Raw genomic sequence first — 144179 nt, 5'->3', positions numbered from 1 at the left:
AAGGAGCCTGATCTGTCCCTCAACCTTTCATCCCTCGGCAAACACGCCTCCCAGCCTCTTACCGCTTTGCTAAGCCGCCCCTAAATTCCCCGCTCACTCCTCTTGGCAGCATTCATCGTGTTGGCGATCATAATGTTGACTTGAGAATGTAGATGCGGTTCTAATATCGATGCACAGCATGGCGAATTTCATGTCGACACTGGAGAAATGTCAACATGATTAGAACATGTTCCTTGGTAAGTTGTGTCTTTCCGCTCCAGCGGCATCTCCTGGCAATGATGATCAGCTGATGAGTATATTGCTTAACCCCTAACTTCCATCCTGTAGCTAAACTGTAATGTTCCCCCTAGTGCCTATATCTCCTCCAGTGCCTAACCCTGCCCCTAACCCTAGTACCTGACCACTCATATTGCTTAGCCATAATCTCCCCCTAGTGCCTAACCCTAAACCTCCCCCTAGTACCTGACCCTAACCCTCCCCCTAGTGCCTAACCCTAACCCTCCCCCTAGTACCTGACCCTAACCCTACCCTTAGTGCTTGACCCTAACCCTTCCCCTAGTGCCTAACCCTAGTGCCTAACCCTGACCTTCCCCCCAGTGCCTGACCCTAACCCTCCCCCTAGTGCCTAACCCTCCCCATTGTGCCTGACCCTAACCCTCCCCCTAGTGCCTAACCCTAGTGCTTAACCCTCCCCCTAATGCCTTAGCCCAACCTCATCCTAGTGCCTAAAACTGACCCTCTTCCTAGTGCCTAATCCTAACCCTCCCCCTAGTGCCTAACCTTGACCCTCTTCCTAGTGCCTAACCCTAACCCTACTCCTAGTGCCTGACCCTGACCCTCCTGTTAGTCCTTAACGCTCCCCCTAGTGCCTAACCCTCCCTCTAGTGCCTAACCCTCCCCCTAGTGCCTGACCCTAACCCTCCCCCTAGTGCCTAATTCTAACCCTCCTCCTAGTGCCTAACCCTGACCCTCCTGTTAGTCCTTAACCCTCCCCCTAGTGCCTAACCCTCCCTCTAGTGCCTAACCCTAACTCTCCCCCTAGTGCCTAACCCTGACCTTCCCCCTAGTGCCTAACCCTCCCCCTTGTGCCTGACCCTAACCCTCCCCCTAGTGCCTAACCCTCCCCCTTGTGCCTGACCCTAACCCTCCCCCTTGTGCCTGACCCTAACCCTCCCCCTAGTGCCTGACCCTAAACCTCCCCCTAATGCCTGACCCTAACCCTCCCCCTAGTGCCTAACCCTAGTGCCTAACCCTGACCTTCCCCCCAGTGCCTGACCCCGTTATGTACCTGTTAGTCATTAACCCTCCCCCCTTGTGCCTAACCCTCCCCCTAGTGCCTAACCCTAACCCTCCCCCTAGTGCCTAACCCTGACCTTCCCCCTAGTGCCTGACCCTAACCCTCCCCCTAGTGCCTGACCCTATCCCTCTACCTAGTTCCTAACCCTGACCCTCCCCCTCGTGCCAAACCCTGACCCTCCCCGTCGTGCCGAACCCTGACCCTCCCGTTAATCCTTAACCCTCCCCTAGTGCCTAACCCTCCCTCTAGTGCCTGACCCTAACCCTGCCCCTAGTGCCTGACCCTCCCCCTATTGCCTGACCCTAACCCTCCCCATAGTGCCTGACCCTAATCCTTCCACTACACCTGAATTTCCCCTCCCGTAGGCTACCCATTCCCTTCTGCAGCTAACCCTAACCTTCATGTAGACTAGCGTCAGCTGTCACAGCCTAAAGCTGGCCATACACCTACAGATTTATTGCTAGATTGTGCTGGTTTGAACAAAAACCTGTAATGGATCAGAGCAAATGACAGTTGACCATATGCTTGGAAATGCTGAAAAGCTGCCAAAATGTCATTCTGATATTACCAGGTATTTGTTCCAACGAGCCAGGTCTGACAATCGATCTGTAGGTGTATGACCAGCTTAAGTCCTAGCTATCAGTCACAGACACACTAGTCAGTTTCAGACAGGCTTTGAGAAGCAGGAAACTGACTTCCTGTAGGAGGCCACTCCCTGAGTTATCGTGCGTTCCAATCCGACTTCCATGGGCTGCAGTTGGTGCAGTCCACAGAATCTGGGAGTTTGCACATGTACAGCCATCCTGGCACTTGTCAGATCCATTGTGCAGGTGCCTCGGACTGTTGGCTGTCTCCTCTCCTGCATGGGAGTAGCAACAGCCCATCTCTCAAACATAAGTAGGAGCCTCCGTTGTATCCTAACCACCTGCACACCTCTATTTCTCTAGAACTTTGTGCCCATTGTCCATAATTGAATTGCCTCCCTTCTTTTTTTGCTGAAGTTGAATTGCAACCTCCAAAAATTTTGAGGAACCCATCTGACTGAAGATGGTTAGCACAACGTTGTAAGCTCTCGGTGTGCGCTCAAGCAAATTTAAATAATTAAACAGACACCACCTTCCACACTGTCCTCCAATAATGGCAATGATAATTAGTTCTACCATTGATGGGAGCCCTCCATTGTGTGCATCGGTAGAATATTCCTGATGGCTAATGCAACTGCGGTCTGCACATACAGGAAGTAATAACTATCGATGGTTCAATCATTGATGATTTAAAACCATTAGCCTGTAATTGCAAAAGATTCAATGGTCAACCCAAACATCCTCCATCTCAGCCTGTCCCCATAAGGTAAAATGTGCTAGGTCGTTTGTTTGGGTGGGCCATTGCATACGGGGGATAGATAAGGGAGGGTGAATTGGAAGCCCTGGATGAATGTTTTCAAAGTACTTATATAAATAGTATTAAAAATGTTTTGTCACCAACAGAAGAAAATCAACCTGATCCTTGTTAAACAGGTCCCATAGGGTTTGCATACACAGTAGTTCCCCATCGGGATGCATGCACTGACATAAATCTACAGATGTGACCAGACCCCTGAGTTTTGTTTTCTGGTTCGGGCAAAAGCACCCTCATGCGGTTTGGTTTACCCTCAGGACATTAACGTTGTCCATTTTGACCACCTCACGATATTGTTCACCAATATTGTCCAGAGGCTGGCCGGGTACACTAATGACAATGTTTTTCTTTTTATCATGGGCAAGAACTGCTACCACTGGTGGATGATGATACAAATATCATTCTCATCATCAACATTCTCACTGTCACATACACCAATATCGATCTCATCCTGTTGCACTTCCACAGTAGCATCCTTCATTTCTGTGTAACAGGAAACTGTACTACTCTTTCCCACGTGTTTGTAGGGTGCAAATGGATGAAAGGAGGCTTCTCTATGAGGACAGTCGCCTTGGCCTGAGCCTTTCCTTGTCATTGCATGAGGTATACAGTATGCTGGCAATTTTAAGTTTCTTTTATTAATAGGTGATCCTTTATTGATAGAGGTGATGTTTAACATTATGAAATATTGTTTTCCTTATCTTTAGCTGGGCGCACATTACCTGATGTGTGTGCCAAGCAATATCATTACCGACTGGGACCTGGTATACATATTTGCCAATGCCAGCCACAGTGATATAGTGCATGCAAACTAGACAAAAAATATTGTCTAGTGTATACACACTATAAAACTTTTTGCTCCCTGGATTACCTTTAGTAGATGTTATAATACTATAAAGACTGACAGCAGTACTAGTACTGCCTTGCTTCTCCTGCTCTTCTATCTTTTCATCAATATTGATTCAAAATGTTCTAGTAAATGTGGATCCTACAACACAGTGAATTAACCTGAACACACAAGTTTTATTTTTTGTTTATACACTGTGACAATTCTTGTCTAGTAATGGTGGTGCCTAATAAACATTGTTTTACAACACAATTCCTAAACCAGAACAACACACAAAAGGCTAAAAAAAATGTACACACCGCGGCACCTAATGAATGTTCATTTTAATACTAAAAGATCGTAGACAGGATCTGATTGGTTGCCATAGCAACATCCCATGTATATGAGTAACTGACAGTTGTACTGTGTTTATTAATAATATTTAAATGTTTGCTATATAGTTACTTGGGTGATAATATTGTTGACTCAGCTATCGGAGGTTCTGTTGAAAGATTAAAAAGGATTATACAAAGGAAACAGAAAATTCTCCAGAAGAGCTTTCTTTCACAAGAAGTTCTGTATCTTGTGTATACCTTAAGTGGTGCCATTTATACTCAATCAGGCTTCTAGTTCTGAAGAAAGACTTTAGTAAGGATGAAAAAAGAGACATGGATTCCGAGGCAAACGTTTGCCAATGCAAACTACACGTTCACTTTTACCTGCTGTCGTGGATGCCAGGCTGGTGCCAGTTTCAATGGTGCGACTATAAGTGGCATCTAAAGTGGTATTCCAGTAGTGGGCATCTCAGTCCTTGCATAGCAAAATGTCATGGGGTCCTTTGTGTCCTTAGAAGTGAATTCATGCAAGTATGAACCAAATCCCAGAATGGGACAATAATTGGGCAATCCCACCTTATATGTACCATATGTAGAATAGTCCCCCTGCATTCGCAGCACAGCCAGCAGCCTGGTTAATGAAGAGGAAAATTTTGTTGAGTCTTTATGGGGTTTAGTGCCAACTCTTATGAATTTTCTATTAAGTTTATTTTCTATTGGTTTAAATATAACTTTTAGCTATCCCCAGTCTCATTTCTTCCCATGCTTCCTTGTATGGGAGGAAGAGGTCTGAGATCCTTCTCCCACTTCTGAGATGTCTTAGAGGGAAGAGGAGTGTCCAGAAGGAAGGCATAAACATGGAAAAACAAGCCCTTAGTCAAGGGGTGGTGCTTGCAAAAGTTTTCGAAAGAGGTAAGGGATTGGAGAATAAGGATTGGAGTAAAATGTTTTTTTTGAATGTTGACTGAAAAAAATCGAAATGGTTATGTATCTAGGATGGGGACATCTGTTGGAACTCAGCTAGTGACAAGCATTGACCTTGGCTGGTAAAATATGCATAGAATTTAAGGCCTGCCTGGATCCAACTGTAGCATCTCACAGTAGAAGCCCTTGGGGAAAACAGAGGGTTGTGCCAAATAGAGTGATTGTTGTGGAACGATTCATCGTAAAGGAATATGCCCCAATCAATAGAGTAAAATATAATGGAGGGGCAATATTTTACAAAAGAGTGCCATTATGTAGAGGGCAATCCACTCACAGGGTAAAGCCAAGAGAGGAAGCCTGGTAGAAGATAAGTCCCAACAATTTAAGGAAACTTGGAGTCCAGCTAGTACCATGTGATGTGAGGAAGACCTAAACTGGTTTCTTCAGGACATTGGATGAGAGCCATGGAGGTCCATGATTCCATATAAAGCAAATAAGGGGCAATATTTTACAAAAGAGTGCCATTATGTAAAGGGAAATCCACTCACAGGGTAAAGCCAAGAGAGGAAGCTTGGTAGAAGATAAGTCCCAACAATTTAAGGGAACTTGGAGTCCAGCTAGTACCATGTGATGTCAGGAAGACCTAAACTGGTTTCTTTAGGACATTGGATGAGAGCCATGGAGGTCCCTGATTCCATATAAAGCAAAAAAGGCATTTTTAGATATTTATAATGAATGAGGCAGGAACAGCTACAGGAAGTGTTTAAAAAAGGTAAAGCCATTTTGGTATATTATTCATTTTAATGGCTTTAGTTCTGCCCAGCCATGAGATACTGTAAGGAGATGGTTCCAGGCGGTCAAGTCTTGAGAGTTGGGAAGTTATCATGAAATTAATGTTGTAGCAGGATGTGGGGAAAATCCCGAGATATATTTGATCGTTCCGGTCTGCCATCTGAAACTAGAATTAGTTTGAAGGTCCTTAGCTTCTTGGGAAGAGGGTGATACATGAAGCAGCATAGATTCTGACTTCCAATAACTCATAAGCTTTCTGACTGAGATAATGTTGTTGAGGGAAAGCGGATAATGTATTGCCTGGATATCGAGGTTGGATCTGATCGGGGAGGCCAGTGACTCAATCACAAGAGCAAATTTCAAGGTTGATAAGGGGCCTCGCTATCTATTATCGTTACTCATAGTGAGCAAATCAGAAGGTGTGCCACTGATTAATATCTTAGCCGTTAGAAATCAAGTGCAACCAGGAGATCCTGAGAAACACTTTTTCAGTATCCAAAGAGAGCTCAATAGTAGGGGATCTCCTGGAGTTCATTTGAATCTGTTTATAAATCCTGAGGGATCATTGCCTGTAATGTGGGAAGCCAGGACTCCTTCTAGTCAATTGTTTCAGTCATGCAGGAAATGAGAGAACCCCACCAGATCAAGAGGTGGTCAGTTAGGTTCAGTTCAGCGCGTCTTGAAATACGCAAATTCTAAAAGAGATTTGGTACTTGTTTAGTTTCACGGCGGCAGCTCTACACTACGCTTAGGCTACGTTGTCAGTGTAGCAGGCGCCACCGTGAAACTACACTGGGACCAGGGTGGTGGGTGGCAGAGGGAGCAGGGTGGGTTTTATACTCACCAATCCCCGTGGGCGATGGTCACGGGCAACGGGCGGCAGCTTTCAGTCCCCCTCCTCCGGCAGTCACTGCCCGGCGCCAGCAATGTATGTAATTCAGCGCATTGCCGCTGGGGGAGCATCACATGTTTTCCCTGCACTACGTAACTGCCGCCGTGAAACTAAACAAGTACCAGAGATTTCCCCTAAGCCTTTTGTGGGGTGTTCAGTGCCCACCCCCAGGTCGACGGGGCCCCGTTAAATTGGAGGGGGCGTGGCTGTGGGCTGGGGCCTCCAGGTGGGGGAGTGGTCAATAAATAAATGAGAGAGAGGACAGGCTGGCGCTGCTTCTGTCTCTCTCCCCAGCTCAGCACACTGCACTGAGCTGGGGAGAGAGGATGCGGTGCGGCGGCATCCTGTCACCTCTCTCTCCCCACTGCCTGGCTCCCTGCATAGAGTGTGGAAATCGGCGGAGCTGGGGTTAACTTGCTCACTAGGCCTTGAATATATATATAGCCCAGACGTGTCTAGTATGGCGGATTATGGCGGTGATCTCTGTATATAATAATAACTGCAATAGCAAAATGGCTTTGTCATCACATTAACGAGATTAATTTCCTGCTTTTGGGTACGAGAAATGTGCAGAATAAACTTTTCTAATGTTACATAACGTTTCTCCTGTCCTCAGCCGGAAATACAGTAGCGCACGTTACACGGGCGGACGTGCCAGAAGCATCTGTCAGTGTCCGCTCAGTGAATAAATCTACTAAAGACATTGGACAGCTGTGGGATGGTGCTCACGCCTGACGGAGCACCAACTGTGGGCAGTCATTAACTGTTGTCTTCTTGGTGATGTAATAACTGTCATTACGCAACGCTCTGCATTCCCTACCCATCGGCCCTGACCTGATCATGTAATGGAACCTTAGGGCATAGCACCTGAATACCGCACAACGTCCTGTTCCAGGCATCGGGAGATGTTGTGGCGAGTTCTAGAAAAGTGTCATACGATGCCCGTCGCTCTTGGCGTGGCTTAGTAGGATGAGCATCACTGCTGCTGAGACTGGACGGGTTACCATCGCCCCATCCAACTGCACAGCCGACCATGCATTTCCCTGGGGGCGCCCATAAAACATTGGGGCGTTCCCTGATGCCGACCCCTGCCCTCCCCTACCGGTTGCATCTGCAGTGTGATACGCATGGGGGGGTCTGCCCACGCGCATATACAGATGGGAGCACCTCTCGGTCGGAGCTGGGAATCACCAGATTCCCTTAGCTGGCGGCTGCTGGCAGAGAGGCGCTCCCATCTGACGGGGATGGGCGAGCGTCTCACAAGCTGCAGCAGGCGGCCGGGGGCGGTGGAGGGCTCCGTCGGAACAGGGCACGCGATCATCTCGTGCATGTGCGCCCCCTTCTGGCAGAGAGCTGCTCCACCTGTATATACCTTCCACCATGGAAAAATACCCCTTGATACCATTGTTAGGGTGGATGTCAGGGTCATTGGGGAATAGATTGCCACTTGGAAATGTGTTGCCATGGGTACAGTATGATTTCTCCATGGGCGTTCTTCCGATGGTCATTATACCCAAAATACCAACATGGTCAATATGCCAACAGTCATTACGCCGACAAGTTCAATTGGCGGCCGATGTGTATTTCTGTGGTATTTTTATGTCTGTGTCGACAAAGGTCGACATGGACACCATCTAAACGTACCACATGCCCTTGCATAGCTCGGTGCCGGCATAATGACCGTAGTTAAAATGTCCACCGGAAAAATGTACTGCTACCACATAGTCGACATGGACACCGTCAAAGTGTACCGCGTCCCCCCCCCCCCCCCCCCCCCGCATTGGCTCGCTGCGCTCGGCACACTATTATATTCTCCCGCCACGCCGTAGTGGATGGTAGGGCATGACATACCGTCTATTGGAACACGTCGGCTCAAATAATATGTGAAAGACTTATGTCGACCAATTGACTGTCGACGTGTGCTGGGCGACCCCCAGAATTTTGCAGATGACAGTTGTAGTTTTGCAGGGTTTAGAACTGAACCTGAGTCAGGCCTAATATTTGGAGAGAGGGACTGATTCAGTCCTGATCGCTCTTCTGAAAAGTTGCAGGTGACTACGAGTAGAAAGCAGCCGTCCAGACAGAAAGAAAACCCGCCCCGCGCAAATGTACAAGATATCCGCTATCCTGTCGCACATCTGGGCACAATTCATGAACAGAGAATGATTTTTCCAGTCTGTGCAAAGCACACTGAATAGTGATATCCGCAGCCTGGCTATTGCCAAGTCTGTGAGGCTATCATATCCTGTGGCAGCGCTGGCCCATTTTCTCTTATCCCATATGTGTTATTCCTGTGCCAGTGTGTTTGGTAAGGAGAGCTCCTGTTATCTGCTGTCTCATTTCCCAATCCCTGTGATGCATTCCTGCCTGACGGCTTGTCCGCATCTATCTCCTTTCACATCCCCATTTCTCATTCCCCCAGCACATGTGTTTACTGTCCACCCGTCAGGGCTGCAGCAGATATCCAGAATGAATGTCCCGTCTGACGTGCGGCCTCTTCCACAAATGGAGTCTGAATTCCCGACCAAAGAAATTCCTTTTCTGATTCTCCATAAATGTTTGATCTTGTCTACTGATAATTCCCGCTGCTGATCAGGACACCCTGAATCTCCGGCCTCAACCGATCTGATGCCTCAGGCAAGATATTGGCTGGTGTCCCCTAGCCCCCCCCCCCCCCCCCCCCTCCTCTTGGCAATTGCCTTAAAGTATGACAATAGCACTGGTATATAGGGGGGGAATTTACTAAGTATACGAATATAAAAAATTCAGCCGTATGCAAAGTCGTGTTCCAGAGGGGAATTTACAAAGCAGTCAAATACGACTGCTTTGTAACCCTCCGATGTCGTATTAATTCGTATTAGCGGCACATATATACGGCCGCTAATATGAATTCGTACAGGCAGTCTGCACGGATCAGTCAGATCCGTGCAGGCTGCAGTGTAAAAAAAATAGAGAAATACATTTGAAGAAAACAGCGTGAGGTCTCACCCACAGCTGTAACCAGCACCAGGCTGAAAGAGCCGGGGCCCGTAATAAAAAATCAGGAAACTCGACAAATAGGGGTTCCCTGATTTTTTTAAAATACGGGGTATAAAATGACTAGGGGACCCCCGTATTTTAAGAACCAGCCTCAGGCCAAACCAGCCAGCAGGGTAATGTCACAGCCGGGGGACACTTATTATATAAGGTCCCGCGGCCAAAACATTAACTCTACCGACCAGTCAGCCTGGCTAGGGGCCCTGGGGGAGTGGGGACCCCCCAATAAAGGGGGCCCCCCTCCAGGACTTACCTGACCAGGCTGAAGCCTGGTGCTGTCCCCGGTGACCCTGGGCGGTGGGCATCGAGCTGATTCAGTGTCAAAAAATAGAATAAACTATTGTTTAATACTGTGGAACTATGAGTCCCAGCAAGCCTCCCCCGCAAGCTGTAACTTGGAGAACCACAAGTCCCAGCATGCGAGGCATTAAAGGGCCCGCTGGCACTTGTAGTTCCACAGTAATAAAAATAGTCAAATAAACACACTGACACACAATAAAAATAAAACTTTAATACATCCAAAGCCCATACATACTGATACTTACCTATCTTGAGCCCGTAGGTAGGTCCCTGGGTCTTGGTCCCGTGTCGGACCCGGACGCCGCCAACATGGACCCAGACGCCGACATGGGCCATTCTTTTGAATGGTGATTTCTGTCGTATTGTTTCGATGGTGTATTCATTCGTATTTGTAAATACAAATATGAATGTCCCATCAATAAGTATATGAAAATTCGTATTTTTGGCATAGTAAATGCCAAAAATATGTATACGCAAAAAAATAAATCGTATTTTCGTATGAAAATACGATTTTTTTCACGAATGTTTGTTAGTAAATTTCCCCCATAATATGATCAATAGAGCTACCACCACATCATGCAGTGTAAGGGACAGAGCGGAGCTACTGCACATGCTCAGTGTACCAGCTTCTTCTACCACATTTACTGTATGTGTGGATCTGAGCCCTCAAACATTAATGGACCAGAGAGCAGCTGCCAGGAGGAAGAGACAGGAGCCTTACCATGAAATGGGAGATTGTGAGCTTAGAAAGTGCAGTACTGGTTCTATTATCTATTATTCTCTTATGTCTGTGTGTTTATTTATTATGTTTAAACTTTTTCTGACCACTTGTGCTATTAAAAACAGCGTACGCTGTAGACCATCTGAACTGTGAAATATTAATACAGTATCCAGTGTATAAAAAGACTAATTTTCAGGGTGTTGCCGCTGCCCCATGATTCCCGTAATGCGCCGAAGAGTGGGAGATTTTGGATTACAGTTGGAAACCCCCCTCTAAAAATCCTGCATTTGCCACTGCAATATAGATTTCAGTTTGAACACACCCCACCCAAATGTACATGTAACTCTCTCTGCGCATGTTACAGATAGAGCCAGCTTCCCCCTTGTCATCAGCGTGCCAGAGGTGTGGATTGGGATTACTCAAAAATTACATGTTATTGGCTATCCGGTGTCATGTGTTTTGGATAGCCAATAAGAAAAGTCCAGATAAATTTGACCTTGCACCTCTATGCTAAATTGTGCTTTTGGCAATTCCTGCATAACATTAACCCCCTCCATAATTTGGTTTGTAAAGGTGTCCTTAGGTGAAAGGTACTGCGGAACATAGTTCACTGCTGGTATTAAATGCCTTAAGTAAATTGTTGCATTCAGGCAAAAATGTTACCAATGTATCTCCTAGGGCATTATGAATCATCTCCCTTACTGCTCCCTCCCCCTACCACCAACCAGGCCCCTCCCTTACTGCTCCCTCCCAATACCACCAACCAGGCCCCTCCCTTACTGCTCCCTCACACTACCACCCACCAGGCCCCTCTCTTACTGCTCCCACCTTCTACCACCAACCAGGCCCCTCCCTTACTGCTCCCACCCACTACCACTATCCAGGCCCCTCCCTTACTGCTCCCTTCCAATACCACCAACCAGGCCCCTCCCTTACTGCTCCCTCCCGCTACCACCCACCAGGCCCCTCCCTTACTGCTCCCACCTGCTACGACCAACCAGGCCCCTCCCTTACTGCTCCCTCCTGCTACCACCAACCAGGCCCCTCCCTTACTGCTCCCTCACACTACCACCCACCAGGCCCCTCTCTTACTGCTCCCACCTTCTACCACCAACCAGGCCCCTCGCTTACTGCTCCCACCCACTACCACTATCCAGGCCCCTCCCTTACTGCTCCCTCCCAATACCACTAACCAGGCCCCTCCCTTACTGCTCCCTCCCGCTACCACCCACCAGGCCCCTCAATTACTGCTCCCACCTGCTACGACCAACCAGGCCCCTCCCTTACTGCTCCCTCCTGCTACCACCAACCAGGCCCCTCCCTTACTACTCCCTCACACTACCACCCACCAGGCCCCTCTCTTACTGCTCCCACCTTCTACCACCAACCAGGCCCCTCCCTTACTGCTCCCACCCACTACCACTATCCAGGCCCCTCCCTTACTGCTCCCTCCCAATACCACCAACCAGGCCCCTCCCTTACTGCTCCCTCCCGCTACCACCCACCAGGCCCCTCCCTTACTGCTCCCACCTGCTACGACCAACCAGGCCCCTCCCTTACTGCTCCCTCCTGCTACCACCAACCAGGCCCCTCCCTTACTGCTCCCTCACACTACCACCCACCAGGCCCCTCTCTTACTGCTCCCACCTTCTACCACCAACCAGGCCCCTCCCTTACTGCTCCCACCCACTACCACTATCCAGGCCCCTCCCTTACTGCTCCCTCCCAATACCACCAACCAGGCCCCTCCCTTACTGCTCCCACCTTCTACCACCAACCAGGCCCCTCCCTTACTGCTCCCACCCACTACCACTCTCCAGGCCCCTCCCTTACTGCTCCCTCCCAATACCACCAACCAGGCCCCTCCCTTACTGCTCCCTCCCGCTACCACCCACCAGGCCCCTCCCTTACTGCTCCCACCTGCTATGACCAACCAGGCCCCTCCCTTACTGCTCTCTCCCCCTACCACCAACCAGCCCCCTCCCTAACTGCTCTCTCCCCCTACCACCAACCAGGCCCCTCCCATACTGCTCCCTCCCAATACCACCAACCGGGCCCCTCCCTTACTGCTCCCTCCCACTACCACCCACCAGGCCCATCGCTTACTGCTCCAACCGGCTACCACCAACCAGGCCCCTCCCTTACTGCTCCCTCCCCCTACCACCAACCAGGCCCCTCCCTTACTGCTCCCTCCCCCTACCACCAACCAGGCCCCTCCCTAGTACAGTATGTCATGTAAGTATCACGGTACAACTTCAGAAGTTGTCTACTGCACAAAGTACGCAAATGTTTTCATACATGCATTGTGAGTGATTTATCATGAATTGCTGTCCGACAGAAAACCAGCAGTCAGAGGACTAACAGACATTCTTCTCTGGATGCGATGAATCGCGTTTCTACTGTACATCTGGTAGTCTGAAGGACACATATAGAGCAGTAGAAATGCATTCTCTGGAGCATTGAATGCATTTCTCCATCTTCTAGTATAAAGGACACATATAGAGAAGTGGCAATGCAATCTCTGGAGCAGTAAATCACCTTTCTCCATCTGGTAGTCTGAAGGACACATATAGAGCAGTAGAAATGCATTATCTGGAGCAGTATATGGGTTTCTCCACCTAGTAGTCTGAATAACACATATAGAGAAGTAGAAATGCATTATCTGGAGCATTGAATGCATTTCTCCATCTGGTAGTCTGAAGGACACATAGGGCTTTATTCTAGTTCACTCTTTCTGACAAAATCCTTCTTAGATGGACAAAACCATGTGCACTGCAGGGGGGCAGATGTTAATTGTGCAGAGAGAATTAGATTTGAGTGGGGTTTTACTTCAAAGTGAGATCTATATTGCAGTGTAAAAATAAAGCAGCCAGTATTTACCCTGCACAGAAACAAAATAACTCAACCATATCTAACTCTCTCTGCACATTTTACATCTGCCCCCCTGCAGTGCACATGGTTTTGTCCACCTAAGAAGGATTTTGTCAGAAAGAGTGAACTAGAATAAGGCCCATACAGTGCAGTAAAAATGCATTATCTGGAGCATTGAATGCATTGCTCCATCTTCTAGTATAAAGGACACATATAGAGCAGTGGAAATGCGTTCTCTGAAGCAGTAAATCACGTTTCTCCATCTGGTAGTCTAAAAGACCCATTTAGAGTTGCGTTCTATGAAGGTAGTAAATGAATTGAGAACTTAAAACTTTTGCCTATAATTTAGGCAAGGTCATTTTGCTTCTGCAGGCTTACAATACCCATGTTCATTTTTTCGAGCTCCATCAGAAATGGTAAGCTGAATTTATTGTGGGAGAACTTGAATGGTCTGCACGGGGCCCAGAATTGGATTGTCTTATGTCAAGCCAGCCTTATCAACCCTTTATCAGCACCCGACCTCACTATGGATGAAAGTATGGAAATCCTTGAGCGATACACCAGAATCTAGGTTGTAGCCTTACCGATGAGTAGAGGTGTCATGAAATGCCATACTCACCAGAAAATACTTGCGCATATTGGTTCCAAGCATGGCTGCATTTTCTGAGGCTTCATGCCCACTGTAAAGTCTGGATCCACTAAATACTGATCTGGCAGTGGATGGTAGCCAGAATATTGTGATCACTACCAACCACCAGCTTATTGAGCTTCCCTCTGTATAACCCTTTGACCAATAATAGAGCTTATTTAATAATACGGTGGAAATCGCAAAAATACCATGAACAACCTTGACTTCACATTTTGATTACTACAAGTAATGGTGGTGCAGCAATTAAAGAGTAATAACACAGTACATTGTTTAATAAACGAATGTCTTGGCCAATTGATCCCGTGAGACCGTGACCCAGGTCACTCAGCTGGCTGGTATGGGTTTTTTTTACTTTCACACGAGTATTTTAGAATATAAATAAGTTATTTGTAGGCAGAGGAGGAGACGGGGACAGCGCACGTATACAGTGGAACTGAGAACCAATCAATGTGTTTTCTTTACAGGTATCAAAAAGTTCAATATGGCCTTTATTACTGATGGATGTGGCACCATGCATTTATGGGGGTCGGTTGTACTAATATGTGTCTCATGGAGTTGGGTGGGGGGTGACATATTACAGGCAGTTTGTCTTAACCAACAGTTGAAGAGATGCCCAGTGTTAGCCGGAGATAGGGGTGGCCATAGAAAGCGAACCATAAATGGTACCATTGATGACAAGAAGCCATTGAAGCAAAATCCTTAATCCTTTGAACTCTTTATGGACAGTTTGAAAAATTGATGAGCATTTCTGTTCTTTGTCAAGGAAAGATGGATGACCAATCATTGAAGGGGGCCAAGCTAATTGGTAAAATATGTGAGTTAAGCACCTTGAAGGAGCATTGTGGTATTTGTGTCAATGGTGCATGAGACCCAGGCTCTGGCCACTTTGCCCCATGGAATTCCAGCACCGGCTCTAAGAGGTCTATAGACAATGGGTTCCAGTAATATATCTCAACTAAGGAGTCGAACCACTATTGATGGCATTAGAAATTTAAAGGCAAATAAGTTTACTGGCACCTTTCCAGGTCTTTATTAACTCCAAAAAAATAGGGTAATAGTTGGCCCCCCATTTACCTGAATGCTCCTTACCATGCTTTTGCTTGACTACAGGAGCATACAAGGGTATAAACTGTCAAGGCCAAAGTCTATTTAATAGTGGGTTCTAGTTTCACCACATCCCACCGCTGCCACCAATTTATTGTCTCTCTTTGTATACTTCAAAGAAACTGGCGGTGTATTGTATACTCAGTACAAGGCAGTCTAGCATTAAATTGATTTCACTTGATTTATGGGCCATAACCACAACTGGTCCGAAGAATCAAAGTATGTGCAGTAAGTGCCATATATCACTATTAGTCTTAGTTAAAAGGGAATAATGTTGAATAGCGGCCAGACACAATGTTTCCTCAGCTGCTCCAGATTCTAGTTACAAATCTCATTACACCGTGGAAGAGGCAAAGATTTCGCAAACAGCTAATCACGCCTTGAATCACCAGCTGTTCATGTAAGAATAGTCAAAAAGATTAACGGTGACAGCTACATTACTGGAGTTCCTATTGTCGAACTCATGATTTGGCTGCTGCGTATCTGCCCATAGGACGGGGCAGGTGAAATACCTGGACGTCCTCACTCTCTCTCTTTACTTTCCCACAGCTCACTGTACTGACTTCTTCCACTTAATTGTTTCCTTAAACTGTAAGTCATTTAAAGGCCCCGCCAGTTATGCAATGCTGTGTAGATATCAGTCACATCAGTCCTTGCCCCATTGGAGGTTACAGTCTGATTACATGCGTGTAATGGGTCAGCAGTGTCTATGTCAACAGTCAAAAGTTTGACCCAAAAAGGTCAACGGGAACAAGGTCGAAGCGGACAAAAGGGTGACATGGGAAATGGTCGACCGGAAAAAGGTAGACATGGGAAAAAAGTCAACAAGAGTTTTCACTTTTTTTGGTGTCAATGTGGGCATCTGTTGACATGGACCCCTAAATTAGTGTAGCTTCGCTCGTCAAATTCCGTCCAGGAGCCACGCTCTGCTTAGCCTATTTGTTTATGTAATTGGGCGCTGTGGATCCCTTGTGGCGCCATATATATATATATATATATATAAAGGACAATAATAATAATTAACTTGACTACTGCAGTTTTTCTTTATAGATTGATTTGGCCAGAAAGCTCTTTAATGTTCCGCATGCTGGTAATTAAGGTTTTCCAAGTGCCATCATGTATGAGGTTGGAGGGGGGCTTGCTGGTACTTTCAGTTCCACAGCCAAACCCAATGTATAATCTTATTTTTACACTAATGCTATCAACCTGGCTCCCACCGCCCAGCGGAGATAGCCCGGGCGTCAGCTCTGACCTTTGGGTACCCGCATAATTTTTTTTTTTAACATGATCTAAAAAGCAAACGCTTTCTTTTCTAAAAAAATCTCACCTTTCCTTTACTAAAAAATTGCTTTCTTTACCCTTTAAAATCATACCCTATTAGATTTGGCTCAAGGAGAACAAAAGAAAACTGTAAAATGTGACATTTTAGCCCCACCCTTATGTAAAAGTAGCCTGGTTATCTGCGAGAGGGAGTGGCTTAATGACACAGTTAGCACATCTGCAAACCCACCGATGGCCACCTGATTCTCCTCTCCTCAGAAGGTCCCTAGGTATAATACTCAGTAGGTGTCTAGATATAGAGGTATAGCTTTAATCGTCAGTAGATGTCTAGGTATAATCTTTAGTCGGTATCTAGGTGTAATCCTAGGGAGTTCAGTATGATTTACCTACAATCAAAATAACGACAGCAATTGACCAACGGTCAATTAGACACATGTTTTTCATATTTTTTGGGGTCTGTATGTTGACAGAGGTCGACATGAGCACCGTGCTTCGGGCACAGTGCCTCGCTGAGCTCGGCACACTATTATATTCCCCCTCCATGTCCACTGGGATGGTAAAGTATGTACAAGTCGGTATTTTGACCTTGTCGGTATTTTGACCGTCGGTCAATGGTTGTCGGTATTTTGACCATCGGGATTTTGATTGTAGGTAAATTGACTGCATCCTATCCTAGGTATAGACCTCAGTAGATGTCTACAATAATCTATCCCCATAAGATCTGCCCCACTCCCTAATCACAAGGGTGGCTGTAAAAGGGACAGACCAGAGTCAGATCTTGCCAATCTCACCACCTAGGTACAGTGTTCGGAAGCTACAGTATACAGGCTCATACATTCAGCTCAAGAAAAAATAACTATCTAGGTGGGTAAATTATGTTTTTTTTTTTCCTCAACCTAGTCTCAATCCTGGTCTCACTCTTGAAGAACCAGAGAAGAGAGGGACAAAGTTATTGCACTGAGTGGGTTTCTTTGCTAGGTGTCTATCTATAACCCTCAGTAGATGTCTAGGTATAATCTTCAGTAAGTATCTAGGTATAATCCTAGGTAGATGTCTAGGTATAATCTTTAGTAGGTGTCTAGATAAAATCTTCAGTAGGTATCTAGTTGTTATCCTAAGTATATTCCTCAGTAGGTATATAGGTGTTATCCTAGGTATATTCCTCAGTAGGTATATAGGTGTTACCCTAGGTATATTCCTCAGTAGGTATCTAGGTGTTACCCTAGGTATATTCCTCAGTAGGTATCTAGGTGTTACCCTGGGTATAATCCTCAGTAGGTATCTAGGTGTTACCCTAGGTATATTCCTCAGTAGGTATCTAGGTGTTACCCTAGGTATATTCCCCAGTAGGTACCTAGGTGTTATCCTACGTATATTCCTCAGTAGGTATCTAGGTGTTACCCTAGGTATATTCCTCAGTAGGTATCTAGGTGTTACCCTAGGTATATTCCCCAGTAGGTATCTAGGTGTTATCCTAGGTATATTCCTCAGTAGGTATCTAGGTGTTATCCTAGGTATATTCCTCAGTAGGTATCTAGGTGTTACCCTAGGTATATTCCTCAGTAGGTATCTAGGTGTTACCCTAGGTATATTCCCCAGTAGATATCTAGGTGTTACCCTAGGTATATTCCTCAGTAGGTATCTAGGTGTTACCCTAGGTATATTCCCCAGTAGGTATCTAGGTGTTATCCTAGGTATATTCCTCAGTAGGTATCTAGGTGTTACCCTAGGAATATTCCTCAGTAGGTATCTAGGTGTTACCCTAGGTATATTCCTCAGTCGGTAACTAGGTGTTACCCTAGGTATATTCCCCAGTAGGTATCCAGGTGTTATCCTAGGTATATTCCTCAGTAGGTATCTAGGTGTTACCCTAGGTATATTCCTCAGTAGGTAACTAGGTGTTACCCTAGGTATATTTCCCAGTAGGTATCCAGGTGTTATCCTACGTATATTCCTCAGTAGGTATCTAGGTGTTACCCTAGGTATATTCCTCAGTAGGTATCTAGCTGTCACCCTAGGTATATTCCTCAGTAGGTATCTAGCTGTTACCCTAGGTATATTCCTCAGTAGGTATCTAGGTGTTACCCTAGGTATATTCCTCAGTAGGTATCTAGGTGTTACCCTAGGTATATTCCTCAGTAGGTATCTAGGTGTCATCCTAGGTATATTCCTCAGTAGGTATCTAGGTGTTACCCTAGGTATATTCCTCAGTAGGTATCTAGGTGTTACCCTAGGTATATTCCTCAGTAGGTATCTCTGTGTTACCCTAGGTATATTCCCCAGTAGGTATCTAGGTGTTACCCTAGGTATATTCCTCAGTAGGTATCTCTGTGTTACCCTAGGTATATTCCTCAGTAGGTATCTAGCTGTTACCCTAGGTATATTCCTCAGTAGGTATCTAGGTGTTACCCTAGGTATATTCCTCAGTAGGTATCTAGGTGTTACCCTAGGTATATTCCTCAGTAGGTATCTAGCTGTTACCCTAGGTATATTCCTTAGTAGGTATCTAGGTGTTATCCTAGGTATATTCCTCAGTAGGTATCTAGGTGTTATCCTAGGTATATTCCTCAGTAGGTATCTAGGTGTTACCCTAGGTATATTTCCCAGTAGGTATCTAGGTGTTACCCTAGGTATATTCCTCAGTAGGTATCTCGGTGTTACCCTAGGTATATTCCTCAGTAGGTATCTAGCTGTTACCCTAGGTATATTCCTCAGTAGGTATCTAGGTGTTACCCTAGGTATATTCCTCAGTAGGTATCTAGCTGTTACCCTAGGTATATTCCTCAGTAGGTATCTAGCTGTTACCCTAGGTATATTCCTCAGTAGGTATCTAGGTGTTACCCTAGGTATATTCCTCAGTAGGTATCTAGGTGTTACCCTAGGTATATTCCTCAGTAGGTATCTAGGTGTTATCCTAGGTATATTCCTCAGTAGGTATCTAGGTGTTACCCTAGGTATATTCCTCAGTAGGTATCTAGGTGTCATCCTAGGTATATTCCTCAGTAGGTATCTAGGTGTTACCCTAGGTATATTCCTCAGTAGGTATCTAGGTGTTATCCTAGGTATATTCCTCAGTAGGTATCTAGGTGTTACCCTAGGTATATTCCTCAGTAGGTATCTCGGTGTTACCCTAGGTATATTCCTCAGTAGGTATCTAGCTGTTACCCTAGGTACATTCCTCAGTAGGTATCTAGGTGTTACCCTAGTTATATTCCTCAGTAGGTATCTATGTGTTACCCTAGGTATATTCCTCAGTAGGTATCTAGGTGTTACCCTAGGTATATTCCCCAGTAGGTATGCAGGTGTTATCCTAGGTATATTCCTCAGTAGGTATCTAGGTGTTACCCTAGGTATATTCCTCAGTAGGTATCTCGGTGTTACCCTAGGTATATTCCCCAGTAGGTATCTCGGTGTTACCCTAGGAATATTCCTCAGTAGGTATCTAGGTGTTACCCTAGGTATATTCCTCAGTAGGTAACTAGGTGTTACCCTAGGTATATTCCTCAGTAGGTATCTAGGTGTTACCCTAGGTATATTCCTCAGTAGGTATCTAGGTGTTATCCTAGGTATATTCCTCAGTAGGTATCTAGGTGTTACCCTAGGTATATTTCCCAGTAGGTATCTAGGTGTTACCCTAGGTATATTCCTCAGTAGGTATCTCGGTGTTACCCTAGGTATATTCCTCAGTAGGTATCTAGCTGTTACCCTAGGTATATTCCTCAGTAGGTATGCAGGTGTTATCCTAGGTATATTCCTCAGTAGGTATCTAGGTGTTACCCTAGGTATATTCCTCAGTAGGTATCTCGGTGTTACCCTAGGTATATTCCCCAGTAGGTATCTCGGTGTTATCCTAGGAATATTCCTCAGTAGGTATCTAGGTGTTACCCTAGGTATATTCCTCAGTAGGTAACTAGGTGTTACCCTAGGTATATTCCCCAGTAGGTATCCAGGTGTTATCCTAGGTATATTCCTCAGTAGGTATCTAGGTGTTACCCTAGGTATATTCCTCAGTAGGTAACTAGGTGTTACCCTAGGTATATTTCCCAGTAGGTATCCAGGTGTTATCCTAGGTATATTCCTCAGTAGGTATCTAGGTGTTACCCTAGGTATATTCCTCAGTAGGTATCTAGGTGTTACCCTAGGTATATTCCTCAGTAGCTATCTAGGTGTTATCCTAGGTACATTCCTCAATAGGTATCTAGTTATAATCCTCAGTATCAATCTAGGTGCAATCCTCAGTAGAGGTCTTTGTACAATCTTCAATAGGTGCGTAGGTATAAATGATTCAGAAGTGGAGGCATCACTGATGTTTGTGGAGATGAGTGATGTTTAATTGATATTACTAATGATAACGCTTGATTACCGTTGGGGAGCAGAGTGAGATTTTGGATGCAGAGAGTACGACAGTCTTTCTGCATTTTCGGAAGTTAATGGCGGATCTCTAGTCGAATGCAGGTGTGACACAACAGCTTTTTGGTCGTGCCTCCATCAGAGACTGCATCTGTGTAGGCTATTTAACTGGCCCCAGCTGCTTAGCCCAGAGGAACATCTTGAGAAACCAGAAGGTTTTCAAAAGTTCAATGGTGTGACCTATGTTGCTGGTGGTGCATCAGGTGTCTGGTCTTCGGTAAGTGTTGACTCCCCGAGTTTTGAACTAGCATCAATAGAGATTGTTCATTCGGAACCTTCTGGTTCTGTCACCTGGCTACTTCTTCTGGACTTCTCTTTGCCTTTCCAGCTGCACCAGTCCCTGGCTGATTTCGCTATTCTCTTCTTTGTCACCAACCTATGTATGTGTCAGTAAAGATCAGACCTCCTGAGGACCATGGTGAAAACCACAAATGTGTGAGCCTCCGCACTTCTCTCTCAGTCAGTGCCAGTCCTGGTTAACAGTGCAGAAGACAAATATAGTAAAAGCAACTGCATGGCAGCTATAAACTCTGGTGGCAGAGGAATCATCGGGTTTTCCGTGGCCATAGTATCTGCCCCACTCTCTAATCACTATGGTGGTTCAAAAAGGGACAGAGCAGCATCAGGTCTTGCCAACCTTACCACCTAGGTCCAGTCTCCATGAGCTATACAGACTCAAGCAGCAGAAAGTCTACATTTAGCTCAGGAAAAAGAACAATCTAGGTGGGTAAGCGCCGATGGGGTTTTTTTTTGGGGTTTTTTTTTTCGACCTACAGTAATGTTGTTGGGTAAATTCTATAGATGAGGAGCAAATTTATTGCACTGAGTGTGTTTGTTTGCAATGACCCACAAGTCCAAGGTTCCTTTCATCTTCCCATGACTCATTGTACAGTAGGAATGTAAGTTTTGCAATGTAAAGGATTTTACATTAACTAGCATCGACCTTCAACAACCATTTCTTAGGCAGTTATTAATGGAGTCAAACTTCCCAATGCTGCAGTTCATTGCTAAACGACATAACTGGTTAGACACATTGAAGCACTCCATAGAGATATAGAGTGAAATTTAATAGGATGAGAGATTCAGAAAGTGAGAGATCTGGTAAAAAATCTCCTTTTTTTTTTAAAGTGGCAATCATTTACATTGCAAAACCAGTTTGATTTTGCAGTGTAAATGATTGCCGCTTTAAAAAAAACTTGGAGATTTATTACCAAATCTCTCACTTTCTGAATCTCTCATCCTATTAAATTTCACCCACTATGGTATTCCTGGCACCAATATCCTGATAACCTGAGGTCTGCCACTGTTGTGGTTACACAAGCCCACCCTTGACACTCAGATTCTGTATTGGGGCTCACAGTGTCAACAGAAGTGCAGAGTTGACTTTATGTCATTACTTTGCAACCCCCAAAATATATCTCTTTTATTGATGTTTTCAGAAAGCGTTCAGTTGATGAACTTCCCCCACACTGGGAATGGTATTGTCCCAGTTTCCCCCACACCAGAAATGGGATTGTCCCAGTTTCCCCCACACTGAGAATGGTATTGTGGTATTGTCCCATCTTCCCCCTCACCGGAAATGGGATTGTCCAAATAGCTCTCATACCAGGAATGAGATTATACCATCTTCCTCGCATCAGGAATGGTATTGTCCCATCTTTCCCCTCACCGGAAATGGGATTGTCCCAATATCTCTCATACCAGGAATGGGATTATACCATCTTCCTCGCATCAGGAATGGGATTGTCCCAGTTTCCTCCACACAGGGAATGGGATTGTCCCATCTTCCACCTCACGCCTTGAATGGGATTGTCCCAGCTTCCCACACACACCGGGAACGGGATTGTCCCATCTTCTCTCACACCAGGAATGGGATTGACCCACTTCCCCCACACTGGGAATGGGATTATCCCAATTTATCTCAAAATAGTAATGGGATTGTACCAGCTTTACCCAAATAAGGAATGGGATGATCCCAGCTTCTCAAACATTGGGAATGGTACTCCCCCACACCAGAAAACGGATTTCCCAACTTTCCTCACATCGCGAACAGTATTATTCGAACATTCCTCAGGATTGTCCCAACTTTCCTTGCACCGATATTGTTCCACTAACTGAATTCTTGAAAAAGGTTTATCCTTGTTCCTCATTTTTCTATAGTTCTGGTTCTAGAAGGAACTCTCACTGTCTATTGTCATTCCTAAGGCTTTATTATTGAAAGTGTTTTTTTGCTACTGCATAGACTCCATGTTGCTGCTCGTCCGGGGAAACTTCCTTCTCTGTACCAAGATGGCCACCAACACCACTACTGAGCATGTACGGAGCCATCCTGGGGCTGCGTGAGAGTACGGCTGTATCTTCAAGAAAACCAATTCACTGGGGAACTAACTGGGCTGTTCATAGCCTTAATTACAAACTAACAGAGCTCCTCAGACTGAATGCGAAATAATGTCCCCTATGTGCAGGCGGATTTATAACGTGTTTCTTTGCTGTCACCTGAACATTACTTTTGATGTTATGGACTGAAATAGCTCATATGTAATAATATTGAATATAAACGAATAGCTTTATCTCTGTACTGTATACATGGAGATAAAGGTCTGAGTAATCCCATCATTACCTCGCGCACAACTGGGACTTTGTACTATGATTATATATAGTAAATTCTGGTTCTTCACAACGTGGTGTCATCTCCTAGTCACCATGGGCATAGGACAAGTGGGGGCAAAATGACAAGGACATCCATGGGGGCCATTTTTCTTGTGTTCGATATATTTACGACAGTTGTTACAGGGACTATGCAAAGACCTCCAATACTATGTTAGCTGTCGTCCAACTGTACAGCAACCCACCCAAACTACTGTATACCCCAGCCCATCCAATCAGGTCCCCATTTTCACAAACGATACCTTAACTCACCAAACGTGTCCCCCAAATACTACATCCCAACCCATCCAAACATACTTCAAGTTTCCCAAACGACTAAATTACACTTTTCCCGAACCGAAAACCAAACATGCCACATTTCCCCAACCTACTAAGTGCCCCAACCAGCCAAACATGCCACATTTCCCCAACCTACTAATTGCCCCAACCAGCCAAACATGCCACATTTCCCCAACCTACTAAGTGCCCCAACCAGTCAAACATGCTACATTTCCACCAACCTACTAAGTGCCCCAACCAGCCAAACATGCCACATTTTCCCAACCTACTAAGTGCCCCAACCAGCCAAACATGCCACATTTTCCTAACCTACTAAGTGCCCCAACCAGCCAAACATGCCACATTTCCCCAACCTACTAAGTGCCCCAACCAGCCAAACATGCCACATTTCTCCAACCTACTAAGTGCCCCAACCAGCCAAACCTGCCACATTCTCCCAACCTACTAAGTGCCCCAACCAGACAAGCAAGCCAAATTTTCCCAAACCGCCAATCACATTCAAATCTTTTGCTGTACTTAATCTCCTCAACCCAGTTACTTTGCATAAAACAGTCATCATCTGTCCTGCTGGGCCACACCAACAATTCATTGATCATCATTTCTTATCCTATGATATCGGCGTCATCATATTGACTGATTTCTACACCCTGTTGTAACCTGTGTGTGCCTATACATCGCCCTCTCCAACCTCCTCTAGCCGGGTTTTTTTGGGGGGCGAATCGGGCTGGTTTCACTCCTTACGGTGAATCTTTTCACTGAAAATCTGATTCCCCCTATTTAATGTTCATCGAAAGCGAACAGTGAATGGCGGCCAGTTCTCCATTTCATGCTCGCTGCAATTCGCTGGTGTATTTCAATGGGGTTTTTACTGTGATTCGCCGAGAGTGTATTCAGTGCTAGGATGGAGAACTGCTCTCACCACTGTCTGGGCTGCCCTCAGATTTTCCTCTGCACTGACAGATCTGCTCTTTGGGACTGTAGCTTAATCTTATTTGTTCCAGACTTTGTCCAGTTTCTCAGTACTGTACCACTCCTTTCATTATCTCAGCGCTTCTCCGAACCGCCTGCATTGCTTTAACCCTTCTGCAGCCAATCACTTCCAGGCCTCTTTCTACTTATGGAATTTTCAATCAAATAACACAACTTTCGGGGGGTTATTCTAGTTGGAGCGATTTTGAGCTACTGCGAATGCAATATATATAAGTTGTATGCGCATTGGCATATGTTGGGAGCGAGTGGGCATGGAAAACTGCTTGTTCGCTGTCCTGCTCGCACCTAACAGTGTGGGTGAGGGGCGTGGGGTGATGGCAACGGGCTGCACCCATCGGAACACCCAGCGTTCATGGGTGTTCCCATGAAAATGCTGGGCAATCCCAAATAAATGAGCCGATCAGTCGGCGACCATCGAATTATTGACCTCTACGCCCCCTGTCCGGGTGGTGGGGTTTTGCGTATGTGCAAGCTGCAGGAGGGAACGCCTATGGCTAGTTTCACACTTGGGGGCGGCCGATGGGCGGATGCAGCGGTTTATGGGCGTAGCCACATTGAAACGACGGGCGTACCACTGACATCACGTGACATCAGTGCCCGCCCCCAATTCGGTGGATATCAGGCATCTGGAAAGTAAGTATGGATTTACTTTCCAGAGCGAAGGCTGCAGAAATCGTTCGATTGTCTGCAACCGTCAAAATGATTTGTCCTCCGAGCATCCCTACGCGAGCGAATGTTTAAGTGTACACATCTGCTCCGACCGGGGGCGCTTGGGCGGGGCGAAGTTAGGCAGCGAATATACGCAGCCAGCTGATCTGAATCCTGCCCTCTGTGCCCAAATCCATCCTGCGCGTGCCGGCAGTAACAATTGGGATGCAGACGGAGAGTGACTCCACTGACATCAGTGCTGCAGCTTTCTGTGAATCAGGCCCATTATGTGTGTAGGGGAACATATGCCGACGGGGGCATCACCAGCTGGAGATAGACATCTCCTGTCCGCTGTATATAAATCCTGTCAGGAGATAACCCCCATTAGCGCCTATGGGGGAGGGCGCGTGTTTAGGGAACGGTGAAAGGTCGGTGACATCTCCGCACTTCTCACTGCACTTACATACGGAGGAAACATAAATATCACATTTTCCAGCTTCTACGCCGGAGAAATGAGGCAATTCTGTATAATAAATGAGCGGAGGCGGCACGCAGACATTTACACACCTGGGTATTACGCCACACTTACACCATCAGATTATAGTACCCTGAGCGTGGTGCTAGGTCTGCACCGGGTCACCCCGCAGATCAGGGGGCTGATGTTTCCTGAGGCGTCAGTGAGGGGATGCTGAAGACAGGGGCAGCCTGAATGGCGATACAGTGGCCGGAGAGGCAGTGATGTCCTAATGCCACCATAGTGGCGGGGAGAGCAGGTGCCGCAGGGGTGCAGGGTCGCTGCAGATTCCCTGCATCATGTCTATTCGCATGGAATCTGCAGAAAATGGGGTACATGTGTAGTTTCACCGCGGCACTGGGATCGCATCGCATGCAATTTGCGTGCGATGGCACTTGTGCAGTTTCACGGCACCCCTGCCCGCAGAATGCATTGTATGCAAATCGCATGCAATGCAAATGCTCGCCACGCTTCGGGGTGACGTGGATAGTGGGGGTGTGCTAAATCGCATTGCATCGCATGCGATCAAATCGTATGCGATTTGCGTGCGATGCGATCCGCAGACAGGGGTGCCGTGAAACTGCACAAGTACCGGAAATGGCCCTCCAAATATGGCCAACAGAGGAGAGAGAAACTAGGGGTCCAAGTGACCTCTAGTGTGTGCCAGAGGGGAGCAGCATGTATAGCAATGTCTGCATGCATATAATACTGCCTGTTACCCATAGCAACGAGCCTGTTACCCCCGGCAATGAGCATGTTACCCTGCTAATGAGCATGTAACCCTTGGCAATGCGCACGTAACTATGGCAAAAAGCAAGAAACCCCTGGCAACAAGTATGAAACCCGTGGCAATAAGTATAGAACCTCTGGCAATGAGCATGAAACACCTGGTAACGAGCATATAACCCCTGGCAATGAATAAGAAACCCCTTGCATTGAGCACGTAGGTAAAAAAATGTATAGTCAATATATTGGGGGGTTGGATTATTAGACAGTGTCTAGTCGACAGGTCGACCCTAAAAGGTGAACAGTTGACAGGGTAAAAAGGTTGACACGGCATTGGTCGAGATGAGTTTTTCAAATTCGGCACAAACATGGGAGTAAATGTACCCCTTAGAGTTCCAGTGACATCCAGGGTGGGTGCCTACAGACGTATATTCCAGACTATGGGGATCTAGGCGGGGCCGGAGCTTCCATTAGGCAGGTTTAGGCTGCTGCCTATGGGCACTGGACCTGAGGGGGTGGATCGCTGTCATTGGCTGGTGCCCCGGGGCTGGCCGGCCCATGAGAGGAAATACAGAGATGTGCATGATGCCGTCACGGCATAAGGGTGTCATTACAATCTGCCCCTCCAGCTGCCGCCCGCCCAATAGCCCCCTGCTGCCACCGGCCTGCTCACCTCCTGCTGCCGCCCAGATGTTAGCCCCCTGCTGCCGCCGGCCTGCTATCCTCCTGCTGCCGCCCACCTGCTATCCTCCTGCTGCCGCCCACCTGCTATCCTCCTGCTGCCGCCCACCTGCTATCCTCCTGAATCTGCCTGCCCAATAGCCCCCTGCTGCCGCCTTCCTGCTATCCTCCTGCTGCCGCTCAGACGTTATCCTCCTGCTGTCCCCTGCACGCTATCCTCCTGCTGCCGCCCAGACGTTATCCTCCTGCTGCTGCCCACCTGCTATCCTCCTGCTGCCGCCCAGACGTTATCCTCCTGCTGCCACCTTCCCGCTATCCTCCTGCTGCCGCCCAGACGTTATCCTCCTGCTGTCCCCTGCACGCTTTCCCCATACTTCCCACCGGCTCCCTTATCAGTGCCTCACGAATCTATACAGCAAGGGGCCAGCGGTGCCTATGGCAGATCCAGATGTCTACCTCCTAGGTCAACAGACAAAAGCATCCCCCAGAACCAACCACTTAACCTTCATACAGTACCCAGGGCCGCCGAGAGGTATGCCGGGCCCCGTTAAAGTTTTAGGGGTGTGGTCTAATCGCAGGAGGCGTGGTCACCTCCCGCGATTAGGCCATGTGCTGTACTTACTGACAGCAGGCTCAGCATGTGCTCTCACGCTGTCAGTGAGACAGAGGGGGGGGGGGGGGGAGTTGGACTAGGGCCCCCGCCAGGCCCCTACAGCAAGCCTGGGTAATTAGTGCTCTCCCTCCCTCGTGGCAGCCCTGAGTATACCGTTCCTATCTAATCACATCCACACTGTACAGGCCACACATATCCTCTCTCTTTCTTGATCACATTTTCCATCCTCCTGACCCCTGGCCAAACTGCAGGATCACCGTATCATACAGCACACCGGGAACCTTTGCATTCTGGTGGAATCGATGCAATAAGAATACAATATCTATACTATATGTATCTAATGTACAGTATCAATGCATATTTCCCTATAGATTGTAAGCTTGCGAGCAGGGCCCTCATACCTCTGACTGTCTGTAAATACCCAGTTTGTGCTATCACTGTCTCCTATTGTAAAGCGCAACGGAATCTGCTGCTATATAAGACACTGTAACGGAATCTGCTGCGCTATATAAGACACTGTAACGGAATCTGCTGCGCTATATAAGACGCTGTAACGGAATCTGCTGCGCTATATAAGACACTGTAACGGAATCTGCTGCGCTATATAAGACGCTGTAACGGAATCTGCTGCTATATAAGACACTGTAACGGAATCTGCCGCGCTATATAAGACACTGTAACGGAATCTGCTGCGCTATATAAGACACTGTAACGGAATCTGCTGCGCTATATAAGAAACTGTAACGGAATCTGCTGCACTATATAAGACGCTGTAACGGAATCTGCTGCGCTATATAAGACGCTGTAACGGAATCTTCTGCCCTATATAAGACACTGTAACGGAATCTGCTGCGCTATATAAGACACTGTACGGAATATACTGCGCTATATAAGATGCTGTAATGGAATCTCCTGCGCTATATAAGACACTGTAACGGAATCTGCTGCTATATAAGACACTGTAACGGAATCTGCTGCGCTATATAAGACACTGTAACGGAATCTCCTGCGCTATATAAGACACTGTAACGGAATCTGCTGCGCTATATAAGACACTGTAACGGAATCTGCTGCTATATAAGACACTGTAACGGAAACTGCTGCGCTATATTAGACACTGTACGGAATATACTGCGCTATATAAGACACTGTAATGGAATCTGCTGCCCTATATAAGACACTGTAACGGAATCTGCTGCGCTATATAAGACACTGTAACGGAATCTGCTGCTATATAAGACACTGTAACGAAATCTGCTGCGCTATATAAGACACTGTAACGGAATCTGCTGCGCTATATAAGACACTGTAACGGAATCTGCTGCGCTATATAAGACACTGTAACGGAATCTGCTGCGCTATATAAGACACTGTAACGGAATCTGCTGCGCTATATAAGACACTGTAACGGAATCTGCTGCGCTATATAAGACACTGTAACGGAATATGCTGCGCTATATAAGACACTGTAACGGAATCTGCTGCACTATATAAGAAACTGTAACGGAATCTGCTGCGCTATATAAGACACTGTAACGGAATCTGCTGCGCTATATAAGACGCTGTAACGGAATCTGCTGCGCTATATAAGACACTGTAACAGAATCTGCTGCGCTATATATGAAACAGTAACGGAATCTGCTGCGCTATATATGAAACAGTAACGGAATCTGCTGCGCTATATAAGACACTGTAACGGAATCTGCTGCGCTATATAAGACGCTGTAACGGAATCTGCTGCGCTATATAATACACTGTAACGGAATCTGCTGCACTATATATAAGACACTGTAACGGAATCTGCTGCGCTATATAAGACGCTGTAACGGAATCTGCTGCGCTATATAAGACACTGTAACGGAATCTGCTGCACTATATAAGACACTGTAACGGAATCTGCTGCGCTATATAATACACTGTAACGGAATCTGCTGCGCTATATAAGACGCTGTAACGGAATCTGCTGCGCTATAAAAGACAGTAACGGAATCTGCTGCGCTATATAAGACGCTGTAACGGAATCTGCTGCGCTATATAAGACACTGTAACGGAATCTGCTGCGCTATATATGAAACAGTAACGGAATCTGCTGCGCTATATATGAAACAGTAACGGAATCTGCTGCGCTATATAAGACACTGTAACGGAATCTGCTGCGCTATATAAGACGCTGTAACGGAATCTGCTGCGCTATATAATACACTGTAACGGAATCTGCTGCTCTATATAAGACACTGTAACGGAATCTGCTGCGCTATATAAGACACTGTAACGGAATCTGCTGCGCTATATAAGACAATGTAACGGAATCTGCTGCGCTATATAAGACACTGTAACGGAATCTGCTGCGCTATATAAGACACTGTAACGGAATCTGCTGCGCTATATAAGACACTGTAACGGAATCTGCTGCGCTATATAAGACACTGTAACGGAATCTGCTGCGCTATATAAGACACTGTAACGGAATCTGCTGCGCTATATAAGACGCTGTAATGGAATCTGCTGCACTATATAAGACGCTGTAAATAAATAAAATCCCCCACACGCACTGGTCCCTCTGACCTTTGTATACATAATTACTCTTTTTATTGCTCTGATGGATCTTAAAAGTAAAGTTCTGCTGTGTATCCAGTTCTAGAGTGAATCTGCTAAGTATTCACAGCGCGCTAAGTATTCACAGCGCATCACTTTTTCGACATTTTGTTATGTCACAGCCTCATTTCACAATGGAATAATTTTTTAATGACAACGCGAAAAAAGTTTTTGGGAGATATAAAAACTAAGAATTCACATGTACATTAGGATTCACGGGTGTAGATCGTATTGTCGACAGTACTTAGGTCGACAGTCATTAGGTCGACACCGTCGGGTCGACAGGTGGCAAGGTCGACATGGTTTTATGTTGACACAGCGTTGTCGACATGGGTTAGGTCAGAAGGTCAACATGGTTTTTTTTACTGTTTTTTTTACCCAAATGTTGACACAGTGAACATGGACACAGTTGGAATGAAATACCGGCTGTCGGCACATGTCGGCTCAAAAAACTGTGAAAAAAACCATGTCGACCTTCCGACATGCCGACCTAACCCAGGTCGAGATAGCGCTGTGTCGACCTAAACCCATGTCGACCTTGACACCTGTCGACCTTCACCCTTGTCGACCTTGCCATTGTCAACCCAACGATGTCAACCTAATGACGACCTAAGTGCTGTTGACAATACGACCGTATCCTGTTATATTCACAGCCTTTGCTCAATACTTTGTTGCAGCAATTACGGCCTCAAGTCTGTGTGAATATGATGCCACAAGCTTAGCAGACCTATCTCTGGGCCGTTCCGCCCATTCCTCTCATGCTCCATCAGGTTGGAGGGGAAGCGTCAGTGCACGGCCATTGTCAGATCTCTTCAGAGACGTTCCATCAGATTCAAGTCTCTGCTCTGGCTGAGCCACTCAGGGACATTCAGAGAGTTGTCCTGAAGTCATTACAGGCAGGGACAGGCTGCAGAAGGAGCGTTGCGCTGCGGTGTTGTACTTGTGATGTGTTAGACTTTGGACAATTGCCAGGCCGAAGCTCCAGTATTTGCAGATTGATGTTTATCAGCAGTTGCTGTCCACAGTACGACGGGTTCCTGTCTATAACTGAGCAATCGCTGGGTAGCTGCACTTTGTAAGTATGAGAAGTATAATTAAGGCTGATAATATAATAATTCAAACAAACACTGAACATATAAAATACTGTACTGTATATTAGAATGTTACCTGAGAATAATACACACAGTACTGTGTACCATCGAACAGCATACTTCCCTACCCTCCCGGAATGGCCGGGTGGGTCCTGCAAATCGGGTCACCCTGCCGGCCCCCCGGGAAGGGGGGTAAGTCTTCTGCATTTTCCCCACAGCCCCTGCTCCCCCCTTCGTCGCGGTATAAAACTACGAATTTTGCGGGTCCGCGGAGAGGGGCTAAAATGCTGCATCATTTTAGCCCCTCCCCCCATCCAAGGACCCGAAAATTGATGCGGCTGTCTGTTATGGTAGGCGTGGCTTGGTGAAACTAAGCCTCTTCCCGCCCCCCTTTCACTCCTCTACGGGCTTCTCCGGAGAGGAGTTTGCAAAAGTCAGCAGGTATATCTTACAGTATATTTGGCCTGACTCAGTGGTGCATGCTACCATCTTACAGTGCACTGGGCCTGACTCAGTGGTGCATGCTACAATCTTACAGTACACCAGGCCTGACTCAGTGGTGCATGCTACCATCTTACAGTATATTTGGCCTGACTCAGTGGTGCATGCTACCTTCTTACAGTACACCGGACCTGACTCAGTGGTGCATGCTACCATCTTACAGTGCACTGGGCCTGACTCAGTGGTGCATGCTACCATCTTACAGTGCACTATGCCTGACTCAGTGGTGCATGCTACCATCTTACAGTACACTGTACCTGACTCAGTGGTGCATGCTACCATCTTACAGTGCACTGAGCCTGACTCAGTGGTGCATGCTACCTTCTTACAGTAAACTGGGCATGACTCAGTGGTGCATGCTACCATCTTACAGGGCACTGGGCCTGACTCAGTGGTGCATGCTACCATCTTACAGTACACTATGCCTGACTCAGTGGTGCATGCTACCATCTTACAGTACACCGGGCCTGACTCAGTGGTGCATGCTATCATCTTACAGTGCACTGGGCCTGACTCAGTGGTGCATGGTACCATCTTACAGTACACTGGGCCTGACTCAGTGGTGCATGCTACCATCTTACAGTGCACTGGGCCTGACTCAGTGGTGCATGCTACCATCTTAAAGTGCACTGGGCCTGACTCAGTGGTGCATACTACCATCTTACAGTGCACTGGGCCTGACTCAGTGGTGCATGTTACCATCTTACAGTACACTAGGCCTGACTCAGTGGTGCATGCTACCATCTTACAGTACATCGGGCCTGACTCAGTGGTGCATGCTACCATCTTACAGTACATCGGGCCTGACTAAGTGGTGCACGCTACCATCTTACAGTACATCGGGCCTGACTCAGTGGTGCATGTTACCATCTTACAGTGCACTGGGCCTGACTCAGTGGGGCATGCTACCATCTCACAGTACACCGGGCCTGACTCAGTGGGGCATGCTACCATCTCACAGTACACCGGGCCTGACTCAGTGGGGCATGCTACCATCTTACAGTACACCGGGCCTGACTCAGTGGTGTATGCTTCCATCTTACAGTACACCGGGCCTGACTCATTAGTGCACGCTACCTTCTTACAGTACACTGGGCCTGACTCAGTGGTTAATGCTACCATCTTACAGTACACCGGGCCTGACTCAGTGGTGCATGCTACCATCTTACAGTACACCGGGCCTGACTCAGTGGTGCATGCTACCATCTTACAGTTCACTGGGCCTGACTCAGTGGTGCATGCTACCATCTTACAGTGCACTATGCCTGACTCAGTGGTGCATGCTACCATCTTACAGTGCACTGGTCCTGACTCAGTGGTGCATGCTACCATCTTACAGTACATCGGGCCTGACTCAGTGGTGCATGCTACCATCTTACAGTACATCGGGCCTGACTCAGTGGTGCATGCTACCATCTTCCAGTACACTGGGCCTGACTCAGTGGTGCATACTACCATCTTACAGTACACTGGGCCTGACTCAGTGGTGCATGCTACCATCTTACAGTACACTATGCCTGACTCAGTGGTGCATGCTACCATCTTACAGTACATTGGGCCTGACTCAGTGGTGCATGCTACCATCTTACAGTACATCGGGCCTGACTCAGTGGTGCATGCTACCATCTTACAGTACACTGGGCCTGACTCAGTGGTGCATGCTACCATCTTACAGTACATCGGGCCTGACTCAGTGGTGCATGCTACCATCTTCCAGTACACTGGGCCTGACTCAGTGGTGCATACTACCATCTTACAGTACATCGGGCCTGACTCAGTGGTGCATGCTACCATCTTACAGTACACTGGGCCTGACTCAGTGGTGCATGCTACCATCTTACAGTACACTATGCCTGACTCAGTGGTGCATGCTACCATCTTACAGTACACTGGGCCTGACTCAGTGGTTCATGCTACCATCTTACAGTACACTATGCCTGACTCAGTGGTGCATGCTACCATCTTACAATACACTGGGCCTGACTCAGTGGTGCATGCTACCATCTTACAGTACACAGGGCCTGACTCAGGGGTGCATGCTACCATCTTACAGTACACCGGGCCTGACTCGGACTGACTGAAGACCCACTTCTTCATCAAACCGAGCCAATGCTCACCTTACCCTCTGATCCATGCTCACTGTCTACCACTTTAGTATGTAAGCTCCCACGAGCAGGGCCCTCTCCCCTTATGTGCTTTCCCTCTATTAAACCATTTTCTTTCTGCTGTCACGCTCTACATGTGCAGTAATGTGGCACACTATCACACTCCACCTGTACAGTAATGTGATGCGCTATCACGCTCTGCCTGCACAGTAATATGGCACACTATCACACCCCACCTGTGCAGTAATGTGGCACACTATCACACCCCACCTGCGCAGTAATGTGGCACGCTATCACACTCCACCTGTGCAGTAATGTGGCACGCTATCACACTCCACCTGTGCAGTAATGTGGCACACTATCACACCCTGCCTGCGCAGTAATGTGGCACACTATCACACCCCGCCTGCGCAGTAATGTGGCACACTATCACACCCCACCTGCGCAGTAATGTGGCACGTTATCACACTCCACCTGTGCAGTAATGTAAAACACTATCTCCCCCTGCCTGTGTAGTTATGATTTAGTGTGGCAGTTAGTCTCCCAACACGCGATCTGTCACCTGCGTCCACATGAATCAGGCCCATTGTTCACATGAGAAAGTGAAGTTGTTACAATAGATATCCTGGACGTCTCCATCAATGTATCCCGTTAGAGTCACTGAGTCGCCCACGTCAGGGCACAATGTGTAACAGGAGCGCATTGTTCTGTCCCATCGGAAAACCCCCATGTGTCAATCACTTAGGCTTATGTCAAAATGCATTCATAGAAACACAACAGTCAATTGGTCGACGCAGAAAGGTCGCTGTGCACAAGGTCAATGTCGACATATGGTCAACACAAGCAAAATGTCGACATGGAAAAGATCAGCACGTGAATAGTTCGACATTAGTTTTTACGCCAAATAAAGAATATTGCGAAGAACGCATGTGGACCTTGTTATGTGTTGACCATTTCCATGTTTACATTTTCCTTGTGTCAACTTCTTTTGCATGTCAACCTTTAGGGGTCGACCTAGGCGAAAAAGTGAAACATGGATGCCAATTTTCTTCTTGCGTCAACAACCTATATGCCTACCTTTTGCTTGTGTCGACCTTTGACCCATGTTCCCAATCGACAGGATCCAAAGGTCCACAGTGGAAAGTTCGACAGGTTCAACAGTCAAAAGGTTGACAGGGTCCAAAGGTCAACAGTCAAAAGATCGACATGGTCAAAAGGTCGACGTGGAAAAAAGTCGACATGCTGTTTTCTATTTTTGGTGGTGTCATAGGTCGACATGGACACTGTCTAAGTGTATGCCGTCCCCTCACTACGCTCACCATGCTTCCGGCACTATTGTATTCTAGGGGATGGCAGGGTAAGAAATACCGCCTGTCGGCACATGTCGGCTCAACATTTTGTTTAAAAATGCATGTCAACCTTTTTTCATGTCGACCATTTCCATTTCAACTTTTTGACGGTCGACCTTTGGACCCCGTCCACCTTTTGACTCTCAACCTTTGGACCCTGTCGACGTTATGACTGTCGACCTAGAGTCAGTCTATGATGAGTCCGGACACCGCACCAGTATCTTATCAGAACTTTTTTTGGTACTTATGTAGTATCTGGGCGTCCGATTTAGAAATCGTATCGGATCGCATCGCATTGCATCGCATCGCATGCGACCAAATCGTATGCGATGCGATGGTCAAGATTTTTCCATAGGATTCAATGTTAAAATGGTCTGAGTCCATTTTAACATAGAATTCAATGGGAAAAAGGGGTCCTTTTCCTTTCCCCACTATCCAAGTGGGCATGGAGTTGGATATAAACCTGTGGCGAGCGTAGCGAGCAACCGAGCCCGAAGCGTGGCGAGCGTAGCGAGCCCCGCGAGGGGACACAGAATACTTTTTAAGAAATATGCGTCCCCTCGCGGGGCTCGCTTTGCTCGCCACGCTTCGGGCTCGGTGGCTCGCTGCGCTCGCCACGCTATATAAAATCAACTCTATGCCCACTTGGATAGTGGGGAAATGAACAGGACCTTCTTAACATTGAATCCTATGCAAAATCGCATCGAATCGCATCGCATCGCATCTGATTGTATGCCTTAAGGTAAGGCATACAATCACAAAATCGGCAGCCCAGATACTACATAAGTACCCTTTTTTTAAATAAGGAATTTAAAAAAAAACTCATGTCGACCTTTTCACACTCAGGCCCTTGTGCTGTCATCCTTTTCCGTTTGTTTACCATTTGTCTATGTCAGTCTTGCCAAGTTTAACCACACAGTGTCGACCAAGTGACTGTCGACCTAGACACAGCCGACCTGTGGACCGGATACCGTAAGCTTTACCCCCCAGTTCTCCTAAAATACTGTTTTCATAAAACACGGTCACTAGGTCGACTCCACTTAGGCCGACATGCGTTGCGTCGATCACTGAAGGTGGACAGGGATTAGGGCGACACCTGAAATAAGTCGAAATGACTAAAGCTGACATGGTTGGAAGGTCGACAATGGCGACGTTTCTTTGAGCCGACATGTGCCGATGGGCAGTATCTCATGCCCTACCATCAACTAAGACATGGCGGTAGAATAAAATAAAAGCATGACAAGCGCAGCGGTACACTTTGACGGTGTCCATGTCGACTATGTCGACATTCGGTCAAAAAAATTGAAAAACTCATGTCAACCTTGCCATTGTACATCTAATGCTTGTGTCGACCTTCCATCCCTGTCGATCTTAGCCATTTCGATCTATTTCAGGTGTCGAACTAAGCCCTGTTGACATTCAGTGGTCGACGCAATCACATGTAAACCAACAACCTTCATTATCTGGACTCATTCCAAGCGGTTGGACTATTGTCCCGTATATATAATGTATGTGGTTTATTGCCACCACTAGTGACGGTAAAGCCCCGCCCCTTTTCCCTGGAAAGCTGTTGCGCACCCCCTCAGAAATCAGGGAACACCTCCCCAAGTGCCCTCCTCCACCACAACTCCAAATCTCATTGCTAAACAAATCTCATCTGTGCATGCGGAGGCATAAAATGGGCACAGTCATGCCCGCAGCCCCTGATCCGCCCATCATCAGAAGACGCAATATGCTGCCCCTTGGGCGCTTCCAACCGGGCCTCTAATTCCACGCTCACTCCCGTCAGCACAATCCGTCGGCACTTGATCCGTAGCTGAAGGGAACTGTTGACAGAGCAGGAAGAAATGCTTCACAGCTGACACATTCACCTTCCTAACCCTGTTGTGTCCGTGCATCCATTGGAAGTCAGGGCAACCTGTTCCCAACTGTGTTTGCATTAATGCCACAGGTGCTGCAGTCATTGGCGTGTGTGTGCATTAAGCGCACCGATTCTGGGCTCTCCTCGGCACTGACATTCGTGCACCTGGGATCTAGGTGAGCTGATGTGTCTGACGATGATATGTGCAGATAGATTGTATTGCTGCACTGCATCACCACTATCCAAGCTGTCTGCCACAGGTGTGGTGACAGAGCTAGCTGAAGCCAGGAGGAGGAGGAGGAGGAGAAGGAGGACGTGTCCACACCTTCACACTGCTCCCTGTGTACCAGACAGTACGGCAAGGCAAACATTTCATTCCTCTTGCCTGCCAGCAACATACAGTAGTCAGAGTTCTCCAACCTGCGACAGCCACCCAAGAGATGAGCCAGAGGACAGCCGGAGACTAGACCAGAAGAGTCAGCTGGAAACAGGCTAAGCAGACCAGAGACAGCGACCCACCTGGGTACAAGAGTCAGAAGGTTTATCATAGTTGCCAGAGGGTGCCACGGAAGGGACCATGTTATAGTAGATAAGGTTTTTTTGCAGAAAGATAAAAGTTCCCAGCTGCAGATAACAGACCAGTAGAGGTCAGTGGGACGGGGTTGGTCTAAGCATCGACGAGAGGAAGCAGTGACAGGAACGTCAGACATTGGGGGGGACAGTGATAGAAGAGAAGCTACTGGTGGTGAATGGTAGCAGTAAAGCGCCCACACAAGACATAAGGAGACTTTCAGGCCTGTGATCTACCCCAACCTTCTGAGGAGATGTCTGCCATCGTGGAGACAGTGGGATTTTTCTTCGGGGTGACAGGCTCTGTCATGTTGGGTATCACCCTCTTCAACGCCAACTGGCGCGTTTCATCCGTCGACGGAAATGTCATCACGACTTCCACGCTATTCGAAAACCTCTGGATGAGCTGTGCTACCGACTCCACCGGGGTATACAACTGTCGGGATTTCCAGTCCCTGCTGGCATTGTCAGGTGAGAAGGTCTGATGGGTTGGTTTGGATAGCTCGGTAGATTGGGCTAGTTGGGTTGCCTGGGTTGATTGGGATGACCGGGTTGGTTGGGTGGGCTGGGTCAGTTGGGTTGGTTGAGTTGGCTGGGTTGTTTGCGTGGGCTTGGTCGGTTGGGTTGGCTGGGATAGATGGGTTGATTGGGATGACCGGGTTGGTTGGGTGGGCTGGGTCAGTTGGGTTGGTTGAGTTGGCTGGGTTGTTTGGGTTGGTTGCGTGGGTTGGCTCGATTGGGTTGGCTGGGATAGATGGGTTGCCTGGGATGACCGGGTTGGTTGGGTGGGCTGGGTCAGTTGGGTTGGTTGAGTTGGCTGGGTTGTTTGGGTTGGTTGCGTGGGCTGGGTCTATTGGGTTGGCTGGGATAGATGGGTTGCCTGGGATGACCGGGTTGGTTGGGTGGGCTGGTTAAGTTGGCTGGTTTGTTTGGGTTGGTTGCGTGGGCTGTGTCGGTTGGGTTGGGTTGGCTGGGTTAGATGGGTTGCCACGGTTGATTGGCTGGGTTAGTTGGGTTGGTTGGGTAGGCTGGGTTGGAGACGTTCATAGCTGTGGAACTTGAGCTTCTGGGGAAACATGGGCAAAGGGAATGTGTTGTTATAATTTACAAATGTCTGGAACTGGGATTTATTAAACTGAGGAATTGTTCTTTAAAGAAGATGAGAAGATGTGTTTTGGTTCTATGGAATTTGCACAAAGATCTGCTATAAACTAGAATTCCATAAAATTGCTTATATAGAAGATTGGTATATCAATAGCAAAACTGCTGTAGATAATTATACTGATTTTATATGTGTGTGTGTGCGCGTGTGCTGACACAATATGTTGTTTTCCGACCAAATCAATTGGCCGGATCGCCTAGTGTGTATGGACAATTTGCGGTTACTAACAATGGCAAGCGACGTCATCAGGTATGGCGCCAACATATCGCCTAGGTACACATCGTGCCGCTGTGTACCCTGCTGAACAATAAGGATAAACTACCAAGCAACCAGCTCCTGTATTTTTTTCAAACACAGCCTGTAACATGGCAGTTAGGCGCTGATAATTGGATGGTACTTTATCTCTCCCCAAGGCTTAGTACATAGGATTGGGCATGGAGTAGGTATTAGAGCACAGTAGGACAGAGGAGAACCTGACCTCACCTATGCACCTGCAATAGAAAGTTACATGGTGCACAACATATGGAAACCATATGTGACCGTTACAGTGTTTGAGCAGCCTGTACAGTATGCACGGTGCGGAGAGCTCTGTAAATAGCTTATCTGTCATTATTTTGGGATATTTCTATATATTACACACAAAGGATTTTGTGCTATTTCTCTGCAGATACTGTATATACCAGATTGCAATCAGGTGGTGGGTTACTGCTTCTTACATTACATACAGTGTAGTAAGGCACTCAGGGGGAGGGTTACTGCTTCATGTACTACATACATTGTAATAAGGCACTCAGGGGGAGGGTTACTGCTTCATGTACTACATACAGTGTAATAAGGCACTCAGGGGGAGGGTTACTGCTTCATGTACTACATACAGTGTAATAAGGCACTCAGGAGGTGGGTTACTGCTTCATGTACAAAATACAGTGTAATAAGGCACTCAGGGGGAGGGTTACTGCTTCATACACTACATACAGTGTATTAAGGCATTCAGGTAGTGGGTTACTGCTTCATGTACTACATAAAGTGTAATAAGGCACTCAGGAGGTGGGTAACTGCTTCATACACTACACAGAGTGTAATAAGGCACTCAGGAGGTGGGTTACTGATTCATACACTACATACAGCGTAATGAGGCACTCAGGTGGTGGGTTACTGCTTCATGTACTACATACAGTCTAATAAGGCACTCAGGAGGTGGGTTACTGCTTCATGTACTACATACAGTGTAATAAGGCACTCAGGAGGTGGGTTACTGCTTCATGTACTACATACAGTGTAATAAGGCACTCAGGGGTAGGGTTACTGCTTTATGTACTACATACAGTGTAAGAAAGCACTCAGGATATGGGTTACTGCTTCATGTACTACATACAGTGTAATAAGGCACTCAGGTGGTGGGTTACTGCTTCATGTACTACATACAGTGTAATAAGGAACTCAGGGGGAGGGTTACTGCTTCATGTACTACATACAGTGTAATAAGGCACTCAGGGGGAGGGTTCCTGCTTCATGTACTACATACAGTGTAATAAGGCACTCAGGTGGAGGGTTACTGCTTCATGTACTACATACAGTGTAATAAGGCACTCAGGGGGAGGGTTACTGCTTCCTGTACTACATACAGTGTAATAAGGCACTCAGGGGGAGGTTTACTGCTTCATGTACTACATACAGTGTAATAAGGCACTCAGGGGGAGGGTTACTGCTTCATGTACTACATACAGTGTAATAAGGCACTCAGGGGGAGGGTTACTGCTTCATGTACTACATACAGTGTAATAAGGCACTCAGGGGGAGGGTTACTGCTTCATGTACTACATACAGTGTAATAAGGCACTCAGGGGGAGGGTTACTGCTTCCTGTACTACATACAGTGTAATAAGGCACTCAGGGGGAGGTTTACTGCTTCATGTACAATATACAGTGTAATAAGGCACTCAGGGGGAGGGTTACTGCTTTATGTACTACATACAATGTAATAAGGCACTCAGGGGGAGGGTTACTGCTTCATGTACTACATACAGTGTAATAAGGCACTCAGGAGGTGGGTTACTGCTTCATGTACAAAATACAGTGTAATAAGGCACTCAGGGGGAGAGTTACTGCTTCATACACTACATACAGTGTATTAAGGCATTCAGGTAGTGGGTTACTGCTTCATGTACTACATAAAGTGTAATAAGGCACTCAGGAGGTGGGTTACTGCTTCATACACTACACAGAGTGTAATAAGGCACTCAGGAGGTGGGTTACTGCTTCATACACTACATACAGCGTAATGAGGCACTCAGGTGGTGGGTTACTGCTTCATGTACTACATACAGTCTAATAAGGCACTCAGGAGGTGGGTTACTACTTCATGTACTACATACAGTGTAATAAGGCACTCAGGAGGTGGGTTACTGCTTCATGTACTACATACAGCGTAATAAGGCACTCAGGGGGAGGGTTACTGCTTTATGTACTACATACAGTGTAAGAAAGCACTCAGGATATGGGTTACTGCTTCATGTACTACATACAGTGTAATAAGGCACTCAGGATATGGGTTACTGCTTCATGTACTACATACAGTGTAATAAGGCACTCAGGTGGTGGGTTACTGCTTCATGTACTACATACAGTGTAATAAGGAACTCAGGGGGAGGGTTACTGCTTCATGTACTACATACAGTGTAATAAGGCACTCAGGGGGAGGGTTCCTGCTTCATGTACTACATACAGTGTAATAAGGCACTCAGGGGGAGGGTTACTGCTTCATGTACTACATACAGTGTAATAAGGCACTCAGGGGGAGGGTTACTGCTTCATGTACTACATACAGTGTAATAAGGCACTCAGGGGGAGGGTTACTGCTTCATGTACTACATACAGTGTAATAAGGCACTCAGGGGGAGGGTTACTGCTTCATGTACTACATACAGTGTAATAAGGCACTCAGGGGGAGGGTTACTGCTTCATGTACTACATACAGTGTAATAAGGCACTCAGGGGGAGGGTTACTGCTTCCTGTACTACATACAGTGTAATAAGGCACTCAGGGGGAGGTTTACTGCTTCATGTACAATATACAGTGTAATAAGGCACTCAGGGGGAGGGTTACTGCTTTATGTACTACATACAATGTAATAAGGCACTCAGGGGGAGGGTTACTGCTTCATGTACTACATACAGTGTAATAAGGCACTCAGGAGGTGGGTTACTGCTTCATGTACAAAATACAGTGTAATAAGGCACTCAGGGGGAGAGTTACTGCTTCATACACTACATACAGTGTATTAAGGCATTCAGGTAGTGGGTTACTGCTTCATGTACTACATAAAGTGTAATAAGGCACTCAGGAGGTGGGTTACTGCTTCATACACTACACAGAGTGTAATAAGGCACTCAGGAGGTGGGTTACTGCTTCATACACTACATACAGCGTAATGAGGCACTCAGGTGGTGGGTTACTGCTTCATGTACTACATACAGTCTAATAAGGCACTCAGGAGGTGGGTTACTACTTCATGTACTACATACAGTGTAATAAGGCACTCAGGAGGTGGGTTACTGCTTCATGTACTACATACAGCGTAATAAGGCACTCAGGGGGAGGGTTACTGCTTTATGTACTACATACAGTGTAAGAAAGCACTCAGGATATGGGTTACTGCTTCATGTACTACATACAGTGTAATAAGGCACTCAGGATATGGGTTACTGCTTCATGTACTACATACAGTGTAATAAGGCACTCAGGTGGTGGGTTACTGCTTCATGTACTACATACAGTGTAATAAGGAACTCAGGGGGAGGGTTACTGCTTCATGTACTACATACAGTGTAATAAGGCACTCAGGGGTAGGGTTCCTGCTTCATGTACTACATACAGTGTAATAAGGCACTCAGGGGGAGGGTTACTGCTTCATGTACTACATACAGTGTAATAAGGCACTCAGGGGGAGGGTTACTGCTTCATGTACTACATACAGTGTAATAAGGCACTCAGGGGGAGGGTTACTGCTTCATGTACTACATACAGTGTAATAAGGCACTCAGGGGGAGGGTTACTGCTTCATGTACTACATACAGTGTAATAAGGCACTCAGGTGGTGGGTTACTGCTTCATGTACAATATACAGTGTAATAAGGCACTCAGGGGGAGGGTTACGGCTTTATGTACTACATACAGTGTAATAAGGCACTCAGGAGGTGGGTTACTGCTTCATGTACAATATACAGTGTAATAAGGCACTCAGGGGGAGGGTTACTGCTTCATACACTACATACAGTGTAATAAGGCACTCAGGTAGTGGGTTACTGCTTCATGTACTACATACAGTGTAATAAGGCAATCAGGGGGAGGGTTACTGCTTCATACACTACATACAGCGTAATGAGGCACTCAGGTGGTGGGTTACTGCTTCATACACTACATACAGTGTAATAAGGTGCTCAGGGGGAGCAGTGTCGGAACTTACGAGTGGTTGGCCCAGGTGCAAAACTACATTTTTGGGCCCTCCTCTTCCACTCCAAACCAAGTTCACAATATGCCACATAGCAGTGGGTGGCAGAAGTGGGCCCCTTAGTCTTCAGGGGCCCGGTGCAATGCACCTGCTGCACCAATGGTAGTTCCGCCTCTGAGGGGGAGGGTTACTGCTTCATGTACTACATACAGTGTAATAAGGCACTCAGGGGGAGGGTTACTGCTTCATGTACTACATACAGTGTAATAAGGCACTCAGTGGGAGGGTTACTGCTTCGTGTACTACATACAGTGTAATAAGGCACTCAGGTGGTGGGTTACTGCTTCATACACTACATACAGTGTAATAAGGCACTCAGGGGGTGGGTTACTGCTTCATGTACTACATACAGTGTAGTAAGGCACTCAGGGGGTGGGTTACTGCTTCATGTACTACATACAGTGTAATAAGGCACTCAGGGGGAGGGTTACTGCTTCATGTACTACATACAGTGTAATAAGGCACTCAGGGGGTGGATTACTGCTTCATGTACTACATACAGTGTAATAAGGCACTCAGGGGGTGGGTTACTGCTTCATATATTACATACAGTGTAATAAGGCACTCAGGGGGTGGGTTACTGCTTCATGTACTACATACAGTGTAATAAGGCACTCAGGTGGTGGGTTACTGCTTCATACACTACAAACAGTGTAATAAGGCACTCAGGGGGAGGGTTACTGCTTCATGTACTACATACAGTGTAATAAGGCTCTCAGGGGTAGGGTTACAGCTTCATACAGTATATTACATACAGTGTAATAAGGCACTCAGGTGGTGGGTTACTGCTTCATACACTACATACAGTGTAATAAGGCACTCAGGTGGTGGGTTACTGCTTCATACACTACAAACAGTGTAATAAGGCACTCAGGTGGTGGGTTACTGCTTCATATATTACATACAGTGTAATAAGGCACTCAGGTGGTGGGTTACTGCTTCATATATTACATACAGTGTAATAAGGCACTCAGGTGGTGGGTTACTGCTTCATACACTACATACAGTGTAATAAGGCACTCAGGTGGTGGGTTACTGCTTCATACACTACAAACAGTGTAATAAGGCACTCAGGTGGTGGGTTACTGCTTCATATATTACATACAGTGTAATAAGGCACTCAGGTGGTGGGTTACTGCTTCATACACTACATACAGTGTAATAAGGCACTCAGGTGGTGGGTTACTGCTTCATGTTCTACATACAGTGTAATAAGGCACTCAGGTGGTGGGTTACTGCTTCATGTACTACATACAGTGTCATAAGGCACTCAGGAGGTGGGTTACTGCTTCATACACTACATACAGTGTAATAAGGCACTCAGGGGAAGGGTTACTGCTTCATGTTCTACATACAGTGTAATAAGGCACTCAGGGGGAGGGTTACTGCTTCATGTACTACATACAGTGTCATAAGGCACTCAGGAGGTGGGTTACTGCTTCATGTACTACATTCAGTGTCATAAGGCACTCAGGGGGAGGGTTACTGCTTCATGTACTACATACAGTGTAATAAGGCACTCAGGGGGTGGGTTACTGCTTCATGTACTACATACAGTGTAATAAGGCACTCAGGGGGAGGGTTACTGCTTCATGTACTACATACAGTGTAATAAGGCACTCAGGGGGAGGGTTACTGCTTCATGTACTACATACAGTGTCATAAGGCACTCAGGGGGAGGGTTACTGCTTCATGTACTACATACAGTGTAATAAGGCACTCAGGGGGTGGGTTACTGCTTCATGTACTACATACAGTGTAATAAGGCCGGGTCCATCGGACACACACAGCTGATCACACTGGCCAGGTCCATCAGACACACACACAGCTGATCACACTGGCCGGGTCTATCAGACAGACACACAGCTGATCACACTGGCCGGGTCCATCAGACACACACACAGCTGATCACACTGGCCGGGTCTATCAGACACACACAGCTGATCACACTGGCCGCGTCCATCAGACACACCTGTGAATTCTATCTATGCGAAGTTACTATATCACATAGCTGGAATGGTTTTGTACTAACAATTATACACAGTCAGAATCTGCAGGGTTACAGCACAGGAGCAAATAGATCTATCAGTAAGGTGTCTGCCTCCAGTGAGACAGATCACAGGTTACAATACTATGTATGACTGCTAAGCAATTTGTTTGTTTAAAATAAATGATAATGTTAATAAATTAATATCGGCAATCAGTTAGCTCCGGTATTTATTTGCAATGAGGGGATATATACTTTATTGTCCCATGAAGCTGCAGAGTATTGACCTATGCTTTATATAGAAGATCCAGACTATACAGCCAGGACATCAATCACTAGGGGACCTTGTTACCAGCTCCTATGACAGCCTAATGCTGTGTACACACGGGGGCGATAGGGGCTGAAATCGCTGGGAATATGGTCGCTGAGTGACCATATTGCCAGTGATTGGAGTGTGCACCAGCGATAAATCGCCGGGTGCGCGCTCCCGTTTTCAGCCCCTGAATGGTCGCTGGTCGGAGGAACATGCTCCTCCGACCAGCGACATCCCCTGCCTCTTCACCCAGCAGTGTTTAAATTTTCATCTGCGACCATCTCTGGTCGCAGATGAAAACGGGACACGGGGCAATATGATTGCGGAGCAATATATTGCCAGCGATCATATTGCCCCGTGTGTACGCACCTTAAGGCTCCACTTGTGCTCATGCTGCACCTCAAGCTGGTTCACATCATACGTAGGATCACTCCCAGCTTATACAATGCTCTCATTAATTATACCAGAAACAATTAGTCACATTGCCCGACCTGCAGAAATCACTGACTGCTGTATCTACGAGCTTGAGTATGGAACCTGGATAATGGAGCTAATGCCAGCCATTTATATGCATGCAGTGCTATTGGAGAAAGAGCGCTAGATAAATAACATTATATATAAAAGTACTCCACTCTTGGGTGTGCGGTTGTACTCTGATACACATCCTCCTTGGTGTGCATCGGGATGTTCAACTGCACAATGTGTGTGAATATGCTGTCAGTGAGGTGGGGATGTGCTGCTGTCAGTGAGGCAGGGATGTGCTGGTGTCTGCGAGGAATGGACGCACTGCTGTCAGTGAGGCAGGGATGCACTGTTGTCAGTGAGGCAGGGATGCACTGCTGTCAGTGAGGCAGGGATGTGCTGGTGTCTGTGAGGAATGGACGCACTGCTGTCAGTGAGGCGGGGATGTGCTGCTGTCAGTGAGGCAGGGCTGTGCTGCTGTCAGTGAGGCAGGGATGTGCTGGTGTCAATGAGGAATGGACACGCTGCTGTCAGTGAGGCAGGGATGTGCTGGTGTCAATGAGGAATGGACACGCTGTTGTCAGTGAGGCAGGGATGTGCTGGTGTCAATGAGGAATGGACACGCTGTTGTCAGTGAGGCAGGGATGTGCTGCTGTCAGTGAGGCAGGGATGTTCTGGTGTCTGTGAGGAATGGACGCACTGCTGTCAGTGAGGCGGGGATGTGCTGCTGTCAGTGAGGCAGGGCTGTGCTGCTGTCAGTGAGGCAGGGATGTGCTGGTGTCAATGAGGAATGGACACGCTGCTGTCAGTGAGGCAGGGATGCACTGCTGTCAGTGAGGCAGGGATGCACTGCTGTCAGTGAGGCAGGGATGTGCTGGTGTCAGTGAGGAATGGACGCGCTGTTGTCAGTGAGGACTGGACGCGCTGTGGTCAGTGAGGAATGGATGTGCTGCTGTCAGTGAGGCGGGGATGTGCTGCTGTCAGTGAGGCGGGGATGTGCTGCTGTCAGTGAGGCGGGGATGTGCTGCTGTCAGTGAGGCGCTGCTGTCAGTGAGGCAGGGATGTGTTGCTGTCAGTGAGGCGGGGATGTGCTGCTGTCAGTGAGGCAGGGATGTGCTGCTGTCAGGGAGGCAGGGATGTGCTGCTGTCAGTGAGGCAGGGATGTGCTGCTGTCAGTGAGGCGCTGCTGTCAGTGAGGCAGGGATGTGCTGCTGTCAGTGAGGCAGGGATGTGCTGCTGTCAGTGAGGCGTGGATGTGCTGCTGTAAGTGAGGCGCTGCTGTCTGTGAGGCAGGGATGTGCTGCTGTCAGTGAGGCAGGGATGTGCTGCTGTCAGAAAATGTGTAGGAAATAGACACATGTTAAATGAACCATATTTAGATAAACTCTGGATGAGACAACCTGAAAGCAGGTGAGCAAATCATTAATGTCCACAACTGATTGTATGTATGTACTGTACTAGTAATGTCCTCAACTGATTGTAGGTATGTACTGTACTAGGTATGTCCTCAACTGATTGTAGGTATGTACAGTACTGTACTAGTAATGTCCTCAACTGATTGTAGGTATGTACTGTACTAGGTATGTCCTCAACTGATTGTAGGTATGTACTGTACTAGGTATGTCCTCAACTGATTGTAGGTATGTACAGTACTGTACTAGTAATGTCCTCAACTGATTGTAGGTATGTACTGTACTAGGTATGTCCTCAACTGATTGTAGGTATGTACTGTACTAGGTATGTCCTCAACTGATTGTAGGTATGTACTGTACTAGTAATGTCCTCAACTGATTGAAGGTATGTACTGTACTAGGTATGTCCTCAACTGATTGTAGGTATGTACTGTATTAGTAATGTCCTCAACTGATTGTATGTACAGTATGTACTGTACTAGTAATGTCCTCAACTGATTGTAGGTATGTACTGTACTAGGTATGTCCTCAACTGATTGTAGGTATGTACTGTACTAGTAATGTCCTCAACTGATTGTAGGTATGTACTGTACTAGTAATGTCCTCAACTGATTGTAGGTATGTACTGTATTAGTAATGAACACAACTTACCGGAGAACCCTGGAGAGGAGTGAAATGGGGGCGGGACGGGGCTACGTTTTGGGAGTGGGTCGAGGTTGACCAAGCCCAGCCCCCACAGCAGACAGCCGCATTAATTCAAAGGTCCGTGGATGGCTGGAGGGGCTAAAATGACGCAATTCGCTTCATTTTAGCCCCGCCCCCTCCCTGCAGACCCTCCAAAATTCAGAATTTAATACCGCATGGAAGAGGGGGAACAGAGGCTGTGGCGATAATGCAGGAGACTTGCCCACCTTCCCAGGGGGGCCAGAATGGGGACCCGATTTGCGGGACCCTCCGGGCCATTCCGGGAGGGTAGGCAAGTACGATATACACACACACCACCACATTTAATAGTACACACATATATATATATATATATATATATATATATATATATATATATATATAGTAGGTGTGGGATACCGCACTCAATACACTCTTGGTTCAAGAGGGGGGTATGGCACTCCTATCATCCACTGAAGTAGTGAGTCGGTGCCTTCACAGCAAGCGAATTTGCAGTATATAGACCACTCAAGACTTTTTGGGAAAAAAGTGATCCGGGAGCCGGTACTGTATCTCAACTTTTTAAATATTTATTCATTTGTCATCAATATGATAAATGAATAAATATTTGAAACGTTGAGATACAGTACCGGCTCACGGAACACGAATTTTACAAAGAAGTCATAAGTGCAGCACCTCTGGTCTGTCCTGTCCCCTGATGCAACTATCCATATTAACCATGTACTTGTCCTAAACTGTCTTGTACTGTAATTTGTTATGTGTTTTTGATTATAACTATGCTATGTAAAGCGCTGCGTAATTTGTGTGCGCTATATAAGAAACTGTTAATAAATAAATAATTATATATATATATATATATATATATATATATATATATAAATCCAAGAGATCCACACACAGTGGTGTAGAAGCAGAGCATTAACACCGTTATAAGCAAATGAGAAGTATATAAGCCGGGGCTTATATACTTCTCATTTGCTTATAACGGTGTTGACCCAGTTGGATTAAAAACTTTTTTGCTTTTATCACAAGGCTGATTTGTGATTGTGGCGAGTGCTCTGCTTCTACACCACTGTGTGTGGATCTCTTGGATTTGTATTAAGGGGCATGCTATTGCATGTACCTTTTGCTGGGCACCCCACCGCTGTCTATATTTGGGTGAGAGTGCGGTCTTTCTCTGTTTTCTATATATATATATATATATATATATATATATATATATATATACCACCACATATATACACACACACACTACACACACCACCACATATAACAGTATACACACACACGCGCACACAAATATATATATACACATACCATTCTTATTCTGGTTCACTCGCAAAGGTAAATTCCATCTGAAGTGGACAAAACCAAGCTGCACTGCAGGGGGGGGGGGGGGGGGGGGGGGCAGATGTAACATGTGCAGAGAGTTAGATTTGGGTGGGGTTCTACTTCAAAGTGAGATCTAAATTACAGTGTAGAAATAAAGCATGTTACATCTGCCCCGCCTGCAGTGCAGCCTGGTTTTGTCCATTTGAGAAGGAATTTGTCTTTGCGAGTGAACCAGAATAAGGGCCATAATGTGTTAATGATTACAGTAATATTCACCTGTTTTAAACATTCCACTGAAATGTTGTTTGACTAATGTTAGACCTGCAATGATCTCTACATCAAGGGGATGACATTGTGGCATTAGACCTGGTATTATCGGTTGCTATGGGGAAAATATAGTCCAGTCACCGAGGTCGGTGGGTTTGCCACAAGGCAGGTTAGGACAGTCATAGACAGGGCCTGTTTAAGGTTTCCAGCTGCCCTATGCTAATACAAAAGTCCCCTCCCTGATACATTATCATTATATTATTTTACCTGTGTGCTAGTTGCCAGGGGTTACATGCTCATTACCAGGGGTTCTGTGATCATTGTTAGGGGTGTCTTGCTCATTGCATGAGGTAATGTGTTCGATGCTAGGGGTTACATGCTCGTTTCCAGGGGTCCAGTGATCATTGTTAAGGGTTTCTTGCTCATTGCAGGGGGTTATGTGCTCATTGCCAGGCGAAACGTGCATATTGTCAGGGGGTTATGTGCTATGTGCTCGTTGCCCCCAGCACGTGCGTCACGAACACATTAGCATGTGTACACCCAGGGTTTTCACCCCCCAGTGTATACACATGCGCAGAAATGCTGATGCACAAACGCAAAACAACGGTCCACGTGCAAATTCGTGGCCGTTGCGAATGAACTATTATTATTATTATTATTATAATTTTATTTATAAGGCGCCACAAGTGTTTCGCAGCGCCGTACAAAGGAACAATACAGGGAGACAAAACTTGGCATAACATTGAATAAATAAAAAAAATACAGTACAAATAAAGAACACCACAGTTCAATACACATTACAGCTTAAATGTAAGTAGTGAGGACCCAATCAACATACAACTAGAGGCTTGAGGCCAATGATGGAGATGAGTATGAAGATGGTCACTGAGTGTTGGAGTAAAGGAGAGCTGTGAGTGACATGTGAAGAGAAGAGGGCTTTGACAACAGGAGGGAAGAGGGCCCTACTCGGACGAGCTTACAATCTAGTAGGGAGGGGAGACAGACAGATTACAAGAGGTGCAAGCGAGGGGGTGGTGGTTAGATAGCAGGATGTAAACAGGCAAGGGGTCGGAGAACCAGCTGGTTTATGCAGTGGAAGGGTACGCTTTGATGAATAGGTGAGTTTTCAGTGCCCGTTTGAAGCTTTGCAAGGTCGGGGAGAGTCTAATGGAGCGAGGGAGTGCGTTCCACTGAAGGGGTGCAGCACGGGCAAAGTCCTGTACTCTAGCATGGGAAGCAGTGATCAGGGTGGAGGAGAGACGACAGTCGTCAGCTGACCGTAGAGGGCGGGAGGGTGTATGAATGGAGATGAGGTTAGAGATATATGGAGCAATGGAATTAGAGATGGCCCTGTATGTGAGTGTGAGGTGTTTGAAGAGGATTCTGTAGGGGAATGGAAGCCAGTGCAGATTTTGTTGAAGGGGAGTAGCAGAGTTAGAGCGGCGGGAGAGGAAGATAAGCCTGGCTGCAGCATTGAGGACAGATTGGAGAGGAGCTAGTTGGGATTGAGCGAGGCCAGTGAGAAGAGCATTACAGTAGTCAAGCCGTGAGATGACCAGTGAGTGGATGATCAGCTTAGTTGCACTCTGTGAGAGAAAGGGCCTGATGCGAGCAATGTTCGCATAAGGCCCAATGACAACTAGAATAAGATAAGGGCCTTGGTAAGGGCCTTCGCAACTAGAATAAGAAATGGGCCTTGGTCCGTCAAGTAGCCTCTAGTGGTCAATGGTGGTACTTCAACTCATAGAGGTGAGGAGTAGTTAGCCATATATATATATATATATATATATATATATATATATATATAGATGTCATGCAATTGAACACTGAGAACATTGCACCAATGTAAAGTTTATGGATCTTCCTGCCGCACCCTTCCTCCATTGCTTAACCACGGTGCGCTATATGCTATATAATGCTTCAATGTGCTGCGTACAACTCATTGACAGGATGACGTTTTTTACCTCCAAATCTCTGCCAAGTGCCTGGCAAGGCCCCAAGGGTATAAGTAAGGACAAACGGACAGGAACATCATCACCACCACAATAACAAGTTCCCAACAAACTGACACAACCATCGCTCGTTAAAATGCCAACATTAATAATTCACAATACTCCCTGCACAAACACAGACATCAAGTGCGGCAATAAAATCTGACAATGTGCACTCGTTGTGTGTCAGGTCCTGACCCTTGCTGGGTTTGGGAAATGAAACACTCTACTCTCCTGCCTCTATACTCTACAGGCAGATCCTGATATACTCTCTGTGGATCCTGATACTTGTTGCTGAGTATATATCCAGATCCTATAAGATATCCAAGAAGATCTGAACTATACCAAGCACGACTGGCGAAACGCGCGTCTGCATTTCTGGAAGCAGCCTCTGTATACACTGCCCCTAGTCCACGCAACGAAAAGTTAGATTCATTGACAAGTAGAAGGAGAATCATTGAAGATTGATTGGGAACACATTTATACACAGTCAGACCCATGACTTACCACTTTCCCACCTGGGATATTCCCGGGTCAGCACTGTTTATACTGGACACAGGTGTAGTCTCTTTATTTCGGCTTTTGGAGGTGACATTATATCCAAGTGGTGGGAAATCTGACAGGTTTGGACCTCTTGTACATGGCCAACATCCCATTAGGCCATGATTCCTCACTAAAGTATCCCCGCATGAAAATATGGTCAAAACAGGACATTTGATGTCTGTTGGCCCATCTAAAATCGTCCCTGTTTTCCATATGACCAATCCTCCCGTCAGGGGAGCCTGCGGTTCTGGGGGTACAGACTCTCCACATGCTGTAAATGAGTCCTGGCGGATGAGCCAGGTTACTGGTTTACACTGGGTCCAGGTCCTACCGGTTCCCAACCCTGTAAGAAGAGAACATTATGAAGCTGCTTCCTATGAAGTCGGATGCTACTGAGAGAATAATCATTAACAAGCGTTTCTTAGCCAGGGTACATGAAAGGGATAATTACATAACTATAGAGTCTCTAATGCACAGCATGTGCTGCTAATTAGGCTATAGAATTCTGTGAGTGTGATGAGACAGAAATACCAACGGCCTAATTATAGTATATTGTTTGACAACTAAGCACATAATAAACCTCGAGTAAGGGCAATAGTGTAGAGGCTGAAGGACATCGACCAGTATCCACTTAGCCGTGGTAGTTTACTGCAGCTATTGTATTTCCATGTCGACCTGTTGACTGTCAACCTAGACAATCAGGGACGTCTTGACAGCAGTGTGGGCCCTTGGGCAAAGCAATGCACTGGGGCCCTTACCCATTCTCCCCTCCTAGCGGTGGGGGGTGCTATCAGCAGCAGCTTTGATGTCCCACGGGTGGCAGGGGCTGCTCTATCTTCCACTCAACATGTAGGACCTGGAGCAGTAACTTTTGCTAATTACTCCTTTACTGCACAGGTGGTGAGAACACTAACGTGTGGAAGGCGGCACTGAGCTGAATTATGGGTCCCTTGAAAATGACTTCCAGGGAGGGAGGTAGGGGGTGTTTTATAGGCAGAGGAGGGTTGGATAATGGAGTGGGCTTAATATTCGTCCTTTTCCGGTGGAAGGGCAGCTTCAGGCCTCAGATTGCACCCTGCAGTTACGCTCCCACCCCCTGTGCATCCCTTTATCTCACCAGCTGGAGGCTCAGCACCAGGCCTCAGGGTGCACCCTGCAGTTATGCTCCCACCCACCGTGCATGGATGCTCAGCGCCAGGCCTCAGAGTGCACTGTGCAGTTAAGCTCCCCCCCTCCTCCCGTGCATCCCTTTATCTCACCAGCTGGATGCTCAGCGCCAGGCCTCAGAGTGCCCCCTGCAGTTACGCTCCCCCCCCCGTGCATCCCTTTATCTCACCAGCTGGAGGCTCAGCGCCAGGCCTCAGAGTGCCCCCTGCAGTTACGCTCCCTTCTCCCGTGCATCCCTTTATCTCACCAGCTGGAGGCTCAGCGCCAGGCCTCAGAGTGCCCCCTGCAGTTACGCTCCCTTCTCCCGTGCATCCCTTTATCTCACCAGCTGGAGGCTCAGCGCCAGGCCTCAGAGTGCCCCCTGCAGTTACGCTCCCACCCCCCGTGCATCCCTTTATCTCACCAGCTGGATGCTCAGCGCCAGGCCTCAGAGTGCACCCTGCAGTTACGCTCCCACCCCCTGTGCATTCCTTTATCTCACCAGCTAGAGGCTCAGCGCCAGGCCTTAGATTGCACCCTGCAGTTACGCTCCCACCCCCCCGTGCATCCCTTTATCTCACCAGCTGGATGCTCAGCGCCAGGCCTCAGAGTGCCCCCTGCAGTTACCCTCCCACCCCCTGCGCATCCCTTTATCTCACCAGCTGGATGCTCAGCGCCAGGCCTCAGAGTGCCCCCTGCAGTTACGCTCCCCCCCTCCTCCCGTGCATCCCTTTATCTCACCAGCTGGATGCTTAGCGCCAGGCCTCAGATTGCCCCCTGCAGTTACGCTCCCCCCCCCCCCCCCGTGCATCCCTTTATCTCACCAGCTGGAGGCTCAGCACCAGGCCTCAGAGTGTACCCTGCAGTTGTTACGCTCCCACCCCCGTGCATCCCTTTATCTCCCCAGCTGGATGCTCAGCGCCAGGCAGTGGCGGATTCAGGGGGGGGGGGCACCCGGGCACGTGCACCCCCTGTCATTCATTTAGTAGCTGAGGACCAGAGCTTTCCAACGAGCCCAGCCCCATGTCTCTAGCCCCCCGGGAACCGGAGATATCGCCTGGTAAAGCTGTAACATTTTTTCCCCATAGGATAATATGGGACCCATCAATTCCGACCCCCACCCGGTTCCGACGGCTGCCAGTTCCCGCCCTGGCATCACAGGAGCTTGTGGTTGATGTCATTCAATTCCAAATCGCTGGGCCTTCAATATGATACCAGGATGGTCCATATCGGTCAATCGGTTCCAGAGATATTGCGTGTAAACCGATTTTTTTTATTTTTGAAATGTAATTTCATGGCTGTTCATGTTCTTTGAGGGCAGATTACTCTGGAACCAAATGTTCCAGTTTCACTGGACCAAAATCATTCAAAGCCCACTCAAAATTTCTTCAATATGATACTTGTCTCATGTAAATGGGTCAGTTGGTTCCGAAGATATAGCCGGTTAAGTGAGATAACTGGTTAAAGGGGGGGGGAGGGGTGGTTTTCTCTCCCCCTCACACCAGAAAATGCAGGGACTAGGCTGGTGTTAAAGGGGCCAAACTGGGAATGCATTTTCTGGTGTGAAAGGGGTATTATTTCAAATAGCCGGGACCTGCAGTGCTCGGAATACAGCCAGGCTCTGCCACTGTCAGTGGCTATCACTTCTGCCTGGCGGCTGTCCCCCATTTACCGCGAGCATGTATTCCCCGTTGGCAATAAGCATGTAATCCCACATGGCAACGAGCATGGAACCTCTGGCAATGAGCATGGAACCCTTGGCAATGAGCATGTAGATAAGCAGCACTTACTGTATGTAGCATAATTTTTAATAGGCATTATGGTGTTTGGCATAACACATAATGGACATAATGCCGTGTAACTTAACGTGCAATGGACATTATGGTGTAAATGTTTAATGCGCGCCTTTGGTGGACAATGTCCCTGTTTATGAAGCGTATTGTGAATTTTGTCTTAATCTGTGTGGCATTATGTGAATTCTGGCTCAATCCGTGTGGCATTATGTGAATTTTGACACAATACATGTGGCCTTGTTTGAATTTTGGCTCATTCCATTTGGCATCATGTGTAAGGGGCAAGTATAATGGGGTCTAGTATTTTGTTGCATAATGTGTAGAAGTTGTATATGGTGTTGTACACTACACTCAAGGACACGCCCCCTGTTGAGTGGCCACACCCCCTTTTCCAGAGCGCGCCTTCGGCGCGCGCACAACTACATCCTTCACTTTTGTCGCCATGGTGGGCCTGCGTACTTTAAATGCCATGGCCTATTTTTAATCCCATTGCCACCCTCTCTCTGCCGCTCTCTTAGAATGTACACTGGCACCACTAACACCACCCCTCCCCCACCTAAACCCTCTTTTATCATGGTGCCCCCCCTGTCATTTTATCCTGAATCCGCCCCTGGCGCCAGGCCTCAGATTGCACCCTGCAGTTACGCTCCCCTTCCCCTGTGCATCACTTTATCTCACCGGCTGGAGGCTCAGCGCCAGGCCTCAGATTGCACCCTGCAGTTACGCTCCCCCCCTCCTCCCGTGCATCCCTTTATCTCACCAGCTGGATGCTCAGCGCCAGGCCTCAGAGTGCCCCCTGCAGTTACGCTCCCACCCCCTGTGCATCCCTTTATCTCACCAGCTGGAGGCTCAGCACCAGGCCTCAGAGTGCCCCCTGCAGTTACGCTCCCACCTCCCGTGCATCCCTTTATCTCACCAGCTGGAGGCTCAGCACCAGGCCTCAGAGTGCCCCCTGCAGTTACGCTCCCACCTCCCGTGCATCCCTTTATCTCACCAGCTGGAGGCTCAGCGTCAGGCCTCAGAGTTCCCCCTACAGTTACGCTCCCACCTCCCGTGCATCCCTTTATCTCACCAGCTGTTATGTTCAGAGCGATGACCTTGACATTGGGAATGTGCACACATCAGCGATACTTTCTCTGTCACAATAAAGACGCCGGTCATACACCCGGCAAATATTATAACCTGCTATAAAACAAATGATTTTATTGACTGCTTTAAGTTCATTATCATTTATTACAAGAACATCTGAAGTAGCTTATTACAATGGGCATAAGTATCGGGGTGCATCGACAGGGCTGCCATCAAGAATTTTGTGGCCTGGGAATCATTTCCAGTCGGGACCCGTGCCCCGACCCCCCCTCCTCACTTGACTTACTGTAACCCAGCTCCTGTTCCCCCATCTCCTCCCGGAGGTCCAGGAGTGCCCGGAGTGCAGGCTTCTTCAACTCACAATGCCAACAGACAATTAAAATGCAGTACCGGCTGGTGAGCCAATCAGAGCTCACATACCGGTAGCTACTCGGATGGCTGCCGGTGCGCAAGCTCTGATCGGCTTGAAAGCCGGTGAAGCATTTTAATTGGCCTCCGGCGTCCTGGGTTGAATAAGGACCTGCTTTGTTCAGCGCACTGAGCACAGCACAGCGGAGGCAGTCGGGGGGGGGGGGGGGGGAGAGAGAGAGAGAGAGAGAGAGAAAAAGGGGTGAAAAGAGCGCCTCCTAGTGTAGTAATTAACGTATTCAATGTTACACTTCCACCAATTTAGTAGCTCCCCAAATTGTGAAGGTGTACCGTTAGGGGTAGTATCCAACCACCTTGTACAGCACGTTCTAACGTCACTTCCAAGCCACAAACAGCATGTCAGGAGATGATCCTTCCCCAGAAGCAAATGGCAGTATATCTCCAAAACCAAAAGGAGAAAAAAGGAAAAGATCCTAGTGCAGTATTATAGTAAAAGGAATTTATTTAACAAAAAAGACAACAAATATTGCCCGTACAAGATGAAAAACAAATGAGGCTTATCTGAAATGCTTTCGTCCAAAGCATAAATGGATCAGTGTAACCTCCATGGTGTACCCCTCTGCTCAACGCGTTTCGTCCTTGTATATTGACCTGGACTTCATCAGGAGCAGAAACACACCCTGTCCCCTTACCTATATTTATACCACTGTTAATTGCGGTCAAATTAGCCGCCCAGCGCCGAATCCCGAGTTCCAGGATCGTCACTTACGGTTTCGGCAGCTGGGACGCATTTCCGCCTATGAGTTCCGGGTCTGTGACCCGCATGACGCACTTCCGCCTTCGAGTTCCGGGTTTATGACCCGCACGGCCATCTTTGAACCCTCTATGTGTATGTTCCGCTGATGGAACATACTTACTGCCTGTGGAACGCATCTCATATGACACGCATCGCCATTTTAGGTAGCGCTATATATTTATTAAAGCTTACTCTCAATGGTTACTTCAGAATCGTAACTGGGATCACTCCTCCACCAAAAAGGGAGTTTATGTCCGGTCACAGTGCCGACACTCCACCAATTGATATAAAAGAGACCCCATTACCGATATATCTATACTAAAGCCACCATTTTTCTCACTGGCAAATATCCCAACAACTGTATACAGAGTCAGAAATACATATCGGTGTGCAGAATTGAGCCATATCTGCTACGCAAACAATATACATATATAAATACTTAATAGTACACTATTTAAGGGGGAAATAAGGTGCTTGAAAAGGTATTAATAAAGTGCTTAGAAAAATGCATAAAAAGATCTTCAGTGCAATGCAGAACAATAGAATCTTGGTTAAAATACACATGTATGAAAAAGGAATAATAAATTACAAAAAGGAGCTATCTCGTAGCTGTCATTTACAATTAGTCAGGTGTTTACATTGATAGATTTTTGTATCACTCGAATTTTTAAAAGATCTGAAATCGGGATGTGCAAATTTACAGATGTTACATTTGTTGCATTTCTAAAATCCCTTCAGTTGAGTCCACAAACTGTTCTGTTTCTTCTCTTTACCATGTTGCATGCTCGGAGCAAGTATATCCTTTACATTTTTTGCTTTTTTTTTGTAAACACTTTTGGGTTTTTGAGGTAGAATCTGATTTAAAATAGGGTCCATTTTTAAAATATTCCAGTGTTTTTCTAGAGCTTCTTTTATTTCCTTCTCTCTAACGTTAAAAATTGATATCATTAGTGTTTGTCTGTTCTTTCTCTTTATATTTGAGGAGGTCAGTTCTTTCTACTGTATTTGTCTTTTCCAGGGCTTTGTTCATTATGGTATCAGGATACCCTCTGTCTTCAAACCTTTTTCTATATATTTCTGTTTGAGCTGTGAAATCAGTGGTTTCTGTGCAATTTCTCTTCACACTATATAGCAGGGTTGCCGCCCCTCCCGGAATTTTCGGGAGTCTCCCGAAAATCGGGTCCCCCTCCCGGTACCCCGGAAGGGTGGGCAACCCTCCCGGATTCAGGGGGGACCCCCGCTGTCCCCCGGATCGCGGCATTAAAATGCCGCAATCCTCGGGTCTCAGAGGAGGGGGCGGAGCTAAAATGACACAATCGCGTCATTTTAGCCCCGCCCCCTCCACGGAGACCCATGAATGCGCTGGTTTACCATCATGGGCGCGGGGCTTAGTGATGTCACGCTCAAGCCCCGCCCCCTGAGCGGCTACTGAAACTCTCCTCTCCGGGCTTCTCCCGGAGAGGAGAATAATGAAGTCGGCAACCCTGCTATATATATATATATATATATATATATATATATATATATATATATATATAAAACTACACAGTACATCTTCTTTGATGTGTGCACTGGGTCATATATATATATATATATATATATATATATATAAAACTACACAGTACATCTTCTTTGATGCGTGCACTTGGTCATATATATATATATATATATATATATATATATATATATATATATATATATATATATATATATATATATATATATAGAATACATTGTAGGTCCAGGCACTCGCATCAGACAATCAATTTCAGCAGAAAAAAACAGAATGCAACAGGTATACGGTGGTCAACGTTTCGGGTCCTTGACCCTTTATCAAGACATCGTATGTCTTGATAAAGGGTCAAGGACCCGAAACGTTGACCACCGTATACCTGTTGTATTCTGTTTTTTTTCTGCTGAAATTGATTGTCTGATGCGAGTGCCTGGACCTACAATATATTCCATATTTCCCTGTTTGGGAGCAAAAGGCACCGCACAAGTTGCATCGATTGACGAGGAGTGCCGAGCGCTTTCTACAACTATATATATATATATATAAACTACACAGTACATCTTCTTTGATGTGTGCACTGGATATAGTTCTCAGTACCTATAATATATATATATAGTTGGGTGTTAATGTTGTCACCTGTCCACATGGGCCCCCAGTTAGTTGCGGCTTTACCCACCCTGGTGCCTCACTCATGTCAACCAATCGTGTTGACCTCTGTAAATGTCAACCTGGTGCATGTCGACCTTTAGTTTTCGACCTATTGACTGTCTATTCGGGCACTGTCGACCTATCACCTGCATACTGTTGCGACAGCCAGGTCGGTACAGCAGATAGGTGCGGGGGGGGTGTGAGGCTCAATAACCCAGTAGTGACGTCCAACCACTGGGCAGTAATGATGTCCAACCACTGAGCAGTAGTGCTGTTAACCCCTTCCCGACATTTGACGTATATATACGTCATGGCCGGGAAGTACTTCCCGACACATGACGTATATATACGTCATGACTTCAAACTGTCACTGCGTCTAGAGACGCAGTGACAGAGGGACGATGTCTGCTGTCCCTGACAGCAGACATGTCCCTGCATGCCCAGGGGGGGCTGCGATGCCGCCCCCCCGTCGGCGATCGCTGTGATTGGCTGTTCAGTGTGAACAGCCAATTACAGCGTTTTCTGTGTCACCGGCGAATAACGTTCGCCGGTGACACGGGATCGGAGGTGATTGGTGCTGTAAAGTACAGCACCAATCACCGCGGGGTGTAAGGGTGACACTGGTGTCACCCCACCTCACCCCGCCCGCCCCCAAAGGCCGTGATTGGTCCGTCGGACCGACGGACCAATCACAGCCATGGAGGGGGGTTTAAACTAACGGTGACTGCACTGCAGACGCCATTCCGGTCTGGAATAGCGTGCAGTGCGGTCACCGTGCCCAGCTGTCGCCATTTACTGACCAGAACCTTGCTAAATACTTACCTGATCACTGCTTGGGATCTTGCTTCTTCTTGTGACATCCTGTGCTGTGTTGTGCTGTGTTGTGCTGCTGCGAGTTATTAGATAGAGAGATAGAGAGAGAGAGATAGAGAGAGATAGAGAGGCCTAGTGACAGAGAGTGCTATATTTTGTGCTGCTGCAGTGTAATAGAGTTATAGATAGAGAGATAGAGAGAGATAGAGAGAGATAGAGAGAGAGAGAGAGATAGAGAGAGATAGAGAGATAGTGACAGATTGTGCTATATATTTTTTATATAACTGACTGCTGCCCCCCCTTTTGTGCTGATCAGTATAAATTAACTGATCAGCAACTTTTTGGGGGCACAGGGTATTTTTTATATATATATATATACCTGTCAGTGCTGCTGCTGCAGTGTCATAGAGTGATAGATAGTGAGAGATAGAGAGATAGAGAGATAGAGAGAGATAGTGACAGAGAGTGATAGAGACTGCTATATTTTGTGTCTGCTGCCCCCCTTTTGTGCACCCCCAGCAACTTTTTGGGGGTGCAGGGGTTATTTTTCATATATATAACTGTCAGTGCTGCTGCTGCAGTGTCATAGAGTGATAGATAGTGAGAGATAGAGAGATAGAGAGAGATAGTGATAGAGAGTGCTAAATTTTGTGTCTGCTGCCCCCGCCTTTTGTGCTGATCACTATATCTGAGGTGATCAGCAACTTTTTGGGGGTGCAGAGGTTTTTTTTTTTTATATATACCTGCCAGTTGCACTGTCAGTTGCACCAAAGGTTGTGCACCTGCTGCCCCTCACTGGTAATCAGTGTCGCATCACTTTTTTTAATTTTTTTTTTACACACACTGTGATTTTGTGGGTGTCCTGTGGCCACTGTGCGCTGATCAGTGACGTACATCACTGATCATCTTTTTCGGCACAGGGTTGATCTATTTTTTTTTTTTTTGATCAAATTCCTGTTGCCTTTGAGCGCTGTTCAGGACGTTACTGACCAACATCTGTGCTCAATTTTTGGCGCAGGACCTTTTTTTTTTTTTTTTTAACCCCTTCAATTTTTTTTTTTTTTAACCCCTTCAATTTTTTTTTTTTTTACCCCTTCAATTATTTTTTTTGTATAAAGTATTTTTTTTTTCTGCACTACATACACACTACATACCCCCCGGGTTGAAATAAAGTTTGTACCCCCCCCTACACTATACACGTGTTGAAACATTTCACTACCAGTAACACAAAAATAAAAATGGCATCCCAAATGTCATCCCAAATGTCATCCCAGTCATCCAGAAGAATGTATTCAGCGGAGGAGGCGTATGCCATGCTTGCCTCTGACTCTGACACAGCCAGTGATGCAAGCGGGTAATTTGAAGGATTCGTCTTAAGCTCCTCTTTCTCCTCTGGTGATGAGGGACCCCCTCAAAGACGCCCCCGTAGAGCAGCTGAGACCCACCCCCCAATAATTGATCTCGTATGGACCCCACCACCAGACAATTTTGAGCCCCAGGTTCCTGAGTTTTTGGCCATGCCAGGAATCCAATTTGATTCCACAGGTCTCAGAGAAATTGACTTTTTCAAATTATTTTTCTCTGATGATTTTATAAATTTAATGGTGGACCAAACTAATTTATATGCCCAGCAGTTTATTGCTCAAAACCCCACGTCATCATTTGCTAGGTGGACCCCTGTAGATGCAGTAGAGATGATGACGTTTTGGGGTCTGGTGTTTCATATGGGCATAGTAAAAAAGCCAGAAATTAGGCAATATTGGAGTACAGATGTTCTGTACAGCACCCCATTTTACCGTATGGCCATGCCCCGGGCTCGATTTGAGACGATCCTTAAATTTTTGCATTACAACGATAATGCACAGTGCCCACCCAGAGATGATCCCACCTTTGACCGGCTATTCAAAGTCAGGCCGGTCATTGATCATTTCAGTGCCAAATTTGAAGAGATGTACATCCCAGATAAATTCATTTGCATAGACGAGTCCCTTATACATTTTAAAGGAAGGGTTAAATTCCGCCAGTACCTTCCCAGTAAGAGGGCAAGGTATGGCATAAAAATGTATAAGCTGTGTGAAAGCACCTCAGGGTACACTCACAGGTTTAGGGTATATGAAGGGAAGGATTCAAGAATTGAACCGCCAGAATGCCCCCCCTCCCTCGTAGGTGTTAGTGGAAAAATTGTCTGGGATTTAGTGCACCCCTTCCTGGATAAAGGTTATCACCTCTATGTGGATAACTTTTACACTAGCATCCCCCTGTTTAAGGCCCTTGGTTCAAGAGGTACAGCAGCTTGCGGTACTGTGCGCAAGAACCAAAGAGGCCTCCCAAAAACGCACATTGCCCAAGTAATGAGAAGGGGTGAAAGCAGGGGAATATGCACCGAAAATATGTTGTTGGTCAAATATAAGGACAAGAGGGATGTCCTTATACTGACAACAATTCACGGAGGCAGTACCACCTCCGTCCCTGTACGAGGTACCAGTACCCACACCTCAAAACCTAATTGTATCCTGGATTACAATAGGTACATGGGCGGAGTGGATCTTTCAGATCAGGTACTGAAGCCGTACAGTGCCCTGCGGAAAACAAAAATCTGGTACAAGAAGCTGGCCGTGTATATTATCCAGATGGCACTGTATAACGCTTACGTGCTATTCCGTTCTACCGGCCAGAGGGGGACATTTATGCACTTTCAAGAGGAAGTCATAAAGGGCCTAGTATTTGGGAACCAGCAGGCAGAGGGCCCCAGTACTTCTAGTACTGGCCCCCGTATTGTACCAGGGCAGCATTTTCCGAACGAAATCCCCTCCACTGCAAGAAAGGGCAGGACACAAAAAAGGTGCAAAGTTTGCTATAAAAAGGGAATAAGAAAGGAAACTATTTTCCACTGTGAAACTTGCCCCGACAAACCCGGCCTATGTATAAAGGAGTGTTTTAAAATATACCACACATCTATGGATTATTAGGTTCATCATTTCACCGTGCTTCGGGGGTCTTGCTAATGCCACATAGCACCCACCAACATTCCACCAGAATCTGAGCTGCAAAATCCAAAAATCACTCCTTCCCTTCTGAGTCCTACCATGCACCCAACTGGTATTTTTTGGTCACATATGAGGCATTGCCATACTCGGGAGAAATTGGGGCACAGATTTTGGGGTGCTTTTTCTCCTTCATACCTTATGAAAATGAAAAATTTTGAGCCAGAACTGCATTTTTGTGTAAATAAATGTAATTTTTCATTTTCACTGCCCAGTTGTATCAAAATTGGTGAAACCCCTGGGGGTTTGAAATGTACACTATACCCCTAGATGAATTCCCTGAGGGGTGTAGTTTGCAAAATGGGGTCACTTGTTGGGTGGTTCCACTGTATTGGTGCTTTGGGGGTCTTGCTAATGCGACATAGCACCCACCAACATTCCACCACCAAAAATCACTCCTTCCCTTCTGAGTCCTGCCATGCACCCAACTGGTATTTTTTGGTCACATATGAGGCATTGCCATACTCGGGAGAAATTGGGGCACAGATTTTGGGGTGCTTTTTCTCCTTCATACCTTATGAAAATGAAAAATTTTGAGCCAGAACTGCATTTTTGTGTAAAAAAATGTAATTTTTCATTTTCACTGCCCAGTTGTATCAAAATTGGTGAAACCCCTGGGGGTTTGAAATGTACACTATACCCCTAGATGAATTCCCTGAGGGGTGTAGTTTGCAAAATGGGGTCACTTGTGGGGGGGTTCCACTGTATTGGTGCTTGGGGGGTCTTGCTAATGCAACATAGCACCCACCAACATTCCACCAGAATCTGAGCTGCAAAATCCAAAAATCACTCCTTCCTTTCTGAGTCCTGCCATGCACCCAAATGGTATTTTTTGGTCACATGTGAGGCATTGCCGTACTCGGGAGAAATTGGGGCACAGATTTTGGGGTGCTTTGTCTCCTTCATTCCTTGTGAAAATGAAAAATTTTGAGCCAGAACTGCATTTTTGTGTAAAAAATGTAATTTTGCATTTGCACAGCCCAGTTGTATCAAAATTGGTGAAACCCCTGGGGGTTTGAAATGTACACTATACCCCTAGATGAATTCCCTGAGGGGTGTAGTTTGCAAAATGGGGTCACTTGTGGGGGGGTTCCACTGTATTGGTGCTTGGGGGGTCTTGCTAATGCGACATAGCACCCACCAAAATTCCACCAGAATCTGAGCTGCAAAATCCAAAAATCACTCCTTCCCTTCTGAGTCCTGCCATGCACCCAAATGGTATTTTTTGGTCACATGTGAGGCATTGCCGTACTCGGGAGAAATTGGGGCACAGATTTTGGGGTGCTTTTTCTCCTTCATACCTTCTGAAAATGAAAAATTTTGAGCCAGAACTGCATTTTTGTGTAAAAAAAATGTAATTTTTCATTTTCACTGCCCAGTTGTATCAAAATTGGTGAAACCTCTGGGGGTTTGAAATGTACACTATACCCCTAGATGAATTCCCTGAGGGGTGTAGTTTGCAAAATGGGGTCACTTGTGGGGGGGTTCCACTGTATTGGTGCTTTGGGGGTCTTGCTAATGCGACATAGCACCCACCAACATTCCACCACCAAAAATCACTCCTTCCCTTCTGAGTCCTGCCATGCACCCAACTGGTATTTTTTGGTCACATATGAGGCATTGCCATACTCGGGAGAAATTGGGGCACAGATTTTGGGGTGCTTTTTCTCCTTCATACCTTATGAAATGAAAAATTTTGAGCCAGAACTGCATTTTTGTGTAAAAAAATGTAATTTTTCATTTTCACTGCCCAGTTGTATCAAAATTGGTGAAACCCCTGGGGGTTTGAAATGTACACTATACCCCTAGATGAATTCCCTGAGGGGTGTAGTTTGCAAAATGGGGTCACTTGTGGGGGGGTTCCACTGTATTGGTGCTTGGGGGGTCTTGCTAATGCAACATAGCACCCACCAACATTCCACCAGAATCTGAGCTGCAAAATCCAAAAATCACTCCTTCCTTTCTGAGTCCTGCCATGCACCCAAATGGTATTTTTTGGTCACATGTGAGGCATTGCCGTACTCGGGAGAAATTGGGGCACAGATTTTGGGGTGCTTTGTCTCCTTCATTCCTTGTGAAAATGAAAAATTTTGAGCCAGAACTGCATTTTTGTGTAAAAAATGTAATTTTGCATTTGCACAGCCCAGTTGTATCAAAATTGGTGAAACCCCTGGGGGTTTGAAATGTACACTATACCCCTAGATGAATTCCCTGAGGGGTGTAGTTTGCAAAATGGGGTCACTTGTGGGGGGGTTCCACTGTATTGGTGCTTGGGGGGTCTTGCTAATGCGACATAGCACCCACCAAAATTCCACCAGAATCTGAGCTGCAAAATCCAAAAATCACTCCTTCCCTTCTGAGTCCTGCCATGCACCCAAATGGTATTTTTTGGTCACATGTGAGGTATTGCCGTACTCGGGAGAAATTGGGGCACAGATTTTGGGGTGCTTTTTCTCCTTCATACCTTCTGAAAATGAAAAATTTTGAGCCAGAACTGCATTTTTGTGTAAAAAAATGTAATTTTTCATTTTCACTGCCCAGTTGTATCAAAATTGGTGAAACCCCTGGGGGTTTGAAATGTACACTATACCCCTAGATGAATTCCCTGAGGGGTGTAGTTTGCAAAATGGGGTCACTTGTGGGGGGGTTCCACTGTATTGGTGCTTTGGGGGTCTTGCTAATGCGACATAGCACCCACCAACATTCCACCACCAAAAATCACTCCTTCCCTTCTGAGTCCTGCCATGCACCCAACTGGTATTTTTTGGTCACATATGAGGCATTGCCATACTCGGGAGAAATTGAGGCACAGATTTTGGGGTGCTTTTTCTCCTTCATACCTTATGAAAATGAAAAATTTTGAGCCAGAACTGCATTTTTGTGTAAAAAAATGTAATTTTTCATTTTCACTGCCCAGTTGTATCAAAATTGGTGAAACCCCTGGGGGTTTGAAATGTACACTATACCCCTAGATGAATTCCCTGAGGGGTGTAGTTTGCAAAATGGGGTCACTTGTGGGGGGGTTCCACTGTATTGGTGCTTGGGGGGTCTTGCTAATGCAACATAGCACCCACCAACATTCCACCAGAATCTGAGCTGCAAAATCCAAAAATCACTCCTTCCTTTCTGAGTCCTGCCATGCACCCAAATGGTATTTTTTGGTCACATGTGAGGCATTGCCGTACTCGGGAGAAATTGGGGCACAGATTTTGGGGTGCTTTGTCTCCTTCATTCCTTGTGAAAATGAAAAATTTTGAGCCAGAACTGCATTTTTGTGTAAAAAATTTAATTTTGCATTTGCACAGCCCAGTTGTATCAAAATTGGTGAAACCCCTGGGGGTTTGAAATGTACACTATAGCCCTAGATGAATTCCCTGAGGGGTGTAGTTTGCAAAATGGGGTCACTTGTGGGGGGGTTCCACTGTATTGGTGCTTGGGGGGTCTTGCTAATGCGACATAGCACCCACCAAAATTCCACCAGAATCTGAGCTGCAAAATCCAAAAATCACTCCTTCCCTTCTGAGTCCTGCCATGCACCCAAATGGTATTTTTTGGTCACATGTGAGGCATTGCCGTACTCGGGAGAAATTGGGGCACAGATTTTGGGGTGCTTTTTCTCCTTCATACCTTCTGAAAATGAAAAATTTTGAGCCAGAACTGCATTTTTGTGTAAAAAAATGTGATTTTTCATTTTCACTGCCCAGTTGTATCAAAATTGGTGAAACCCCTGGGGGTTTGAAATGTACACTATACCCCTAGATGAATTCCCTGAGGGGTGTAGTTTGCAAAATGGGGTCACTTGTGGGGGGGTTCCACTGTATTGGTGCTTTGGGGGTCTTGCTAATGCGACATAGCACCCACCAACATTCCACCACCAAAAATCACTCCTTCCCTTCTGAGTCCTGCCATGCACCCAACTGGTATTTTTTGGTCACATATGAGGCATTGCCATACTCGGGAGAAATTGGGGCACAGATTTTGGGGTGCTTTTCCTCCTTCATACCTTATGAAAATGAAAAATTTTGAGCCAGAACTGCATTTTTGTGTAAAAAATGTAATTTTTCATTTTCACTGCCCAGTTGTATCAAAATTGGTGAAACCCCTGGGGGTTTAAAATGTACACTATACCCCTAGATGAATTCCCTGAGGGGTGTAGTTTGCAAAATGGGGTCACTTGTGGGGGGGTTCAACTGTATTGGTGCTTGGGGGGTCTTGCTAATGCAACATAGCACCCACCAACATTCCACCAGAATCTGAGCTGCAAAATCCAAAAATCACTCCTTCCTTTCTGAGTCCTGCCATGCACCCAAATGGTATTTTTTGGTCACATGTGAGGCATTGCCGTACTCGGGAGAAATTTGGGCACAGATTTTGGGGTGCTTTTTCTCCTTCATACCTTCTGAAAATGAAAAATTTTGAGCCAGAACTGCATTTTTGTGTAAAAAATTTAATTTTTCATTTTCACTGCCCAGTTGTACCACAATTGGTGAAACCCCTGGGGGTTTGAAATGTACACTATACCCCTAGATGAATTCCCTGAGGGTTGTAGTTTGCAAAATGGGGTCACTTGTGGGGGGGTTCCTAAATTTTAGCATCTTATGGTGCCTAGAAACCTACATGGTGCCTAAAAAATAATCTCGTAAAAAGGAGGCTCCAAAATCAAGTAGGTGCTCCTTCTATTATGAAGCCTGTGGTTTGGTCAACGTGCACACTAGGGCCACATATAGGATATTTATGAAAACAAAAGAATTGGGGGAATCAATTTTTAGTCACATTTCTCTAGTAAAATGTACTGTGTTCCTTAGAAAAATGTATTAAAATTGCGAATCTGCAAAAAAAATGAAATTTTGAAATTTCACCTACACTTTGTTTTAATTCCTGTGAAACACCTAAAGGGTTAACAAACTTCCAAAATGCTGTTTTGAATACTGTGAGGGGTGCAGTTTTTGAAATGGTATCATTTATGGGGGTGTCTCACATACAAGTCCCTCAAAGTCACATCAGAACTGAACTGGTCCCTAAAAAAATCAGTGTTTGAAATTTTCTTGAAAATTTGAGAATTTGCTATTCATATTGTAAGCCTCCTAGTGTCCAAAAAAATTAAAAGGAAGTTGAAATAATGATGGAAACATAAAGTAGACATATGGTCTATGTTAGTTATTAACTATTTTGAGTGGTATGATTATTTGTCTCACAAGCAGAAAATTTAACATTTTGCAAATTGCAAAATTTTCCATTTTTTCACGACATTTTGGTATTTTTCACAAAAAAACACAGACTGTATCGTCCCAAATTTACCACTAATTTAAAGTACAATGTGTCACGAAAAAACAATCTCAAAATCACTGGGATAAGTAAAAGCAAAAAAAAGTTATCCCCACTTAAGTGATACATGTCAGATTTGAAAAAAAGGGCTCTGTCAGGAACGCAAAAACTGGCTCTGTCAGGAAGGGGTTAAACAACTGAGCAGTAGGGATGTCCAACCACTGAGCAGTAGTGATGTCCAACCACTGAGCAGTAGTGACGTCCAATCACTGAGCAGTAACGACATCCAACCACTGAACAGTAGTGCTGTCCAACAACTGAGCAGTAGGGATGTCCAACCACTGAGCAGTAGTGATGTCCAACCACTGAGCAGTAGTGATGTCCAATCACTGAGCAGTAATGATGTCCAATCACTGAGCAGTAGTGACGTCCAACCACTGAGCAGTAGGGATGTCCAACCACTGAGAAGTAGTGTCAACCAACCACTGAGCAGTAGCGACGTCCAACCACTGAGCAGTAGTGATGTCCAACCACTGAGCAGTAGCGCTGTCCAACCACTGAGTAGTAGCGATGTCCAACCACTGAACAGTAGTACTGTCCAACCACTGAGCAGTAGTGATGTCCAATCACTGAGCAGTAATGATGTCCAATCACTGAGCAGTAGTGACGTCCAACCACTGAGCAGTAGGGATGTCCAACCACTGAGCAGTAGTGACGTCCAACCACTGAGCAGTAGCGACGTCCAACCACTGAGCAGTAGGGATGTCCAACCACTGAGCATTAGTGACGTCCAATCACTGAGCAGTAGTGGCGTACAACCACTGAACAGTAGTGCTGTCCAACAACTGAGCAGTAGGGATGTCCAACCACTGAGCAGTAGTGATGTCCAACCACTGAGCAGTAGTGCTGTCCAACCACTGAGCAGTAGCGACGTCCAACCACTGAGCAGTAGTGCTGTCCAACCACTGAGCAGTAGTGCTGTCCAACCACGGAGCAGTAGTGACATCCAACCACTGAGCAGTAGTGCTGTCCAACCACTGAGCAGTAGTGCTGTCCAACCACTGAGCAGTAGTGATGTGCAATAATTACCAGATTGCACCTTGGTCAGTCTTGCACGCCGCCCGCTCACGCCCAGCCGTATCTCTCCACTTTTTAGTGCATGGTTTATTTTTTATGCCTTTGACGTAAAGTAATCAGCAGATAGTACATGACTGATTTATGACGTTTGTACAAATCCAGCATCTTTATAGTGCATTTGTGTATATTGGATTTTCTACATTTTTCTAGGCAGGTGTAAGTTTGTTCCCAATGTGACGTGTGTGCGTTACAAAGTGGCCTTAAACACACAATTGTATAGTTTTACACACAGTGGTCATGTGGCGGCAGGCGGCTCCTCACAGACAGGCCTGACAAGAGCTGGAGCTTATGACTGCGAGAGATACGTATCACAGGTAGTCACGGATCCGCTGAGCGAATTGCCATACTAGTACGCTTACCCAAGCCCCAGTCTGTGTATGTGACGAGCGTACTTTATACCCAAGCCCCAGTCTGTGCAGGTGACGTGCGCACTTTATACCCAAGCCCCAGTCTGTGTATATGACAAACGTACTTTATACCCAAGCCCCAGTCTGTGTATGTGACGAGCGTACTTTATACCCAAGCCCCAGTCTGTCTATATGACGAGCGTACTTTATACCCAAGCCCCAGTCTGTGTATGTGACGAACGTACTTTATACCCAAGCTCCAGTCTGTGCAGGTGACGGACATACTTTATACCCAAGCCCCAGTCTGTCTATATGACGAGCGTACTTTATACCCAAGCCCCAGTCTGTGCAGGTGACGGACGTACTTTATACCCAAGCCCCAGTCTGTGTATGTGACGAACGTACTTTATACCCAAGCACCAGTCTGTGCAGGTGACGTGCGCACTTTATACCCAAGCCCCAGTCTGTGTATGTGACGAACGTACTTTATACCCAAGCCCCAGTCTGTGCAGGTGACGGACATACTTTATACCCAAGCCCCAGTCTGTCTATATGACGAGCGTACTTTATACCCAAGCCCCAGTCTGTCTATATGATGAGCGTACTTTATACCCAAGCCCCAGTCTGTGTATGTGACGAACATACTTTATACCCAAGCCCCAGTCTGTGCAGGTGACGTGCGCACTTTATACCCAAGCCCCAGTCTGTGTATGTGACGAGCGTACTTTATACCCAGGCCCCAGTCTGTGCAGGTGACGTGCGCACTTTATACCCAAGCCCCAGTCTGTGCAGGTGACGGGCGCACTTTATACCCAAGCCCCAGTCTGTGTATGTGACGGACGTACTTTATACCCAAGCCCCAGTCTGTGCAGGTGACGGGCGCACTTTATACCCAAGCCCCAGTCTGTGTATGTGACGGACGTACATTATACCCAAGCCCCAGTCTGTGCAGGTGATGGATGTACTTTATACCCAAGCCCCAGTCTGTGTATATGACGAACGTACTTTATACCCAAGCCCCAGTCTGTGTATGTGACGAGCGTACTTTATACCCAAGCCCCAGTCTGTGTATGTGACGAGCGTACTTTATACCCAAGCCCCAGTCTGTGCAGGTGATGGGAGCACTTTATACCCAGGCCCCAGTCTGTGCAGGTGACGGGAGCACTTTATACCCAAGCCCCAGTCTGTGCAGGTGACGGGCGCACTTTATAACCAAGCCCCAGTTTGTGCAGGTGATGGACGTACTTTATACCCAAGCCCCAGTCTGTGCAGGTGACGGGCGCACTTTATACCCAAGCCCCAGTCTGTGTATATGACGAACGTACTTTATACCCAAGCCCCAGTCTGTGCAGGTGATGGATGTACTTTATACCCAAGCCCCAGTCTGTGTATATGACGAACGTACTTTATACCCAAGCCCCAGTCTGTGTATGTGACGAGCGTGCTTTATACCCATGCCCCAGTCTGTGCAGGTGACGGACGTACTTTATACCCAAGCCCCAGTCTCTGCAGGTGACGGGAGCACTTTATACCCAGGCCCCAGTCTGTGCAGGTGAGGGGCGTACATTATACCCAAGCCCCAGTCTGTGCAGGTGATGGATGTACTTTATACCCAGGCCCCATTCTGTGCAGGTGACGGGCACCCTCTCCTCACAATGCTGCAGAAACGATTATCAGAGAGATGCGCTCTGTAATATTATAACTGCGTTATTAACTATCGGTCATAATATTTGCTGTAAACAAACAGCCCGTTATCTGACACGTATCACTCTGTCCACACTAATGGAATTATTAAGATAAGGTTTATGGCTTATGTGTTACCACAAGTAAAACAGTTGTTAATGGCACATATGTCACGCTGACCAAGCTGGCTGAAAAGCGTTTTGTTACTGTTTATTTGTGTTCCTTGTGTTTGATTTGTGTAACGCGGTATTTGGCCTAATGCTTCGAATGTAAATGTCTGCTTTGTAATGTAATCCCTGTGATCTTCTGGTGCTTCTAAAAGCCTCAATAAGTGGATCAACACTACACCGCTACCTGCTCCGACTAATTCCCTTGTTGAGACTCATAATTGTCTGATTATTCTCCTGTTGACACAAATACATCTCTGATTATTCACTGCATGCACAGGGCCCCGTGTAATCCTCCGATATTAGCCGTTTGCACATCTCCGGCGTGAAATCTATTCATGATGTGGTTTCGAAATCCCAGGGTGCAGGAGATGTGACGCCGGATCCAGGGGGGGGGACCATAGACGCCATAGTGCACGCAGCGGTCATTGAAAGACAAAGTAGACCTTTTAATCTCGTGTTGGCGGTAGATACATTCTACTGCAGTCAGTGTGCGATGTCCTGGGGGGGCTCAGTGGGTACAATCCAGTCCTCTATACTGGGTGTAGGAAATGCTCAGTGGGTCACCTGCACAATTACATACCTCCATATGTCCCTATTACAGCCGGACAGTCCCACTATTTCAACACTGTCCCATCCGCGGACCACAGTTAATGGTATCGGTGGTGACGCAAATTACCAAGTTTGCATGCACCGTAAGACACAACTCACTAGTAGATCAGCAGCATGCTATGGATGAGTGCACAACAGCTCAGCTAAAGGCCCCCATACACTAGCCGATTTTGGTCAGATTTCAGCCAGATCAGTCGGATCTGGCCGAAATCGGACCAAAATCGGCTAGTTTTGATGTCCCCTCAGATCCGATGCGCGGTCCCGTGCGCATCGGATCTGCGTCGGGTGATCGGACCTGCTGCACGTCCAACCACCCGACTTGGGACCTAGTGGGGCGGCGCGGCGGTAGAGGGAGCAGGGGGGGCTAGGGACGCTGCGGGGGACACAGGCGGCATAGAGCCGGGCAGGGGGAGCCGGCGGGAGCTGTCAGTACAGAATAAAAAAAAAAAAGCCCATACAATGAATGGGCGGCCTGTGATTGGCTGAGCGCTCTCTCAGCCACTCAGCAATTGGCTGAGAGAGCGCTCAGCCAATCACAGGCTGCCCATTCATACATAGCAGCAGCGGGGACGGGCAGCGCAGTGGCGGCTATTATATTTTTAAAATACTTGTCAAATGACCGGCCGCTCTCTGATTGGCTGAGAGCTCTCCGGCCAATCAGAGAGCGGCCGGTCATTTGACAAGTATTTTAAAAATATAATAGCCGCCACTGCGCGTCCCGTCCCCGCTGCTGCTATGTGTAAGTACACTGCCCGGCCAGGTCAGCAGCGCTCACCGCACCCGCCGCTCGCCCCCACCACCGCTGGCCGCCGCTGCCCGCCCCCACTACTCCTCACCGCCCTGCAGCTCCCCGGGGGTTTTTTTTACATGGGATAAATCGCATGCAAAGCCTGTATGGGGGCCTTAAGACAACCCTGTGTGATCATGTGCTTCTGTCTTTCTCTCCTGTCAGGGGTCCCACAAGGGGGGGATAGTGAGAGTCCTCAGCAGGGACTCCTGAGCATCTACAGCACATCACAGCATCATTGTCCTTGCAAAGAAACTCCCTAGTGGCCCCCCTGACACAATCTGAAGAATGCGGGAGATGAGGAGTATAATACAGGACAGCAGGAGACTCAGGACTGAAACATGAGCCACCTGTAGAATGGGGGAGGGTGGGCAACTATGATTTACTCTGATGCCTCCTTCCCCTTACATTCTGTGATGTAACAGGATCTGCGTGCCGCCTCCGCACATTTATTACACAGAATTGCCTAATTTCCCCGGCGTAGAAGCTGGAAAATGTGATATTTATGTTTCCCCCGTATGTAAGTGCAGTGAGAAGTGCGGAGATGTCACCGACCTTTCACCGTTCCCTAAACACGCGCCCTCCCCCATAGGCGCTAATGGGGGTTATCTCCTGACAGGATTTATATACAGCAGACAGGAGATGTCTATCTCCAGCTGGTGATGCCCCCGTCGGCATATGTTCCCCTACACACATAATGGGCCTGATTCACAGACAGCTGCGGCACTGATGTCAGACACGATTGTTCAATGTTCTCCATCTGCATCTGAGTCGCGGTCCGTCTGCATCCCAATTGTTACTGCGGGCGGGCGCAGGACGGAGTTGGGCGCAGTGAGTGGCAATATTGGCATAGTCGACACTATGAAAGATGACATACATTAGGTTGACACATGAAATAAGTTGACATGGCTCAAGGTCAACAGGGTGGTAAGGTCAAAAGAAGCATTAGGTCAACAATGGGAAAGTTGACAGTCAAAAAGTCGACTTGTGCCGACAGGCGGTATTTCATACTCTACCATCCACTAGGGTGCGGAGGGAGACTGTAGCGAGCCAGCCTTCTCTGTTAGGGGCCTAATTCAGATTGGTTAGCTACGCTCCTATTTTAACAAGTGGTCAAAACCATGCTTCACTGCAGGTGGGGCAGATGTAACAGGTGCAGAGAGAGAGTTAGATTTGGGTGGGGTGGGTTCCATCTGATATCTAAATTGCAGTGTAAGAATAAAGCAGCCGGTATTTACCCTGCACAGAAACAAAGTAACTCACCCAAATCTAACTCTCTCTGCACCTGTTACATCTGCCTCCCACCCCTGCAGTGCTGCATGGTTTTGTCCACTTAATAAAAAGCAGTATGGCTAACTATAAGGTGTAATATGAATCAGGGGCATTACTTGTGGTGTAATGTGAACATGACTGTGTTACTACTGCAGCATCAATTGAATTGGGGAAATGTTGCGTGACCGCTTCCCTTCCTTGTGAGATCACTGTCCCTTTATAAAGTATAGGAACTAGGGCACAAATGTAATGTTTGCAGGGGGTTCTAAAATCCTTGCAATGGTCCCAGATTCACCTAATGGAGTGGGCTCTTTTGGGTTGAAACGAGCGCCACCACTACGCCCGGACCACTTTATGCCCTGATGAGAGGAATGGCGAGCATGCGTATTTGCGCCAGTGCAGACTCCACCTCCTACGTCACAGACTCAGATCCCTACCTGTGCAAATGAATAGAGGATACAGTACATATTTATATCTGACCACCAGGCCGACCATTGTGTAGGTGTGCATGTATTGCAGGAGTACCCACAGATGAAATTACTCTATACAGGAGCTCAATTATAATCTCATTACACCACATGCATTGCCCCTTATTCACTTTATGACACACAGTAGTGCCCCTTATTCACTTTATGACACACAGTAGTGCCCCTTATTTACATTGCGTCACTCAGTAGTGCCCCTTATTCATGTTACACTATACAGTAGTAGTCCTTATACATGTATGGCTGATACAGGGCTGATCCATCACACTTTCTATGCTGTACATGTACAGTATGTATGACCACAGAACACGGAAGATGTGTGGTGTGTGCTGTGTTTGTGTATTTTCCTGTGGTAAGAAGCACAGTATGTTCTGCTGCCCTCTCCTATCTCCTGGGTGTCTGGGGGAGAATCGTTACCTAGAACAGCAGGCAGGGAAAGTATTGTCCATTGTGCAAGCTGAACAATGTATCACAGGTTGTCCTCTGGCTGCAACTTTATCGGAGCTGTTACATTGCAGCTGATAGCGCAGTATCATTTGTAACATAGGAGAGCAACATGAGTGTCGCTATTGTCCTGTCTGCACATTAACAGCACAACCCTGACTGTGTCACATGACCACATAACACTCACAAGGACAAAGGAGCCTCATTTATTGCTGTACTATTAGGGAATTTTGTTGTTTCATCTATAGTCACAGACTGAGAGTTATATAGTGGGAGGAGCAAGGTTCCCAGCAGCACAGAGTATATCAGGAGATGAGTGATGTGTCAGTGAGGACAGGGCTGCATGTGATAAGGGCAGTGACATGATGTGAGGAGGGTAATGGAGGCAGCAGGAAGCCACAGACTGAGCGTTATACAGTGGGAGGAGCAGGGTCACCAGCAGCACAGAGTATATCAGGAGATGAGGGATGTGTCAGTGAGGACAGGGCTGCATGTGACAGGGGCAATGACATGAGGTAAGGAGGGGAATGGGGGCAGCAGGAAGCCACAGACTGAGAGTTATATAGTGGGAGGAGCAGGGTCCCCAGCAGCACAGAGTATATCAGGAGATGAGTGATGTGTCAGTGAGGACAGGGCTGCATGTGACAGAGGCAGTGACATGTTGTGAGGATGGGAATGGAGGCAGCAGGAAGCCACAGACTGAGAGTTATATAGTGGGAGGAGCAGGGTCCCCAGCAGCACAGAGTATATCAGGAGATGAGTGATGTGTCAGTGAGGACAGGGCTGCATGTGACAGGTGCAGTGACATGATGTGAGGAGGGGAATGGGGGCAGCAGGAAGCCACAGACTGAGAGTTATATAGTGGGAGGAGCAGGGTCCCCAGCAGCACAGAGTATATCAGGAGATGAGTGATGTGTCAGTGAGGACAGGGCTGCATGTGACAGGGGCAGTGACATGATGTGAGGAGGGGAATGGAGGCAGCAGGAAGCCACAGACTGAGAGTTACATAGGAGGTTATTCTGATCGTAGCGGCCAAACGTGTGTACGTTCGCTATTAACGTACGCTATCCGCACGCGGCCGTTGGGGTTAAGTCCACCCACAACTCAGCCGCATACGTACGGCCAGAAACAACGTCAAAGGGGAGTGGCGTACAATTGAGCGTACGCCAACGTACACGGACGGGCCAGCCCTTACACTCCGACAACTGGCGTACAATTGCGCGTACGCCACCGTTTACGGACGTCTCTCGTCCGTCTTCCCACCGACTTCTTGCGGCTATCTGAGCGTACGCCAGCTTGCACGGACGGGTCCCTATTGTTTTCAATGGAAAACTCAGCTTATGTCACCGCTCGTGAGAGTGAGCGTACGTCCGTGTACGCTGCCATACCCTTCACATATATGGACCTGCAAATCTTGCCTTTCAACTATAATTATGAAAATTAATTAATTGATTGAATTAATTAATGTGCAAAATAGTGGCCATGGGCTTAAAACATTGCTGAAACATCCTTTGTAGGTGTTAGATGTGGTTTATGTTATTGTATTATAAATACAAAACCTATGTTTGTATTAGAGTGAACACGTTGACACATGTCGACTTGTGTAGATTGAGTGTGCTACTGTGTAAAGTCTATGAAAGCACGTAGTGAATGTGTATAACTGTTTAACAAATACCTACCTTAGCATATATAAGCAGGTCTTAAAAAGATTCTTACCTTAAATTAAACAAACCTTTAAATGTAGAGAAGTATAGAAAGATAAGCTTCCAATGTGTTTGAGTGCTGTGTGTGGCTTGCAGGTAGTGAAATCATGGTTTGGACTTAATAGACTGCAGCATTGCTTATTACATTCAGGTGTATGTGTTTGGTAGTAATCAGCGTAAATTAGCAAACCCAGGCGCACGCTGGCATGCGGTATCTGTAGGGGTGGTTTGAGATGGCGGTTGGCGGCCGCCTGTTTTGTGTCCGAAATGAACGGTGCCTTAGTCGATCGTGCGGTAGTAGCACCGCTCATTTTTGGTGCACACCCCCGTGTACGCCCATATTTACGCCCATTTTCCCTCATTATTTCGGCCGCTCCCCTCATCACGCCCCTATGCCGCCCCCAATGCCCGTACACTCGCGTACAGGTTTTTTCCCACGTAGAGACCCGTCCGTAAGCGTTGTGGAGTGTTCGCGCCTGCGCATTAGCGAATGTACGCATGCGCAGATCATAAAAAACCCCGGGACGTACGCGTACGGCCCGGCCGCACCAACCAGAATAAGGCCCATAGTGAGAGGAACAGGGTCCCCAGCAGCACAGAGTAAATCAGGAGATGAGGGATGTGTCAGTGAGGACAGGGCTGCATGTGACAGGGGCAGTGACATGATGTGAAGAGGGGAATGAAGGCAGCAGGAAGCCACAGACTGAGAGTTATATAGTGGGAGGAGCAGGGTCCCCAGCAGCACAGAGTATATCAGGAGATGAGTGATGTGTCAGTGAGGACAGGGCTGCATGTGACAGGGGCAGTGACATGATGTGAGGAGGGGAATGGGGGCAGCAGGAAGCCACAGACTGAGAGTTATATAGTGGGATGAGCAGGGTCCCCAGCAGCACAGAGTATATCAGGGGATGAGAGATGTGTCAGTGAGGACAGGGCTGCATGTGACGGGGCAGTGACATGAAGTGAGGAGGGGAATGGAGGCAGCAGGAAGCCACACACTGAGAGTTATATAGTGGGATGAGCAGGGTCCCCAGCAGCACAGAGTATATCAGGAGATGATGGACTTGTCAGTGAGGACAGGGCTGCATGTGAAAGGGGCAGTGACATGATGTGAGGAGGGGAATGGAGGCAGCAGGAAGCCACAGACTGAGAGTTATATAGTGGGATGAGCAGGGTCCCCAGCAGCACAGAGTATATCAGGAGATGATGGATTTGTCAGTGAGGACAGGGCTGCATGTGACAGGGGCAGTGACATGATGCGCGGAGGGTAATGGATGCAGCAGGAAGCCGCAGACTGAGAGTTACATAGTGAGAGGAACAGGGTCCCCAGCAGCACAGAGTAAATCAGGAGATGAGGGATGTGTCAGTGAGGACAGGGCTGCATGTGACAGGGGCAGTGACATGATGTGAGGAGGGGAATGGGGGCAGCAGGAAACCACAGACTGAGAGTTATATAGTGGGAGGAGCAGGGTCCCCAGCAGCACAGAGTAAATCAGGAGATGAGGGATGTGTCAGTGAGGACAGGGCTGCATGTGACAGGGGCAGTGACATGATGTGAGGAGAGGAATGGAGGCAGCAGGAAGCCACAGACTGAGAGTTATATAGTGGGAGGAGCAGGGTCTCCAGCAGCACACAGTATATCAGGAGATGAGGGATGTGTCAGTGAGGACAGGGCTGCATGTGACAGGGGCAGTGACATGCTGTGAGGAGGGGAATGGGGGCAGCAGGAAGCCACAGACTGAGAGTTATATAGTGGGAGGAGCAGGGTCTCCAGCAGCACACAGTATAGCAGGAGATGAGTGATGTGTCAGTGAGGACAGGGCTGCATGTGACAGGGACATTGGAGTAAGTCATAGTTGCCCACTCTCCCCTGCAGAATTCTCCTGTTTCAGCCTTAAGTCCCCAGGTGCCCTGCAGTATACTCCTCATCTCCCTTATTCTGCGTGGCAGGGATGGGATATGGGAACGCCCACCGTTAAATGGGAGTCCCTATGATATCATTGGGCATTCCCACACAAGTGCGGGCGGGACCATGTTTCCCCTGTGTGGGCAACTGACGTCTCATGACCCGCCGTCCTGTCTTCGCCCCAGCGCATGCTAATAAAAGTCCGTCTCCCCTGACTTATATTTGTGAGCCTGGGAGAAATCATTCGATAGTCGCTGAACATTGAATAATCCCTCTCTTGCTGCGGGCACATGCAAGGCGAAGGGGGGGGGGTTTGGCGGGCCATTAACAATTCGCAAACTGACCAGGAATGACAGACAAATCTCTCCGGCAGACGAGAGATAAAGGAACCTATTACAAAACAGTTTGTGGTCCGTACACCTGAATGAAAGTCCTGGCACGGGGACAAAGACGTCTGTATGAACTTTGCAAACCACAAACTTTAATCTCCCATTGAATCCATCCTCCTCCATCCGTCTCTGTCTCCTGCGCTCGCACCACACCGGTAACTTAGACACTGTCAACAACAAAGCCCTGCAGGCGATGACATATGTCCTCAGCACAGGAAGCTCAGCCATGAGACACTGATGCCCCTTTCCCACTGCAGCCTTAAAACGGTATATTGCCGATTTTTGAGGGCAAAATACCATTTAAGGCTGCAGTGGGAAAGCGCCAGAGTTGAAATACCGTTTAAAGTTAAACGGTATTTCAACCCGTTTCCAAAGCAGAGTTTTACACGGTAATCTACCATTTAAGAGGCAATGGGAATGCATCTTAAACGGTAGAGATGATGGCTGATTTTTTCAGCCATCATCTCCGTGTGTGTATGCTGCCGGGCTGAAAGATTAACCACTTTCAGCCCGGCGGTACGCCCCGCTGCCACCCCCGCCCCCCCCCCTCCCCCTCCTCCTGTTATACTCACTTGTCCACGCTGCCCCGCTGTGTCCGGCTGGCTGCTGCTGCGGCTGGATGCCGTTAGCGACGCTGGTCCGGCCACATGCCCCGCCTCCCTCCGTCCTGCTCCACACGGAGCAGCACTGGCCACCAATGTTTTATTTTGTAAGCCAGTAATATATAGATTGATGGCGCATGCCAGCAATCTATATATTGCAGGCACCACTGGGCACCAATGATTTAGTTATTAGGCAGTAATATATACATAGCTGGCACTGGCCAGCAATGTATATATTACTGTCCACCATGGGTTAAATTGAGCCGACACAGCACAAATGTCGACGGCTGCGGGATTTGTACGCACCACTGGCCCCTCCCCCACCTTTTATTATGTGAAAACAACTGTGGGTGTGCACCTTTTTATCCCTGAAAAGCCCATTAAAGTCACAGGCACTCATTTGTGCTGTAAAAATGTTTTGAAGAGCTAAAACGTTTTACCTGCAATGGGAATGGTACTTAAATGGCATTTAAAACTGTAATCTGCTGCAGTGGGAATGCTAAATACCGTTTAAGATTACCTGTAACTTAAAACGGGTCTGCAGTGGGAAAGCAGCATGAATAACACCAGAACAATACAACCACGAATCACAGCTGCAGAGAATCACATCTGACAAACAAAGCTCCCACCTCTACACATTGGCCTCTTATCAGCTTGCTGGCGTATAAACCAATTACTGTCAATTAGCATTTTGCGTCGTTACATATTAACACCGGCTGAGATGTTTAAGAGGGAAATGTGTAGCGTGCGAATAACGAAGGCATCGGAGGTAGAATTCACTAGTGCCAAAGTCCTACTGATCCTTGGCTGTCCCTTTCTGTTTACGATACCATGATGCCAGCCTCGTAAATAGCTCTGTCCGGGTGCCAATTACACTGTAAATACTTATTCCAGATAAGTTCTTTAAAAGTTGTAAATTTCATATGGTATACGAAAGTTGTAGTTTAACTTGTAGCAAAATGACTGAGGTACGAATTCAGTCACCTGTGCTAAAGCATGGATAGCCTTAAAACATGGAATGGAAACGCGGAGTTTGGGAAACTGCTTTAACTGATTTAGAATTAAATAATTGAAACAGGAATTTACTAACTCTATTAGGAATACAATGTATGGGTATGAACTGATTGTGTTGACATTCACAGTAGGATTAGGATTTGCATTAAGGTTGAATAAAGGATAGAGTTGGATAAGGGTTAGAGCTGAAATGCTGCAAAACTTGAGTGTGAGATGGACAAAAGAAGAGGAGGTGACTTGTTATTAGTGTGAGAATGACAGGAGGAGAGGAGGTGACTTGTTATTAGTGTGAGATGGACAGGAGGAGAGGAGGTGACTTGTTATTAGTGTGGGATGGAGAGGCGGTGACTTGTTATTAGTGTTAGATGGACAGGAGGAGAGGAGGTGACTTGTTATTAGTGTGGGATGGACAGGAGGGGAGGAGGTGACTTGTTATTAGTGTGAGATGGACAGGAGGAGAGGAGGTGACTTGTTATTAGTGTGGAATGGACAGGAGGGGAGGAGGTGACTTGTTATTAGTGTGGGATGGACAGGAGGAGAGGAGTTGACTTGTTTTTAGTGTGAGATGCACCGGAGGACGGAGAGGAGGTGACTTGTTATTAGTGTGGGATGGACATGAGGAGAGGAGGTGACTTGTTATTAGTGTGGGGTAGACAGGAGGAGATTAGGTGACTTGTTATTAGTGTGGGATGGACAGGAGGGGAGGAGGTGACTTGTTATTAGTGTGGGATGGACAGGAGGAGAGGAGGTGGCTTGTTATTAGTGTGGGATGGACAGGAGGAGAGGAGGTGGCTTGTTATTAGTGTGGGATGGACAGGAGGGGAGGAGGTGACTTGTTATTAGTGTGGGATGGACAGGAGGAGAGGAGGTGACTTGTTATTAGTGTGGGATGGACAGGAGGAGAGGGGGTGGCTTGTTATTAGTGTGGGATGGACAGGAGGAGAGGAGGTGGCTTGTTATTAGTGTGGGATTGGCAGGAGGAGAGGAGGTGACTTGTTATCAGTGTAGGATGGACAGGAGGAGAGGAGGTGACTTGTTATTAGTGTGAGATGGACAGGAGGAGAGGAGGTGACTTGTTATTAGTGTGGGATGGACAGGAGGGGAGGAGGTGACTTGTTATTAGTGTGGGATGGACAGGAGGAGAGGGGTTGACTTGTTATTAGTGTGAGATGCACCAGAGGAGAGGAGGTGACTTGCTATTAGTGTGGGATGGACAGGAGGAGAGGAGGTGGCTTGTTATTAGTGTGGGATGGACAGGAGGAGAGGAGGTGACTTGTTATTAGTGTGAGATGGACAGGAGGAGAGGGGTTGGCTTGTTATTAGTGTGGGATGGACAGGAGGAGAGGAGTTGACTTGTTTTTAGTGTGAGATGCACCGGAGGAGAGGAGGTGACTTGTTATTAGTGTGGGATGGACATGAGGAGAGGAGGTGACTTGTTATTAGTGTGAGATGGACAGGAGGAGAGAAGGTGACTTGTTATTAGTGTGGGATAGACAGGAGGAGAGGAGGTGACTTGTTATTAGTGTGGGATGGACAGGAGGGGAGGAGGTGACTTGTTATTAGTGTGGGATGGACAGGAGGAGAGGAGGTGGCTTGTTATTAGTGTGGGATGGAGAGGAGGTGACTTGTTATTAGTGTGGGATGGACAGGAGGAGAGGAGGCGACTTGTTATTAGTGTGGGATGGACAGGAGGAGAGGAGGCGACTTGTTATTAGTGTGGGATGGACAGGAGGGGAGGAGGTAACTTGTTATTAGTGTGGGATGGACAGGAGGAGAGGAGGTGACTTGTTATTGGTGTGAGATGGACAGGAGGAGAGGAGGTGACTTGTTATTAGTGTAGGATTGGTCATGTATGTTGTGGTCTCATTCAGAGGAGACTGTCACCTTGTGATGTTCTTTAAAATGCAATGCTTTTAGGACATCTGATTCATTAGCCCCAGTATGCCAAACTGTGACAATATGGTGACTTGTAAAGTGCTGTTTAACATCTCTGTTGCATGGGGATACGGTCTTAGGTCTACATCAACTAGGTCGACAAGCATTGGGTCGACACCACTAGGTCGACAAGCAATACGGTCAACATGGGTTTAGGTCGACATGGGTCAAGGTTGACAGTCAAAAGTGTTTTTCACTGTTTTTTGACCCGACATGTGCTGACAGGTGGTATTTTGTGGTGGGAGAATAAAATAGTATGCCGAGCACAGCGAGGCACCGTGCCCGAAGCATCCTGAGCAAAGCGAGCGATGCGAGGGGATGTGGTGCACTTCAAAATTTGTCCATGTCGACTGTGTTGACATTCGGGTCAAAAACCAGTGAAAAACCCCATGTCGAACATTTGACTGTCAATCTAATGCTTGTGTCAACCTAGATCCATGTCGACCGTGCTGCCTGTCGACCTAGTGGTGTCGACCTAGTTGCTGTAGATCTAACAACCCACACCCGTTGCATGTTGGATAAGTTATATAATAAGTTACATTAACCTGGTGGAGAAAAGATCACCTAAGCTATGAATTATCATGGTTTAAACGTAACCAAACTTTCCAAACCAACGTGAAATAATCTCTGCTTCTTCTATGCTCACATTGGTGGATTCCATTAGTTATGAATATACAGCATACTATACATTGGTAAAATCCCCAACGTTACTGTAATACCTATCTCTGAGGGTTCCCAGTGTGAATGAAACACTGGTGTCAGTGCAGAGAACAGTGGCTCCCAGTAGCAGTGGGAGGAACTGACATCTCTGCCTGACAAAATATTCTATCTAGGTGATCATTACACACTGTACTGGTCCTTTCATGGGGCAAATCTCCAGCACATTTTAGCTTAGGGGGTTATTTTGGTTCACTCTTTCTGACAAGTTCCTTCTTAGATGGACAAAACCATGTGCACTGCAGGTGGGGCAGATGTTACTTGTGCAGAGAGAATTAGATTTGAGTGGGGCTTTACTTCAAGTGACATCTATATTGCAGTGTAAAAATAAAGCAGCCAGTATTTACCCTGCACAGAAACAGGAAGGAATTTGTCAGAAAGAGTGAACCAAAATAACCCCTTAGTCCACAATGGATTGCCTTGTTGATGCATGTAGACCCATTCAAGTGGCTACTTGTTACCCAACAGCAATAAAGAGTATTTTACCTGGTAACAACACTGTTGGGGACAAAGAACAGAGCAGTGTGTTCCGTGCAAAGTGTTTCCCATAGACCCGTACAGCGTAGTCTCCTGTTCAATCTATTATTGCTGTAATTACCAGCTTCACGCCTGTGACGTTCCAATGCTGGACGGGCGGCATTGTGATTCTGCAATAGTAGCTATAAAGTTTCCACACAGTTCTTGCATCTGATCCTTCTGTTACCTCCCCGAGGCTTCACTGAGACCTCATTTTCGCACCTGGGTCTTGATCACCGCACCAGAAGGACTGTACGTAAATAAAAGAAAAAAAAACTTTTCTCATTGAATAGCCTGTACATACATGGCTGATCAGATGTCCTGGCTACTGAATCCTCTGTGCCTGCCAGGACAAAGAATTGAGCCAGGAACCGGAGCAGGCTGTGGATAATGCTATCTGCTGATGACGTTATTATCACAGGTCCCCCCTCAGATATTTATTTAAAAAAAAAGTAAAGACCAGATTCGCTTAACAAGTATGAGAAATGATATCTGATTACTACAATAGATCTGAATTAAAGGACGCAGTATCCGATCGTACTTTATACGCCGCACTTGCCTGAGTCTGCATCACTGGGACTGTCCTCAAATCATTACTGTCGTGTGTTGTTCAATATCGTGGGGGAGTGGACGAATTGCATGATGCATATGTGATGTAATTGGGAGTGGATAATGGTGACATGTTCTCTCATGCATGAAGGGTCTGATTCAGACCTGCTTGCTGGCCTGCAAGTAACTGCCTCCCCCTGCGCTGCAAAATCCCACCTTATGAATGTGTTTGCAGGGCTGCGAAGGGATGTGTACAGGTGTGCTTCCGTTCACTTGCGAACACTTACCATTGATTGTCACTTACCATGTAATGATTTTTCCTCCCCTCCCTGGTGCTTGCAGCCGCGTAGCCCAGGACTCACTCGGCGGCTGCGGGCAAAACAGCCACTTCCAGGTTGGTGCCCACGTCATCTGCCCACCAAGAGCAAGCATAAAGACAGCTGCGTTTGGACGGACACTTCCAGCGTTTTATTAGGTACTGCCCACCGGTTTTACACACCCATGAAACGCCGGGGATCTATTCTCACACGCCCGCCCCTTGTCAATCAGGTTGCAAGCTCCTTGCAAATAGAAAATGATTTGTTGAAGATGCTCGCAGCCGTTCCTATCACAGTACAGCAAACAGCGGCCCAATTCAGACCTGTTCCAACAGCTTTGAATTGGGCCCTGAGTCTCCACCAGCGGTGCACCACCCACACTTGCACTAGCTTCATGGCAGGGGCAGTTTCTCATCTGACTGTAGCCACCAATGATTGCAGCCGCTTCCATTGACACGCCCACGTCACTCCTCTAACAGCCAATTTCTGCATGCACAATTAGCCACCTCCCAGTCACCGCACAGGAGCCCCGATTACTTTTCTGCCACACTTCTAGTACTGTCTGTGCCCATTGCAACAGTGCCCCCATGTGTACATTCTGGGTAATGCAGGTGCTGGAGTGGTTACTGTATGCAGTTTTCCTGCAGCTCTGAATAAAGATGTAAGTGTTTTGGGTGCTGTGATTGATCTGGCATCGATGATGAATGCGATGGTGCACCCATGCTGGCAGCCGAGTTGGAAGTGGGCATCTCAGTGCAGAGAGCACATTCAGATGCCGGGACCTGCAGTTTCCGGTCAATGAGTCGACCGTGTCAATAGGTAGACCACTATTGGTTGACACATGAAAAAGGTAGACATGATCTAGGTCGATATATACAGTATCCATGTTGACAGATGTTGACATAGGCACACACAAAAATTAAAACGGTGTCGACATTTTCCTGCGTCGACCATTTCCATGCCAACATTTTCCTTCAGATGTCAACCGAATAATCCAGGCCCTGCACAAGGGGAGACGCTGACACTCTGTAATACGCTGCAATACTGCAGGAGCGTTCCAACACGCCAAGTGGTTCCGGTAGTTATTCTGCACACAGACCATTGGCAGTACAATAATCACGGGGGAGAGGACTAGGTGGAGAGTTACAGCTCACTGCACCTGACTATACTGTACTGTAAGGGGAGAACCTCTCAATGAGCCCATTATTCAGTATAACTACATCCTAATCCTTACTTTACAGCACAAAATGTACTTTGCAAACAGGAATGGTGCCAGCTTCCTCTACACTGCTACATCTGCAGTATGGGCATTATACAGTAACGTCCCGCAGTGTGGGCATTGTACTGTACCACCCTGCAGTATGGGTTGACATTATACAGTACCCCCCTGCAGTATGGGAATTATACAGTACCTCACTGCAGTATGGGCATTATATAATACCATCCAGCAGTTTGGACATTATACAGTACCTCACTGCAGTACGGGCATTATACAGTACCTCACTGCAGTATGGGCATTATACAGTACCCCGTGCAGTATGGGCATTATATAATACCATCCAGCAGTTTGGACCTCACTGCAGTACGGGCATTATACAGTACCTCACAGCAGTACGGGCCTTATACAGTACCTCACTGCAGTACGGGCATTATACAGTAACTCACTGCAGTACGGGCATTATACAGTACCTCACTGCAGTACGGGCATTATACAGTACCTCACTGCAGTACTGGCATTATACAGTACCTCACTGCAGTATGGGCATTATACAGTACCCCGTGAAGTATGGGCATTATATAATACCATCCAGCAGTTTGGACCTCACTGCAGTACGGGCATTATACAGTACCTCACAGCAGTACGGGCCTTATACAGTACCTCACTGCAGTACGGGCATTATACAGTAACTCACTGCAGTACGGGCATTATACAGTACCTCACTGCAGTACGGGCATTATACAGTACCTCACTGCAGTACGGGCATTATACAGTACCTCACTGCAGTATGGGCATTATACAGTACCCCGTGCAGTATGGGCATTATACAGTACCTCACAGCAGTACGGGCCTTATACAGTACCTCACTGCAGTACGGGCATTATACAGTAACTCACAGCAGTACGGGCCTTATACAGTACCTCACTGCAGTACGGGCATTATACAGTAACTCACTGCAGTACGGGCATTATACAGTACCTCACTGCAGTACGGGCATTATACAGTAAATCACTGCAGTACGGACATTATACAGTACCTCACTGCAGTACGGGCATTATACAGTAACTCACTGCAGTACGGACATTATACAGTACCCCGTGCAGTATGGGCATTATACAGTACCTCACTGCAGTACGGGCATTATACAATACCTCACTGCAGTACGGGCATTATACAGTACCGCACTGCAGTACGGGCATTATACAGTACCTCACTGCAGTACGGGCATTATACAGTACCTCACTGCAGTACGGGCATTATACAGTACCTCACTGCAGTACGGGCATTATACAGTACCTCACTGCAGTATGGACACTGGACATTCTATTTCAATCTTTAATTTTGTTTTGATGCAATAAAAGGCACGCACATGCCACAATGGCTAGCGCCAGCTACAGATGGTGGTACAGTAGCTGTAAGCGTAGTCATGGCCTTGCACAGCGTGCTAAGCAACCCCAAGGCTGATGTCACAAATCCCCACCCCCCCATCCACACCATTCGCAGCGGGGAGGAGGCGTGGCTAAAATTATGCGACTCACGTCATATTAGTCCCAACTCCTCCCGGTGGACCCGCAAATTCCAGAATTTGTCTCAGCGGCTCTGAGGGTGCGGGGGCTTTCGGGGACATGCAGGAGACTTGCCCACCTTCCTGGGGGGCCTGGAGGGTGACTCGATTTTCAGGAGCCTCCCTGCCATTCCGGGAGGGTAGGGACGTGTGTATAATGTAACAGTAGTCGCTGAGATATGAATGTATGTCAGTAGGAGACTTGCTGCCGATAAATGCTGACAATGGTTGTGTATGTGTCCGCAGGTTACCTGCAAGCTTCGCGGGCGCTGATGATTTCCTCGCTGGTGTTCGGCCTGTTCGCCTGCCTTTCCGGCATGATCGGTCTACAGTGCACCAAGGTGGCTGATGGGAACGAAGCGCTGAAGGGGAAATTCGCCACAGTGGCCGGAGCATTGTCAGTGTTTGCAGGTGAGATGAGACTTGGTCACTGTGGGGTCACAAGACAGACTCCCCCCAACACCTTGTTTCCATGCACCAACCTTATATGGAGCTAGTTATAAGCTGGCGGGAAAGGGGGAACGCCCCATTTTTGCCGCTGTGGGGGCCCGGAACCTCTGGCTCCAGGAATAGATGATGTGTGACGGGGGGACGAGGGAACGTACCAAAAAAATGGGATATTCCTGCAATAAGCGAGAACTGTGACAGTTTTTACTTTCACTTTGCGCTGTGGCTGTTTTCAGTCCACAAACTCTCCCCCCCCCCCCCCCACATGCAGTCCCTGTCTGCTCCTACCTCCAATCTCTGTCTTCACAGCTCCCTATCTCCATATCCAGCAAGTTTGATCAGTTCCCCTGCAACAATTGCTTTCACTTTCTGTTGTGACACAGAGGAGTAATTTGGTCAGTGGCGGCACTTCACCTCATAGAGGTGAGGAGTAGTTAGCCCATAGTTACCTCCCCTCCTGCATCCCTGACATAGCAGCAATCTCCCTCTCTCCCTCATTAGTCTAGCAATCTCCCTCATGTCACCTAGCCCACATTACACTGTTACATCATAGTTACCTCCCTCCTGCATTCTGCAGGAGACTCCCTGACATAGCAGCAATCTCACTCTCTCACTCATTAGTCTAGCAATCTCCCTCATGTCACCTTGCCACATTACACTGTTACATCATAGTTACCTCCCCTCCTGCATCCTGCAGGAGACTCCCTGACATAGCAGCAATCTCCCTCTCTCCCTCATTAGTCTAGCAATCTCCCTCATGTCACCTAGCCCACATTACACTGTTACATCATAGTTACCTCCCCTCCTGCATCCTGCAGGAGACTCCCTTACATAGCAGCAATCTCCCTCTCTCCCTCATTAGTCTAGCAATCTCCCTCATGTCACCTAGCCCACATTACACGGTTACACCATAGTTACCTCCCCTCCTGCATTCTGCAGGAGACTCCCTTACATAGCAGCAATCTCCCTCTCTCCCTCATTAGTCTAGCAATCTCCCTCATGTCACCTAGCCTACATTACACTGTTACATCATAGTTGCCTACCCTCCTGTATTCTGCAGGAGACTCCTTGACATAGCAGCAATCTCCCTCTCTCCCTCATTAGTCTAGCAATCGCCCTCATGTCACCTAGCCCACATTACACTGTTACATCATAGTTACATCCCCTCCTGCATTCTGCAGGAGACTCCCTGACATAGCAGCAATCTCCCTCTCTCCCTCATTAGTCTAGCAATCTCCGTCATGTCACCTTGCCACATTACACTGTTACATCATAGTTACCTCCCTTCCTGCATTCTGCAGGAGACTCCCTGACATAGCAGCAATCTCCCCCTCTCTCTCATTAGTCTAGCAATCGCCCTCATGTCACCTAGCCCACATTACACTGTTACATCATAGTTACATCCCCTCCTGCATTCTGCAGGAGACTCCCTGACATAGCAGCAATCTCCCTCTCTCCCTCATTAGTCTAGCAATCTCCGTCATGTCACCTTGCCACATTACACTGTTACATCATAGTTACCTCCCTTCCTGCATTCTGCAGGAGACTCCCTGACATAGCAGCAATCTCCCCCTCTCTCTCATTAGTCTAGCAATCTCCCTCATGTAACCTAGCCCACATTACACTGTTACATCATAGTTAACCCCCCCCCCCCCCCTGCATTCTGCAGGAGACTCCCTGACATAGCAGCAATCTCCCCCTCTCTCTTATTAGTCTAGCAATCTCCCTCATGTCACCTAGCCCACATTACACTGTTACATCATAGTTACCCCCCCCTGCATTCTGCATGAGACTCCCTGACATAGCAGCAATCTCCCTCTCTCCCTCATTAGTCTAGCAATCTTCCTCATGTCACCTAGCCCACATTACACTGTTACATCATAGTTACCTCCCCTCCTGCATTCTGCAGGAGACTCCCTGACATAGCAGCAATCTCCCTCTCTCCCTCATTAGTCTAGCAATCTCCCTCATGTCACCTAGCCCACATTACACTGTTACATCATAGTTACCCCTCCCCCCTGCATTCTGCAGGAGACTCCCTGACATAGAAGCAATCTCCCTCTCTCTCTCATTAGTCTAGCAATCTCCCTCATGTCACCTAGCCCACATTACACTGTTACATCATAGTTACCTCCCCTCCTGCATCCTGCAGGAGACTCCCTGACATAGCAGCAATCTCCCTCTCTCATTAGTCTAGCAATCTCCCTCATGTCACCTAGCCCACATTACACGGTTACACCATAGTTACCTCCCCTCATGCATTCTGCAGGAGACTCCCTTACATAGCAGCAATCTCCCTCTCTCCCTCATTAGTCTAGCAATCTCCCTCATGTCACCTAGCCCACATTACACTGTTACATCAGAGTTGCCTACCCTCCTGTATTCTGCAGGAGACTCCTTGACATAGCAGCAATCTCCCTCTCTCCCTCATTAGTCTAGCAATCGCCCTCATGTCACCTAGCCCACATTACACTGTTACATCATAGTTACATCCCCTACTGCATTCTGCAGGAGACTCCCTGACATAGCAGCAATCTCCCTCTCTCCCTCATTAGTCTAGCAATCTCCGTCATGTCACCTTGCCACATTACACTGTTACATCATAGTTACCTCCCCTCCTGCATTCTGCAGGAGACTCCCTGACATAGCAGCAATCTCCCCCTCTCTCTCATTAGTCTAGCAATCTCCCTCATGTAACCTAGCCCACATTACACTGTTACATCATAGTTACCCCCCCCCCCCCTGCATTCTGCAGGAGACTCCCTGACATAGCAGCAATCTCCCTCTCTCCCTCATTAGTCTAGCAATCTCCCTCATGTCACCTAGCCCACATTACACGGTTACACCATAGTTACCTCCCCTCCTGCATCCCTGACATAGCAGCAATCTCCCTCTCTCCCTCATTAGTTTAGCAATCTCCCTCATGTCACCTAGCCCACATTACACTGTTACATCATAGTTACCTCCCCTCCTGCATTCTGCAGGAGACTCCCTGACATTGCAGCAATCTGCCTCTCTCCCTCATTAGTCTAGCAATCTCCCTCATGTCACCTAGCCCACATTACACTGTTACATCATAGTTACCTCCGTCCTGCATTCTGCTGGAGACTCCCTGAGATAGCAACAATCTCCCTCTCTCCCTCATTAGTCTAGCAATCTCCCTCATGTCACCTAGCCCACATTACACTGTTACATCATAGTTACCTCCCCTCCTGCATTCTGCAGGAGACTCCCTTACATAGCAGCAATCTCCCTCTCTCCCTCATTAGTCTAGCAATCTCCCTCATGTCACCTAGCCCGCATTACACGGTTACACCGTAGTTACCTCCCCTCCTGCATCCCTGACTTAGCAGCAATCTCCCTCTCTCCCTCATTAGTCTAGCAATTTTCCTCATGTCACCTAGCCCACATTACACTGTTACATCATAGTTACCTCCCCTCCTGCATTCTGCAGGAGACTCCCTGACATTGCAGCAATCTGCCTCTCTCCCTCATTAGTCTAGCAATCTCCCTCATGTCACCTAGCCCACATTACACTGTTACATCATAGTTACCTCCCTCCTGCATTCTGCTGGAGACTCCCTGAGATAGCAGCAATCTCCCTCTCTCCCTCATTAGTCTAGCAATCTCCCTCATGTCACCTAGCCCACATTACACAGTTACATCATAGTTACCTCCCCTCCTGCATTCTGCAGGAGACTCCCTGACATAGCAGCAATCTCCCACTCTCCCCCATTAGTCTAGCAATCTCCCTCATGTCACCTAGCCCACATTGCACTGTTACATTTTTGGGGAAGAAAATGAATGAGAGATAGATACATTGAATCATCAGCACCATATCCCAGCACGTTACCAAGTATAGTATCTCTTACTAACTGCTCTGGGCTCATCTACATTTGGATATAAGTCATTGTAAAAGATTCCTCTCAGATGTAGCAGTACATACCCACGCTTCTAGGTGCCACATTCACAATCTCTTTTCACAATCTCTCCATATATGGAACTAGACACTAACTGTGGGTGGAGAATGACACGCCCCCTCAATGGGGCACGGTGCAAAATTTTATTACCAACTATAATCTCCCTGAAACTAGTTTTCAAAAGTAGGCAAGTATGAGTTAGCAATAGATAGATAGTTTATATACTAAGATGCGAGTTCTGTTGAAGATGGGCTGTTGCTATGGTCAGATTCTATCCATTATCTTCTACAGCAGGGATGGGGAGCCCTTGGCACTCCAGCTATAGTTGAACTACACATCCCAGCATGCCTTGTTAGAGTTTCACTATGAGGTCATGCTACAACTATTGCAGGGCATGCTGGGATGTGTAGTTCCACAACAGCTGGAGGGCCAAAGGTTCCCCATACCTGTTCTACAAGGTATTAAATCATACCTGCCTAGTAAAAGGGGGTGGGGCGAGGCTGACGTCATCAAGCCCCGCCCCATGACAGTCAGCCGCAGCAATTCGCTGGTCCGCAGATTGAGGGAGGGGCTAAAATGACACAAAATTTGGAATTTGATGTAGCGGGGAAGGGGGGTGCGGGGGCGATGCGGGAGACTTGCTTCTTTCCCAGGGAATACAGTCATTGGGTCACCAATGTCCTTAGGTCGACACCATTAGGTCGACACCATTAGGTCGACATGTGTCTAGGTTGACATGCGGGAAGGTCGACATGAGTCTAGGCCAACATGGGTGAGGTCGACAAGGTCATTAGGTTGACATGGATTAGGTTAATAGTCAAAAGGGTGACAAGGGTTTTTTCATATTTTTATGAGCCGACATGTGCCGACAGGCGGTATTTCATGCCCTACCATCCACTACGGCATGGTGGGTGAATAAAATAGTGTGCCAAGCGCAGCGAGGCACCGTGTCCAAAGTATGGCGAGCACAGTGAGCCATGCGAGGGGAAGCTGAGCACTTTAACCTGTGTCGGTCGACTGTGTCGACATTCGGGTAAAAAACCTGTGAAAAACCCCATGTCGACCTTTTGACTGTCGACCTAACCCATGTAGACCTAATGACCATGTTGACCTAACCCATGTTGACCATATGACCCCGTCGACCTAATCACATGTCGACCTAGACTCATGTCGACCTTCCTTCATGTAGACCTAGACACATGTCGACCTAAATGCATGTCAACCTAATGGTGTCGACCTAATGACTTTCTAACAACTTCCTGGTGACCAAATGATCCACAGCCCTTCCCAGGGGGCCGGGAGGGGGACCCGATTTAAGGGAGACTCTTGGGTTCTGGGAGGGAGCCCAAGTATGTGCTAAATAAATAAGAAGTAGAATGTTATTGGTTGCTATGGGCAACACCCCAATACAACTTAGATCTTAGTAAATACCATTCCGAGATGAGGCTGTGCGCAGGCTTTCTATTGGCTGTTACCATGAATGCTCCCATGATGCAATGCACACATTCATATTGTTACTTTGTGTCCCCAGGTATCTGTTCCGGCATCTCCATCTCCTGGTACGCATTCAATATCACCCAGGAGTTCTTCAATCCCTATTACCCCGGAACCAAGTACGTACTGATCGTCAGCTCACCTGCCAACAACTTATAGACAGCAGACAGGGAATAACTACAAACGTGGGGTTCCCGAGTCCTATAAGAGCAGCTGTCTGATTGTATAGAGCAGGCATGCCCAAAGTCAGGCCCGGGGGCCAATTGCGGCCTGTCCTGTCATTTCAAGCGGCCCGCAGCCTCCAGCTGGAAGTGGGGCCCCGGTGAGCGCGTCTTTACCTTGCTGTCTGCTGCAGTGAGGAGGTGACGGCCGCCACAGTCAGATGTGTTTGGCATCCTACCCCTGCTGCTGCAATCGTATATCACCCTACTCCACAATCACAGTGACAGCAGTGTTTGGGGAGGGAGTGCAGCAAGGGGGAAGCTTGCTCCCGTAACATGCAAAGTGGAGGAGGGCAGCAGCGGGAGCCCAGGCAACTCCTGTCCTTGCAGTGCCTGCTTTGCCTCTCCTTCCTCTGGATCACACAAGGGGCTGGGAAACATACAGAGAAGGGAGGGGGAAGAGTGGGGGACATACAGTGAATGGAGGCAGTGATGGCCATTCAGAGAAGGGGGAGCAAGGGCAGGCTGGGGGACATACAGTGAAAGGGGGCAGAGGGGGGTACATAGTGAATGGGGGTCATACAGTGAATGGGGGCAGTGGGGTACATAGTGAATGGGGGTCATACAGTGAATGGGAGTCATACAGTGAAGAAGGATCAGGATTGGAGACATACAATGAATGGAGGCACTGATGGGCATTAAGAGAAGGGGTACAGGCTGGGGGACAGTGAATGGGTTCAGAGTGGGGAACATACAGTGAATGGGGGATATACAGTGAAGGAGGGGCAGGCTGCGGGACATACAGTGAAGGGGGGCAGGCTGGGGGACATAGAGTGAACGGGGGCAGGCTGGGGGACATACAGTGAAGGGGGGGAAGGCTGGGGGACCATTCTGATGTGATTAATGATTCAAAGAATGTCAGGCTGAATGGTCGGCCCCCAAACATTTACACTTCACCAAATCTGGCCCTCGTCGCAAAAAGTTTGGACACCCCTGGTATAGAGGGTCTGGGAGTGACCTGGGTGAATGGAGGAACTGATGACTAAACCCACTGTCCCCAGCTAGTAGATCCTTCATTCCAGGTCACTTCAATGTGGGAACAATCTGTGGGAGGTTTGGGGACAGTTATTAGCATACAGAACGTATCGGCCACACACAGGGCAGATTGCACGGACTAAGGTGATCTGTTCTCCCCCTACAGGTATGAGATTGGGCCTGCGCTATACCTCGGCTGGTCAGGTTCCTTGCTGGATATCGTTGGGGGAGGGCTCATGTGCTGTTCCTACAAGCAGGTGATGAAGGCTAAAAGGTAAGTACTGGGCAATGTGTGTGCGGGACTGGGCCCAAGACCAGCCTAGATTTAATGTGTGTGTGTGTATATGGCATGCTGTAGTAGTGTCTGTACTGGGCTGTGTTTGTATATATGGCATGGTGAAGTAGTGTCTGTACTGGGCTGTGTGTATATATGGCATGCTGTAGTAGTGTCTGTACTGGGCTGTGTTTGTATATATGGCATGGTGAAGTAGTGTCTGTACTGGGCTGTGTGTGTATATATGGCATGGTGTAGTAGTGTATGTACTGGTCTGTGTGTGTATATATGGCATGGTGTAGTAGTGTCTGTACTGGGCTGTGTATATATATGGCATGGTGTAGTAGTGTCTGTACTGGGCTGTGTGTATATATGGCATGGTGTAGTATTGTCTGTACTGGGCTGTGTGTGTATATGGCATGGTGTAGTAGTGTATGTACTGGTCTGTGTGTGTATATATGGCATGGTGTAGTAGTGTCTGTACTGGGCTGTGTATATATATGGCATGGTGTAGTAGTGTCTGTACTGGGCTGTGTGTATATATGGCATGGTGTAGTAGTGTATGTACTAGGCTGTGTGTATATATATATATGGCATGGTGTAGTAGTGTCTGTACTGGGCTGTGTGTATATATGGCATGGTGTAGTAGTGTCTGTACTGGACTGTGTGTGTATATATGGCATGGTGTAGTAGTGTCTGTACTGGACTGTGTGTGTATATATGGCATGGTGTAGTAGTGTATGTACTGGGCTGTGTGTATGTATGGCATGGTGTAGTAGTGTCTGTACTGGGCTGTGTGTATGTATGGCATGGTGTAGTAGTGTCTGTACTGAGCTGTGTGTGTATATGGCATGGTGTAGTAGTGTCTGTACTGGGCTGTGTGTGTATATATGGCATGGTGTAGTAGTGTCTGTACTGGGCTGTTTGTATATATGGCATGGTGTAGTAGTGTCTGTACTGGGCTGTGTGTGTATATATGGCATGGTGTAGTAGTGTATGTACTGGGCTGTGTGTGTATATATGGCATGGTGTAGTAGTGTCTGTACTGGGCTGTGTATATATGGCATGGTGTTGTAGTGTCTGTACTGGGCTGTGTGTGTATGTATGGCATGGTGTAGTAGTGTCTGTACTGGGCTGTGTGTATATATGACATGGAGTAGTAGTGTCTGTACTGGGCTGTGTGTATATATGGCATGGTGTAGTAGTGTATGTACTGGGCTGTGTGTGTAAATGGCATGGTGTAGTAGTGTCTGTACTGGGCTGTGTGTGTATATATATGTCATGGTGTAGTAGTGTCTGTACTGGGCTGTGTGTGTATATATGGCATGGTGTAGTAGTGTCTGTACTGGGCTGTGTGTGTATATATGTCATGGTGTATTAGTGTCTGTACTGGGCTGTGTGTGTATATATGGCATGGTGTAGTAGTGTATGTACTGGGCTGTGTGTATATATGGCATGGTGTAGTAGTGTATGTACTGGGCTGTGTGTGTATATATGGCATGGTGTAGTAGTGTATGTACTGGGCTGTGTGTATATATGGCATGGTGTAGTAGTGTATGTACTGGGCTGTGTGTGTATATATGGCATGGTGTAGTGGTGTCTGTACTGGGCTGTGTGTATATATGGCATGGTGTAGTGGTGTCTGTACTGGGCTGTGTGTGTATATATGGCATGGTGTAGTAGTGTATGTACTGGGCTGTGTGTGTATATATATTGCATGGTGTAGTAGTGTCTGTACTGGGCTGTGTGTATATATGGCATGGTGTAGTAGTGTCTGTACTGGGCTGTGTGTATATATGGCATGGTGTAGCAGTGTCTGTACTGGGCTGTGTGTGTATATGGCATGGTGTAGTAGTGTATGTACTGGGCTGTGTGTGTGTATATATGGCATGGTGTAGTAGTGTCTGTACTGGGCTGTGTGTGTATATGGCATGGTGTAGTAGTGTCTGTACTGGGCTGTGTGTGTATATGGCATGGTGTAGCAGTGTATGTACTGGGCTGTGTGTGTGTATATGGCATGGTGTAGTAGTGTATGTACTGGGCTGTGTATATATGGCATGGTGTAGTAGTGTATGTACTGGGCTGTGTGTGTGTATATGGCATGGTGTAGTAGTGTATGTACTGGGCTGTGTATATATGGCATGGTGTAGTAGTGTATGTACTGGGCTGTGTGTGTATATATGGCATGGTGTAGTAGTGTATGTACTGGGCTGTGTGTGTATGTATATATATATATATATATATATATATATATATATATATATATATATATATATATATATATATATATATATATATATATATATATATATATATATATATATATATATATATATGGCATGGTGTAGTAGTGTCTGTACTGGGCTGTGTGTATATATGGCATGGTGTAGTAGTGTATGTACTGGGCTGTGTGTATATATGGCATGGTGTAGTAGTGTCTGTACTGGGCTGTGTGTGTATATATGGCATGGTGTAGTAGTGTCTGTACTGGGCTGTGTGTGTATATATGGCATGGTGTAGTAGTGTATGTACTGGCTGTGTGTATATATGGCATGGTGTAGTAGTGTCTGTACTGGGCTGTGTGTATATATGGCATGGTGTAATAGTGTATGTACTGGGCTGTGTGTGTATATATGGCATGGTGTAGTAGTGTATGTACTGGGCTGTGTATATATATGGCATGGTGTAGTAGTGTCTGTACTGGGCTGTGTGTATATATGGCATGGTGTAGTAGTATCTGTACTGGGCTGTGTTTGTATATATGGTATGGTGTAGTAGTGTCTGTACTGGACTGTGTGTGTATATATGGCATGGTGTAGCAGTGTATGTACTGGGCTGTGTGTATATATGGCATGGTGTAGCAGTGTCTGTACTGGGCTGTGTGTGTATATGGCATGGTGTAGTAGTGTATGTACTGGGCTGTGTGTGTGTATATATGGCATGGTGTAGTAGTGTCTGTACTGGGCTGTGTGTGTATATGGCATGGTGTAGTAGTGTCTGTACTGGGCTGTGTGTGTATATGGCATGGTGTAGCAGTGTATGTACTGGGCTGTGTGTGTGTATATGGCATGGTGTAGTAGTGTATGTACTGGGCTGTGTATATATGGCATGGTGTAGTAGTGTATGTACTGGGCTGTGTGTGTGTATATGGCATGGTGTAGTAGTGTATGTACTGGGCTGTGTATATATGGCATGGTGTAGTAGTGTATGTACTGGGCTGTGTGTGTATATATGGCATGGTGTAGTAGTGTATGTACTGGGCTGTGTGTGTATGTATGTATATATATATATATATATATATATATATATATATATATATATATATATATATATATATATATATATATATATATATATATGGCATGGTGTAGTAGTGTCTGTACTGGGCTGTGTGTATATATGGCATGGTGTAGTAGTGTATGTACTGGGCTGTGTGTATATATGGCATGGTGTAGTAGTGTCTGTACTGGGCTGTGTGTGTATATATGGCATGGTGTAGTAGTGTCTGTACTGGGCTGTGTGTGTATATATGGCATGGTGTAGTAGTGTATGTACTGGCTGTGTGTATATATGGCATGGTGTAATAGTGTATGTACTGGGCTGTGTGTGTATATATGGCATGGTGTAGTAGTGTATGTACTGGGCTGTGTATATATATGGCATGGTGTAGTAGTGTCTGTACTGGGCTGTGTGTATATATGGCATGGTGTAGTAGTATCTGTACTGGGCTGTGTTTGTATATATGGCATGGTGTAGTAGTGTCTGTACTGGACTGTGTGTGTATATATGGCATGGTGTAGTAGTGTATGTACTGGGCTGTGTGTATATATGGCATGGTCTAGTAGTGTCTGTACTGGGCTGTGTGTGTATATATGGCATGGTGTAGTAGTGTATGTACTGGGCTGTGTGTGTATATGGCATGGTGTAGTAGTGTCTGTACTGGACTGTGTGTGTATATATGGCATGGTGTAGTAGGGTCTATGCTGGTATATGTAATGTTAGCTGACCACTATTTTTCATATATTTTACAGTAAGTACACCTATAACTATCGGTCAGCGAATTCAGTGTCTGCCGCAAAGCCAGCACCTCAAACCGCTCTCCCGCGCTACGAGTCCAGCAACAGCATCTCAAAATATGGCAAGAACGCGTATGTATAGGACCACACGCTGCCGTAGACTGTGCATCCTACAGAGCGCATTCCGCCCGCAGCACGCCATCAGCCTCCATCCATAGCAAGCTTCTGTCTTCCGTTTTCAACTATGGTCCGTCAGCATTTTCATTCCCAAGGCCTTGGCGCGTTTCGCCGCTCTACAAACACTGGACATCAGAGAGTAATATATTGTTGTTGGTTTTTTTATGGAAATGTTGATCTTTTTGGTGTTGGCAAATTAATTTTGGGCTCTTACGGGAAAATTGTTTTGTAACCTTTATCCTAAAGTCTGCAATATCCAAAAAGAAAAGATCCGGGACTGTTTGAGGACCACAACAGTCCTTCAGAACTTCATACAAAGGTCCAACGTCAAGGACGTTCCTCACCCCGCTCGTTTTCCACCTAGAATGTTTTATATCTGCTGAAGAAATATTATTTTAAGATTTACTTAACATTTTGTATTCAGTGAATTTCTTTACGTTGCCGCTCCTGCATAGAGTCTTAGTCTATTGGGTCCATTATCGAAGGATATAATGTAAGATCCACCATTGTTACCGCATCGATGCCATTGGGAAGACATTCATATCGTTATAAAACGCGACGGTGGTGGATTTGTGTAATGAGTTTACGAGACTTGTTGGAAAGTTTTATTGAAATAAAGAGAACTGATGAATCATGGCAACATCCTCGGCACCAAAGACGCACAGTTTTTTCCATGGTGGCTTTTCGGATGAGCGTAAACGTCATTTCCGTGTGCTGCTACATGGCAGCGGTTGGCATGGAGGAGTGTGCCAGCTTCCGGAGAACATGTGAACTGCGCGTCATTCCCCCGTGGTTCGCATTCCCCGATGAGTGCGACGCACTGGCCAAATGATCGATTGTGTCTTAAATTCAGGAACTTTATTAGATTGTGAGCATTTATGTTTTTCGCATTTGTCTGTTTTTGTATAAACCGGTCTTGATGTTTGCCGACAATAATTATTCCAAGTATTAACAGTCGAATGCAATCTGAAAATTAAAGTATTGTTTGATATCATTTGAGAAGTGATGATTATTCCATGATGGCAACAACTGCACTGGTTCCATCTGTAGTTCACTTACTACTATAATGTGTTCTGATGCAAACCCCCCCCCCCCCACACACACACACCCCCCAATGAGATGGGTTCAATTTACTGACACTGGCATCCCGGCTGCCATCAGGAGTCTTGTGCCGGAACCGTGACTGCCGAGATGCTGGCTGGTTAGGGTTTGGCACTAGCGAGGAGGACTCAGGCACTTAAGCTGCTGGGAGCTCTAGGGTTAGGTACTAGCGGGAGGGTTAGGTACTAGCGGGAGGGTTAGTTTCAGGAACTTAAGCTGCTGAGAGCATTAGGGTTAGGTACTTAAGTTTCCTTAAGAACCTTAGAAGAGTGTTAGGGTTAGGCACTAGGGGGAGGGTGAGCATTTGGCACTAAGGGGAGGGTTGGGCACTAGGGGGAGGGTCAACGTTAGGCACTAGTGGGCAGGGTTAGGCGCTAGATGGAGGGTTAGGCACTAGATGGCCGGTTAGGCACTATAGGGAGGGTTAGGCACCAGTGGGAGGGTTAGGCACTAGGGGGAGGGTTAGGGTTAGGCACTAGAGGGAGGGTCAGGGTTAGGCACTAGGGGGAGGGCTAGGCACTAGAGGGAGGGTCAGGGTTAGGCACTAGGGGGAGGGTTAGGCACTATAGGGAGGGTTAGGCATTAGGGGAAAGGCTAGAGTTAGGCACTAGGGGGAGGGTTAGGCACTAGGGGGAGGGTTAGGCACTAGGGGAAGGGTTAGGCACTATGGGGAAGGGTTAGGCACTATAGGGAGGGTTAGGCACTAGGGGAAGGGTTAGGCACTGGGGGAGGGTTAGGCACTAGGGGAGGGTTAGGCACTAGGGGGAGGGTTATGCACTATAGGTAGGGTTAGGCACTAGGGGGAGGGTCGGGGTTAGGCACTATAGGGAGGGTTAGGCACTAGGGGAAAGGCTAGGGTTAGGCACTAGGGGAAAGGCTAGGGTTAGGCACTAGGGGAAAGGCTAGGGTTAGGCACTAGGGGGAGGGATAGGGTTAGGCACTAGGGGGAGGGTTATGCACTATAGGTAGGGTTAAGCACTAGGGGAAGGGTTAGGCACTATAGGGAGGGTTAGGCACTAGGGGGAGGGTTAGGCACTAGGGGGAGGGTTATGCACTATAGGTAGGGTTAGGCACTAGGGGGAGGGTCGGGGTTAGGCACTAGGGGAAAGGCTAGGGTTAGGCACTAGGGGAAAGGCTAGGGTTAGGCACTAGGGGGAGGGATAGGGTTAGGCACTAGGGGGAGGGATAGGGTTAGGCACTAGGGGAGGATGGGTTAGACACTAGGGGGAGGGATAGGGTTAGGCACTAGGAGGAGGGTTAGGCACTAGGGGGAGGGTTATGCACTATAGGTAGGGTTAGGCACTAGGGGGAGGGTCGGGGTTAGGCACTATAGGGAGGGTTAGGCACTAGGGGAAAGGCTAGGGTTAGGCACTAGGGGAAAGGCTAGGGTTAGGCACTAGGGGAAAGGCTAGGGTTAGGCACTAGGGGAAAGGCTAGGGTTAGGCACTAGGGGGAGGGATAGGGTTAGGCACTAGGGGAGGATGGGTTAGACACTAGGGGGAGGGATAGGGTTAGGCACTAGGAGGAGGGTTAGGCACTAGGCGGAGGGTTAGGCACAAAGGGGATGGTTAGGCACTAGGGGGAGGGATAGGTTTAGGCACTAGGGGAAAGACTAGGGTTGGGCACTAGGGGGAGGGTTAGGGTTAGGCACTAGGGGGAGGGTTAGGGTTAGGCACTAGGGGGAGGGTTAGGCACTAGGGGAAAGGCTAGGGTTAGGCACTAGGGTTAGGCACTAGGGCAGGCATTCCCAACCATGGTCCTCAAGGCACACCAACAGTACAGGTTTTAGTGATATCCAGGCTTGAGCACAGGTGACTTAATTAGTATCAGAGGGATTCTGATTAAATCATCTGTGCTGATGCCTGGATATCACTAAAACCTGCACTGTTGGTGTGCCTTGAGAACCGTGGTTGGGAATGCCTGCACTAGGGGAAAGGTTAGGGTTAGGTACTAGGGGGAGGGTTAGGGTTAGGCACTAGGGGGAGGGTCAGGGTTAAGCACTAGGGGGAGGGTTAGGCACTAGGGGGAGGGTCAGGGTTAAGCACTAGGGGGAGGGTCAGGGTTAGGCACTAGGGGGAGGGTCATGGTTAGGCACTAGGGGGAGGGTCATGGTTAGGCACTAGGGGGAGGGTTAGGCACTAGGGGAAAGGCTAGGGTTAGGCATTAGGGGGAGGGATAGGGTTAGGCACTAGGGGGGGTAGGCACTAGGGGGAGGGTTAGGGTTTGGCACTAGGGGGAGGGTTAGGGTTTGGCCCTAGGTGGAGGTTTAGGGTTCGGCACTAGGTGGAGGGTAAGAGCTATGTACTAGGGGGAGCATAAGGGTTAGGCATTAGCCAGGAGGCTTAGGGTCAGTCACTTAGAAGAGGGTTAGGGGCAGGCTTTTGGGGGGGGGTAGGTATAGAGGGTGGGGTACTTATGAAGAATCGATGCAAAAGTGAGGATCTTCTGCTCCCCGAGTGAGTCTATGGTCACGGAGATTGGCCGCTGGGACTGAGGTTGCTGGCACCATGTTTTGTTTTCAGTCACCCCAAAAACAGTGCCATTTGTTTATGCCACTCCCCGATACTACCCCCAACACTTTTCACTACAAGTGGCACCATGACGCATCAGTGGTCTTCCGATAATCACTCAGTTACGGGAACATCGGCAATGTGCACAGAGTGGAATCAGTGGTATGAGGGAGAGTCACTGTGATTGGGCGCCTGGGAGGTTCCAGGTGGGCGGGGGCAGCGAGACACAGAGCTGGAGACACTGGGATGGGAGCACTGACCTGCTGATGTTCCGCTACTTCCTGGCATGCTCCGCCATCCTCAATACCCCGTTCCATCACCTCTATGCTACCAGCTCTGCAACCAACCCATCCACCCCACTGGCCGGGTGTTCACCAAGGGGATAATTCAGCGCCATGACACTAGGCAGCCTTAGCGTCTACCCGCAGACACATTTATTAATATTTACCAATACATATAACATGAGGCTCACAGGTGCACACAACCAATGAGAACGCAGAATATACTGGATTAAGGTATTTCATTTCTCTGTCGAGCCAGCAGGGTTATGAAATGATTAAATTTTAAGGGGTACATTCTCTAAAGCTTCTAGAAAATGAATTGAGATGTTGCCAGTAGCAACCAATGAGATTATTTCTCTGTTTCAGTCTAGAACATGCTAGACAGAAACGGGATTGGTTGCTATGGCAACATCACTTCTTTTCAATTTTAGTAAATACAGTATGCGCCTAAAACCTGAGGTTTACCCATATACTGGGCAGATTAATGGTCGTAGGCTTAAGGCCCCATACATGAAGCGATTCAGGGGGATCTGGACGAGAAACCGTGTGCATGACATCCGATCCAATGCGTGGTTCCGTGCGAATGGCACCGGAGCCGGAGTATCGCGTCCGTTTCCGTCCATTGGTGTTTGCCAGCGGTGCCGACCTCCGGGCGGCAGACAGCGAGAGGCAAGCAGGAGGTTTGAAAAAATAATTAATGCAATCATTAAAGTGCATACACACTGTACAATTTTTTTGACCAATATCGTTCATTTTGACCCGTCTCAACGATATTGGTGAAAATATCTTTCAGTGTTTATGTGACAAACGATGAACAATGATGCACGGACCCGCCAGTCGTTCATCAAGGTTCTTCGTCGACTGTGCAGGCAGCTCAATTTGGGTATCTTCCAAAAGAGTTTACAGACTGTAGCTGGATTGTTCGTCTTTCGTTAATATCTTCCGTCCAGGACACTGGGTTCAAGGGAAATTGGTCATCAACGTCTTTCAGTGCATACCTCATCTAGAACCCAGGGAATTGTTAGGAGTCCGGTGTGTGTGCAGTGGGGAGGATGTCGGGTAGCATACTGCCCCCTGCCTGCAGAACTAAGCATTACTGCTGTATTATCCTGCACTCATGAAGACGTGCGCAGTGGGGAGGATGTCAGGCAGTATACTGCCCCCTGCCTGCAGTACTAAGCATTACTGCTGTATTATCCTGCTCTCATGAAGACGTGCGCAGTGGGGAGGATGTCAGGCAGTATACTGCCCCCTGCCTGCAGTACTAAGCATTACTGCTGTATTATCCTGGACTCAGGAAGACGTGCGCAGTGGGGAGGATGTCAGGCAGTATACTGCCCCCTGCCTGCAGTACTAAGCATTACTGCTGTATTATCCTGCACTCATGAAGACGTGCGCAGTGGGGAGGATGTCGGGCAGCATACTGCCCCCTGCCTGCAGTACTAAGCATTACTGCTGTATTATCCTGGACGCAGGAAGACGTGCGCAGTGGGGAGGATGTCAGGCAGTATACTGCCCCCTGCCTGCAGTACTAAGCATTACTGCTGTATTATCCAGCACTCAGGAAGACGTGCGCAGTGGGGAGGATATTAGGCAGCATACTGCCCCCTGCCTGCAGTACTAAGCATTACTGCTGTATTATCCTGGACTCAGGAAGACGTGCACAGTGGGGAGGATGTCAGGCAGCATACTGCCCCCTGCCTGCAGTACTAAGCATTACTGCTTTATTATCCTGGACTCAGGAAGACGTGCGCAGCGGGGAGGATGTCAGGCAGCATACTGCCCCCTGCCTGCAGTACTAAGCATTACTGCTGTATCATCCTGCACTCAGGAAGATGTGCGCAGTGGGGAGGATGTCAGGCAGCATACTGCCCCCTGCCTGCAGTACTAAGCATTACTGCTGTATTATCCTGGACTCAGGAAGACGTGCGCAGTGGGGAGGATGTCAGGCAGTATACTGCCCCCTGCCTGCAGTACTAAGCATTACTGCTGTATTATCCAGCACTCAGGAAGACGTGCGCAGTGGGGAGGATATTAGGCAGCATACTGCCCCCTGCCTGCAGTACTAAGCATTACTGCTGTATTATCCTGGACTCAGGAAGACGTGCACAGTGGGGAGGATGTCAGGCAGCATACTGCCCCCTGCCTGCAGTACTAAGCATTACTGCTTTATTATCCTGGACTCAGGAAGACGTGCGCAGCGGGGAGGATGTCAGGCAGCATACTGCCCCCTGCCTGCAGTACTAAGCATTACTGCTGTATCATCCTGCACTCAGGAAGATGTGCGCAGTGGGGAGGATGTCAGGCAGCATACTGCCCCCTGCCTGCAGTACTAAGCATTACTGCTGTATTATCCTGGACTCAGGAAGACGTGCGCAGTGGGGAGGATGTCAGGCAGTATACTGCCCCCTGCCTGCAGTACTAAGCATTACTGCTGTATTATCCTGGACTCAGGAAGACGTGCGCAGTGGGGGGATATTAGGCAGTATACTGCCCCCTGCCTGCAGTACTAAGCATTACTGCTGTATTATCCTGCACTCAGGAAGACGTGCGCAGTGGGGAGGATGTCAGGCAGTATACTGCCCCCTGCCTGCAGTACTAAGCATTACTGGTGTATTATCCTGCACTCAGGAAGACGTGCGCAGTGGGGAGGATATTAGGCAGTATACTGCCCCCTGCCTGCAGTACTAAGCATTACTGCTGTATTATCCTGCACTCAGGAAGACGTGCGCAGTGGGGAGGATGTCAGGCAGTATACTGCCCCCTGCCAGCAGTACAAAGCATTACTGCTGTATTATCCTGCACTCAGGAAGACGTGCGCAGCGGGGAGGATGTCGGGCAGTATACTGCCCCCTGCCTGCAGTACTAAGCATTACTGCTGTATTATCCTGCACTCAGGAACACGTGCGCAGCGGGGAGGATGTCAGGCAGTATAATGCCCCCTGCCTGCAGTACTAAGCATTACAGCTGTATTCAGTACTATTTTTCTGGAAAAATAGGTTCAGGAACTCCAGGTCTGGGGTTGGATCAATTAAATAAAAAAAAAACATATATAATAGAGAGAGGGAGGGAGAGATAGATGTATATATTGTATTTAGAAACAAAGGCATTCACAGGTGACTTTAAAATACAACTTATCTTATGAAAAGTACATTTTCAGTTCCTGATTATGTCATATTTAATTAGAGGTTCAGGAACTGAGTTCCTGCTGGTTCCTGCTGAAAAATAGCATTGGCTGTATTATCCTGGACTCAGGCAGACGTGAGCAGTGGGGAGAATATCAGGCAGCATACTGCCCCCTGCCTGCAGTACTAAGCATTACTGCTGTATTATCCTGCACTCAGGAAGACGTGCGCAGTGGGGAGGATGTCAGGCAGTATACTGACCCCTGCCTGCAGTACTAAGCATTACTGCTGTATTATCCTGCACTCAGGAAGACGTGCGCAGTGGGGAGGATGTCGGGCAGTATACTGCCCCCTGCCTGCAGTACTAAGCATTACTGCTGTATTATCCTGGACTCAGGAAGACGTGCGCAGTGGGGAGGATGTCGGGCAGCATACTGCCCCCTGCCTGCAGTACTAAGCATTACTGCTGTATTATCCTGGACTCAGGAAGACGTGTGCAGTGGGGAGGATGTCAGGCAGTATACTGCCCCCTGCCTGCAGTACTAAGCATTACTGCTGTATTATCCTGGACTCAGGAAGACGTGCGCAGTGGGGAGGATGTCAGGCAGTATACTGCCCCCTGCCTGCAGTACTAAGCATTACTGCTGTATTAGCCTGTACTCAGGTAGACGTGAGCAGTGGGGAGGATGTCAGGCAGTATACTGCCCCCTGCCTGCAGTACTAAGCATTACTGCTGTATTAGCCTGGACTCAGGAAGACGTGAGCAGTGGGGAGGATGTCAGGCAGTATACTGACCCCTGCCTGCAGTACTAAGCATTACTGCACTCAGGAAGACGTGCGCAGTGGGGAGGATGTCGGGCAGTATACTGCCCCCTGCCTGCAGTACTAAGCATTACTGCTGTATTATACTGCACTCAGGCAGACGTGCGCAGTGGGGAGGATGTCAGGCAGCATACTGCCCCCTGCCTGCAGTACTAAGCATTACTGCTGTATTATCCTGGACTCAGGAAGACGTGCGCAGTGGGGAGGATGTCAGGCAGTATACTGCCCCCTGCCTGCAGTACTAAGCATTACTGCTGTATTATCCTGGACTCAGGAAGACGTGCGCAGTGGGGGGATATTAGGCAGTATACTGCCCCCTGCCTGCAGTACTAAGCATTACTGCTGTATTATCCTGCACTCAGGAAGACGTGCGCAGTGGGGAGGATATTAGGCAGTATACTGCCCCCTGCCTGCAGTACTAAGCATTACTGCTGTATTATCCTGCACTCAGGAAGACGTGCGCAGTGGGGAGGATGTCAGGCAGCATACTGCCCCCTGCCTGCAGTACTAAGCATTACTGCTGTATTATCCTGCACTCAGGAAGACGTGCGCAGCGGGGAGGATGTCGGGCAGTATACTGCCCCCTGCCTGCAGTACTAAGCATTACTGCTGTATTATCCTGCACTCAGGAACACGTGCGCAGCGGGGAGGATGTCAGGCAGTATAATGCCCCCTGCCTGCAGTACTAAGCATTACAGCTGTATTCAGTACTATTTTTCTGGAAAAATAGGTTCAGGAACTCCAGGTCTGGGGTTGGATCAATTAAATAAAAAAAAAACATATATAATAGAGAGAGGGAGGGAGAGATAGATGTATATATTGTATTTAGAAACAAAGGCATTCACAGGTGACTTTAAAATACAACTTATCTTATGAAAAGTACATTTTCAGTTCCTGATTATGTCATATTTAATTAGAGGTTCAGGAACTGAGTTCCTGCTGGTTCCTGCTGAAAAATAGCATTGGCTGTATTATCCTGGACTCAGGCAGACGTGAGCAGTGGGGAGGATATCAGGCAGCATACTGCCCCCTGCCTGCAGTACTAAGCATTACTGCTGTATTATCCTGCACTCAGGAAGACGTGCGCAGTGGGGAGGATGTCAGGCAGTATACTGCCCCTTGCCTGCAGTACTAAGCATTACTGCTGTATTATCCTGGACTCAGGCAGACGTGCGCAGTGTAGAGGATGTCGGGCAGCATACTGCCCCCTGCCTGCAGTACTAAGCATTACTGCTGTATTATCCTGGACTCAGGAAGACGTGTACAGTGGGGAGGATGTCAGGCAGTATACTGCCCCCTGCCTGCAGTACTAAGCATTACTGCTGTATTATCCTGCACTCAGGAAGACGTGTGCAGTGGGGAGGATGTCAGGCAGTATACTGCCCCCTGCCTGCAGTACTAAGCATTACTGCTGTATTATCCTGGACTCAGGAAGACGTGCGCAGTGGGGAGGATGTCAGGCAGTATACTGCCCCCTGCCTGCAGTACTAAGCATTACTGCTGTATTAGCCTGTACTCAGGTAGACGTGAGCAGTGGGGAGGATGTCAGGCAGTATACTGCCCCCTGCCTGCAGTACTAAGCATTACTGCTGTATTATCCTGCACTCAGGAAGACGTGCGCAGTGGGGAGGATGTCAGGCAGCATACTGCCCCCTGCCTGCAGTACTAAGCATTACTGCTGTATTATCCTGCACTCTGGAAGACGTGTGCAGTGGGGAGGATGTCAGGCAGCATACTGCCCCCTGCCTGCAGTACTAAGCATTACTGCTGTATTATCCTGCACTCAGGAAGTCGTGCGCAGTGGGGAGGATATTAGTCAGTATACTGCCCCCTGCCTGCAGTACTAAGCATTACTGCTGTATTATCCTGGACTCAGGAAGACGTGCACAGTGGGGAGGATGTCGGGCAGCATACTGCCCCCTGCCTGCAGTACTAAGCATTACTGCTGTATTATCCTGGACTCAGGAAGACGTGCGCAGTGGGGAGGATGTCGGGCAGTTTACTGCCCCTGCCTGCAGTACTAAACATTACTGCTGTATTATCCTGGACTCAGGAAGACAGGCTCAGTGGGGAGGATGTTGGGCAGTATACTGCCCCCTGCCTGCAGTACTAAGCATTACTGCTGTATTATCCTGCACTCAGGAAGACGTGCGCAGTGGGGAGGATATTAGGCAGCATACTGCCCCCTGCCTGCAGTACTAAGCATTACTGCTGTATTATCCTGGACTCAGGAAGACGTGCGCAGTGGGGAGGATGTCAGGCAGCATACTGCCCCCTGCCTGCAGTACTAAGCATTACTGCTGTATCATCCTGGACCAGAGGCAGAACTCTGGGAGGCAATGGAGGCATCTGCCGCCGGGCTCCTGCTGCCAAGGGGGCACTTCTCCTCCCCTAAAAGTTGAAATCAGTTAATTGAAAACTGTCAATATCTCTTTTGTAATGGAGTTCTGAAATATGTGTTCTCTCTTTCTATCTATCTCTCTCTCTATATATATATATATATATATATATATATATATAGATATATAGCACATACATTTCAAAAAATATATATAATGTAAAATTTAGTGTTGTGTGTGTGAGGGGGAGGGGTGCACCAATATTAATCTTGCCTCCGGGCAACTGGGACAAACTTACGCCACTGTCCTGGACTCAGGAAGACGTGCGCAGTGGGGAGGATGTCAGGCAGTATACTGCCCCCTGCCTGCAGTACTAAGCATTACTGCTGTATTATCCTGGACTCAGGAAGACGTGCGCAGTGGGGAGGATGTCTATGAGGATCCTTGTACTTAATGCAGGTGGCGACCTCACACCGCCATACTTTTCCCTTTCCCTTGAGACATACTTGCCTACATTGCTGCTACCCTCCTCCTTGTACTCTTTTGTGGGTGGCAAAGGGGAGGGTGCAGAGGGCCTCCAGGGAAAGCAGGGGACTTGTCCATCTTCCTGGGGCGGCTGTGGAGACCACGTGATTTTTTTTTTTGGGGGGGGGGGAGTTGGTTGAAGATTTGCCTAGGGTGCTGAGTAGCGTTACACCGGCCCTGGCGATATGGTACGATAATGTTCGATTTTTAGTCATCAAAATGTGCGATTTTTTTAGTCATGAAACTGTGTATTTGATAAAATGTGTGATTTTGTTTTAAAAAAATGGAAAACAAAATGGAAAAAACATGGCGTGAGGTCCCCCCTCCTGTGCATAACCAGCCCCGGGCTCATTGAGCCGGACCTGGTTCCAAAAATACGGGGGACAAATAGCGTAGGGGGTCCCCCGTATTTCTGAAACCAGCCCCGGACTCTTGGACCGGTCCTGGTTCCAAAAATACGGGGGACAAAAAATCTGGGGGTCCACCGTATTTTGAAACCAGCACCGGGCTCCAACAGCCCGCGGTGTCATGCCACAGCCACTTTTTATATAAGGTCCGCTTTCCGAAACATGAGCACAGTGGCTGGTCAGCCTTGGACGGGGTACCTGGAGGAGTGGGGACCCCCCCAATAAAGGCCCCCCCCAGGCTTCACCAGTCCAGGGCTGAAGCCCGGGTCTGTCACTGGTGTCCGTGGCCAGTGGACGCCGGCCTGATAGGGTTAATTCTCACATACCTAACATTGCTTTATGTAGGAGAACCAGGGGCGGATTTAGGGATGAGGGCGCCCCTAGGCACAACAATAATGTTTACTAAGTAGGACAGTTTATAGGGGCAGTATCTGCATGTCCTATCCATTTACACTCTATTTAAGATGGAATATAGTACAGTACAGTGGATATTTTGCAGTTATTGGCACATTTTGGGCTGACAGTACTATAAGAGGCATCCAAGTGCCGCCCCCAAACATGTGCCACCCCTAGGCACATGCCTCACGTGCCTAATGGGAAATTCGGCTCTGAGGAGAACTACAAGTGCCAGCAGACCTCCCCCACATGCTGGGACTTGGAAAACCACATGTCCCAGCATGCGGGGCATTAATGGGCCTGCTGGGACTTGTAGTCCACCTGTAAAAAGAGTGTTAAAAGTATAACTTTATTTCACACACACACACACACACACACACGTTTTTGTGAAAAAAAATCAACAAAAACAGAAAATCACTCCCTATTAAATGTCACTCCAAATGTTAGATATGCATTAGTCAGACATTGACAAAAGTTAGGGTACTTGTGCAATATCTGGGTGCCCGATTTTTTCATTGGGTCGGAAAAATCTGGTCGATCGCATCGCATGCGATGCGATGCAATGGACCCGATTTTTACATTGAATAAAATGTTAAATGGTTCCTGAGACCGATTTTACATTGGGTCCAATGTTAAATGCCCCCAGACCCCATTTTTTATTGTATAACCACGCTGATGGTTAATTATGTGACATGGCCCCGCCGCGATCAACGCCAACCCGAAACGTGTCGAGCGCAGCGAACCCGTGAGGGGCGGCGGTACGTGTCCTCCAACCTTTTCATACCCCCACTATCCACGTTCGCATGGAGTTGATTTTATATAGTGTGGCGAGCGCAGCGAGCCACCGAGCCTGAAGCGTGGCGAGCGCAGCGAGCCCTGCGAGGGGACGCAGAATACGAGCCCGAAGCGTGGCGAGCGCAGCAAGCCCTGCGTGGGGACGCGTAATACATGTTAAGTAATCCGAGGCCCCTCACAGGGCTCGCTGCGCTCGCCACACTTCGGGCTCATCTGTACATTCGACATATAGACAATCGAATAAATGTGAAATGTATTGAAAAAGACAAGAGGTATCCATTAACAGTAAACAAACATAAGCCTTCCAGTGGTGTCCGTGTTAAAGTTTGTTCTTGTTCAATGGGATCACCTGCTCGAGTGGGCTTAGGAGCAATACAGCGCATGCATATGGATCAGTTACATGTTAAATTTTCTCTGTTATAAACTTAACCCGGTACCCATAAGATAGAATACCATCTCCCCACCCCCCGAACAACTTTAAAGAGAACAGAAAAAAAAAGAGAGCAATTACAAGAAAATGCAATGTAAAAAGAAAAAGAAAAGAAGGACACAGCACACTTAACAGGTTATTTATTCCCACTAAACAGGTGGGGCAAGAAGTGGCCTTGTCCAGACCATGCTGGGGGGAGTATAAGTAAGCAGTGCTAACACTTAAAGTGGGTATTAATGCACGGACAAATTCTGCTAGGGATCTGCGGACAGGGCAAATCTAGAGGAGGTCCATCTACTCCACTTAGCTATATAGGGGGCGAGTGAGCCTCTTTATCTGTAGGTGAATCTTTTGTGGCCTGTGACCTTATTGACAAGGGCCCTCCAGTTGTAAATGCTCGGGTGTGAGGCATCAAACCATCTCCTGGCAATCAGGACCTTCGCCAGGGTGGTCAGGCAGAGAACATATTTGTATATTGGAGGCGAGTAGGACTCCTCAAGACCAAGAGCAAACATACAAAATCTGGGGTTCATGGGGGGGGGGAGGCGGTTCAGTAGTGATTATGTCAGCCCAGACCGCCTCCCAGAAGGCCAGCACCGGTGGGCAGGACCATTGCATGTGCCAGAAGTCCACGCCAGGCGAGTCGCACCTGGGGCAGGCATCGTCAGATCTAAGACCTGCTCGGAACATGGACGCTGGAGAGCGATAGGCTCTGTGCAGCACATAAAATAAAATTAGCTGGTATTTCAGGCAGGGGTGGCATATCTGACCGAGTCAAGGATCTCGGCCCATTGCTCTCCATCCAGTGGCCCAATGCTGAGCTCCCATTTGGACTTAAGGGGGTCGAGGCTATTGGTGTCTATTCGATTAACAATACATTTATATATGGTGGAAACTTGTTTCGTAGTGCCCAGATTTTGAAGTAGGGTCTTGATTGGGGAGTCAGAAGTAGAAGGGGGGGAGTCTTTAAACTGAGTTTGGGCTGCGTGTCTAAGCTGTAAGTAGCGGTAGAAGGATCTGTTGGTTATTTGAAATTCCCCAGAGAGTTGCTGAAATGTTTTTAACGTTCCCCCAAGAAATAGTTGGGAGATGGATATAAGGCCCGGCTTTAACCAGAAACCGTCATAGGAGAGCTGCTTAAACTCAGGGTATTCCTTATTGTGCGACAGGGGGGTATCCCCATCTACTCCAACCCAGCTGCAAATTTTGTGAGTCTGCCACCATACTAGTAGTGCCTGTCTAAAGAGAGGGGAGAGGGTGGGCGTGAAGGGTGAAGAGAGAAGAAACTGAAGGGGGGGGGGGAGACGGGTCCCCACACACTGGGCATAGGAGCACTCAAAAGTAGGGCCAGCTCTACCTAATATCCAGTCCGACAGGTGCATCAACTGAGCCGCCAAGTAGTAGACTCGGAAGTCCGGGAGTCCCAGACCACCATCCACCATAGGCTTAGTAAGTGTCTTAAGTGCAATCCTAGGTGGTCTATTCGCCCAGATGAAGGAGGAGAGGAGGGTATTAATAGCCATGAATACATGTTTAGGTATGTAGATCGGGGAGTGCTGGAGCAGCTATAGGTACTTGGGGAGTATGGACATTTTTATAAGGTTGATTCGGCCCATAACAATTAGGGGGAGTTTCTTCAATTGGTGTATTTTATTTTTAAATAGTGACTGCATCAATGTTAAGGGGTACGAATTCAGATATTTTAGGGGTGATCCAGACTCCCAGGTATTTACATTTAAGGACCCATTGAAGCGGGGAGGAACAGCTCCAGGAGCCATCTCTCAAGGAATCTCTCGGGGGAGGAGACCTCCGCCCTCTCTGGCAGGCCAACAAATCGCACATTATTGCGGCGTAGCGGTCCCTCCATATCCGACAATTTTGACTTGACAGCTGCCATTTGTGCTATTCCTCATGTTGACCATTTCTATATCGACATGAGGTTTTTCACTTTTTAACCCGAATGTCGACACCGTTGACATGACACCGTTGCATGGCTCACTGTGCTCACCATGCTTCAGGTGCACTATTTTATTCTCCTACCATGACCTAGTGGATGGTAGGGCACGAAATACCGCCTGACGGCACATGTCGATCTAACCCATGTCAGCCTTCAGTCATGTCATTCATCCATGCCCCCCCCCCCCCCCCCCCCACACACACACACACATAAACATCCATACGCAGCCTTGCATGCCTGGTCCCAAATTATTTGATGGTCACCACCATCGACAGATTTCCCAAGCTCTCGCTAATCTAAATTGCTCCCTGGTGCCTTAGATTAGTGACGCCCTGCTCTGAGAACAGAGAGGGCAGCTGACATCCGGTGACATCAGCTGCCCAACCCCGGAAGGCAGGAAGCCGCCCCTGTTCGGATGGGGACACCCATAGCAGAGAAGATCTGCACATGCGATTATTGCCTTATGCGCAGATCACCAACAACGGTCCCCGGTGCAATCCAATTAATATGAGGGCCCGCATCTAGTTCAAATCGCACCCTGTGTAGGGAATCGCATGCGATATGTAGTTCAAATCTTATGTAGTTCAAATTGTATAGCTCACATCGCACCTAGCACACATCTCACCGCGTGTGGGCACCTTTAGCTCTCACAAGCAGGGCCCTCTCTCCTCATGTGCTTTTCTTAGACTATCAGTGGATGTCAGCTGCCCTTTAAATGAATTGGCCCCTGCACCCATGGCTACAAATGGATGTTTATGCAAAACATCCATTCACAGCTGTGCTGGGAGGGAGGGGTGTGGGGGTGCGGCGTTACATCAACATTGCGACGTTCGCAGCGTTGCGTGTGCACCAGAATAAGGTCAAAAGTAGCGGTCAACAGGTCAACATGGAAACGGTCAACAAATGCAAAGGTCGACATCAGTTCTCCGTGGTTTCTGGTGTCAGTGTTGACAGCTCTCAACATGGACTCCCAATTAGTACACTGCTTACGCCTGCATGGCTTGCTTTGCTCCGCATGCTTCATGCCAGGTGCTCCTCTGTTACCACCGCGCTCAGCACACTTTACTGTTCCCATTCGTAGCCCATGAACCTCCTTACCCCTCCCGCCCTTCAGGCATCCAGTGATGGGCACAGCGAATCATCAACAGTGGGCCCATACCAACCAAAGGGGGCAGGAGAGGACCTCACCCATCCCTAAGTGCCGCCTGCTGTAACTATAACAACAGGCTGATGTCAGCAGCAACAAAACTAAAGGGGCTGCAATACCGCCTCTCGCCTTTGGGGGCGCTCTAGGAAAGCAACTAACAGGGGAGCAAGCTCCAGCCAATCACAGCACAGCGGGGGCGTGCCTAGGCGAGGCAGCCGTTCAATCAAACAGCGGCAGCAGGCAACATTGCTGCCAGGCTTAGCCAATGAGAAAATGACAAGGGAATGAGGACGTCCGAGGTCAGGTGGCACAAAATGGCCAATCACAGGGCCGCGAGAGGGAAGAGCGAAGCGGACGCTTTTGAAAGCGACCTATAAGCTAGAGAAGAGGCGGAACCGAAAAAACATGCCGCGGCCAATGACAGGAGAGTGAGGGCGGAAGTGCTGCTTGTACGCCGCCGTCTCTAGGAGACACGGGCAAAGGGGGCGTCATGTGTGAGGTAGGCGGGGCAGGCATGCTGATGACTCGTCCTTTAGCCGCGCAGCTGACCAATCGGCGGTCCCCACGCTATCACCAGCAGGAATGCGGTTGGAGCGCGCATGGAGGCCGGGGAATGGTTGTGATGGGTGACGTCACCACACCCGGAAGCGGAAGCCCAGGTGTCAGTGTGTGTGCAGGATAATGTGACAGGGGAGCTGCAGGTACTTCGTGTGGCTATACTCTCTGCTGTGTGTGTACATGTATAGGCTGAGGTGTATATAGACTGTGCTGTCAGTGTGTACCTCTGTATAAGGGCAGGGGGAGGTGTGACTGTGCTATCAGTGTGTACCTCTGTATAAGGGCAGGGGGAGGTGTGACTGTGCTATCAGTGTGTACCTCTGTATAAGGGCAGGGGGAGGTGTGACTGTGCTGTCAGTGTGTACCTCTGTATAAGGGCAGGGGGATGTGTGACTGTGCTGTCAGTGTGAGTGTCTTTGTATAAGGGCAGGGGAGGTGTGTATATAGACTGTGCTGTCAGTGTGTACCTCTGTATAAGGGCAGGGGGAGGTGTGACTGTGCTATCAGTGTGAGTGTCTCTGTATAAGGGCAGCGGAGGTGTGACTGTGCTATCAGTGGGTACCTCTGTATAAGGGCAGGGGGAGGTGTGACTGTGCTATCAGTGTGTACCTCTGTATAAGGGCTGGGGGAGGTATATACACAGTGTGACTGCTATCAGTGTGTACCTCTGTATAAGGCCAGGAGGAGGTGTGACTGTGCTATCAGTGTGTACCTCTGTATAAGGGTAGGGGGAGGTGTGACTGTGCTGTCAGTGTGAGTGTCGCTGTATAAGGGCAGGGGAGGTGTGTATATAGACTGTGCTGTCAGTGTGTACCTCTGCATAAGGGTAGGGGGAGGTGTGACTGTGCTGTCAGTGTGAGTGTCTCTGTATAAGGGCAGGGGAGGTGTGTATATAGACTGTGCTGTCAGTGTGTACCTCTGCATAAGGGTAGGGGGAGGTGTGACTGTGCTGTCAGTGTGTACCTCTGTATAAGGGCAGGGGGAGGTGAGACTGTGCTTTCAGTGTGTACCTCTGTATAAGGGCAGGGGGAGGTGTGACTGTGCTGTCAGTGTGTACCTCTGTATAAGGGCAGGGGGATGTGTGACTGTGCTGTCAGTGTGAGTGTCTTTGTATAAGGGCAGGGGAGGTGTGTATATAGACTGTGCTGTCAGTGTGTACCTCTGTATAAGGGCAGGGGGAGGTGTGACTGTGCTATCAGTGTGAGTGTCTCTGTATAAGGGCAGGGGAGGTGTGTATATAGACTGTGCTGTCAGTGTGTACCTCTGCATAAGGGTAGGGGGAGGTGTGACTGTGCTGTCAGTGTGTACCTCTGTATAAGGGCAGGGGGAGGTGAGACTGTGCTTTGTGTGTACCTCTGTATAAGAACAGGGGGAGGTGTGACTGTGCTATCAGTGTGTACCTCTGTATAAGGGCAGGGGGAGGTGTTACTGCTATCAGTGTGTACCTCTGTATAAGGGCAGGGGAGGTGTGACTGTGCTATCAGTGTGTACCTCTATAAGGGCAGGGGGAGGTGTGACTGCTATCAGTGTGTACCTCTGTATAAGGCCAGGGGGAGGTGTGACTGTGCTATCAGTGTGTACCTCTGTATAAGGGCAGGGGGAGGTGTGACTGCTATCAGTGTGTACCTCTGTATAAGGGCCGGGGGAGGTGTGGCTGCTATTAGTGTGTATCTCTGTATAAGGGCAGGGGGAGGTGTGACTGTGCTGTCAGTGTGTACCTTTGTATAAGGGCAGGGGGAGGTGTAACTGTGCTATCAGTGTGTACCTCTGTATAAGGGCAGGGGAGGTGTGTATATAGACTGTGCTATCAGTGTGTACCTCTGTATAAGGGCAGGGGGAGGTGTGACTGTACTATCAGTGTGTACCTCTGTATAAGGGCAGGGGGAGGTGTGTATATAGACTGTGCTATCAGTGTGTACCTCTGTATAAGGGCAGGGGGGGTGTGACTGTGCTATCAGTGTGTACCTCTGTATAAGGGCAGGAGGAGGTGTGACTGTGCTATCAGTGTGTATCTCTGTATAAGGGCAGGGTACGGTGTCACTGTGCTGTCAGTGTGTACCTCTGTATAAGGGCAGGGGGAGGTGTAACTGTGCTATCAGTGTGTACCTCTGTATAAGGGCAGGAGGAGGTGTGACTGCTGTCAGTGTGTATCTCTGTATAAGGGCAGGGGGAGAGGTGTGACTGTGCTATCAGTGTGTACCTCTGTATAAGGGCAGGGGGAGGTGTGACTGTACTATCAGTGTGTACCTCTGTATAAGGGCAGGGGGAGGTGTGTATATAGACTGTGCTATCAGTGTGTACCTCTGTATAAGGGCAGGGGGAGGTGTGACTGTACTATCAGTGTGTACCTCTGTATAAGGGCAGGGGGAGGTGTGTATATAGACTGTGCTATCAGTGTGTACCTCTGTATAAGGGCAGGGGGGGTGTGACTGTGCTATCAGTGTGTACCTCTGTATAAGGGCAGGAGGAGGTGTGACTGTACTATCAGTGTGTACCTCTGTATAAGGGCAGGGGGAGGTGTGTATATAGACTGTGCTATCAGTGTGTACCTCTGTATAAGGGCAGGGGGGGTGTGACTGTGCTATCAGTGTGTACCTCTGTATAAGGGCAGGGGGAGGTGTGACTGTACTATCAGTGTGTACCTCTGTATAAGGGCAGGGGGAGGTGTGTATATAGACTGTGCTATCAGTGTGTACCTCTGTATAAGGGCAGGGGGGGTGTGACTGTGCTATCAGTGTGTACCTCTGTATAAGGGCAGGAGGAGGTGTGACTGTGCTATCAGTGTGTATCTCTGTATAAGGGCAGGGTACGGTGTCACTGTGCTGTCAGTGTGTACCTCTGTATAAGGGCAGGGGGAGGTGTAACTGTGCTATCAGTGTGTACCTCTGTATAAGGGCAGGAGGAGGTGTGACTGCTGTCAGTGTGTATCTCTGTATAAGGGCAGGGGGAGGTGTGTAAATAGACTGTGCTGTCAGTGTGTATCTCTGTATAAGGGCAGGGGGAGGTGTGTATATAGACTGTGCTGTCAGTGTGTACCTCTGTATAAGGGCAGGGGGAGGTGTGACTGTGCTATCAGTGTGTACCTCTGTATAAGGGCAGGGGAGGTGTGTATATAGACTGTGCTTTCAGTGTGTACCTCTGTATAAGGACAGGAGGAGTTGTGACTATGCTATCAGTGTGTACCTCTGTATAAGGGCAGGAGGAGGTGTGACTGTGCTATCAGTGTGTACCTCTGTATAAGGGCAGGGGGAGGTATATACATGGTGTGACTGTGCTATCAGTGTGTACCTCTGTATAAAGGCAGGGGAGGTGTGTATATAGACTGTGCTATCAGTGTGTACCTCTGTATAAGGGCAGGAGGAGGTGTGACTGTGCTATCAGTGTGTACCTCTGTATAAGGGCAGGGGGAGGTATATACATGGTGTGACTGTGCTATCAGTGTGTATCTCTGTATAAGGGCAGGAGGAGGTGTGACTGCTATCAGTGTTTACCTCTGTATAAGGGCAGGAGGAGGTGTGACTGTGCTATCAGTGTGTACCTCTGTATAAGGGCAGGGGGAGGTATATACATGGTGTGACTGTGCTATCAGTGTGTACCTCTGTATAAGGGCAGGGGGAGGTATATACACGGTGTGACTGTGCTATCAGTGTGTACCTCTGTATAAGGGCAGGGGGAAGTGTGACTGTGCTATCAGTGTGTACCTCTGTATAAGGGCAGGAGGAGGTGTGACTGCTATCAGTGTGTACCTCTGTATAAGGGCAGGAGGAGGTGTGACTGTGCTATCAGTGTGTACCTCTGTATAAGGGCAGGAGGAGGTGTGACTGTGCTATCAGTGTGTACCTCTGTATAAGGGCAGGAGGAGGTGTGACTGTGCTATCAGTGTGTACCTCTGTATAAGGGCAGGGGGAGGTATATACATGGTGTGACTGTGCTATCAGTGTGTACCTCTGTATAAGGGCAGGGGGAGGTATATACACGGTGTGACTGTGCTATCAGTGTGTACCTCTGTATAAGGGCAGGGGGAAGTGTGACTGTGCTATCAGTGTGTACCTCTGTATAAGGGCAGGAGGAGGTGTGACTGCTATCAGTGTGTACCTCTGTATAAGGGCAGGAGGAGGTGTGACTGTGCTATCAGTGTGTACCTCTGTATAAGGGCAGGAGGAGGTGTGACTGTGCTATCAGTGTGTACCACTGTATAAGGGCGGGGGGAGGTATATACACAGTGTGACTGTGCTATCAGTGTATACCTCTGTATAAGGGCAGGGGGAGGTGTGACTGTGCTATCAGTGTGTACCTCTGTATAAGGGCAGGGGGAGAGGTGTGACTGTGCTATCAGTGTGTACCTCTGTATAAGGGCAGGGGGAGAGGTGTGACTGTGCTATCAGTGTGTACCTCTGTATAAGGGCAGGGGTAGGTATATACACGGTGTGACTGTGCTATCAGTGGGTACCTCTGTATAAGGGGAGGGGTGTGTGTGTGTGTGTGTGTGTGTGTGTGAGAAATGCTATATAATACAGTGTGTATGTATGTATAGGCGGAGGTGTATCTAGACTGTGTGACTACACTGTCAGTGTGTACCTCTGTATAAGGGTAGGCTGGCGGGTATATAGACTGTGTGACTGTGCTGGCAGTGTGTATCTCTGTATAAGGGCAGAGTGAGGAGAGACTGTGTACTGTCAGTGTGTTCCTCTGTATAAGGGTAGGCTGATGGGTATATAGACTCTGTTACTGTGCTGTCAGCTTGTACCTCTGTATAGGGGCTGTACTGTTTGGGAAAAGTGACATCTGGTGGTCAATGAGTGTAAGTGCAGGTTACATTTACAAGATTACGTTACGTTATAACGCGATCTATAACGGGACTATAGCGCAAGGAGCAGGCGCGATCCAGGCGCGATTTGCATGGCGCACTTTATGCGCAACGCAGCCACGATGTACTTGGGCATAACTGTATAGACGGTGTGACTGCCCAGTCAGTTTGTATAAAACTGTATATAGGCAGGGTGAGGGGTGTAACTAGACTGTGTGACTGCCCTGTCAGTGTGTGTCTCTGTATAATTACGGTGTGACTGCCTTGTCAGTGTGTGTCTCTGTATAAAGACTGTGTGACTGCCCTGTCAGTGTGTGTCTCTGTATAATTACGGTGTGACTGCCTTGTCAGTGTGTGTCTCTGTATAAAGACTGTGTGACTGCCTTGTCAGTGTGTGTCTCTGTATAAAGACTGTGTGACTGCCTTGTCAGTGTGTGTCTCTGTATAAAGACTGTGTGACTGCCCTGTCAGTGTGTGTCTCTGTATAAAGACTGTGTGACTGCCTTGTCAGTGTGTGTCTCTGTATAAAGACTGTGTGACTGCCTTGTCAGTGTGTGTCTCTGTATAAAGACTGTGTGACTGCCCTGTCAGTGTGTGTCTCTGTATAAAGACTGTGTGACTGTCCTGTAAGTGTGTGTGACTGCCCTGTCAGTGTGTGTCTCTGTATAATTACGGTGTGACTGCCCTGTCAGTGTGTGTCTCTGTATAAAGACTGTGTGACTGCCTTGTCAGTGTGTGTCTCTGTATAAAGACTGTGTGACTGCCTTGTCAGTGTGTGTCTCTGTATAAAGACTGTGTGACTGCCTTGTCAGTGTGTGTCTCTGTATAAAGACTGTGTGACTGCCCTGTCAGTGTGTGTCTCTGTATATAGACTGTGTGACTGCCTTGTCAGTGTGTGTCTCTGTATATAGACTGTGTGACTGCCTTGTCAGTGTGTGTCTCTGTATATAGACTGTGTGACTGCCTTGTCAGTGTGTGTCTCTGTATAAAGACTGTGTGACTGCCCTGTCAGTGTGTGTCTGTATAAAGACTGTGTGACTGCCCTGTCAGTGTGTGTGTCTGTATAAAGACTGTGTGACTGCCTTGTCAGTGTGTGTCTCTGTATAAAGACTGTGTGACTGCCCTGTCAGTGTGTGTCTCTGTATAATTACTGTGTGACTGCCTTGTCAGTGTGTGTCTCTGTATAAAGACTGTGTGACTGCCCTGTCAGTGTGTGTCTCTGTATAATTACGGTGTGACTGCCCTGTCAGTGTGTGTCTCTGTATAAAGACTGTGTGACTGCCTTGTCAGTGTGTGTCTCTGTATAAAGACTGTGTGACTGCCCTGTCAGTGTGTGTCTCTGTATAATTACTGTGTGACTGCCTTGTCAGTGTGTGTCTCTGTATAAAGACTGTGTGACTGCCCTGTCGGTGTGTGTCTCTGTATAAAGACTGTGTGACTGCCCTGTCAGTGTGTGTCTCTGTATGTAGACTGTGTGACTGCCCCGTCAGTGTGTGTCTCTGTATGTAGACTGTGTGACTGCCCCGTCAGTGTGGGTGTCTCTGAATATGGCTCGGGGAAGGGGTGTATATATAGACGGTGTGACAGCCCCGTCAGTGTGTGTGACTACCCTCTCAGTGTGGGTGTCTCTGAATATGGCTCGGGGAGGGGTGTTTATATAGACTGTGTGACTGCCCCATCAGTGTGTGTGTCTGTATGTAGACTGTGTGACTGCACTGTCAGTGTGTGTGTGTCTGTATGCAGACTGTGTGACTGCCCCATCAGTGTGTGTGTCTGTATGTAGACTGTGTGACTGCACTGTCAGTGTGTGTGTGTCTGTATGTAGACTGTGTGACTGCCCTGTCAGTGTGTATGTCTGTATGTAGACTGTGTGACTGCCCCGTCAGTGTGTGTCTCTGTATGTAGACTGTGTGACTGCCCTGTCAGTGTGTGTGTCTGTATATGGCCCAGGGGAGGGGTGTATATATAGACTGTGTGACTGCCCTGTCAGTGTGTGTGTCTGTATATGGCCCAGGGGAGGGGTGTATATATAGACTGTGTGACTGCCCTGTCAGTGTGTGTGTCTCTGTGTATGGCTCGGGGGAGGGATGTATATATAGACTGTGTGACTGCCCTGTCAGTGTGTGTGTCTGTATATGGCCCAGGGGAGGGATGTATATATAGACTGTGTGACTGCCCTGTCAGTGTGTGTGTCTGTATATGGCCCGGGAGGGGTGTATATATAGACTGTGTGACTGCCCTGTCAGTGTGTGTGTGTCTCTGTATATGGCTCGGGGGAGGGGTGTATATATAGACTGTGTGTCTGCCCTGTCAGTGTGTGTCTCTGTATATGGCTCGGGGGAGGGATGTATATATAGACTGTGTGTCTGCCCTGTCAGTGTGTGTCTCTGTATATGGCTCGGGGGAGGGATGTATATATAGATTGTGTGACTGCCCTGTCAGTGTGTGTGTCTGTATATGGCCCAGGGGAGGGGTGTATATATAGACTGTGTGACTGCCCTGTCAGTGTGTGTGTCTGTATATGGCTCGGGGGAGGGATGTATATATAGACTGTGTGACTGCCCTGTCAGTGTGTGTGTCTGTATATGGCCCAGGGGAGGGGTGTATATATAGACTGTGTGACTGCCCTGTCAGTGTGTGTGTCTGTATATGGCCCAGGGGAGGGGTGTATATATAGACTGTGTGACTGCCCTGTCAGTGTGTGTCTCTGTATATGGCTCGGGGGAGGGATGTATATATAGACTGTGTGACTGCCCTGTCAGTGTGTGTGTCTGTATATGGCCCAGGGGAGGGGTGTATATATAGACTGTGTGACTGCCCTGTCAGTGTGTGTGTCTGTATATGGCCCAGGGGAGGGGTGTATATATAGACTGTGTGACTGCCCTGTCAGTGTGTGTGTCTGTATATGGCCCAGGGGAGGGGTGTATATATAGACTGTGTGACTGCCCTGTCAGTGTGTGTCTCTGTATATGGCTCGGGGGAGGGATGTATATATAGACTGTGTGACTGCCCTGTCAGTGTGTGTGTCTGTATATGGCCCGGGGGAGGGGTGTATATATAGACTGTGTGACTGCCCTGTCAGTGTGTGTGTCTGTATATGGCCCGGGGGAGGGGTGTATATATAGACTGTGTGACTGCCCTGTTAGTGTGTGTGTCTGTATATGGCCCGGGGGAGGGGTGTATATATAGACTGTGTGACTGCCCTGTCAGTGTGTGTGTGTCTGTATATGGCCCGGGGGAGGGGTGTATATATAGACTGTGTGACTGCCCTGTCAGTGTGTGTGTCTGTATATGGCCCAGGGGAGGGGTGTATATATAGACTGTGTGACTGCCCTGTCAGTGTGTGTGTGTCTGTATATGGCCCGGGCGAGGGGTGTATATATAGACTGTGTGACTGCCCTGTCAGTGTGTGTGTGTCTGTATATGGCCCGGGGGAGGGGTGTATATATAGACTGTGTGACTGCCCTGTCAGTGTGTGTGTCTGTATATGGCTCGGGGGAGGGGGTGTATATATAGACTGTGTGACTGCCCTGTCAGTGTGTGTGTCTGTGAATATGGCCCGGGGTAGGGGTGTATATATAGACTGTGTGACTGCCCTGTCAGTGTGTGTGTCTGTGAATATGGCCCGGGGTAGGGGTGTATATATAGACTGTGTGACTGCCCTGTCAGTGTGTGTGTCTGTATATGGCCCGGGGGAGGGGTGTATATATAGACTGTGTGACTGCCCTGTCAGTGTGTGTGTCTGTATATGGCTCGGGGGAGGGATGTATATATAGACTGTGTGACTGCCCTGTCAGTGTGTGTGTCTGTATATGGCCCGGGGGAGGGGTGTATATATAGACTGTGTGACTGCCCTGTCAGTGTGTGTGTCTGTATATGGCCCGGGGGAGGGGTGTATATATAGACTGTGTGACTGCCCTGTTAGTGTGTGTGTCTGTATATGGCCCGGGGGAGGGGTGTATATATAGACTGTGTGACTGCCCTGTCAGTGTGTGTGTCTGTATATGGCCCAGGGGAGGGGTGTATATATAGACTGTGTGACTGCCCTGTCAGTCTGTGTGTGTCTGTATATGGCCCGGGCGAGGGGTGTATATATAGACTGTGTGACTGCCCTGTCAGTGTGTGTGTGTCTGTATATGGCCCGGGGGAGGGGTGTATATATAGACTGTGTGACTGCCCTGTCAGTGTGTGTGTCTGTATATGGCTCGGGGGAGGGGGTGTATATATAGACTGTGTGACTGCCCTGTCAGTGTGTGTGTCTGTGAATATGGCCCGGGGTAGGGGTGTATATATAGACTGTGTGTCTGTATTATAACAAACTAAAAGCTGCTTAATGAAATTAGTGCCGCCTCTCAGGTGCTAGAAGGGAGGTTGTTCTGGACCAGAAAGTCCTGCAAAAAATGGCGGGTTATTCTGCTTCATTCGGTCCTCCGTGCGCACGCACAGAAGACCGATGTTTCCTTTGTGTGTATGCGGCCAGTGCACTCACCCAAGACTTCGGGCGTGGGGCGGCGGCCGGGGGATTCGCATCATGGGCATTCCCATGAAGACGCTGGGCGTTCCTATGCAAATTGCCTGGTAACAGGAATGCGCGGGGCGGCCAGCTGACACCACCCAGTTCCTTTCTAGGTAATTCGGAGATCTTAGTTACATATATTTGCAAACATATGGTGAACCTCCAGGTCGCTTCAAGGTGTCTCTGATACTGGAGGCCCCTACACTGCATGGTAACCCGCGTCATTGTCTACTGTGGGCTACATCAGTGGTTCCTACACTTTCTGGACCAGGGCGGCCTAGAATATCAGCATTTGGTCGAGGCACCCCTAGTCCCTTAGGGATAAATATAAAAATGAAGTAATTGTGCTGAACTGTCCCCCTCAGGTTCCGTTATGTGGTGGGGAACATCGCTGTGGTTCTAAGTGTCCATACATGTTAGACTATGTGACTGTACTATCAGTGGGTGTAGATAGACCATATCTGTATGTTTAGGTTGCAGGAAGTCTTGGTGGAGTTACTGCTTATTGCTCTTTTTTTTTTTTTTTGTTATAAATATAATGATTGTGAACCGTTCTGTGTGCCGACAGGAGCACAGAGAGAGGACTTGGACACCAGGAACGAGATCGGCACACGAGCATGGAGAGAGAAAGACGAGGAGTGAGTGGGGTCCTCTCTTCTCTCTCCCTACTGTGTGTGATCCTGGATCTGCATCTGGATGGTGAGCCCTTTACCTCATGTGTTCCGCTGCCTGACTGCCATTGTGATGTCATTATATCTAAAATACGTCGGCGGACACACATACCGCCTCCCCACAGCTTGTCTCGGTGTACGGAAACTGAGATCTCTGTTTCTAAGACGTATTTTTTTTTTCATTTTGTTTTTTCCACTGTTCTGGTAAAAACACATTCTCTTATGTCTTTGAGGCCTATTTGTTTAGTGCAAACAGATGGACCAGCCAAGCGCAGCAGGTATATCTGTGATCAAACATTCAGAAGCCTATTGAGGGTCATGCAAAACCTAGTGTAATATCAGTTACAATTTGTACAATTATGTGTCAGTAAATTTAATAAGAATACCAGCACACCTTTTGCCCTGATTAAACAATTAAAAACTGTTGTAAACTGTCCACGTTCTAGCCCTCTCCTACATTGCAGAATCCCAAAAAACATTCATGTTTTTATTTGAACACTCTGTTTTGGAAGTATAATTAGCTTTTTGAATTGATCACCATTTTTTTTTTACTAATACCCCTTTTACCCTCAAAACTCCGGGTCTTCGGCGGGTCAGAGGCAGTGTAAATCTGTCACGCCGTGTCCCTTTACACGGGACTTCTACACGGCTAGGACCTGGGTAGAGGGCGGTGTAAATGGGTACGCCGGGTCGGATGACCCGTCTCCCATTTACATGAATGGGGGACGTCCAACCTGCGGACCGCAGCGTACGCAGGTTGGATGGGGGGACACACACAGCCTGCGCTGCTGTCTGCTATACTCTGCAGGCAGCAGTGGAGGAGGTGGATGGATGCCTGTGTGTGGCATCCATTCACCTCCCGGACGGCGTCTGGGGGGATGCACAGGGGCTGGGGGTAGCCCAGCAGCTTACCTTGGTGCTGGGCTGCCCCCAGCACGGCGATCGGTGTATCAGGCAGGGATCACCGCAGTCCCGGCGCTTGGAGACGATGTCATCTCCAAGTGCCCCCTCCGTCTACATTGCGGGTGGGCACCGCAGTGTGAATGGAGTAAATCCCGGATCCGACCTGGCTTGGATCCTTCTTCCAAACGCCGGGTTGGATCCGGGATTTTTGGTGTAAAAGGGGTATTAATAAGCACTGTGACTTTTTTTTTTGTCATCCTAAAGTCAATAAAGTTGAATCTAGCTCAGATTTTTTTACGTTTCTGTATTTATGGAGGGAATTGTTTGAGCTACAGTTCACATGTATGGGAAGGGGTTAAAGTTTAGGTAAAGTCAGGGAAACATGGTCCTAGAAATACATTGAACAATGAGTGGGTAGGGGGAGGAGGTAGTATATAATCCGCAAACAGCATCTCAGTACTATGCTATAAATGGTGGGTGGTCTAGAAAACACGGACAGTTAGAAACAGCACTTTGTGTACTGATCTGTGATATGATCAGTCATCGTATTGCCTGCTATGTGTGGGCTGCGCAGACAGCTGAGTATTATAGGGGGGCTGCTCCTGGATAATGTCCGGTAACTGTGTCTCTCCTGTGTTTGATGGGCAGGAGCTCTGGCTGCCAGTCAGGCAGAGGTGGAGAACCATCTGGAGATGGGCCGGAAGCTCCTGGCTGCGGGACAGTTGGCTGAGGCCCTCTCTCACTATCACACGGCCGTAGGTGAGTACAGGGCTAACCCCATGGTGACATGTGATCATACTCGTGCTATTAACTCCTGAGACCTGATGCCACCACTTCCTATGTCATTGTTAAGACGTGCGTATTATAAGGAGCCACGGAACCTTGACTGTATGTACACCATGAATTGGATGTTACACAGCATGTAGTAAAGGCTTTGTGCACCAGGGGGCAGCACTCACACACTCTCACAGATCGCTATACTGTACATGCTGAGTAGCAGATTTCTTTTTTTTTTTCTTTTTGCTCATTTATGTATTGTTGGTGCTTCGGAACCCTTTGACGTCCTATAAATAAATGATAATATTTCATCCCTGTTGATGTGAATTTCAGAGACTAAGTCGCCCATCCTCATGTCGCTGTCTTGTCCCCACCCCTCTCGTTGCAGATGGAGACCCCAACAACTACCTGACGTATTACAAGCGGGCAGCGGTTTACCTGGCAATGGGGAAGTTTAAGTCGGCTCTCCCAGATCTCAGCAAGGCCATCGCGCTGAAGCCGGACTTCCTGGCGGTAGGGGCGGGGTGATGGGAGGGTGTGTGTGTTTGGGGGGGGGGGGGGGTGTCTTCATGCCTGTTAAATAGAGTTACGCATTTCGCATGTACTTATATATAGACAGCGCTGTCCACATGGCATCATCATGACCGGCTTCCAATCATCAGTGGATGGTGGATCTCCTGCCCGAAGCCCTTCTTCTCTGCCCCAAACTGACCTTGTGACCTCTTGTCATAGCCCAGGACTCCCAACGGGCAACACACAAACCAGTCACTGAAGGGAACGCTCTTAGATTTCATTGACTGAGCATGTAGGGGCTCACGCCCACCACTGACCCTAATTGTCCTCTAGGACACACCGTAAGGGAGGAATTCAGTTAATGCAGGTCATGCGATCTGACTTTTTGCGTGCCGGAACAGCCAAAGGAAGATCGGAAAGCAGCATAGAAGTCTATCGGTAGTCGTAATATTAGAATTCGGGGGTACTTTCCACTTCTGATAAATGGCTGTAATATGCATTTTAAAATGCAAGTAAAATAAAATGTAAGTGTTTTTCAGCAAAATAAGTGCATACATTTAATACGGGGTACTTAAAAATGGGTATTTGTATATTTGAGTGATATCTTAAGCCACCTAAAAAAAATAAAAGATAACTCCCAGAAATACAATTACTCCCTCCTGCAGGGTTAAAAAACACTTGCCCCACTCATAAAAAGCTGTCCCATACTATGTACCCCAATTTCCATTATTTTGTTTTATCTGAAGCTTAAAGGCTGGAGTCTGACCCGGGCACATTACTTGCTACATTGCGGACTGGCTCATCGTTACTCTCTGCATTGCATTATAACTTTTTAAATTGAAGACCTATGGAGCCAGTCATTGGACACGGCTTATTTCTTCTATCTGAGCAGCGGCTGCAGGTGTATTAGCATCTCTGCAAACGACCCATCATTTTAATGACGCATCCTGATCTCTTCATTGCTTCTGTCCTGTCGTTTCCTGCAGGCCAGACTCCAAAGGGGGAACATATTGCTGAAGCAGGGGGACACGGAGGAGGCCAGCGAGGATTTCCAGGCGGTGGTGAGTCTGTCCTGATGCCTTAATGAGATGTGGGGAAAGGCGTCCTATCTGCCTGTTCTAATAATGTGCCGGTCACATCCGTCCCTGCCCCACTGGAGCTTACCATAATTACCCATGCGTCCTCCATGTACAGAGCTACGGAATATGTTGGCACCTTTATAAATAAAGCTTATTGATAAAACGTGTTGGTCCGCCTTGTCAGAAGCCAATTAACCTACCAGTACCCTTCCGCCCCCGGCAGATGCTAAGCAACCCCACCAACGAGGAAGCCAGGAACCAGCTGGAGCGAGTGCGGGACCTGGATGCCAGCCGAGAGGAGGCATGGGCGGCCTATAACAGAGAGGATTATGGGGAAGCCATCAGTTGGCTGGAGAAAGTGATTGAGGTAATGGAGCGCTGTATGATGTCTGTACCTTGCTATCGGGGGCCGATGGATGGCCGCTAGTCCTCTGTGGCTCTTATATGTTGGCATTACTCTGCTGTCTCTAGTATTCCCCCTGGGACCCCAGTGTGCGGGAGCTCAGGTCTGAGTGTTACCTCCAAGTTGGAGATGTGACCAAAGCCATCCATGATCTGAAGCCCACAACCAAGCTCCGGAATGACAACAGAGCCGCCTTCCTGAAACTGAGCCAGCTCTATTACACCATGGGGGACCACGAGGAGAGCCTGAGGTGAGGGGGGGTCTGTATCACACCATGGGGGGAGCAGGAGGAGAGCCTGAGGTGAGGGGGGATCTGTATCACACCATGGGGGGAGCAGGAGGAGAGCCTGAGGTGAGGGGTGTGAGGGGGGATCTGTATCACACCATGGGGGGAGCAGGAGGAGAGCCTGAGGTGAGGGGGTGTGAGGGGGGATCTGTATCACACCATGGGGGGAGCAGGAGGAGAGCCTGAGGTGAGGGGGTGTGAGGGGGGATCTGTATCACACCATGGGGGGACCACGAGGAGAGTCTGAGGTGAGGGGGTGTGGGGTATGTATCACACCATGGGGGGAGCAGGAGGAGAGCCTGAGGGGGGATCTTTATCACAACATGGGGGGAGCAGGAGGAAAGCCTGAGGTGAGGGGGGATCTGTATCACACCATGGGGGGACCACGAGGAGAGTCTGAGGTGAGGGGATGTGGGGTATGTATCACACCATGGGGGGACCACGAGGAGAGTCTGAGGTGAGGGGATGTGGGGTATGTATCACACCATGGGGGGACCATGAGGAGAGTCTGAGGTGAGGGGGTGTGTGGGTATGTATCACACATGGGGGAGCAGGAGGAGAGTCTGAGGTGAGGGGGTGTGGGAGGGATGTATCACACCATGGGGGACCGCAAGGAGAGTCTGGGGTGGGGGGTATCTATCACACATGGGGAAGGAGAGTTTGAAGAAACTCAGGGAGCCCGAGGTGTGCTCCCACCACCACCAGTGCTGTGCCAAAACACGTGCAAAGGGGGCAGCCGTACGAACGTGTGGGCCCTCTCCCAAAGGAGAAAGGCCCCATGGTTCCCCTAACCCCCCTCAACCATAAGGCCGAGGAAGGGAAAAAAGGGATCGGTGGGTCCTCTTCGCAGAAGCTCAGAGAGACCCGCTTTTCCTCCACCCCCGGAAGGGTTTTGGACGGTGGGTCCTCCGCACCCGAAGGTTTGGAGAGACCCGCTTAGGCTTCCCTCCGCCTTGCGGCTCGGGGTTGCCCTCGAGGGGACCGGGACTCTCCCCAAAAGGTGAAGAGTCCCAGCCACGTTTGGGGAACGGAAGGCCTGTTAGGGACAGCCGCACTACCCAAATCAAAAAAACGTGACAAACTAACGAAAAACGTGAAGTGCTCAAAAGTGCAAATCAAAGAAATAAATAAAAGAGGCCCTAGCCAGAAGGCCGGGGTGGGGGTGTAAAAAATTGTCCTACCCCATCCAAAAGGACGAGGTAAGGACGTGTAGCCTAACCTAGAGGGAAGTGCGCAGTGTGTGTGCCATTCAGTGCATGGTGCTGGACATCACCAGTGCAAATCAGGCACCCCCGAGTTTCCCCGGGGGCACAGTGCAGCCTCGGGCTCCAGGCAGCCGACCAGTCAGCGTCCGACCAAGTGTTTCTCCGTCTCACCAGCAGGTACTTTCCAGCCCCTGGCATGGGAATGGGTACTCCACTGGGCTTTTCGAAAGACTCCCTTAGGGGCTGCACCCCCCTCGAAAGAGCAATCTACTCAGTCCCAGTGTTTCTCCGCTCCCAGGGTTAAGATACTAGGCTGAGCTTTTCGCTGTGCCCAGGCTGGTGGTTTGCCCAACCTGGACCAATCTACTCGGTCTCAGCTTTTCTCCGCTCCCTGGGAATGGATACTAGACTGAGCCTTTCGCTGTCTCATCCTTCGGGGGCTACGAACCCCGTCAAGAGAGTCAAACTACTAGGCCCAGTGTTTCTCCCCCCCCTCTTACCAGTGGATTTACGGAAACAACACCTCCTACCAAAGGCAGAGGTGAAGATACTCAGTGAGACTTTTCACCACTCCCGGGAAAAAACAGAGGGGTCCCACACCCTCCGCCCATCAGAGCAGCTACTCAGTCCAACCTTTCTCTATTCTCTGCCAGAGGCCAGTCCATACCCACTGATAAGAACAGATACTACACTTGATCTTAGCCAAAAGGCCGAGAACATGGGGGAGGAGAGCCTGAGGTGAGGGGGTGGAGGGCATGTATTACATATGGGGGACCATGAGGAGAGCCTGAGGTGAGGGGGTGGTGGGTATGTATAACACCATGGGAGACCAAGAGGAGAGCATGAGGTGAGGGGGATCTGTATTACACCATGGGGGAGCAGGAGAGCCTGAGGTGAGGTGGGTCCGTATTACACCATGGGGGAACAGGAGAGCCTGAGGTGAGGGGGGATCTGTATTACACCATGGGGGAGCAGGAGAGCCTGAGGTGAGGGGGGATCTGTATTGAACCATGTGGGAGAAGGAAGAGAGCCTGAGGTGAGGGGGGGATCTGTATTACACTATGTGGGAGCAGGAGATCCTGAGGTGAGGGGCATCTGTATTACACCATGGAGGAGCAGGAGGAGAGCCTGAGGTGAGGGGGGTCCATATTACACCATGTGGGAGCAGGAGGTCTTCTGTTCTGTATGTCACACCTACCATTACACATGTGTACTGTATTGTAGCCATGTGCGGGAGTGTCTGAAGCTGGATCAGGATGATAAGGAATGCTTTGCACACTACAAGCAAGTAAAGAAGCTTTCCAGGCAGCTGGAGACTGCTGAGGAACTAGTGCGAGATCAGAGGTGAGTGCGTCTCCCCCAACTTCCCCCCTGAGGTGGTGTGCGTCGTCCATTCCCCCAGAGGCGGTGTGCGTCTCCAATAACTTCCTCCCTGAGGTGGTGTGCGTCTCCCCCAACTTCCCCCCTGAGGTGGTGTGCGTCTCCCCCAACTTCCCCCCTGAGGTGGTGTGCGTCTCCCCCAACTTCCCCCCTGAGGTGGTGTGCGTCTCCCCCAACTTCCCCCCTGAGGTGGTGTGCGTCTCCCCCAACTTCCCCCCTGAGGTGGTGTGCGTCTCCCCCAACTCCCCCCCTGAGGCGGTGTGCGTCTTCCCCAACCCCCCCCCCCCCCCCCCTGAGGTGGTGTGCATCTTCCATTCCCCCAGAGGTGGTGTGTGTCTCCCCCAACTTCCCCCCAGAGGTGGTGTGCGTCTTCCCCCCTGAGGTGGTGTGCGTCTCCCCCAACTTCCCCCCTGAGGTGGTGTGCGTCTCCCCCAACTTCCCCCCTGAGGTGGTGTGCGTCTCCCCCAACTTCCCCCCTGAGGTGGTGTGCGTCTCCCCCAACTTCCCCCCTGAGGTGGTGTGCGTCTTCCATTCCCCCTGACGCGATGTGCGTCTCCCCCAACTTCCCCCCTGACACGGTGTGCGTCTCCCCCAACTTCCCCCCTGACACGATGTGCGTCTCCCCCAACTCCCCCCCCCCCCCCTTTGTAGGGTGCCTCTCCCTACCCTTCCAGCTCCCCCCTATGAGGCGGTGTGAGTCTCCCATCCCTCCCCCTCCCCCCTATGAGGCGGTGTGAGTCTCCCATCCCTCCCCCTCCCCCCTGAGGCGGGTTGCATGTGTGTGTCCCCCCCAGTTGGGTGCGTATCCCCTCCCTCCCCCTGGTGGGGATGAGTCGCTGTGGGTCAGCGAAGGCTTTGGAGACACTACTGTGTATAATATAGGTTTGTGCGCTAACCTTGCTATCACTGTGTGGTGTCCCTGGCACGTCCCATCCGGTAGCTGGTGGCCAGGGAAACGCCTCTGCATGTTACCGTGGGCAGAAGGGGGGGGGGTCACAGATTCCCATTCACTAATGTTACATTAGGTCCCAGTGTTGTGGAGGCGGCCGGAGTGGGCCATCCAGAGCTCCGTAACACTAATATCCGGACCGCAGACTTACGTCGCTTCTCTTGTTTCCTGCGCAGGTTTGAAGCCGCCATTGAGAAGTTTGAAGCAGCGATAAGGACGGAGCCAAATGTTGAGATCTACAGGAAAAGAGCCAAAGAGCGGATCTGTCACTGCTTGTCCAAGGTGGGTGCTGCGACACCGAGCGGAACCGGACATATTGGGACCTCGTGTCGTACAGGCTAAGGGCGTCATTCGCACATTAGTAAATAATAAGTGTCTCATTGTGCACACCGTAGGGAAAATGGGCCTAATTCAGATTTGACTGTGGCTAAATTTGTTCTCAAAATGGGGAAAACTATGCTGCACTGCAGGGGGGCAGATGTAACAGGCGCAGAGAGATTTACATTTGGGTGGGTTGTGTTGAAACTCAAATCTAAGTTGCAGTGTAATAGTAAAGCAGCCAGTATTTATCCTGCACAGTAACAATATAACACACAAATCTAACTCTCTCTGCACCTGTTACATCTGCCCCCCCTCCCCCTGCAGTGCAGCATGGTTTTGCCCATTTTGAGAACAAATTTGCCCTGCGATCACGTCTGAATGAGGCCCAATGTCCAGATAAGTCTTTAACCCTCTGTATTCTGTGTCCCCCAGAGCCAGCACACGGAGGCAGCCATCAAAGTGTGTACAGAGGCGCTACAGAGGGACCCGCAGAATCCGCAGACGCTGAAAGACAGAGCGGAGGTCTTCATCCTGAACGAGGAGTACGAGAAAGGTCTGTGATACCCCACGTAGCTGTGCGGTAAAATATACCCTGCAGCTAGTGCGGCCAGTTGTTCATCACCGCGGTTATACCCGCTACCGGTGCCCACGGTGTACAACTGAGAAATAATGCCCACTGCCATTGCACACTCGGGAACCCGCTGGAAATGTTTAAAATAGCTGCGTAGATTGGGTATAAGTCATAAGGTAACACTATGATCATACTGGCACATGTTGGCTCGAAAAAAAGTGAAACGCACCATGTGGACTTAATGACCGTATGCCAATTTGTCATTGTGCAAAAGGAGAGGTTCTTAAGGTGCCCACACACTAGAACGATTTTTTTTTTTTTTGCCGATTTCTGATAAGAAAATTGCGTTGATCGCGTCCATCGCATGCCAATATAATGGCCCGCGATGCGATAAACGCGATTTTACATAGGGAACAATGGGAAATGGGCCAATATGGCCAATTTCTCATTGTATATGCACCCTCATGGGTTTTAAGTATGGGAATGTCCCCCCATTGTTAACGCCACCCCACTATTGACGCCAACCCGAAGCGTGGCGAGCGCCAGCGGTACGCGTCCTCCGACCTTTTTATTACCCCCACTATCTACGTTGGTGTGGAGTTGATTTTATATAGTGTGGCGAGCGGACGCGTATACCTGTGAAGTTATGCGCGTCCCCTCGCGGGGCTCGCTTCACTCCCCACGCTTCGGGCTCGGTGGCTCGCTGCGTTCGCCACACTATATAAAATCAACTCCACACCGACGTGGATAGTGGGGGTATTAAAAGGTCGGAGGACTCGTACCGCTGCCCCTCGCAGGCTCGCTGCGCTCGCCACGCTTCGGGTTGGCGTCAATAGTGGGGTGGCGTTAACAATGGAGGGACATTTTAGCCATGAGGGGGGGATGCAATTAAATTTGGGGTTTCGGGGGCTTTTTACATTGGGCACAATGTAAAATTGGGTCTCAGGGACCATTTTACATTGATTCCAATGTAAAAATCGCGTCGGTCGCGTCGATCGCATGCGATTTGGTTGCATGCGATGCGATCGACGTGATGTTTTTGGTCCCGATCCTTGCGATACAAATCGCAGGTGCCGTGCTAGGAAATAAGTACCGAAAAATCTTTGGTAAAGACGTGCGCTGGCCTGAAATCTCTTGTCCAGGACAGGCAAAAGATTTGAAGGCTAATTTACGCGCACATCTTATGATCGCAGATCATTCTAGTGTGTGGGCACCTTTTAGACAAGTCCTGGCATTTTTAACTTAAGTGGATTTTTTTCCCCCCTGATTCTTGCACCTGCTTTTGGGCTAGGTTATCTGACCTTGTCATTCCCTTACTCTGTGATCGTCCGTCTCCCCTGCGTCCCGCGTCCTTTCCCACCAGCTAACCCTCTCTCGCTGCTCTCTTACAGCCGTGGAGGATTACCAGCAGGCAAAGGAAGTAGACGGAGAGAATGAAGAAATAAAGGAAGGTCTGGAGAGGGCACAGAAGCTGCTAAAACAGTCTCAGAAGCGAGATTACTACAAGATCCTGGGCGTGAAGAGGTAACCCTGGCCAAGGGTTGTGTCCGCCATGGGGAAGGGGGGGGGGGGGGTTCGTGAGGGTTACGGTACAACTGTTAGAACAGACTTGGGTCTACAGTCATTAGGTCGACCCCGGAAGGTCGACTGTCCCCAAGGTCGACAGGGTTAAAGGTCAACATGGGCCAAGGTCGACAGTCATTAGATCGACATGAGTTTTTCACTGTTTTTTGACCTGAATGTCGAAACAGTCGACATGGACACAGTTGGAGTTGAACCGCAGCCCCTCGCATCGCTCTCTTCGTTCGCAATGCTTCGGGCACGGTGCCTCGCTGCGCCCGGCACACTATTTTATTCTCCCACCACGCCCTAGTGGATGGTAGGGCATGAAATACCGCCTGTCGGCACATGTCGGCTCAAAAAACAGTGGAAAACCCATATCAACCTAAACCCATGTCTACCTTGGCCCATGTCGACCTTAAGTAATGTCGACCTTGACCCATGTCGACCTTTAACCCTGTCGACCTTGGGGACAGTCGACCTTCCGGGGTCGACCTATTGACTGTCGACCGAAGTCTGGTCTTAAAGATGACCGTTTCCCTTCCTAATTGGGGGTCTGCATGTATTAGGATAACAGACTATGTGTAGCTGAGCGCCGCTCTCTTCCAGAAACGCCAACAAGCAGGAAGTAATCAAGGCGTACAGGAAGCTGGCGCAGCAGTGGCACCCGGACAACTTCCAGTCCGAGGAGGAGAAGAAAACAGCCGAGAAGAGATTCATTGATATCGCAGCAGCCAAAGAAGTGTTAACAGATCCAGGTGTGTTGGTGTACGGTCTAGATAAGGGGGGGGAGGAGTATAACCCTATTGTGCTAGTACGGCAATGTATCAGTCTTCAATAACCTTGTGTTATTACTGTACTCCGCATTGAAGACTCACTTGCACACTCCGCAACATGTCTCTCCCCCTCTCACGCTTGCTCGCTCTCCCCAGTTTGTTTTTCCTTGTTCTCCACCCACCCTCTTGTGCTCTCCACCCCCCACACTCTGCCCCCCCCCCCCCCTTGCGTTTTCTGACTCCCTCTCTGTCTCTCTCCTCCTCCCTTTCTTTCTCCCCTCCATCTCTCCCCCCCCCCCCCCGCTCTCTCTCTCTGCCCCCCCCCGCTCGCTCGCTCTCTCTCTCTCTTTCAAAATGTAAAATGTAATCAATACTATATGTTTAAAATATATTGTGTAACCTACAATTATCTGAAAAAAAAAAAAAACAGTAGTTGGTCCTTAATTTTTTTACCCGATGAAACATAGGGTATGGGGTCATGTTGAAGCTAAATAGCCAATAATGACAAATAAGAAGATTCGGTCTCCATTGTGGAGCTCATGGATTTATAATGGGTGAAATGTAATAGGATGAGAGATTTGGTAAGAAAAATCCTGGTTTTTTAAAGCGGCAATCATTTACACCTTCTAAATCACACTGGTTTTGCAGTGTAAATGATTGCCACTTTAGAAAAAAAAACTGGAGATTTCTTCCCAAATCTCTCACTTTCTGATTCTCTCATCCTATTACATTTCCCCCAATGTGTCCACACAGGGAAAGGATAAGAACGCCTATACACTGTAGATTAGAACGCGATGAGCGATCAGAAAACTTGGCCCATCTAGTCTTCCCTAAACACAAGCACGAGGTATCATTATTGTCAGGGGCCGATTAACCTACCGGTGTATAATTGGATTGTGGGAGGAAAACGGATACCCCGTAGGAAACCCCTTTTGGCGCCATATAAATAGCTGTCAATTACAAAATAAAAAGATTCAGAATCTCTTTAGCTTGATCACGGTCCCGTATACGTCTCCTGAGAAACCCATGTCCCTTTATTAGAACTGAACAATACTAAGCATTAAGCCATTTTCTGTGTCCGATAATGGAACGTTACACAATATATTATCCATATAATAAGTTAGGTTTTCATTTGGAAACTATTAAGAGCCCCCGTTGTGCTTTTTTGTATGTCCATGACTCGTGGCTGCACCGCCAGCCGTACATGTACCCGCAGCCTGGCCTTAGGTCACGGTTTCCATTATACCGCCATATTCCGGTATACTGTGCCAAATACATTAAGGTTTCTGGCATAGATTTATTAAGCTTGGTGAAGTGATAAAGTGCCTGGTTTTTATCACCGGCCAATCGGTTCCTCCCTGTCATTTTTCAAAACAAGCCTGTAACCTCACAGGTAGGAGCTGATTGGCCAGTGATAAAAACCAAACAATTTATCACTTCACCGAGCTTAATAAATCTGCACCTCAGTGCGTGATCTCTCCAGTTTTCCTTTGCAACCGGGAGAGCCCGACGTGACCCGAACCTCTCTTTTCCCCATTCAGAGATGCGCCAGAAAGTCGACGCTGGAGAAGATCCGCTGGACCCAGAAAACCAGCAAGGATCCGGCCATCACCAGCAATGGCCGTTCGGGTTTAACCCCTACAGTTCGGGCAACTTCCACTTCAAATTCAACTTCAACTGACCTCCGAATGACCACGTTGTGGGGCTCCTCCCGAAGTACTGATACCTCGTTACCCATACAGACAGTTTACAGTGGGAGGGTGCGGAAGGGTAACCGTACCCCAATATGTGGCCAGTGGTTTTATGGCGGTGGCCGCCCAGCGATTGGGTTATTTATCCGTGTGACTGTTACTGGGTTAGACCTTTATCCTCGAGCCGTAAATGCCCAAAGCACAGCGCCTGGAGATTTGCTTTTAATGGACCGATAGGGAAGAGGCGCAGAGAACATATCGATGAATGATTGAGAATATCACATTCTTTTAAAGCCGATCTATGGTGGTAAAATGAGATTTATGGACTTAAAGATTTACAAATCCTCGGGGACTGGGGAGAAAAAAATATTGTAAAATAAAAAAATTCTAATTTTAAATGAACCCCTTTACGTTTAGCATTTACTGGCTCTCAGAATCATTGGTACTTGTTTCCTAGCACGGGTCCCATCGCAAACCTTAACTTAAGGTATGCGTGGGGACCCGACCGACCCGATATTTGGGTTTTAAACACCTTCCCGTACAATTTTAAAATTGGTCGCATCGCATGCCATTATAATGCGATGCAACCGACGCGATTTTTCATTGTAACCAATGGAAAATGCCCCCCCAGACCCGATTTTTAATTGTATACCCACCCTGATGGGTAATTAATATGTAAAATGCCCCCCCAAAGTTAATGCCACCCCAATATCAACGCCAACCCGAAGCGTGGCGAGCGCAGCGGTACGCGTCCTCCGACCTTTTCATACCCCCACTATCCACGTCGGTGTGGAGTTGACTTTAGATAGTGGGGCGAGCACGGCGAGGGGACGAGGAATACATGTGAAGTCATCTGCGTCCCCTCGCAGGGCTCGCCACGCTTCGGGCTCGGTGGCTCGCTGCGCTCGCCACACTATATAAAATCAACTCCACCCCGACGTGGATAGTGGGGCTATGAAAAGGTCGGAGGACGCGTACCGCCGCCCCTCGCGGGCTCGCTGTGCTCGCCACGCTTCGGGTTGGCGTTGATATTAGGGTGGCGTTGACTATGGGGGGGCATTTTACATATTAATTACCCATCAGGGTGGGTATACAATTATAAATCGGGTCGAATCGGTCGCATCGCATGTGATTTGGTCGCATGCGATGCGACCGATTTTGCCGACCCGATGCCATACAATCTATATATCGGCGGCGCCGTGCTAGGAAACACGTACCGAATCATTTTATCTGTTTGTTATATTTACCCATTAATTAAGAAAAAAATCCTCTGTGCTGCTGGGGACTCTGCTTTTCCCACTATATACAGTAACTGTCAGTCTGTGGCTTCCTGCTGCCTCCATTCCCCTCCTCACATCATGTCACTGCCCCTGTCACATGCAGCCCTGTCCTCACTGACACATCCCTCATCTCCTGATCTACTCTGTGCTGCTCGGGACACTGCTCCTCCCACTATATAACTCTCAGTCTGTGGCTTCCTGCTGCCCCCATTCCCCTCCTCACATCATGTCACTGTCCCTGTCACATGCAGCCCTGTCCTCACTGACACATCACTCATCTCCTGATATACTCTGTGCTGCTCGGGACACTGCTCCTCCCACTATATTACTCTCAGTCTGTGGCTTCCTGCTGCCTCTATTCCCCTCCTCCCATCATGTCACTGCCCCTATCACATGCAGCCCTGTCCTCACTGACACATCACCCATCTCCTGGTATACTCTGTGCTGCTGGGGGACCCTGCTCCTCCCACTATATAACTCTCAGTCTGTGACTGCCTGCTGCCCCCATCCCCCTCCTCACATCATGTCACTGCCCCTGTCACATGCAGCCCTGTCCTCACTGACACATCCCTCATCTCCTGATATACTCTGTGCTGCTGGGGACCCTGCTCCTCCCACTATATAACTGTCAGTCTGTGGCTTCCTGCTGCCTCCATTCCCCTCCTCACATCATGTCACTGCCCCTGTCACATGCAGCCCTGTCCTCACTGACACATCACTCACCTCCTGATATACTCTGTGCTGCTGGGGACCCTGCTCCTCCCACTATATAACTCTCAGTCTGTGGCTTCCTGCTGCCTCCATTCCCCTCCTCACATCATGTCACTGCCCCTGTCACATGCAGCCCTGTCCTCACTGACACATCACTCACCTCCTGATATACCCTGTGCTGCTGGGGACCCTGCTCCTCCCACTATATAACTCTCAGTCTGTGGCTTCCTGCTGCCTTCATTCCCCTCCACACATCATGTCACTGCCTCTGTCACATGCAGCCCTGTCCTCACTGACACATCACTCACCTCCTGATATACTCTGTGCTGCTGGGGACCCTGCTCCTCCCACTATATAACTCTCAGTCTGTGGCTTCCTGCTGCCTCTATTCCCCTCCTCCCATCATGTCACTGCCCCTATCACATGCAGCCCTGTCCTCACTGACACATCACCCATCTCCTGGTATACTCTGTGCTGCTGGGGGACCCTGCTCCTCCCACTATATAACTCTCAGTCTGTGACTGCCTGCTGCCCCCATCCCCCTCCTCACATCATGTCACTGCCCCTGTCACATGCAGCCCTGTCCTCACTGACACATCCCTCATCTCCTGATATACTCTGTGCTGCTGGGGACCCTGCTCCTCCCACTATATAACTGTCAGTCTGTGGCTTCCTGCTGCCTCCATTCCCCTCCTCACATTATGTCACTGCCCCTGTCACATGCAGCCCTGTCCTCACTGACACATCACTCACCTCCTGATATACTCTGTGCTGCTGGGGACCCTGCTCCTCCCACTATATAACTCTCAGTCTGTGGCTTCCTGCTGCCTCCATTCCCCTCCTCACATCATGTCACTGCCCCTGTCACATGCAGCCCTGTCCTCACTGACACATCACTCACCTCCTGATATACCCTGTGCTGCTGGGGACCCTGCTCCTCCCACTATATAACTCTCAGTCTGTGGCTTCCTGCTGCCTTCATTCCCCTCCACACATCATGTCACTGCCTCTGTCACATGCAGCCCTGTCCTCACTGACACATCACTCACCTCCTGATATACTCTGTGCTGCTGGGGACCCTGCTCCTCCCACTATATAACTCTCAGTCTGTGGCTTCCTGCTGCCTCCATTCCCCTCCTCACATCATGTCACTGCCTCTGTCACATGCAGCCCTGTCCTCACTGACACATCACTCACCTCCTGATATACTCTGTGCTGCTGGGGACCCTGCTCCTCCCACTATATAACTCTCAGTCTGTGGCTTCCTGCTGCCTCCATTCCCCTCCTCACATCATGTCACTACCCCTGTCACATGCAGCCCTGTCCTCACTGACACATCCCTCATCTCCTGATATACTCTGTGCTGCTGGGGACCCTGCTCCTCCCACTATATAACTCTCAGTCTGTGGCTTCCTGCTGCCCCCATTCCCCTCCTCACATCATGTCACTGCCCCTGTCACATGTAGCCCTGTCCTCAGTGACACATCACTCACCTCCTGATATACTCTGTGCTGCTGGGGACCCTGCTCCTCCCACTATATAACTCTCAGTCTGTGGCTTCCTGCTGCCTCCGTTCCCCTCACATCATGTCACTGCCCCTGTCACATGCAGCCCTGTCCTATATAGCACATCACTCATCTCCTGATATACTCTGTGCTGCTGGGGATCCTGCTCCTCCCACTATATAACTCTCAGTCTGTGGCTTCCTGCTGCCCCCATTCCCCTCCTCACATCATGTCACTGCCCCTGTCACATGCAGCCCTGTCCTCACTGACACATCCCTCATCGCCTGATATACTCTGTGCTGCTGGGGACCCTGCTCCTCCCACTATATAACTGTCAGTCTGTGGCTTCCTGCTGCCCCCATTCCCCTCCTCACATCATGTCACTGCCCCTGTCACATGCAGCCCTGTCCTCACTGACACATCACTCATCTCCTGATATACTCTGTGCTGCTGGGGATCCTGCTCCTCCCACTATATAACTCTCAGTCTGTGGCTTCCTGCTGCCCCCATTCCCCTCCTCACATCATGTCACTGCCCCTGTCACATGCAGCCCTGTCCTCACTGACACATCACTCATCTCCTGATATACTCTGTGCTGCTGGGGATCCTGCTCCTCCCACTATATAACTCTCAGTCTGTGGCTTCCTGCTGCCTCCGTTCCCCTCACATCATGTCACTGCCCCTGTCACATGCAGCCCTGTCCTCACTGACACATCACTCATCTCCTGATATACTCTGTGCTGCTGGGGACCCTGCTCCTCCCACTATATAACTCTCAGTCTGTGGCTTCCTGCTGCCCCCATTCCCCTCCTCACATCATGTCACTGCCCCTGTCACATGCAGCCCTGTCCTCACTGACACATTACTCACCTCCTGATATACTCTGTGCTGCTGGGGATCCTGCTCCTCCCACTATATAACTCTCAGTCTGTGGCTTCCTGCTGCCTCCATTCCCCTCCTCACATCATGTCACTGCCCCTGTCACATGCAGTCCTGTCCTCACTGACACATCCCTCATCTCCTGATATACTCTGTGCTGCTGGGGACCCTGCTCCTCCCACTATATAACTCTCAGTCTGTGGCTTCCTGCTGCCTCCATTCCCCTCTGCAATGTGTGTGTTATTCCCTATGGCAGGGATGTCCCTAGCTGCTGGGTGCAGGCCATACCATCGTTGCTCTGTGCATCCTATATGTCCGGCCAGCCCGGTGACGCAGTGTCACATTATACTAATGCGCAGCATATGGCAGCGAGGGAGCACAGTACACAGGGACCTGATCATGATAAGATAATACGGGATATTTATAGCCTGATGATTTTATTAGTCCAAACTCTATTGTGATAACAGGACGGGGAAAGCTGGATTCTCATCACAGGATTTACACTCTGTTCCGTAATATCGGAAAAGGCCTGTATGTACATATATGACGTGCCTTACACATGTCCTCGCACACTACTGCTGCCGCTGGTAGGTTTTTGGAGTTGGTGTGCGCTGGGTTATGGGGGAGAAGAGTTTGCGGCATATTGTATCATTATGAGACCACCCCTTTCTGTGCGAGACTGTGACTCATGGCATTGCACCAGGGGGTGGCCTCATAACACTATTTTCGCCAAACACAGTGGTTACCTTCACCTCTTAACTGAGAAACTGGACCTTCGCTAGGACGGGGCTGACGGAACCCTGGATACAGCACCGGGCAGTGCCAAAATCTCTAGCTGCTTGTTGTATGCTACATTGTGCTGAGCTATGCTCCCCTCTGTACCTTGCAATAGCCCTAACCTCAAAATCCCACGTCACTGGCCCAGCTGATTCACACTGGCTTCGTTCT

General features: G+C 48.3%; 2 protein-coding genes and 1 pseudogene across 3 annotated transcripts; 2 read left to right on the top strand and 1 right to left on the bottom strand.

Moving 5' to 3' along the window:
- Positions 1–37225: 37225 nt before the first annotated feature.
- CLDN15 (claudin 15) lies at positions 37226–101049 on the top strand. 2 transcript variants are annotated; one of them, XM_083185733.1, is made up of 5 exons: positions 37226–38497; positions 88778–88942; positions 94430–94511; positions 95755–95862; positions 99894–101049. In XM_083185733.1, the coding sequence occupies exons 1-5, from the start codon at positions 38281–38283 to the stop codon at positions 100018–100020; spliced, it is 699 nt and encodes a 232-aa protein (XP_083041859.1). In that variant the 5' UTR covers positions 37226–38280; the 3' UTR covers positions 100021–101049. The 2 variants fall into 2 exon arrangements, with proteins under 2 accessions (XP_083041859.1, XP_083041860.1); XM_083185734.1 differs by lacking the exon at positions 37226–38497 and adding an exon at positions 88518–88671.
- A 15387-nt stretch (positions 101050–116436) lies between these two features.
- LOC146075982 (dnaJ homolog subfamily C member 3-like) lies at positions 116437–139258 on the top strand. The gene is made up of 13 exons (XM_083185732.1): positions 116437–116591; positions 126340–126470; positions 127994–128104; positions 128511–128635; positions 129622–129696; positions 129938–130081; positions 130186–130367; positions 132833–132952; positions 134114–134219; positions 134691–134811; positions 136221–136353; positions 136999–137147; positions 138707–139258. Exons 2-13 carry the CDS (start codon positions 126389–126391, stop codon positions 138844–138846), a joined length of 1488 nt encoding a protein of 495 aa, XP_083041858.1. The 5' UTR covers positions 116437–116591; positions 126340–126388; the 3' UTR covers positions 138847–139258.
- Positions 132195–132330, bottom strand: LOC146076328 (U2 spliceosomal RNA; annotated as a pseudogene).
- Positions 139259–144179: the final 4921 nt, after the last annotated feature.

Source organism: Crinia signifera, chromosome 4 (assembly GCF_055691185.1).
Source record: "Crinia signifera chromosome 4, ASM5569118v1, whole genome shotgun sequence".
In the NCBI taxonomy this organism is placed as follows: domain Eukaryota; kingdom Metazoa; phylum Chordata; class Amphibia; order Anura; family Myobatrachidae; genus Crinia; species Crinia signifera.
This window is presented reverse-complemented; position numbering and strand designations above follow the sequence as displayed.

Bases quoted from the DNA above. Each gene is read 5' to 3' on its own strand.
- CLDN15 (XM_083185733.1), top strand. From the start codon at position 38,281: ATGTCTGCCATCGTGGAGACAGTGGGATTTTTCTTCGGGGTGACAGGC. The intron at 94,512-95,754 runs GTACGTACTGAT...CTCCCCCTACAG, and splicing joins CCCTATTACCCCGGAACCAA to GTATGAGATTGGGCCTGCGC. The intron at 95,863-99,893 runs GTAAGTACTGGG...TATATTTTACAG, and splicing joins CAGGTGATGAAGGCTAAAAG to TAAGTACACCTATAACTATC.
- LOC146075982 (XM_083185732.1), top strand. From the start codon at position 126,389: ATGGAGAGAGAAAGACGAGGAGTGAGTGGGGTCCTCTCTTCTCTCTCC. The intron at 129,697-129,937 runs GTGAGTCTGTCC...CGCCCCCGGCAG, and splicing joins GCGAGGATTTCCAGGCGGTG to ATGCTAAGCAACCCCACCAA. The intron at 137,148-138,706 runs GTGTGTTGGTGT...TTCCCCATTCAG, and splicing joins AGAAGTGTTAACAGATCCAG to AGATGCGCCAGAAAGTCGAC.